The sequence below is a fragment of the Archocentrus centrarchus genome, chromosome 18 (assembly GCF_007364275.1).
Source record: "Archocentrus centrarchus isolate MPI-CPG fArcCen1 chromosome 18, fArcCen1, whole genome shotgun sequence".
Classification (NCBI taxonomy): domain Eukaryota; kingdom Metazoa; phylum Chordata; class Actinopteri; order Cichliformes; family Cichlidae; genus Archocentrus; species Archocentrus centrarchus.
In genome coordinates, this window is record NC_044363.1 from 2,010,090 (window position 1) to 2,154,268 (window position 144,179).

The following is a 144,179-nucleotide window of genomic DNA, read 5'->3' on the forward strand; positions in this document are numbered from 1 at the left end:
TTTCTGGAAAGTCTCCTTTTCATCCTTCCACTCTGTGGCTTCTTAACCCTTCCTGACCAAAAAAAAGAGAGACTGACACTTGCAGATCTGGTATTGAGTCAGTCAGTCTTCATGTAATCAGTTCACAGTAGCTGACTCTCTAGATTTTAGTTCCTCTATTTGGTTCCTTGGTTTTCTTCGAGTCACTGTTTGTTTACCAAGTGTTGAAACCAAAAATGTTCAAATGCAATCACTGTGCACAGATGGCTTTGAGCAAAATTATGCAACAAATCAGACCAAAAGTGCTTGTTTAAAGCTTCTTCCAGTTAAATTTGTGCATTATTTTATCATGCATGCTCCATAAATGGTTGCATGGCATATCTTAATGCACAACAACTCCTCAGTTGGAGACCAAATTCTTTTGTCCACAAAAATATCAATTTAATCTGGTATTTTTCATGCTTTAAACTGTCTATAAATATCCTGTAAAATTAAACTTGGCCTGAAGACATACTGTAACCTTCATTCAAGCAGAATCGATGCTCTTTTCCTGCAAAACCCTGTCCAACAGTTTTGTCTGGGAGCTGCAGCACAACCGCAGACCAGCCATCAAAGGGAAGTTCCAGGGGCGTCAGGGTGGCTCAGCGTGTGAACAGGAAACCATGTATCCTGCATGATGGAGCGACTGGCGCAGGTTTGAGTCCCGTCCTGTCGCTGTTTACAGCGTGTCTTCCCCATCTCTCCTCCCACCTTCCTGTCTCTCTCGACTACAGAGAACTATCCAATAAAGCCATAAAAAGGCCAAAAAAAAAAAATCTAAAAAGAGAAGCTCCAGTCGAACAACTGAGAGGTTAAGGCCACGTTTAAAGTCAGTATTGCAAATAGGTAACTTGATATGAATACTCAGAATATGCTGTAATTCATGTAAAATGTTAGTTTTGCAGTTCCAAGTAGTCAGTCAACACAAATGCTTCATTTTGCAATCATTTGGGAGGTGAACAGAACAACATGTGTCACTGGGGAGGAATTTAGCTTCCTGTGCAGCTCAGCAGCATAGGTGGCCCACTGAGGAGGATGGTGCTGGTGAACTGCCCGTGGAAGACGGCAAATGCAGCTGCTCCAATAGCTCGCCTCCAACTCACTGGTTGAACCCGACGCCCACTCCTATGTATCGTTAATGGATTCACTAAGTTTGAATTAAGTTATGTATCAATTTGTTAGAAGACGTAATTACACACTAATTACACTGATAACCTCAAAGAAATTACCGACTGTACCTTTAAGTACGTGGGATGACCATTTTGTATTAATATCGAGAATCATGAAATTTTGGTATTGGTACTGAATACTATATTTCTGGTATAGTGACATCCTTAATCACAGAAATGCGCCAAAAACACAAACACAGTGAAGACATCCAATTCAATCGCTCCACTTGAGGTGGCCTCGAAGACGGCGACTGGGTACAACTGCCTGTCAAGCCACTTGTCAATCAAAGCAGCCATGTGCAGTTATTACAAAGGGGTGAACTCTGTATAGAGGCGAAAACTCTTTATTCTTTATGCTGTTTAATTCTGTAAAGTTGGGTATTTAACATGGGAATCTGAGGATTCCAGCCAGTCTCAAGTGGCCACTGGAGGAACTACAGGTTTTGGCATTGCTACACTGGCTTCATTTTGAGCTCTTGAGGTGGCCACTTGGTTTGAAGAAGTGAACAGCGCTCATATCTAATGTAAAAAAGCAACTGGAGACTGCAGACCTTTGCTAAGGCTGAAAATTCCCTCGATACCATGGAAGGATTGAGTTGAGCCTCTCGGTCAATAAGGATATCTTTATCTATCTCAAGAACATCAAGACAGCATTGGTGACTGTTTGTTACAATTTGATATGTACTTGTGAAGCTATAATGAGAAATGTCCAGTTTTGCCCCACCTTGCAGTGGTAAAGAATCCCCCCCACCCCCCAAAAAAATCCCTCGATTCCTTAAGTTGGGTCAAGCCCCATCTCTGGTAAAAATACATTCCCTTGCCAATCCATTTATATAACCATTTCAGTAATCCTAACAAAATGTTTTCTCACAGTTCACAAGGTAGCAAAAGAAATATTAGGTTTGTTAACCAAGTTTGTCACTTTTTATGTTTGAATAACTGCAATAAATACTGAGCTTAAAGAGAAGGAAAGAGAATAAGGGTGAGTTTGTGCAATCAGTGTCTTTTTCTGCAGCACACGCACTAAACCTTGCAAGATGTATCTCATAACAGCACAAACTGCAGCGTGTGTGTGTGTGTGTGTGTGTGTGTGTGTGTGTGTGTGTGTGTGTGTGTGTGTGTGTGTGTGTGTGTGTGTGTGTGTGTGTGTGTGTGTGTGTTATCTCATTATTACTCTTCTGACTGGTGTTTCTCAGATTCATGTGGTCTGGCAAGTGTGAGAAGAAGCAGATCTATCTCTCAAACGCTCACATGAGCATCCAGACTCTAATAAAACAATTTTCACATTTCCTCTGGTGTCTTTTGTTGTCTTAAGAGAAGCCAGCCACATCAAAAGCTTGGAGAAAGGAGCTGGATGGAGATGAGATATATGTGTCTGTGTACACAGTCCTTTCAAAGCTGCAAACGGGAGAGAAAATAAACCATCAATTCAGTCATTAGGTACTCCAACGAGACTGTGCTGCTTCTTTTTTTCTGTCCTTTCTTTCAGGATGTTAAAAAGCAGTCAATCCCATAGACACCAATGTTAAAATGCTTGGCTTTACAGCAGATTGATTCAGTGCTGGGAAAAAGTATGCGCCCCCTTCCTCATTTATACATTTTTTGCATATTCTTACACTTACATGTTTTAGATCATCAAGTAAATTTTAATATTAGACAAAATTAACCCAAGTATATACATTTTTTTTAAATGATCATCTACTTTATTAAGGGAAAAAAATCTATCCAAATTTGTTTGGCCCAGTGTGAAAAAGTTATTACTCCAAGAGGGCACCAACGACTCATCCAAGAGGACATAAAGGAACCCAGAACGACATCTAAAGAACTGCAGGTCTCACTTGCCTCAGTTAAGGTCAGAGTTCATTATTCAACAGTAAGAAAGCGACTGAGCAAAAATGGACTCCATGGGAGAGTTCCCAAGAGCAAAACACTGCTGACCAAAAATAACACAAAGGGTCGTCTCACATTTGCCTAAAAAAACATCTTGATGATCCCCTCAGACTTTTGGAAAATATTCTGTGGACTGATGAGACTAAAGTTGAACTTTTTGGAAGGTTTGAGTCCCCTTACATCTGGCAAAAAACAAACACAGCATTTCATAAAAAGAACATCATAGCAACAGTCAAACATGCTGGCGATAGTGTGATGGTATGGGGCTGCTTTGCTGCCTCCGGACCTGGATGACTTGCTGTAAATGATGGAACCATGAATTCTGCTCTGCACCAGAAAATCCTGAAGGAGAATATCTGTCAGTTCATGCACTGAAGCTCAAGAGCACTTGTGCTCTTTATGCAGTGGGACAATGATCAGAAACACACCAGCAAGTCCACCTCTGAATAGCTCAAAGAAAATGAAATGAAGTTTTTGTTGGAGTGGCCTGGTCAAAGTCCAGATTTAAATCAGAATGAGATGATTTTGCATGACCTTAAACAGGCCGTTGATGCTGGAAAACCCTCCAATGTGGCTGAAATAAAACACTTCTGCAAAGAAGAGTGTGCCAAAATTCCTCCACAGCGACATAAAAAACCATGAAAGATGCCCAGTTTGTGCAGCTTGATTGCAGTTCTTGGTTCCAAGGGTGGCTCAACCAGTTATTAGGTTTAGAGCAATTACTTTTTCACACAGGGCAGGTAGGTTTGGATAGCTTTTTTTTTTTTGCTCTATTAATAAATGAAATAATCATTTAAAAATTTATTTATTCAGGTTATCTTTGTCTAATATTAAAGTGTGTCTGATGATCTGAAACATGTAAGTGGGACAAATATGCAAAAAAAAAAAAAAAAATCAGGAAAGGGGGGAAAATACTTTTCCACAGCCCCGTAAATAAATGACCGAAAATAAGCAAAGCATCACAACTGCACTTTAACATGAGGCTTTGAGCCAAAGAACATTTGTTTTTGAACAAAAATGGCAAGAACATCGAGAACTGCAGGACTTCAGGAAGGATACTCAGCCTTGGTGGTCTAACTGATCTCATCCACGTTTCATGACCCTCCCTGTCCCCGTGTGGCAGAGGAAAGCAGCAGGTTAGGGGGAGATTGTGGTTTTGATTAAGCCTTTCTGCTTTTACCAGAACCAGGTTGTATCTCTTATTAAATCACAGATTAGCCAAGAGCTGTACATTCACTGAAGAGGCCACCTGCGAGTATGAGTAAATGGCTGTTGAGTTGTTGTGTTTCATACCTGTTGCATCAGATCTGGCAGAGCTGCCAGGCTCAACAGGCTCAATGTAAATGTCACTGACTCATTGTCAGGATGTTTTGTTTGCACCAAGTCTTTCTCTATTCGAATCTTGGGACTAAAACATAGTATCCAGCTAATTCCTAATAATTACATTGTGTCTCAACCTACTGGGGACTTTCCTGTATTAAACCACGCTACAGTCTTTCCCTAACAATAACACAGTGCTGTGAGAGCCGAAACATGAACTCAGATGAGAATACCGTAGTCACTGTAGTATTTTAGCAGGGAAAATGTGGCAATGCCAGATATGTCTTTATCCTGTGAAGGGTTACGATCAGGAACACTAAACTAGCTTTACCCGGGGGCCACTTCTACAAAAAAAAAAAAAAAAAAAAATTCAGCAGGCCGGGGGCTGGTTTTAAAAAACAAATAATATTAAACAGATAAATGAATAAATATGAAAACAACTATATCCCATAAATGATTACTCACATCCACACCCACAGAGACTTCAGAGTAACTAATAAAGGTCTGAGAGACTGATTAAATGTGCACATATTCATACACAAGATCATTCAAAGATGCAGGTGAGAGTACAACAAGCAAAACACAATTATAAGTGGAGGTTTCATAAGTCTTAAAGTCTCCCCTTTCATTCATTTCTTCCATGCTATATCTTTATATTTTGTCTCACCAAGCGCTCTGTCAGACCTCTGAATCTCTATTATTTAAATCTTTCCTTCTGCTGCAGCTCAGCAAAGTTTTCTTTTATTTATTTCTCCGTTTCTCTGCTGATTTCTGATCTCTGAGACCTGCAGCGTGCAAGGGTTCACATGAGGTCACTGCAGAGTGCAAAACATCTCATCCACTACCGCATCATCACTGCACAATCTGTTCATCTTTATGCTCTTTTTTAAAATCAGATTGCGTCGTGTCTGTGTGTGTCTGCGATGCTCTGGTTCGATTATGTGTTCAAGCAGAGTCGGAAGAGATGAAAGCCAAATATAGAAACAGGAAGTTATTGTATAACACACTGGAATAACTTCCTCAGCCAGGAGCATGAAAGATGAGAGGAAGGAAAGGCAGAGGAAGGAGTCCTGTTTCTTTTCCTCCTTCATACGCTTGTAGAAATGAATTGCAAAACTATGCTTACTGACACTTGTTTAAGTTGAGTAAATATCTGCGTATTTGCAAAATTTTACTTTCATTTGGTGCCTTTCTTTTTTTCCTGCAGTGTTCAGGCACTGGACACAAACATGCACTGTAGTCAAGAAGAAAATTTATCCTCTTAGCACCCGCCAAGTCATCAGTGAACCATCTAAGGGTCAGCAGGAGGGGTTTTAACCATGTGCTAAATGCTAACACCTGCCAAATGAAGTCTCAAATGTTATCTTTTGGAGTCTATGTTTTTGTACATGGACAGTCTTAAAACCTAAAACATGAAGCCAATGTACATGTTCATAATACTGCAGTTCCTCTAGTGGCCACTTGAGGTTGGTTCCAAAAGTGAGCCAAACCCCATAGCAGAAATGCATCTAAAAACCGATGGCACGGTGGTCCTGGTTCGAATCCAGGCTGGGGCCTTTTTTTATGTGTAGAGTTTGTGTGTTCACTCTGATTCCCTGGCTTCCTCCCACAGTCATGCACATTAGGCTATCCGGTAATTCTAAACTGGACGTAGGTGTGAATGTGAGGGTGAATGGTTGTTTGTCTCTATGTGTTGACCCTGCAGCAGGCTAGTTACCTGTCCACCTCTTGCCCCATGGCAGCTGGGATAGGCTCCAGCTCCCTGATTACCCTGAATTGGATAAGTGGAAAAAAATGGATGGATGGTTAAAAAAACAAAAAAAAACAAAAAACGTTTGACCCTCTGTGGATAGTGTCCCTGTAAAAGCTGTGCAGTGGGTTTTTAAAAAAAAATAAAAATTCAACATTTTTGTTTGTCAAGGTTTAAAGTTCAGAGTGCAACAGTTTTGATTCACAGGTGTGCCAACACAGGAAGCTGCAGTCGTTGCTGTCCTGGTATAATTGCTGAAACTCACTGCTAATTAAATTGCTGAACAAGACTGTGTTATCCCGATCATGCCCTTTGAGTCATTTTAATGCATCTACCTTATAAATAATAATCAGTATGGCTGTAAGCTAAAGCCTGGCCATCAAGTGTCTTCTCTGTCATTGTGAGTCAAATTCTAGTATTTTATTAATCGTCTAATTTACTTTGCATAAATTAGAAGTCGGTCAGTGTATTGCACCCACACTGATGATGAATGCAGCTTTCTGATCCAAATATGGTCACTTCTGGCTCAAAAAAAAAAAAAAAAAGATGGCAGCGTTAAAATGCCAACAGCAAGACTTCAAAATGTGGACTGCAGAAACCAGTGGGTGACATCAATGTGGCAACATCCATCTTTTTTATACAGTTTGTGGTTTTAAGGAGCTGGAACAGCAACAAATGCTGCTAATGATGTGTTACATGACTTAAAACGACATTTTTCCAGATTACTGGTATAGAAAATCTGACATTGCTGTGCTGTACCATATTCTTTATATAGTTATGTAAACACATGATGTGTTTGCCATATTGAAACAGAAAAAAATGGAATAGCTTTGCAGAAATGTAATTCACGCATCACTGTTTGGTCATGTTCTTGATCCCTGAGAGCTCCCTCCCACTCTCAAAGGTGAGAGAAGGCAAGTCAGGGAAAAAATATGTGCAAGTCTGTCAGTCATGTTCTCTCCAAGCTGAGACAAGAATTCAATCAAGTAACCTGATACAGTGAGCATCTTATCAGACAGATGTTCTCCAGTCAGGACCAAAAACAGGAGGAGAGGTGGTGAGTTCACAGAGAATAAGAGGGAACTACGGTGGCATACTAGGAAAAACAAGAAGGTGAAAGAGAAAAAAAAGATGAAAGAAAGGTAAAATTCTGAGAAAAAAAAACTCAATCCCTGCACGTCACACAGACACCTGTGTGGTTAGTCAACAACTCTGAATGGAGAGCTTGTTGCTCGTTGTCTGTCTTGACCTGATTGGATTTTGCATGAATCATTTATTCCTTCTTTCAAATGTAACCTTGAAAACTGAAGCGATATCACTCATTGACTAAAATAAAACACTTTAAAATTAATGATAATTGATTTATTAATGTGAGAGGTTAATGTAGAGGTTTTTTTCCTCATAAATAGTTAGCGCTCTTACCTCACAGTAAGAAGGTCCTGGGTTCGAGTCCGCCTTGGCCCTGGCCTTTCTGTGTGGAGTCTGCGTGTCCTGTGTTTGTGTGGGGTTTTCCCGGGTACTCCGACTTCCTCCCACAGTCCAAAGACATGCAGTTAGTGGGGTTAGGTTAACTGGTGATTCTAAATTGCCCATAGGTGTGAATGGTTGTCTGTCTCTCTGTGCTGACCCTGCAAACAGGCTGTACAGGGTCTGCCTCTTGTCCAGCTTCCCCACAACCCTGAAAAGGAAGTGGAAGCAAGATAGTGGATTTGAACCCAGGACCTTCACGCTGTGAGGCAATGACGCTAACCAGCACTCCACCCTGCTGCCCTTTTTACCATTTTTGTCAATATTTCAGGTTATTATCTCAAAGATTTGACTTAATAACTCAAAATTTTGAGATACCGAACTTGAAATATTTATATGATAACCTGATATTTTGATTTATGGATGGACAAACATGTTTTCCTCAGTGCTGGAAGCAAATTTCCATAACAGGGAACAGAATTGCTTCATGCATTAATTTCCAATTTTTTGTGGAATTTCTGATGAAAAAAGTATGGGCCACATATTTATCATCTGCAGCAACGCGAATGTATTCAGAAGCAGTCTGAGGTGAGACGTGCGCACTGAATACAAGGAAAGAAAAAGAGGCAGGAAGTCTTTGTCATCAGTGCTGCTCTGCTCACACATACCTGTATGCGGTGACACAACTTTCAACATCAGCATCACTTCCTGGTTTGGTTCTGGTTTGCATATCTTCTGGCTCCTGGGTGAGACGGAGCGAAATAATCAGTTCATCGGACATCAGCGCGTTCACGTTCCTTCCTCCAAACACAGAGGGGTGATAAAAATATGGGTTATGGAGAGAAAACAGACACAACATGTGGTTTATCTCGCTGTCCCGTTGTGTTTCTTGTACGGAACGTTTGCATTTTATTTCCAGCCTGTTTTCAAAAGAATCACAAAACTGAAAGAAGCAGCAGTTACCCGACTTATCAGAGGGAAGGCTTAACATTTGTTTTTCATACTTTAAAGTGAGTCCCTGTATAAATCAGTCCTGTGTGTGTGAAGGTGCTGCTATAACAAACACACAGAAGCCTAATGAAGATTTATGAGACAGCACACACACTTCTGCTGGCCTCCCAGTTATTGATGAGCCTGAGGGGTCAAAGGTTAAGGAAACACCATCTGTGTACCAGTGCATGTGCAACTTTCACTTTTGCTCCTTTTCCGCTGTGATTTTACGTTCTGTGTTTTTATTATTTTTTAGCTTATCGTTTATAGCATTCTGTAAAAGTAAAGAGATGATATTTTTATAAGTGAGAAAAAAACTTTAATTAGGAGCTCATTCTTATGTTGCATTCATGTAATTTTTATACAACCAGAGTCATCTTGCATACTTTTTTTTAAACTGAAAAACACAAAAATTTGTTACTAAAATATTTTTGGTTTTTAATGTTTAACCTTTTATAGGGCAAGTCAATCTTTTTGGTAATTTTCCCGCACTTTTTATATGAAGCTCATCCCGCACCTCAGTGATATTAGGAAGCACGTGGTCATGAAGAAATGGCCTAATGTTGTATAAATTTATAATGTGTATGTTGTCATGTTCTACAATGTTGTGTTGTAATGAATCTGTTATAATGTTCTAAAATACACAGTCCTTTCACCATAGACATGTTTTTCTTGTACACTTTTTCATGTACACTATACTTCTACATGAAACTGAAACATTTTGAAAAATGTGACAAACGTAATTAAGTCCTATGTCTTCCAATAACACTCTAAGGTTGAAATGTTTCATTTCAAAGTATTTCAGTGAGTACCCTATAAAGGCTTAACCATTTGCTGACTGCTAAGCCCCTCCCCCACTGATAAAAGACAGATTTGCAGCTATATTTTGCAGTAATTTTCTGAAACAGCAATTTTATATATTTTTTTAATGAAGAGACAAAATTTGTTATTGATTTTGAGACAACATGTAGATTTTGTCTGCTCCATATCTATCTATCTATCTATCTATCTCTATCTATCTATCTATCTATCTATCTATCTATCTATCTATCTAGATAGATAGATGTTTATGACTGGGTTATAAAAAAGTGTATGTATAGAATAACCAGTCAAAGGTTTGTCAGAATTTTCCCCAAATAGCTTGAATGTTATGCTATGCATGCACAAAGTCAGTCAACACTGCCAACATGATCAACTCAGCTCAAATTATTTTAAGCATATATACAGTGGCTTGCAAAAGTATTCATACCCCTTGAACTTCTCCATATTTTGTCACATTACAACCACAAACATACATATTTCACTGGAATTTAATGTGAGACCACACAAAGTGGTATACAATTGTGAAGTGGAAAGAAAATTATACATGATTTAAACATACGTTTTACCAGGGAGGACACCAGAGATAACAAGTTACCATTCCTGGACTGTGCGGTGCTTATCGAGGAAGATGGAAGCCTCAACATTGAAGTTTACCGGAAGCCCACACACACAGACCAGTATCTCCTCTTTGACTCCCACCACCCTCTGGAACACAAACTTGGGGTGATCAGGACCCTACAACACCGTGCGGAAAGTGTTCCCTCTAAGGCAGAAGGGAAGCATAAGGAACACACACACATTAAGAAAGCCCTCAAAACATGCGGTTACCCCAACTGGGCCTTCATCAAATCAGCTAAGATGCACAGGAATGAAGGCCAAACACAAACTACAGAGAATGGGAAGGACAAGAGGAACAACATTGTCATCCCATATGTGTCAGGCTTGTCAGAGAAACTCAGAAGAATTTTCTCCAAGCATGACATCTCAGTATACTTCAAACCAAGTCACACCCTAAGACAAAAACTGGTTCATCCCAAGGACAAACCCGCCAAACACAAGATCAGCGATGTAGTGTATGCTGTTCAGTGCAGTGAAGAGTGCTCGGACCTCTACATTGGTGAAACCAAACAGCCTCTTCACAAACGAATGGCACAACATAGAAGAGCCACCTCGACAGGACAAGATTCAGCAGTACATCTGCATCTGAAGGAAAAAGGGCACTCTTTTGAGGATGCCAATGTCCACATTTTGGACAGGGAAAACAGATGGTTTGAAAGAGGAGTGAAAGAAGCCATCTATGTCCACTGTGAAACAACCATCATTGAACGAGGAGGTGGATTACGTCACCAACTTTCCCCCGCTTACAGTGCTGTCTGAGCTCCCTTCCCAGACGTCTCAACCCCCATTCACACCTTTGTTCCAGTGACCTCAATAGGCCACAGGAAACAATGGAGCGGAGTCCTAAGTTGGTTTCAACTGAAACCACTGATTAAATATGACCCACGCCCCCTTCACACCTGGGCACATGTGTTCAAGCACATGATCAATAGAGGGTCATAACCACCTCCAGGGGACTACGCCCCAGGGGTTTAAATACCTGGGTCTCTCCACCATTTGGTTGAGAACTGAAGAAGCCTTTCGGATGAGAGGTGAAAACGTCTTCAAGAAACAAACACAAAAGAAGTCCAGTCGCCTTTTTCAAGCTCCAGAGACTACTATGACCTGGATAACTGAGAATCTACACAGACATATTGCCTTGCACTTTGGGAGGAACACCCTTCAATTGGTGCGGGAGTATGAAAGGGACTCAAGAAAGCTAGCGGACTACAGGAACCACCTTCGTTTAAACTTGAGATGCAGACAGTCCAGACTGGTTCCCAAGAGTTTGCACCTTGGGTCCACAGTAAAAGGACATAGAGCTGACCAAATTCTATGGAGAGCACAGAACACCTTTTAAGTGAAAGGATAAGACAGGTCCATTTCACCATAGATGCACTCCAGAACAAAATCCACCAGACTCAGCAGAAACTCTCATCACTCTTACCTCACACCATCGCAGAAGAAGTTTCTACATTTGTGGACAAAGCCCAGCTCGCACACAACACATCAAAGGCAAGGAAAGACAACTACGTAAATTTCAAACTCTGCAAACCAAGGCATACCATTCATCTGTTAACAAACAGGACGACACGATAAACAATGGAAACCAAGGAAAGTGGGTGAAGAACCTATCAGACAGGGTCCTCACCAAACCAGAAGAAAATGTGATAGCCAAAGGACTCAACTTTGCCATAGCCCACAACAGCTTCCTATAGTAGACCTCATCACAGCAACAGAAACCGCTATAAGAAATAACAAACTTTCTCATCCTGTAGCAGAACAGATCAGGATGAAAGTTTCAGCCACTCTCTCCAGTGCAAGACTTCCTCCATCCAACCTCACCATTCAGGAGAAGAAGGCCATCACAGCCCTAAGCAAGGATCAAAACATCACCATACTGCCAGCCGACAAGGGGAGGTGCACGGTTGTGCTGAATTCATCGGATTACCACAACAAATTACTACACTCCTCAGTGACAACAATACTTATGAGGTCTTGAGACGTGATCCCACAAGCAACTACAAGAAAAAAGTTGTTTGCTGCCTGCAACAACTTGAAAAGGAAAAAGCCATTGACCGCCCCACTTACTACCGCCTGTACCCTGGAGAAGCCACTCCATGCATTTATGGACTCCCAAAGATCCACAAGAAGGAGTCCCACTTCGACCCATTATCAGCAGTATAAACTCGGTCACCTACAACATTTCCAAACACCTCGCCACCATCTTATCACCGCTTGTTGGCATCACCCCCCACCACATTGAAAACTCTACAGATTTTACTAACAAGGTCCAGAATCTTGTACTGGATCCAGATGAAACCAGGTGTCCTTTGATGTGGTTTCACTTTTCACTTGCATACCTACAACTGAGGCAGTGGAGACCGTCAGAAGACGACTACAGGAAGACGATTCCTTACTGAACAGAACCAGCTTCACCCCAGATCAGATTTTGTGCACTTTTAGATCCCTGCCTTACCACAACATATTTTAAATAATGATGGATTCTACAGACAGAAGCATGGATGTGCCATGGGCTCCCCAGTGTCTCCCATTGTAGCCAACCTTTACATGGAGGAAGTGGAAAGTAAAGCTCTTGGTTCTTTCAAAGGGAAGGCACCTAGCCACTGGTACAGATTGTAGATGACACCTGGGTCAAAATCAAAACCCAAGAAGTAGAAGCCTTCACTCGTCACATTAACTCAGTGGATAAATACATACGTTTTACCAGGGAGGACACCAGAGATAACAGTTACCATTCCTGGACTGTGCGGTGCTTATCGAGGAAGATGGAAGCCTCAACATTGAAGTTTACCGGAAGCCCACACACACAGACCAGTATCTCCTCTTTGACTCCCACCACCCTCTGGAACACAAACTTGGGGTGATCAGGACCCTACAACACCGTGCGGAAAGTGTTCCCTCTAAGGCAGAAGGGAAGCATAAGGAACCCACACACATTAAGAAAGCCCTCAAAACATGCGGTTACCCCAACTGGGCCTTCATCAAATCAGCTAAGATGCACAGGAATGAAGGCCAAACACAAACTACAGAGAATGGGGAAGGACAAGAGGAACAACTTGTCATCCCATATGTGTCAGGCTTGTCAGAGAAACTCAGAAGAATTTCTCCAAGCATGACATCTCAGTATACTTCAAACCAAGTCACACCCTAAGACAAAAACTGGTTCATCCCAAGGACAAACCCGCCAAACACAAGATCAGCGATGTAGTGTATGCTGTCAGTGCAGTGAAGAGTGCTCGGACCTCTACATTGGTGAAACCAAACAGCCTCTTCACAAACGAATGGCACAACATAGAAGAGCCACCTCGACAGGACAAGATTCAGCAGTACATCTGCATCTGAAAAAAAGGGCACTCTTTTGAGGATGCCAATGTCCACATTTTGGACAGGGAAACAGATGGTTTGAAAGAGGAGTGAAAGAAGCCATCTATGTCCACTGTGAACAACCATCATTGAACAGAGGAGGTGGATTACGTCACCAACTTTCCCCCGCTTACAGTGCTGTCCTGAGCTCCCTTCCCAGACGTCTCAACCCCCATTAACACCTTTGTTCCAGTGACCTCAATAGGACACAGGAAACAATGGAGCGGAGTCCTAAGTTGGTTTCAACTGAAACCACTGATTAAATATGACCCACGCCCCCTTCACACCTGGGCACATGTGTCAAGCACATGATCAATAGAGGGTCATAACCACCTCCAGGGGACTACGCCCACAGGGGTTTAAATACCTGGGTCTCTCCACCATTTGGTTGAGAACTGAAGAAGCCTTCGGATGAGAGGTGAAACGTCTTCAAGAAACAAAAACAAAAAGAAGTCCAGTCGCCTTTTTCAAGCTCCAGAGACTACTATGACCTGGATAACTGAGAATCTACACAGACATACATGATTTAAAACATTTTTTACAATAAAAAAAAACTGAAAAGTGTGGTGTGCAAAAGTATTCAGCCCCCTTTTTCTGAGTGCAACCAATTGCATTCAGAAGTTGCCTGATGACTGCTAATGACTAAAAGGAGTCCTAGCTAAGAAAGCTAAAGCTAAGAAAAAGTAGAAAAGAGCACTCTTCACAGAGAATAGATGAGTAGAAATAGGTCTACCAGCCCAAGCCTGAAACTGTCATAAATCTTTACTGTTTGCTTGTGTCAGTGCAAAAAAAATGATTGGCTGACATGTTTTCCCTTTCTGCTGCTGATTGGCTCTTGGGTTGCTGGCATCTTTGCTTTCACAGAATTCTCACACTGATTTTTATCTGTGATTTTTGTCTCACTCACATAACGTTTTTGATGCAAAAAGGTTATCACAGAAAACACAAGGATAGCTGTTAGGATTTTAACTCAGCCATAAATTTAGACAGAAACACTCAGGAGACCAGGCTCTGACTGCTGAGATGCCTGCAGCTGTTATTTTATATGCGACTATGACAGGAATAGATAGACAAGTCCATTCCTGTGAGCTTTCACATTTCCTCACCATCTTTCTAAAACAAGTTGCCACTTTTCTACTTCTCTATTCTTTTGTTTTGGTGCTGGAAAGATCAGAAAAGAAAAGATGTGAAAGGTCTTAGTGGACAGATGCCAGCATTGTGCATGTTTTATCTCACTGTCTCATTTGCTACTTGTTGCTGCCTTTTTAAATCTGTCCGTCCTAGCCTGTAATATAACGAGGATAAAATACTTTGGTCTGACTTGGAAACAACACAAAAGCAGACCAGAAAATATTTGTTAAAGTAACTTGATTTAGACTTGGAAATGTCCTGTGAGCTGCAGGGCGACTGCATTATTCATCTCCCTGTCTCTCTCTGGATGCCTGTGGTCCACTTCTCTGAAACTCCTCTTCCATCCTGAGTCTCCTCTGCCTCATCTCGCTCTATCTGTCTTTTCATCTCCTATCTCATCAACTCTTTCAGTTTGCATTTGCAGTATGTTTTACTAATATCCCCCCAAAAATAGCTGTGGCCTGACCAGCAAATTCTCCTTTTATTGAAAGACGACTACTGTGTGTGTGTGTGTGTGTGTGTGTGTGTGTGTGTGTGTGTGTGTGTGTGTGTGTGTGTGTGTGTGTGTGTGTGTGTGTGTGTGTGTATGAGAGATTTCCTGCCAGGTTTTCATTCCTTTTTTCTTCCTGACCACATATGAAGAAAACTGAATTATAATGGAGCCCATTATTAGGGCTTAGTGGAGGCCTGATCACTCTGTGTTTTTGGGGATTGTTATGATGTGTGGGTGTGTGTGTGTGTGTGTATGTGTACAGATGTATATCTAGCCCTATGGGGACTAGTTTGAAATTATAGACATTGGGAGGACATTTTTGGAGCTTGATCTTGTTGTTAGGATTTGGTTATAAAGAAACTCATTATGTCATACAGAGTTCTCACAAAGATACAAGTACAACCTTTTGTGCGTGTGTGTGTGTGTGTGTGTGTGTGTGTGTGTGTGGTGTGTGTGTGTGTGTGTGTGTGTGTGTGTGGTGTGTGTGCTGCTGTTTTTTTCCCCTGGTATTCACGGTGAATGCAAAAAACAAAGTGTCAGGCGGCATTACTGTAATTGCCGTTTTAGATCTGATTCGATACAGACCTCTCTGGGGAAATTTTTGGAAATGTATGTGTGTATGTGTATGCGTGTGTGTATCTACATTAGAGAGAGAGAGAGAGAGAGAGAGAGAGGAGGTGATCCAGCTGGAAAACTGACTAACTGATTATCGTTATGATTTCGGGGAAATGAGCAGCATTAGTGAACACAAAACAAGTGTGTTATTGCTAATTCATGGTCTTCTATTATTACTGTTAGATTATGATAAATTAAGTGCAGAGTGTGTGTTAGTGGTCTTCACATCATCAGCTGTGTTTGGAAACACGTCGGTGAAACAGAAGACAAAGTGTTTGTTTTAGTTTGTAGATCTTCATGTAACTTCCTGGACCTGAATTAAATTAAACTACTTCTCTACTTCTTCTTCTACTTCTCTTCTTCCTAACTCTTATTTGATTATTGAAGTTAATTTAAGCACCAGGACGTCTGGAATTTATGATATTTTTTTTAGGTCAATGCTGTGCACTGCAGCTCTTTGTCCCAGGATTTTGAAGTCTGGTGCTTTTATGCATACAGAAGCTCATAGGGTGGTAAATGTCATCCAAGTTGTCCAACTTTGGTGAACCTGTGTGAACTGTAGCCTCAGTTTTCCTGTTCTTAGCTGACATGTCGGCACCCAGTGTGGTCTTCTGCTGCTGTAGCCCATCTGCTTCACAGTTTGATGTGTTCAGAGATGCTCTTCTGCAACTGTTGCATTCCTGTTACTTCAAAGCAGTCTGGCCATTCGCCTCTGACCTTTGTCAGAGAACTGCTGCTCATTGGATATTTTCTCTTTTTCTCACTATTCTTTGTAAACCGTAGAGATGATTGTGTGGGAAAATCCCAGCAGATCAGCAGTTTCTGAAATACTCAGCTGAGCTAATGGCCATGTAAGGAAAAACCATGCCACATTCAAAGTCACCTAAATCACCTTTCTTCCCCATTCTGATGCTTAGTTTGAACTTCAGCAGGTCCTCTTGATCATGTCCACATGTCTAAATGCATCAAGTAGATATTTGCACTAAGGAGCAATTGAACAGATGTACCTAATGAAGTGGTTGGTGAATGTAACTACTAACTCAGTGAGAATTTTATGTTTTGTCATGGTCCTGTCCTGGGCCCAGTGTTTTGAGTTTCTTTGTGAAGTTCTGGTCTTTGTTTTATTTCTGGTTGTGTTTGTAGCTTGTGTTACGATTTTTTTTAGTTTGCCTTTGGTTTTTGTTTTTTTAGTTTAGTTTGCTTTGGTTTTGTTTAGTTTTCCTTGTTAGTTCTGGCCTTCCCTGTGTTCCTGTGTGTGTTGTCTCTGTGTCTTGGCCCTTCTGTGTTTAGTTTCCCTTCCTGTCATTTCTTTGTGTACAGTTTGATTCCCTTTGTCAGGTTTCTGTGTTAGGTCTGCATGTGTGTGTGTTACGTTTGGTCACTTCCTGTTTTATTTGACAATTTTGTGTTCCTTGTGCTTTGTGTTTAGTTTACTTCCCCTTGTCTCATCAGTGTATTTCATTCACCTGTGTTCTCATTTTCCTTTCCCCTCATTATTGCCTAGTGTATTTAAGGTCTCAGTGTTGTTTAGTCACTTGTTGTGTTGTCATTGGTTTTTCCTACTGTGAGCCTTTATGTCTATGCTTCATGTCCATGCTTATGGTTCAAGTCTATGTTACCAAGTTATACTATGTTTTTCTTAGTCTGAGTTGCTATTAAAAGCTGAAGAGAGTTAAATTAAGCTCCTCGCTTCCAGTCCTGCTTTCGGGTCCTCTGCCTCGCTGGCCACAGCCCTGAACCTGACAGTTTTGCCATGAGATCAGGCAGGAATTATGCCATCACAGGAATATGATGTTGTGCAGTTTGCCTCTGTTTCAGCTTTTTGCTGATTCTTTTTATTTTCTTTTGATTTTTACTTTCACTTTCGCTGGCTGTTTGGGTTTAGATGCCTCATCGTAACTCTACACTAAAAAATGACAAGATGAAGTGAAAGCATTGTTTCATTGATGCTTTGACAAAACTGCATTATCTTAAACTCTGGGAATGAGAACAACCTGGCAATATTGGCTGTACTTATTCTGTAGATAGTGACCGTATGAGGAAATCTGTCAGATACATGGAAAATCACTGGAAACCAGGCGTTTACAGCAGTCTGAAAGCCTGAGCTTTTGGCCCTGTGCTTGTTTTTAATATATGTTTATCTCATTATCTGAAACTTTGGCCTCATGAAAATTGTAAGATTGAAAAAGGAAAATCCCTCCAGGTTTCTTCCTCTAAACGAGATCGGCTTCCTGTTTTTGTTGTTACCTTTGACAGCAACTCTGTACTTTTTCAAAGCAATCAAAAAATGCACTTGAACTTTTCCCACCATTCATGATGAGATACAGCAAAAGTGTGAGACATAAACAATAAAACACGAGTAATGGAGACACAAAGTTACAGAAGGCAGGCAAACACACACAGAAGTGAGTCATTGAGCCCAGATGTCCTGATTTGCCTCTTCACCTAAAAAAAAAAACCCCAAGACATCAGAATGACTGTTGAACACTCATAAAACTCAAACACAATCTCATAACCACACACCCCACACTAATGAACTATTGAATGCACTCACACACACACACACACACACACACACACACACACACACAGTCTCTCTCTTGGTTTATCATGAACTCACCTGACGGTATGCACACACACCAGGCTGACCTAATGAACCGTGTTTTCTAGCTGAGAGCGATATGTCATCATGGTGAACTGGTGCTACATGTGTTATCTATAAACCGCTGATTAACAACAGTGTGTGTCAGAGCTAAAGAGTGTGTTGTGTACATGTGCAGCTCCTGGCGTTTGTGGGAAATGGGTTGTTGGATGCACAAACGCTCTCTCTCTCACACACACAGACACACTGTGACCCCCTGTGCAGTGCAGACTAATAGTTTTGCAATGTGTGTTTCGTCTCATTGGCACCAAGCAGGGCGACTGTCAGCAGGAGATCTGACACTTCGAGACGTTTTACAGATATGTCAGTGTGAAGCAGCAGGGTAACGAACTGTTTGGAGCTGCCCAGTAAAACACCAGTCTGCGGTGAGACGATCTGTCACACTAATCCACACCATCCATCAGAGAGAGACAGAGGGGGGGGGAGGGAAGAGTGACAGAACGCTAGCATCATCTAAAAATTATTTCAGGAAAACAAGTTGAACAAGGTGAATTTATTGCGTTTCTCTAAACACAGCCATGACCACAACCTACCTTAATCAAAAGAATTTTGCACAGTTAAATCAGGTTGCAATTTCCAGTCAGCCTCAAGGGGCCGGTTTTACAGTAAATATCCACCATGTCTGTGAGCACAGTGCTTTCATTTCTGCCAAAATTTACAATTAAATGGAGATGCTTCATTGTTTGCTGTGCTGAAAATGATGCTGAAAATGTGCCTAAGTAGATTAAAATATAAAAATACACCGTGCTGTGAAAACGTATTTGCCCCCTTCCTGATTTCTTTTTCTTTTTTGCACATTTGTCCTTCTGTTTCAAATCATCAAATAAATTTTGATATTAGACAAAAATAACTTGAGTAAATGCAAAATTCAGTCTTTAAATCATGATTTCATTTGTTAAGGGAAAACCTACTTGTCCCTATTTGGAAAAGTAATTGCCCCCTGGTTAAATCATTAATTAATTATGATTAATCACATTTTTTGGAAAGCTCAGTTCAGTTTCACTAGCCACACTCAGGCCTGATTACTGCCAGACCTGTTGAATCAAGAAATCACTTAAATAAAACCTGTCTGACAAAATGAAGCAGGCTAAAAGATCTCAAAAAGCAACACATTGCTGTTTCTCAACTGTTTAAACAAAGTCACTGAAAATCTATCAGTCTGGAAATAGTTACAAAGCCATTTCTAAGGTTTTGGGACTCCAGTGAACCACCAGTGAGAGCCGTTATCTACAAACTTGGAAGAGTGGTGAACTTTCACAGGAGTGGCTGGCCTACCAAAAGTACTCTAACAGTCAAACACGGTGGTGGTAGTGTCCTGCTTCAGGACCTTGAGGACTTGTGATATGAGAGACGTATTGCCAGTTATCACAAATACTTGATGGCACAACTAATTATTAAGTTTAGGGGGCAATTATGTTTTCACAGAGCCAGGTATGCTTGGGTAGCTTTTTTCTCTCAGTAAATGAAATCATCATTTAAAAACTGCCTTTTGTATTTACTTGAGTTATCTTTGTCTAAATATGAAAATTGGCTTGACAATCTGAAATATGTAAGTGTGACAATTGGGGCTGTCGCTGCAGTGATGTTGACACTGCGCCAGTCCATCATGGTAAAGACAGAGCTGAATATAAAAGTGAAGCTGTCGATTGACCAGTCAGTCTATGTCCCTATCCTCACCTATGGTCACAAGCTTTGGGTAGAGACCGAAAGAACTATATCACAGATACGAAGGGCAAAAATGAGCTTCCTCTGAAGGGTGGCTGGCCTCTCCCTTAGAGACAGGGAGAGGAGTGCAGTTAGTCGGGAGGGGCCCATAGTAGAGCTGCTACTCCTCCACATCGAAAAGAGCCAGTTGATATGGTTCGGGGATCTGACTAGGATGCCTCCTGGGTGCCTCTTGGGTGTAGTGTTGTTGGCATATCCTACCAGGAGGAGGCCCTGGGGTAGACTCGGGACACGTTGGAGAGCTTAAATCTCTCTGCTGGCCTGGAAGCACCTCGGTGTTCCCTCGGATAAGCTGGAGGATGTGGCTAAGGAGAGGGAGGTCTGGGTTTCTCTGCTTGGGCTGCCCCTGCACCCAGCCCTGGAGAAGTGGAAGAAAATGGATGGATAGATGAATGGAAGAAATAATAAAAATTATAATTTTTTTCTCCAGCATTTTTGTAGTGAAAGCGTCCATAATGATTCAACATATCTGTTATAAAGAAATCCATGTAAAAGTACAGATATTTTTGTGGCATTTTACACTCAATACATCTGATTTGAGACAGTAATAAATAAGTAATAAACAAACAAAAAATACATTAAAACTCATGTTTATTCATGGGTTATTTTTCACATCATTTTACATTAGACAGTAGACTGTCTGCTTTTTTGGTAATTTTATCGATATGTCACAAATTTTAAAATAACAGGAAAATTCTGTAACATTTATAGAAAAATTCTGTGAAATTACAGATTTTTTTTTACAGTGTACCTAAAAATGAGAGAGAAAAACTGTCGGTAGAAACTACTGCAAAAGCTACCTATCATCGGCAGATGTCCTCAGGTCAAACGGTCCTCTGACAGAAATCAGATAATGGGGCCACGCTAAAGAGGTATTTGGAAAGCAAACACTGCATCCAGGTTTAGAAAAACTTGACCTATTTAAAAAGAGCCTGGGTTCTGAATCAGAGACAGTAAGGCCATTTGTTAGACTGTGTGAAAGTGTCTGATAAGATGATGGAGAAAGACGATGAGAAAAAAACAGGGTGGGAGGAATGCAAATGAAAACAAGGTACAAAGAGAAGCACCACAAAAAAGCCGACTTAAAGAGAAAATAACATGTTAGGGAGGAATGATTAAGTACCAGTTTAGAGGAAACCAGACAAACTGGGTAGACAGAGAATATACACTGACATTTCTTGTTCTAATTTTCACTCTTTGTTAATCGTCTGGTCTGCACCAGAGGAGACTACAGTATATGCTCAGTTCTGATCCCTCTATGGCACCACCATTGCCACATTTTCCTCTCCATGCCTTGTTGGTTCTTGTCGTTTATCACTTATTCTGTCAGTAAAATGTGTTTTTGCTCCATTTCTGTCCTCCCAGCATCACTCTTTTCTCCCGCTTCTTCTTCATCAGGGGGTTTATTTGTCACATCAAAGGAGCTATGTTAATCCTTCTGTTTTGTTGTGTCATCAGATGTTGCCATGTCATCTGATGAGGGTGGATTAAGATATGTCTGCTTCAGTCTCACACGCTAACACAAGAAGTCTTTGACTTAATTTAAACCATCCTCTGCCCGACCAGTAGCACAAAGACTCCCTGTGGAGCTCCTGACAGCCAAGAAGTTAAAGACTCTTCTATAACCATCAACAAAACACCACAACAAATATTTTATTTCTGCATGGATAAGAAGTTTCAGTCAGTTTCTTAAATCATAAAGTGGAAGAGAAAAACAGTGCCACCTGTTTAACTTACAGACGTGGTGTGTTTCTTAATAGGTAAAAAATGTAATACACTCATTTGAGCTCTGGTAGTTACAATTAATGAAAACATCCATCCATCCGTAGAGTTGCTGTAGCAGCAGGTTAAACGTGGTATTCCAGATATTCCTTCTCTAGCAACACTTTCCAAAGGACTTGAGGGATTCCGAAGGTTAGAAGAAATGAAGGTCCTGGGCGTATTCTGGGGTCTTCAACAAGTTCATTGTGCCCAGAAAAGCTTCAAAGTGAGGTACCCAGGAGGTATCCTAATTAAATGCCCAAATTACATTCACCATTCACACTATTGAAAATTCAGTGCTGAAGTACATGTGTAAAATTGGTCCAAGGCAAGCCATTTCCTTGTTTAGAGACATCTGCTTGCTGGCTGTAGCGTCACAGTTAGATATGAGGGTGGAATCAATCAACTCATTTGTCTGTCCAGCACATTAAAAAGTGTATTTGTCAACATATTTCAAAAATAATTTTCAAATCTTAAAAAAAACAAAAGAAACAAACAAAAACAAATCACAAGAAAAAGTTAATTCAGAGAGGCATCAGTGACGTCATGGTTGCCAAATGTGCTTTTAGACCACCTTCTGCACACATCTGGAGATCAGATGGATCACAACAATCATAATAAATCATATTAAGGCATTTTTACCTTCACTACTTTTCACTACAGTTTGTTGTTCTGTTCATGTGAACGTCAGACTCATAACACGATCATTTCTGTATACTATAAAGTTTGAATCTACTTTATTATTTTAATTTCTTGTAAAGAAACATTTAGGTTAATTGTGGTTCCATTATGTAGCAGTTACACATTTACCCTAGGTATGAAAGAAAGACTGGGAGAAGACACAAACCCAGTCTCAGGGGTCATTAGCTAGTGCACTCCTTGTGCTAGAGCCAAGTCTGGATAAATGGGACATTGCATTAGGAAGTGTATCTGGTGTTGAAAACAAACAAACAAAAAACCCTGTGCCAGATCAAACATATTGAACCATCTGCTGCGGAGACCCCTTGAGAAATAAAGGAGCATGCAAACATACAGGTTCATTGCACTATATTTTCAGGTTGGTCTTTTCCTATCAATTAAAAAAATACATCAAGAAAACATTCAGTTAAAAAAAAACAGCCAATAGCACTGAAATGTGGCTTTAGCGAAAGACATACAGCAGGGAAAAAAGTATTAAATGAGTAAAATGTTTTTCAGTAAATATATACTGCTCAAAAATAAAGAAAGGAAGACCTTTCAATCAGAGTATAGCATTAGCTCACTACCTGACACTGTGGAGGCCAACTGGCATTTGTCATAGAATACCAGAATTGGGAAGTCCACCATTGGCACCTGACTAACGTGGATGTGACCGATGTGAAAAGGGTCTTGGGTTCCTGCTGGTGTACGACAATGCCCGGCTTCAGGTAATGAAATTATGCAGGCAGTTCCTGGAGGATGGAGTAATTGATACCATTGACTGGCCCCCACACTTGCCTGACCTAAATCCAATAGAACACCACTGGGACATTATGTTTCGGTCCATCTGACACCACCAGGTTACACCTCAGATTGTCCAGGAACTCAGTGATTCCCTGGTCCAGATCTGGGAGGAGATCCCCCAGGACATCATCCGTTGTCTGATTAGGAGCATGCCTGTGTTCCTTTAATTATTTGTATTTCTAATGGGACTACTGACAAATTTTCACCAGATGTCATTAACAACCCAAGCAATCCACAAGTGATTTTGGCCCATTCTTCCATACAAATTTTCTTAATATCTTGAAGGTTCTTCAGTTCTTTCCATAGATTTTTAGTTGGATTCAAGTTGGGTGATTTGGCTGAGCCATTCTAGCAGCTGTATTTTCTTTCTCCAAAACTAATTGAGAATTTCCTCACCTGTGTGTTTGGGATCATTGTCTTACTGAAATGTTCACCCTCGTTATAACTTCAGCATCCTGGTTAATGGCAGTAGATTATTTTCAAGAGTGTCTTGGTACATTGCTCCATTCGTCCTTCCTTTGGTATGAAGGCTGCTAGTACAGTACCATATCCTGAAAAACAGCCCCAAACCATGATGTTCCCACCTTCAAACTTTACTGTTGGTATGCTGTTTGGGATGATGCGCAGCACTATTTATCCTCCAAACATGGTGAGTGCAATGGCATTCAATTCTCCTGTTAGGGATTATGTTTTACTCAGTGAATAAAGGACAAATGTTCAAAGGTAAACTCCAGTAAATTAATTAATAAACAGGGGATCAACCAAATAATAAACAATTAAATAATACATTAGACAGAGAACAACAGATCAGAAAGTTCTAGACTAACTTTTCTCTTTCAGTGCATCTCATCTTGAGAGATGCACTGATCTGTAATCATGCTGTCAGTATGTTTCGCAATAATAAGGTTCCAACAGTCTTGAAAGAACTCTTTGCTTTTACCCATCATGAGATGCTTCTTGTGTGACACCTTAGTAATAAGAAACCTTTTTATAGGACTGAACCAGCTGATATTCATTTGTAGTGATGGGGGTCAAGATTGCTTTCTAAATGTCAGCAGATTTCAGTTGGTTTCTTGGCTTTCCATGCCTTTTTACACATTTTCTTCATGTGTTCAATACTTATTACTAGTGTCATTTCACTTTATTACACATAGTTTATTGGTATACCTGTTTTGATTTTTTTTTCTGTGTGTGTGGATTACTTGGATTGTTACCAATATCTGGTGAAATTTTAATGTCATTAGCCCATTAGAAATATATTTGCTGAGAAAATGTTGACATGTTCAATACATATTTCCCCAATGTAATATAATACACATCACCAAAAATGTATACAACAACAAACAAAATAACTACTGTGCAGTAGGTGTGGTTTCATACCGCCAGTAACTCCAAAACTGGATGGAAAATACATAAAATAAAATACAAAACACAAAAACGTAAAAGTAAATAAAAAACAAACAAAATGGAACAGAAACGATTAAAACATCAAGTACAAGATAAAGACAAACCAAATCTACAATCTAGAAAGATCCAGACTAGGTTCTTGTTCACAAGTGAGTCAAGGGCAGAGCAGGAGATTGACAGACTGCTGTGATGCAGATGCTGTACCAGGAGGTTGTGGTAGAGAGAGAGAGTGAGAGAGAGAGAGAGCTGGGCATGAAGACCACAGCTTGTTGTCAGGAGCTTCGTCATTCCTGCACATCAATAGGAGCCAGTTGAGATGGGTCAGCATTTGTTTCAGGATGTCTCCTGAATGCCTCCTAGGTGATGTCTTTTGGGCATTTTGAAATGGGAAGAGAACATGGGTACACCCAAGACATGCTGGAGAGATTATATTTCTCGGCTGGCTTAGGAACGCTCCATGTTCCCTGGAGGGATGGAGGATGTGGCCAGTGACAGCGAGGTCTGGGCATATCTGGTTAGAGGGATGGTCCCCTAATCTGGACCTGGGTGAGAGGCAGAAAAAGTGTGGCTGGATCTTTGGTTAGGATGATTTTAATCTCATGAAGGACATGCAGACAGTCTGCCCACTGGATTATTTGTCATTTTGTCAGCACTTGTCAGCTTAGAACTACCTTTAACTGTCAAAAAGACCCTAAATGTGGCTATGAATACACTGATGACAGGCTCATCGGCAATACAGACTGAAAGAAAGAGCTTCACACACTTACCTCCCTAAGGCAAATGTAAGGGTTCAAATGCACAGCCTACCAATAAAAAAAAAACTAATTTTATATTAAAAAGCTGAATTGAGCAGCTTTTTATGTTTTCCCTTCTTACAAATATGCAGCCACAACTAGAAACACAGAGTTCTGATGAACTGAAGCCCTAATTATGTTGTCACACACCGACCTTGAGGGGCAGCATAAAAACCCACATCCTAGTTTTATTCAGACGTTTTCCCACAACTCCCGATCCAGAAAATTTGGGGAGGAGGGGGACTTTATATAATTACTTCAAGGAATCGCATGAACTTCGACTGTTTAACCACACTTAGTCACTGACCCTGTACCCCGCAGGCATCAAACACAGCACAGATAGTTTTCTTCTTCTTACTATATTCATCCCCAGAATTAGTCGTGTGTTCATTTTCAGCCTTTCAAAGACACAGGTCTTCAATCTATAACAGATGACAAGAGGGTTTTGCATTTTACTTGTGAATACAGCTTTTCTAAATGTGTTGTGCTGTGAATAAATTGAATTATTATTTTGGTAATAAGAAGCAGACTGTTGACCTCTTCCGAACTTTAAGGTCCAGATCAACCATCTGTAAATGTGACATCCAAGTGTTTATTAACACTGAGAACAGCACACGAGGACATGGTTTGTTATCAGCATAGCTAATTAATTTGATTCAATGCTCATATGGAGATCCAAAACAAAAAGTGCCACGTGGATAACCCTCTGTCTCCTCGGTGAAATGAACAGAACATCAGCTCCATCTGTAACTATGAGCAACTTTAATTTTAGTTCATCTACTCTGTCTGTTTCTGCTTGTTCTGTGCTGTTTCTTCCCAACCTCTGCCTCGTTCATTTTATTGTTCATCCATTACCATAGGTCTGCAGCTGCCTGCTGTGCTACACACCGCTCTTATTTTGTTAACGGAGTTACATAAGAGTTCAAATGATTGAAAGAAATGTTGCAAAGCTAATTGGCACAGCCTGTGATTTTATATCAGAAGGTTCACTAATCCATTTAAAATTAATATAATAAGAATTTCCGATGATCTTCTTTTTCCACAGTTATAATGTCCAAATGAGCTTTTAGTTGTTTTTATTTACCTGCTTTAACCCTTTAAAACCTTATTTTCCCACAAAATCACCCCTGAGTTGCTTTAAATTTGAAATAGAAGACTTCTATAGAGCCAGAAGCCTTTTTGTAGCTGCGGAAGTCATCTCTTCCTGGCCATTAAAAATAATGAAAGTTTAAGACTCTTCAACATTGGCTTTACTTTCAGACCCAGAAGCTATAGCCATCTTTTACATATACACCCCATGCACATGCAAAACTAAACAGAGAGAATGCAGGATGGCACCAGAAAGGAAAGTCGATGCTGAAGACAGACAATTTCAAGAGAGAATTTTTAAGCCATTAGTCTCAGGCTACAGATGTCATATAATTTTTGTTTTCTAACTCCACACCGGTGGTTTGTTTCTTCATATTTTCAAATATGTGGTCTTATAACCCAAACAACAACTGGAAGCTTTGTGCAACTTAAATTTTCACCAAGAAGTATCATATATATGAAGGATTTAATGTAGCGGATTTTCTCTTTAAGTAAAGAACACCTTCGTACACTGGTCTGTCAGCCCCAAAGAGGTTAAATGTTATCCAACATATTTTGGCAAGGCACCCAACAAACTATTGCCACTTCTGCATGCCAAACTTGCCTAAATTTTCCCCTAATTTGAAAATAGCTGGTGCTCCATCAGCAGATAATAGCAACCCTAAGGCTGAGACCAACCTCACCGGCTGGGATGTTTCGGTAATTCCCTCCCCTGATTTGAACACCCACAATGAAAAAACATGCCTGCGCCCCCCCCCCCCCCCCCCCCCCCCCCCCCCCCCCCCCCACACCACACACACACACACACAGCAAACAACAGGCCGATGATTGCAAATGTCTCATGTTCAGAGAATGCAGATCAGTTTCTGGGTGTTATTTGTGTCCTCATTAACCCTCAGAGGTTGTAAATCTGGCGGTGCTGCTTGTAAATCAGCAGGTTACTGTAAGTCTGAATTGTGTGAGTGTCTGGAGGCGGTAAGTGGTGATGTCATAGCTTGTTTGATTTCATACTCTAATGTAAGTCAGGCTGTAAGGTCACCAGGATGCCATTAGTATAGATGTACTGTGTGTGTATACTTGTATAACCGACATTGTGGGAACATGCTGTGAATCAATTACTTCCTTTTCAGGTAGGGAAAAACAGCCCTAATGACTTAAATCACTGTATCCCATTTAGGGGCGCAGCACCCTCAAGGGGAACCTAACTAATTAGATTAATTTGATTAAAAAAAAAAAACATGAATACACAAACCAAACAAAATAAAGAAATTCAACCAGGTAGTTTAAAAGTGTAAATAAATGATAATGGAAATACAGAAATCAATGGATAAATAGTTTAAATATGTAGCATAATAACAGCTAAATGGTCAAAGAGATGGTTAAATTAAATAAAATGCTAAAATGCAGTGGGTAAATGGCTTAAAATCCCCAATTATAGCTGAGCACAAAGTTGACCAAAGTGACCTTAACATTGACTGACTGTTCAACTTTGTAAAAAGGGAGGGATTAGTTAGAGTTAATCAGCAGGAAATGAATAAATGCAGTGATGGAAACAACTGTCTCTGTTTTGTGTGTATGAGGTCATTGCAGACTATCTTGGTTTCTCTCTCACTTGCTCTCTGTTTCTCATTCTCTCCTCCCCTCTTTACCCTATTTTAAAACACTGAGTCACATTTCAAGTCGTCACTGTTTTTTCTCAGTATGGATTGTTTGTTACGTATTTTTGGTCCAAAAGCTTTAAAAATGAACACCTCCTAAATGCACTGTGCAATTTAAAAACCAAACCAAAACAAACAAAAATGGTTTATTTATTAGTTACGCTTCAATAAGAAATCAATAAGTCACTCACAATCGATAGATAGATAGCTTTGTGTCCAGATGTCTCTCAAACATCTCCTAAAAGTACAGAAATTTTTTTATCATTAAATTTGTTGCTATAAGTTTTTATGACTATGTTTACTGAAGAAAACTTAAAGAGTCATCTTTTCCCTTTTTTAAATTTTGCATCAAGCATTAATTCTCACAGATACAGATTGAAATTGGGGGGGGTGATGAGTAAATATCACCCCCCCCCCCCCCACCAGAGGGGATGTGGGGGTGTGGGATGGAGTGGAGTGGAGTGGAGAGATAGACATGCATGCAAGAGGATGAGATGGGAAGCTTCGCAGATTAAATAGACTGCCAAATTAAGATACTGTTTTATACATAACTCTGCAAAAGTCCTGATTCACCCCTATTTTTCATTGTATTTTGCTAGGAAAATGGAAATAGGTGCAGCAATTTATTGAAACATGTGTAAACATGCATGGAAATACAGTATATAAGGCAAAAGCAGAGTACAATTCAAATGAGATTGAAAGTCAGTATTTGGTGTGACCACTTTATACTTCAACACAGCCTGAACTCTCTTAGCCAGGCTTGTCTTGTAATTTCTTTAACCCCTTAACTGGCAGCAAAAAAATCACCTGACAAAAACTACATAACACCCTCTGGTTATTATTGGCTCTGAACAACCCATTTCATAGCCTATTAACTGGCTGCGTCTGGTCCGCCGGCCGAATGAAGTGCATTTATATGGCAGGCTAGACCCGCCCATTTTGACTGACACCTCATTCGGCCAATCATGTTAAGAAATGGGTTTCCCAGAGCCAATAATACTCAGAGGGCGTCACGTAGCTTTGTCAGGTGATTTGGTGCAGCCAGTTACATGATTGGCCGAATGACGTGTCAATAAAAATGGGAGGGTCTAGCCTGCCATATAAAAGGGACTACAAACGGCCCGTCACCGGGCCCTTGCCAGTTAAGGGGCTACGTAGTCTTCAGGAACAGTTATTCAGGCTTCTTGAAGGACATTCAAAGCTCTTCTTTTAATGTTGGCTGCCTTTGTACACCATTCTGTTGAGGTTCTGGGTCCGGGAAGGCCAGTCCATCAAATTTGACAGGATCCCCAACACTACTGGCTGAATGCAGCCGGTGACAGGGCCTCTGTAGACACTCACTCTCGTACCTCTCTCCTGACCTCCTCTGTGCATACTGGTGATGATTTGAATCAAAAGTGTCACATTTGGATTCATCACTCCATCAGACCTGTTGCCACAGATTTTCGGTCCGGTTCTTGTGTGATGTGGCATACCTCAGCCTTTTATCCCCATTTCCCCTCCTTAAGAATGGCTTTTTGTCAGCCGCCCTTTCACTGAGACCATTTCCAATGAGGATTCATTGAACAGTAGATGGATCAATTGAAGAGCCGGATGCTTCTCTCAGGTCCTGCGTCAGGTCTTTGCTGGAGTTTTTCCCTGTTTCTTAAGGACAGCAGTTTCAGATACTGTTTATCTGCTGTATGTAGTTTTTAGGCCTGCCACTTTTTCTTTTATCCTCCACTTGTCCGGTTTCCTCAAATTTTTTAAGGACACACTGCACACCATACTGAAGTGTAACATTTTTTCAGCTAATAGCTCTTTGGAAATTACTGAAAATGAGTGAAAAAGCAGCCAATGTCCAAAGAAAAACTTTAAAAGCCCTTCAGGAAGCCTGGAGAATTACTTATCAAGATAATTTAATAAAATTACATGGACGTCTGACTGCTTGGAAGCAAAATATAAAGAAATGAGGGGTGGCTCAAGACTTTTGCACATCATTGTGTGTATACTTATATGCAGTGATGAAAGAGAGGCACATTATGGGTATATAAGGTATTTGAGGTACTTGAGGCAGGTATTGTGTGGTCCAAAAAATTTCAGTGGTTTATTGATTTACTCTCCAAAGAGATTCAAAATCAAACAGTTCATGCACAGTTTTAAAATAAAGTTATACATAAGTACACAGATATAATTTGCTCATTTCCTGTGCCTGTCTTCCCTTCACTGCATTTATGTGTGTGTGTCCGTGTGTGTGTGTGTGTGTGTGTGTCCGTGTGTGTGTGCGTGTGTGCGCTTACTCGTGTTCACTCCCTGTGCCCCACTAAGCCCTCTAAAGCCAACTTGGCTGCAAAAGGTTGTTCCAGAGTCAGAGGAAATTGAAAATATCTGTTCAGTAGAAACACATTAGGACTCACACATACACAGACACACTCTTTTCTGTCCATCACACACCCACATTGTTTCTGCTTGAGCTAACTGAGGTGAGCGGCTGTGTGTTTAGGTAAAGTGTTAAAAGCTTAAACGGACATAGCTGTGGAATGTAAAGATAAGGCCTCTGTGCTTATACAATGAAAGACGCACACACGCTTGTGCTGCAGCCACATAAAATGGGTAATTATCTAACTTACACACCTAACGGTGTTAAAGGGCTAAGCAGTGCCAAATCAAACACCCGAAGTCTGAAACATTATACAAGAGGTCATGACCTTGCAGCAGAGCAGATGAGAGGATGTTCAATGATTTGCTTGTTCAGGAACTATTTAAATCAAAGTTGGTTTAAATCATTGCTCAGCCATTGCCTCGCTGTGTTTAATCAGAGTCACACCACAAGCTCATGATTCAGCTTTGAATCACAATGACTTTTATCTTCATCAACAACTCTCCCACTCAGTTTTTTCCTCTCTAAAAACTCCTTCAATAATCACAACTTTACTAAGTTGTTTGGGCTCAAAATACTTTTCCTACATCAGTATGTATTTATGATATTGACACATATAAGAATTACTGCATTTGTGACATCATTACATCACATCACTTCTATCTCAGGCAAACCTAACTATTATTACATTTCCTGTACAGGGTATTTTCTCATGTTTTAATGATAAATGATCTTCTGTGGTCATGTGAGACGCGTGGATGCACTCAGGGTCTGTATAACGGCAACAAAGAAGAAAGTCAGATGACATTTAAGAGCTGCAAAATCCACTCTGGGACGAGGTCGGGATGGATGTACGACTTTATCAAGAAAGACCACTGTTATTTTCTTGCCTTCTTCTAATTAAATGATAGGCAATGTTCTTTTCTTTTAAAGTGCAATGCGTGGAAAATGGCGGAGGTGAAGGTGTTGCTGTTGTTAAAAAGCCCTGAGATACTGAAGCCACATTTATATTCTGTATGAGTGAATAGGGTCCCCCAGAACTGGGGAGTCTGTCTGGCTGACTTGTTCCTCTTCAACCAATTATTCACCTGCATTGTATGGTTAGGTCCATACATCTTTGAACAAAGAGTTTTAGATTTAATTTAAGAGGTTTAACTAAAGTTTTGCAGTAACTATTTGGGAATTAAAGCCATTTTATGTAAAGTCCACATTTTCAGAGATTCAACAGTAACTGTACAATTTACTAACAAGCAGTTTCAGAGCCAGATGAGGCCTGCTCCTTGTTATTTCATGACAAATGACGCAGATAAAAGATCTGGAGTTGATTCCAAATTTTGAACTTGCATTTATTAGCTGTTCCGTGGAACTCTCAATATGAGGTTCAAAGAGAGGTCAGTGCAAGTGAGAGAGGCCAGACCCAAATAAATATATCAGAGAGGAGAGACCAAATCAACAATCTGGTAAATTCTTAAGAAGAAGAAATGCACTGGCCAGTATCTAACCAGGTCAAGAGCTCTCTCTCATGATAGTAGGAAGATCAATGCCAGAATCTATAATCAAGAGACATGTGCATGAATGGAAATACAGTGTTTACACATAAGAACGGGAATTCCGGAGTAGACTTTGCCAGAAAACATCTACAAGAAAAAACATCTGCACAGGTGTGGAAAGAAATCTTTGGACAGACACAACCAAGATGGAATTGTACCAGAATGATGGGAAGAGAAAATGATGGCCAAAGACAGAAAAAAAGGTTATGATCTGAAGCATACCACCTTATCTGTCAAACAAGCTGGAGGAAATGTTATAGCATGAACATGTATGGCTGCTGATCGGACTGGGTCAGTAGTGTTTATTGATTATGTAACTGCTGATAGAAGCAGCAGAATTAATTGTGAAGTGTACAGGGCTGTACTCTCTCTGCTCAGATTCAGACAAATGCTGCAAAACTGATCAGACAGAGCTTCACAGTGCAGATAGAAAATGAGCCAAAGCAAAAGCAACCTGAGAGTTTCTCAAGACAAATAAATGGTATATTCTTCAACGGCCAGTCGGGCATCTGATTTCAACCCAGCAGAGCAGCTGTTCCATTATTAAATACACAAGTGAAGGCAGAGAGACCCACAAACAAGCAGCAACTGAAGGTGGTTGAGTAAAGGTACAGCGGAACATCTCAAGGGAGGAAACACAACATTTGGTGACGTCCATGAGTTCTAGAGTTCTGGACTTCAAGTATCAAAACAATCGATATATTTAAAACTAACCTCTGAAGATGGGGACTGTGTATGAAAATAGCTGTAATTCCTAAACAGTTACTGCAATACTTTTGTTAAACCTTTTGAAATAAAGCTGAAAGGCTACACTCCAATCAAATATTGATTGTTTGACTTAAAATCTACAAAGAACTTGCCATTGTCGAAAAACATGTGGGCCTAACAGCACAATGACTTTGAACGTATTTGAACCTGGCTGCAGCGAACTTTAAAACCAGCATCTACTTTGTTAAAGTATTAAGCCTGAAGGTTTTATATTTGAAACTAAGAGCAAACTTAATTCTTTCTACTGAGCACACATGTATCTGCCTAAATTACGTTGAGATGTTCTGGGAGCATTTTTCTGAGCTATTATGGTTTCTTTTGTGCTGTCAGCAGTAAATATTACATCACTACTGTGCCCATAATCACTGTGAAGAATCTCTGCTTGGGATGTAATGCTCAATTTTAACTGAAACAAAGAAAAAGTCCAAGATAATAACCATGGATGGCATGCGGTCCAACTTTGGCCAAAGGCTGAAAAAGGATGAGACAAAAAGCAAAGCCTAAATCTGTGTTAACTCTCTCATACACTGATCTCTTTCTGTGTGGAAACCTGTGAGCTCTGACTTTCTCTTCCATTTTTTTCCCCCTCTTTGTGTAGTTACAGTAACATAAAGCATTTGAGTCTGTCAATCTGCGGCACTGTGACTCTGTCCATGGTGCTGACACTCCCTTCACTTTGCCTAAAAGTCAGTTTCGAAGCAGCTGTGATTCAGCAGTTTTGCAACCTTATGCGGGTGAGGCTGTTCTGATCAAGAGTTCAGCTTGAGGTCAGGTTTCAGGTGGTTTATTGTGAAATCAACTGCAGGCAAAAACATCTACAAGTTAAAATATGAAACACGTGTCAGTATAACGGCGTAACAGCAAATTCAAGCTCTTCTTAAACCTTCTGACCTTTATACACAAATACATAAAACTGCATTTTTATACCCTTTTTGCTGCGGTTTGCACGATAAGCAGGCTCCTCTGTGTGTAGATGTAATAGATTAGACCTGAAGGCTTCTTTATTTTCTTTCTTTATTTATTTTTGAGGGTTTTACAGTAAACTGGGGATGTTTGTTACAGTTAAAAATATACAAAGAGATATGCTGACTTCAGTGTGCATGTTTTATCCTAGTGTTTTTATATTTATTTTAATTTTAGCTTAAATAGTTTTCAAAGTGCCTCTTTCTTTCTTTTTTTGTTGGTTTAATATTGTTTTGTCAGTTTGTTGTAAACACACAAGATGATTACAACTTTAATTGATTGCAACTGACTTTTTGTCATTTTATGTTTTTATATTTTTAACTTTATGTTTATTTTACACTGACATCCTTCACATTTACGTCCTATTTTCTTGCTGTTGGTTTAACTTAACTGTGACTTTGCCTTCATTTAGTCTTGTTTTACCTCAATGTTTGACTTTCTAATTTAATTTCCCTTCTTGGATTCCTGTTTCTTGCTTGTCTGTCAAAGCACTGAAATTCTGTTTTAAAGGATCTATATAAACTCACTGGCCACTTCATCAGTTACACCTTCCTTGTATCGAGATGGACCGCCTTGTGACCTTCAGAACTGCTTCAGTTTGAGATGATTTGAGCTTTGTGACATGGCATGTTATCCTGCTGGAAGCAGCCATCAGACGATGGTCATAAAGGGAGACAACAATACTCATGTAGGCTGTGGTTGTAAAAAAATGTTCATTTGGTGAACCTGTGTGAACTGTAGACTCAGTTTCTTGATTTTTGCTAATAGGAGCGGTGCCCAGTGTGGTCTTCTGCTGCTGCTGCAGCTCCTCTGCTTCAAGGTTGTGTGTAAGTTCAGAGACGCTCTTCTGCATACCTTGGTTGTAATTCTTCTGACCTCTGGCATCAACAAAGGATTTGCACCCAGAGAACTGGATATTTTCTCTTTTTCAGACCATTCTCTGTAATGTTACGTCATACAATGTTCAAAGTCACTTAAGTCCCCTTTCTTTCACATTTATTCAGTTTGAACTTCAGCTGTTTGTCTTGATCTGCTTGGTCAATTAGAGATTTGCCTTAACAAGCAATTGTACAGATGAGCCTGACAGAGCGGCCAATGAGTGTAAAGGTGTTACACACAGACACATTAAAGTTTAAGCTGTACCCCATAAATATCCAAATAAAATAACAACTCAATAAACCTTATTCTGATATTAATTTTTTAATTATTATTATTACATTTAAACTCTCCAAACTGTACATTAAAGTCAGAGGCTACAACAGGGTGAAGATGCATTCACTGCTTTGGAGAACTAAACCCAAAAATCTGCCCTTTGAAAACTTGTCTCAACAGATTTTTTTTGAAGCAGATCTGTCTGTGAAATGATTCAGTACTGTGGTAAACTCGGGTTCATGACATAAAGCTGCTGCTGCCCCACACAACAAGAGTTCAAACTAATACCAAGATCCTGAGAGAGTTGCGTGTAAGCATTTTATTAGGATTTCAAGAAATGATTGACTCATTTTATCCTCACACGTTTGAACTTTCTTGTTGTCACAGCAGATGTTATGAGATAACAGTGTGTGTGTGTGTGTGTGTGTGTGTGTGTGTCAGGCAGAGAGCTAAAAGTGTGTAATGGTGCAGAACTAAACTTCTAAAGCTTTCACAGTGAGATGAAAAACTTGACACTTTTTTCCTTATCAGTTCCACTTAGTCCCTGTTCCCTTCTTTCTCCTGCATGTTTGAATTACGAGGCGTGGGTGTTTCCTCCGCTAGGCGGCGGCATTGAGCCGCTGCCTGAGACTGAGAGACCCGATGAAAGAACGGAGAAATGATCGCTCTGCCGAGACTTGATCGGGAATGCGGGTTCTACAGATGGAGAAAAGGGGGGAAAAGGTGGAAAGAAGGGAGAAGAAGCGGTGGAGGAGACATGACAAAAGACACAAGTGTGGTTAAGGATGCAAAGACAGAAAACAGGGAGTTTAAATGTGGGTTGATAATTGAGCTGAAATAATCAAACCGCAGAGGAAGACGTGCTCTCTTACTGTACGAATGACCTTTTGCATGCATAGTGTGGGTCAGGGTCTCCACTCTGCCTCTGTGTTACGTAACAGCCGGTAATGTCTGTGATCGCAGTCAGAGGACCTAATTGAAGTCATTTTCTTTGGAATGAAGCATCTCCCACACTTCCCCCTCTGCGTCTCATTGATGAGATTGTGTTCTGGGGACTCAAGAAGGAAAAACCGCAGGAAAAACAGCGCGCACGCGCATAGGGGTTCAACCCCGGTGACCCTGCGTTTATCGGACACCTGACGCATAATTTTAAAAGGTCAACGGAGGCGGCAGGTTCACCTCATTGATGATGCGGGAGAAATTAAACATGAGAAAGATGTGGTGCATGTTGGAAAGATGCAGTATCTTTAACTCTTAGATTCGGCAGGGAAATGACACAAGAAGCAAAGAAAGAGGGAGGATGAGCAGAAGTCGATTTGGTCTGTAGAAATGTGACGAAAATCCGAGGAGAGGGAGCAGCGTTCCCCTCTTAAACTTTAATCCTTCTCTTTACAAAGGCATAGAGAAATAAGAGAAAGTAAAGGAAAAAGGTTCAAGAAATATGAAGAAAGAAAGAAAGAAAGAAAGAAAACTGGATGAGCCAGAACCTCGTCTGTCACTCTGTTAAAGTGCATCGTGTGTGCGTAAACAATGGGAAGCATGAAAGGATGTTCAGTAAATAAAGTGAGCATAAATCAGTTTTACATCTACTTTGTTTGGCACTAAACAACTTGAAAACCAGTTCTGATGCAGCGCTGGCATACGCAACAGAAAGCCGCAAAATCTGGGAAGGCGGAACGAAACAAGAAGTACGCTCCAGACAACCTGCGCGTAAAGGCGCGTCTCGGAGTAAACGCTGGTGAATTTGAAGCTGTAGGTCACATTTTAAAAACAAATCCAACAGGATTTGTTATCGATTTGGAGTCAGTCGCTCATACAAGTCGGTAAAAAAGAGAAAAACGAAAGAAAAAAAAAGAGGTTACATCAGTTCTGATGCAGGTGACTCGTTCTTGAGTGCGCACGTCCTGCACGGAGAGAGAAGTCATAACTGCGAGCCTTGTTTCTCTCTCTCTCTCGCTAGCTCCCTTTTCCTCCCGTTGGCACCCCGCCAGCTCCAGCACGCTCCAAGCCTCCTCTCCTCTTGCGCCGCTTGCCGCTCACTTTACACCACCCCTCCTTCTGAGAGGAGAGAGAGAGGGAGGGAGGACGGAGAGGGGGTGCCCCTGAAAGAGGTGGAGCTGAGTGGAGGGAGGGAGGGAGGAGGAGGGGAGTCTCTCTGCCTCTCTAGCCGACACTAGAGTGAGGTAGAGTTGGGTTGGAGGGGGGCGACGGGAGCCCTTGGCCGCCTATTCGCCTTCCAGTTGCCTCCACACTATATAAACACTCATTGGTGCCTCTGGCTTGACGCACACACACTCTTTACGCACGCATGCACACACACACTGAGGGTAACTTGTATAGGGAGCCAGAGAGAGAGAGAGCGCTCTGAGAAACAGAAAGGTACACAGAGAGGAGAGTGGACGTCAGAAAGTAAGAGAAGGAGAAGGAGGACGGTAGCTCCTGAGCATCTCCTGCGCACCTATTCATCCCTGTACGCTCACGGATCTTAAACACTTTCTACTCCTCGTGTTTGTTCCAGAGAGATTTAAATATTTGTTTTTTTGCAAAGAGGCTTTTTAATTTTTGAAGGAGACGCGATTCCTGGAAGAGTTTTTGTTTATTTTTTCTCCCCTAAAACCAAATCTTTTCATCCCTCGAGAAGTTTTAAAAAGTAAAGTCCTTGTTAGTTCCAGGACTCCGCTTCACTTTTTCCACGTGTCCCTGGGAGTCCAGCGTTTAAAATAAACGTGTCACCTAGAGATATTTTTTTTTCCTTCAGCAATTTTTTCCAACTCCATTTTTAGTCAGTAACTCACAAACGAGACTAAAAATGATATTTCAAACATGAGGACAGTCCCCAGCCAAGAGAAATTCGTGTCCTAAACCTTTAAACCATTAAAACAAATCGAGTTTTAATGGTTTCATTTTTCCACTTCATAAGCTGACGTGTGATATTGAAGACACGGGGAGCTCACCTGTAGCGTCTCCCCAGCTCAGCCGACCCTGATTTGCACTCTTGAGGCACAGAGACGCCACTTTGTGACTGTTTTAAAAACACAGATCCAAGGAACTTTAAACACTTCATTCATTCTCACAACACAGCCGCCTCTTGTCACCTACAGTGCGCGTAAAAGAGCGCTGCGCTTTTTACGCAAAAAGAACCTTGAAATCCAACTATTCAAACATCCCGGTGACAAAGACTATTTTTATTTTAATTTTTGGCCACAAAAATAAAGTTTTAGCGCATCTTTGCCCAATTTTTGAAAGTCGACCACAGTTCAACAGAGACTACCGGGCTCTCCATCACCATGCTGTTCGACACTTTCGACATCGTCTCCGCTCTGGCCACTCTGGCCGCTTGCCTGGTGTCCATGGCCCTGCTCCTCGCCGTGTCCCAGCAGCTGTGGCAGCTCCGATGGACGGCCACGCGGGATAAAAACTGCAAGCTGCCCATGCCGAAAGGATCCATGGGCTTCCCCTTCATCGGCGAGACCTGCCACTGGCTTCTGCAGGTAAGCGCGCACTCTGGGCAGGGAGGGGGAGTTTGGTGAAGGGACAGAATCTGGGTCAGCGCGGGTCTCGGTGTCTGCGAGGTGACATTAGTCTTATCTATTTATTTCTTTATAACATTTAAACGAAGGACATTCTTTCGTTCATCATCGTTTGAAACCTTTCTTGATATCATTATTTTATGCTATAATTTGCACTTTTTCAGCCACACTTTAGTACTTGCGCTTCAGTTGAGGCGCCTCGCAAAGCGAACACTTAAAGAACACCAAATGTGCGTAACTTGTTTAATCCTCACACTCATTCTTTCATGAACCTCGTTTATTGGACTCAATATCCCAGAATGCAAAGTGTTACATTTACTCATAAACAGTCACAGCCTGAGATATCAAGTCTTCTAAAAGTTTAAGCTGCTGCTTCATCTTCATCCTGCACGCATGGGATGCACAGTGAGTGAGCGCAGCCGTCGGCAACTGCCAACACACACACACAGACGCACACACTGGAGAATCAAAGAGTTTCATCTTTTATTAGTTTACAGCCCCGCAATATCTTTCCCTGCACTCCAACTGTGGCTCCATCAGCCCGAGCCGATCTTTTTTTGTCTTCTCATTATCTCAGACAGGAGCGCATCGGCTCAGCCAGCCGCGGCGCGACTTCCCCCCGCGGCTCACAGTCTATTGATCACATCTGATACGGTGGCAACTTGGTGTGAAGTGGTGATGAAGGGTGTCTTGACTGTGTCAAAATCATCCAAAACAGAAAACTGCAGATTTATGCTTGTTGTGCGCAAATGACCAGATATGTGTTGATTATTTGTAGACGTCTACGAGACGGAGGAGGAACAAGACGAGGGAAGTTCTGTGTAAAAGGGTTAAAGTGAGGGTAAAGTGCACTCCTCGGACAGGCTCTCCTCTCTTTTTTTTTTGTCTGGCCGCATTCAGGAAGGTTCCGGGCATGCTGCGTGTTCAGTAGGTTGTTCAGAGAGTCCTCTCTCCTGGCAAAGCTGCAGGAAAAAGGAAAACCCTGCAACATGCGCAACATAGATCAAGAGGTGTTTACTGAAGCCTCAATTAATCGGCGAGATGCGTCACTTTTTTTTTTTTTTTTAGCAATAAAGACGTCACAGAATCAATACATAATCTTTAGGATTTTAGGCTTAAAAATACATTTGGACCAAAGCGAGCAAAAAAAAAAAAAAAAGTGGGAGAGGAGAGATCAGATTTAGTATGACCCCACCAGACTGCACGTGAGTGCCGCTACTGAGGACTCCCAGGAGCGCGCCAGCAGAGAGCGGCGGGGGCTGGAGGACAACTAATTAAAAAAAAAAAAAAAGAAAGAAAAGGAGAAACGGGGGAAAGCAAAAGCGGGGCTCGACGAGCGGAGGCACGTTGGCCGCGTGCGGTGCTTGAACTCGCGGTGCTCCTCTGCGTTACATCTGACACCGAGCGAGACGCGTTCCCGGAATGCAAGCGGGGATCACGGCCAAGTTTATGGTGAGGGGAGGGGAGGCATGTCAGATAGAGGAATAAGAGGCTGGCTGTGCTTATGAGAACCGAATGTCCCCACAAACAGGGCAAAATCCGGAAAATCAGGAGAGTTTTGGTGCTTCTTTTGGTGGCTAGATCGGGATCAGACGTGGATTTAACCCTAAAGTGAAGCTCCAGGAGATAGTGCAGTCACTGAAATGCCTCGTAAAGGTTGTTAAACTGAAGGAGAGAAGGAGTCAGGGGTGCTGGACTGCAGCTTCATCCTCATCTGCGCTGTGGGGAAAATGACACCAGCACAGAGATAAGATCTTCGTGCCCAGACGCTGTTTCTTTTTTCTTTTTTTTTTTTTCTTTTTTTTTAAATCTCAGCTACTAGTCTGGTGCTTATTTGTTCATGGAGACACGGCACATGTGTTTGGAGACAACTGGTCTCTCTGTGAAAGTCTGCCAGAAGAAACAAACAAACAAACAAACAAACAAACAAACCAAAAAAAAAAACAGACCTCTGAATGTACCAGGAGCTGAGGTGCACTCAGCATTTGATTAAAAAAGAAATTTAGAGACAGGTGTTTGATGTTCAGATGAAAATCATCTTGGTTAAAAGTTTATCCCGTTAGCAGCATTTGTTGGTCAACAAACACAAGCATGATGAGTAACAGAAGATTCAACCGCAAAGTCTCTCGAAAACTGAACATGAATGCAGCATTTAGAAAAAAGAAACAAATGCTGCATTCATGTTCAGTTTTTCACTGTTGTGTGCTTATTTTCTTTAACGAGCTCTGATTTCTTTACAAAGCAACGCTTCTTTGAACTGAAAGTCAAAGACTGTATATAAAAGATGGATGCAGCCACTGTGCCGTCACTCCAGTTGGTGAAATCTTTTCACAAAACCTTGAGTTGAGTAGTTTGGCGATCTCTGAACCACTGGACAGTATGCACACCCATATATGGCAAGGAAGCCACGCCCATAAGCATACCCTGCTTTATTTCTTATTTCTCTCTAAATGGGAACAAAACTGACAGAATGAATGTTGTGCTGCATCGAAGAAGACTTGAGAATAGGGAGTGGGATCATAAACGCATTAAGAAAGGGATTAATGGCTGTATATAAAAGATGGAAAAAAAAAGACTAAGGAAGTTTTAGGATTGTTTTCCTATAGATTTCACTACAACCTGACTTTGCCCCCTGCTGGCTATTAGAAAGAATGCAGAACTTTTGCAGATGCACGTCTGGAACTCTTGGGGCTACGTGTTGTTTTTTTTATGTTTGTGGTGCTGGCGGTCCTTTTGCTTCAGCCTTTGTATGAGAAGACAAAAGTTTTAGCGCAGAAGTACTTTGCAGAGGAGTGAAACCATCGTCTGAGCATCTAGTCTACATTTTGTTTTTGCTCTTCTTCCTCTTCGTGATGCTTCATACCAGTAACCATTCGACCTGTGTTTGGTGTCATCACCCGGGGGGGTTCGCTGTTTGAGTGTTGGAGGATTGCATGGGGTGGGGGGCTGGTGGTGGTGGGGTCCTTCTCTTTTGGAGAGATGGACTAAAACTCAGCGCAGAGGCAGCTTTTGGAGTTCCTGACTGCTCTGTGTTAGCTCTGTTTTTGGTGGCTAACCACTCCTCACTCTTTAGCAGCTGAATGCTACACACACATTCACCATTTGGTAACTGTCTGTCTGCTGTTTGCTGCTGGATTTTCCCCTCCCCAAAGGCAACACTGTGAGAGCGTCAAAAAAGTAAAGTTTTATACACACACACACACACACACATATATATAAATATATATATAAATATATATATATATATATATATATATAAAATTAATTTTTTTTTTACCCTGCACACACACAACAGCACATTTCTGTGATGGATCCATTTTAAAGCAATCTGCAGTTAGAAATAGTTTTGTGGTCACTCTGCCAAAGACCTGTCTGCTCTCATTAGGAGCCTGAGCTTTCTGGAGGTACAGTGCCAAGCAGGAGCGCTACTGAGCCTACACACACACACACACACACACACACACACACACACACACACACACACACACACACACACACACACACACACACACACACACACATAATGCACATACTTTTTGCTATGCACGTACACACATATTTTTCTGTGTTCACACATATATAAAGAGAAAATATGGACAAAAATACACATGCATAGTGCATTTGAATTGCCTGTATACAAATATTTTATAACAAACTTCTGTTGTCCCTAAAAGATGCTGTATGACCGTAACATTGCTATACACCAGTTTTTTTTCAAGCTTTTCTTGAGCTTCATTTTTGTCTCACGTTAAAAGGTGTGGATACTTTGTTTTGTTGTTTTTTTTTCAAAACACTCCACTGCTTCCAATTTTAGGATCTGACTGGATGCAAACGATCCGATTTCATTTATAAGCTCCTTTGAAGTTTTAGCGTAGCTAACACAATACACACCCATACCTGATTTTCTGAAATATCGTACACATATTTTGTAGTTTCTACTTAATAAAGTATGTCAACAGTTATGTTCTGGTACCACTAGGGGTCACCAAAGAGCAAACATCCCAGAAATGCTTTCGATAGCTAAAAATTAAATGTTGAAACTATGGAAACAGTGCGTGGCTTACATATAACTGGAACTAATGAGTTATTGAAAATACATTTTACCTTTATTTCCTCATTTGACAGAACACATCATCTGTTTCCAAGAAACCAGGAAAACCTTTCTGCTCTTCTTCATGCAGTTTCCTCATAACCTTTTCTCACACACGTACACAAACAAACCACACAAACATGCATGCGGAGCAGACACGCTGGACTGAATCTGGGTCAGATGAGAAGAAATGAACACAAGACTCGCACTCTGCAGTGAGTGTGTTTCAAATAAGAACACACTCACTGCGGAGCAGAAGGTGCAAATGTTATCGGTCGTTGTTTCTGCCTTGCATAATTAGTCAAAAGTAGCGATCAGCAGCTCAAATGAAGCTGCATCATCTCACGTACACAACTGCATACACACGGAAACACACTAATGAGTTACCCTCTGCCTGCCAGCCTGCCTTCTTGTGTCTGTTTGGCGGTGATGAAGTGCAAATGATGGTGGCCAGAGTAATAACAATCCTGCAGCCCAAACTCTCATCACTCACAGTGACGACAGCTCTCTCTCCCTCTTTACGTCTCGCTCCTTCTTCTTCTTCTTCTTCTACACTTGTCTTCTTCTGAAGTGACACAGTTACAGATCCTCTGCAGGTCATAACTCCTGCAGTCTTTCACCCTAGCTTGCCAGATACTTCTGCTGGCTTTAGGTGCAGTTATATTTTGTTTGTGTTGATGCTTTTTCATGCCATCAGGTTATTGTATTCTTAAATTACTTGAATGCAATCTTTTCATGTATTTGACTTCTAAAATTACATCACAAGTAGTGTTTAAAAGAAACTAAACACACACAATGCAAACAAGCTCAGTGTGTTTGCCAGCAGTGCAGAAACAGTAGGTTTCCTTCTGCTTGTTGGACTAATGTGGATCCTTCAGCTTCTTTCTACAGTCCAAAGACATGCATGTTTGGGATAATTGGTGATCCTAGATTGCCCACAAGTGTCCTGTCCAGGGTGGTACCCCGCCTCCTGCCCAGTGACAGCTGGGATAGGCTCCAACCAACCTTAACTGGATAAGCGATAAGAAGCTAGATGAGTAACACATTCTCCATCTGAACTCCTCACAGTCCGGGACCGTAATGTCAAACTTCAACCTGCTGTGTGCCACTTTAGCATCGTTTATCAGCATGCAGGGAAGTGTTCCAGTACGTCCTTTAGCTCAAATAAGTACCAACAAATGTCCAAATCAGGAGGCAGATGTGGTGGGAACACTTCAAACAAGATGCCAGGAGTTTGAATCCTGTAAAAGTTTACTTTTACAGGATTCAAACTCTATGTCTACATCTATTTCAGACATAGAAAAAAGTACTTGCATGACTATGTGCGGGTGTGTGTGTGTGGGGTGGCTGTGGCTCAGGAAGTAGAGCGGGGGTATCAACCAATCAGAAGTATCCTCGGGAAGATACTGAACCCCGAGGTGCCCCTGATGCATCCATTGGAGTGTGAATGTTAGGCAAAAAGCACTTGTGTGAATGCTTAAATAAATATAAGTACCAGTCTGTTTATTGCTTTGGAGTTAGTGTTAGGGAAAAGGTCAGTACTTGTGTATCTCCTCTTCAGTAATCTTCTTCTTCATTTTCTTAATTTCCACAGTAGTCATTTCATGGCGTCCCATAACAGCGACCATGCCAGCAGAGCACATTTGCTTGCTATCTACTCATGTTCCAGGCACTTGGGCACTTGTGATGTTGCTTGTTGGACTAAAACGGGAAGCCTGTGGGTCGAACCGAATGCCAGCATGTGAGGAGTTAGCAGTGAGATTATACACAACGTGCGAGGCAAACCTGTCGGGTTAAAAAAGGAATGAGACAAACTTTAAAAACTATTCCTTTTTGAAATTATGTTTCCTAAACTTTTCGTAAAGCTGGAAAAATGTGCAAGTTTTAAAAGCTCTTGCACCAAGCTGTGAAAATACCCAGAATAACACATTTCGCACTGACACTGAGCAGCTCAAACTGCAGGATTAGACAGATTTAAACCAGCGATCGCTCGGCAGAATCAGAAGCTCGACTCCGCGTTGACAGCTTGCAATCCATGATCTTAAAAAACGAAACAAAACATCGTCATCATAAAACTCTAAATTCAGTCTTATATGATGCCAGATTTTCTCATTCCAACGGCAGACGACCACCTCGGAGCCCCTCTGCCTCACAGCGCATGTGGGACCTTTGTTTTTTAGCCAGATTGTTCCTTTAACCAGCTCAGACAGAGGGGGGATTGTGAGGACTGGTGGCTTCATCTATAGTAGGTTCCATTACTGCGGTCCAGCCCGCTGTGTGCTGCATAACTGTGGTTACACAGTCCTCAGACACACACACACACACACACACACACACACACACACACATACACACAGCAAATGGAAAGACTGTGAGTGTGTGCGCATAAAGTCATATAACATGCAGCAGGCACACATATAGAGTATGATGATGCAGCACACATGCAGACACACAATTAATTGGCCACACATGCACAGCAGTGTGTGAGTGCAGACAGATCATAAACCAGCTTTCTTTCTTTCTCTTTCTTTCTTTCTTTCTTTCTTTCTTTCTTTCTTTCTTTCTTTCTTTCTTTCTTTCTTTCTTTCTTTCTTTCTCTCTCTGGAGTGGCAGGGAACTGGCAAGTGCATGTTCACTGGGTGGGAGATACATAGTTCATTGAGCGGGCACAGGGGGCAGCCCTTTATATGTGCGTGTTAAAGTGTTAACATTCAAGGCAGGACCCTTGAACCTCCAAGGACGCTTCTTCTCACAACCCGCTAACCTTTGTTCAAGCTGCTCTCTGTTTTTTTCTTTATATTTTTTGTCCCGTTTTTAATTGTTTTCTTAAATGTAACAATGAAAAAAATGCCCGTTTCTGTTACCGTTGTGTGTAAACGTAGACGATTCTACATTTTAAGTGCGTTTCACTCGTCTCTGCTGCCTTTTGCGTTGTTGTTTTTCCAATTTTTCAGCCCTTAATTACTATTTCCCTGGACCTTCTGCTTTTAATCTTCTTTATTTTTCTCAGGCATTCCCAACTTTCTGGATTTTAATTTTTCAAAATGTCCCGTTTTCTCGCGTCCTTTTCTTTTTACTTTTTCTTCATTGTCCCCTCGAACCTTCGCTTCCCTCCATCTCTTCATTTTCTCATTTCCCCCAATCAATAATGAACTTTTTCATTGCAAAACCTCTTTTTTTCCTCTCCATGCTTTCCACCCATCCATCCATCTATCTCTGCCATCGTCCTCCTCCTCCTTCTCCTCATCCTCTTGTACAGATTAGCAGGAGGTACTGGCAGCGGGTTCCCTTGCCCCTTCTTTCACCCCAAGAACACACTGCTCCCTCCTTCAACACTCTTGTCCTGGGCCGAGTATAGAGCTCAATGTTAATCTCCCTTTCTCAATGAGTGTGTGTGTGTGTGTGTGTATGTGTGTGTACTGTATGTGTGACAGAATGGTTTTTTTTTTAATTCTTTTGTTTTCTAATGGTCAACAAATTGATTGCACCCCCCTAAAAAAAGCCCCAATAATTTACTGTGATGCTTTCCTCCCTTTTTCTGTAGCTCTCAGACCAAAGCTCATTCAAGAAATCAGAAATTTGCTCCTGAAAGAGATTACAGTGTTAGGAACTATGTTCATCTACAGCAATGCTCTAATGAATATCACAGGACAGTTTAAGCAGGACTGAGTCAAACTACATTACAGGATATGTGTTAGTAATAATGAAGGAACATGTAATGATATATTTCAACACTTATTTCAACATTAATTGTCCCGCGCAATGCATGCAGGGCATCGACAAGCCCACTCCTTATTTGCATAAAGTTGAGGTCTAGGCTACGTTATACAAATCAGAAACTTTTAAGTGACTACTTGTGATCTAAAAATCAGTCAGATTCAGCAACTTGTTGCTGCAGATGTCTCCAGAAGCACTGTTTCGCCGGACGTGCAAACGAGCCCCTATTTTGGTTTCGGTTGGAGCAGCCCGAGTCAGGTGCAGCTCAGAGGTTGCGATGTTGTAGGAGGCTGCAGGAGAGGCAGCGCACTCGTCAACCACAGCGTCCAATGTAGAGAAGTGGCGTGATCCCGCTTGTGAACAGCTTCCATTAGCCAGTGAAACGGGGTAAGTTCTGGACAACAATGGAGAAAGAAGATGTATCAGACAGCACCTGCTAGAAGGATCGATTCCTTGTTGGTTTTGGTCATTAAGAAGAAAAAGAGGGAATATCAGCTGAAGGATATTCGTGGGCTTTCACACGGTGTCTGTGTTGGCTTGTAGCTGCAGGACGTCTATGTGTGTCAGCTTGTGTGTGTGTGTGTCAGGGTATTAGCTCAGGTCCTGGGGTTAGTGCTTAGAGAGTTTTGAACAACCATAATCTCCCTTTCTATAATGTCCCCGGGTCAGGGGCCAACCCCCTCTCTCTCTCCTGCTCTCTCGCTCTATTCTCCTTGTTTTTGGCTGAACTATCCGTATCCCTTTTTCCTTAATCCGTCCTTTTTGAAACGAGCACCCATCCTGATCTCCCCGCCTCCTCTGCCACGCTCGGCGCCCTTTCACAGTGTGTCCCTCGCCATTTTCTCCCCCTCTCATTTTTTTTTTTTTTTACCTCTCCTCCTCTCACCTTAGTTTCCTTCCTTCTCGTCTTTCTTTCATCCCATTCCTGCCCCTTCTTCTCCTCTTCCTCCTTGTCCTCCTCCTCTCTGGCTCTCTCTGATGTGGTGGCGTGACCGCAAAGGGACGGGGGTTCATTGTCAAGTCAAGGACCTATCGCACCATTCAAAGGCACAAATCTCTCTCACACACACACACACACACACACACACACACACACACACACACACACACACACACACACACACACACACACACACCACACACACACACACACACACACACACACACACACCGCCTCCTTGGTATCTCTGGCACCAGCTGAATGATTGACAGCTGAAAAGAGAGAAGGAATTCCATCGCAGCCTTTGACCTCGTTTCCTTTCCCTCGCACCTCCCCTGCTATTCTTGCAGCATTTTCGCTTTTCATTTTTAACCTTTGATTTAGATTCAACTTTTTTATTTTTTGGTTAAAACGTCTTTATATTTCTGGACTACCCCCCACCATAAAACCTTCCCATCAGTCAGGCACTGTGTGGGCAGAGATCTGGCTCTTTTGGATTTCTTTTTGCTGACGTGGATTTAGTTGCTGTGAGTGATGCGGGTTTTCCTCTTCGCCTATGACTTTCATGGGCTCAAACAGTCTTTCTCTTGCTTCTAGTAACATTCGTGCATCAAGATGACGAAGAACGACCTCACATTGCTTCACATCGCGATTCGTCTCCTAAAAGTTGCACTTTAACAAACGTCAAAGACTTCAGGTGACTCAGGTACACATTCGTTTCTGCAGTTAGGGGAATAACCAGTCAGTAATTTGAGCGTCTCCTCATATATTTGTTTAGTTTGATTCGTGTCCATCTAATACATGATTAGCTAGAGTAAAAGCTTTGCTAAGTACTTGTACACAGTTCTTAGTTTCATTTAGTTTAGTTTTTTATCCTTCTCAGAAATCCTCATTGTGCCAAATACAGTACAGAGAAATGCAAACATAATGCCAAAGACATTACAGCCACACGCTTACACTTTAACAGCAACCGTCATCGACACAGTACAAAAAAATGCAAGTGACACACACCTCACACAGCGTGACCTGGTGTCCCGCTTTCGGTGGGTTTCTTGTCTCCCCAGTCCTACTTATTTGAGGCAACGTCCTAATTTTTGTTTGGCTCTAGTTTACAAAAATGCACACACGCAAGCCTCACGGGAATTTTGTGGTTCATCGACAGACGAGTCAATCAGTTTTAACAGTTACCAGGATGGAAAACGGGAATACACGAGTACACAAAGACCATCGCAGGAGACCATAAGAACAAACGTAGATCCGCCCCTCAGATGATCGATGCCAAACCTTTAACATGTATAATTTGTGCGCATTCATTTTTAAGCCTGATCGATATCTGCTGTAGACAGACACACATTTAATTTACTGGAAACTTGTCACTTCGGCCTGGTAGCGCCTAGATTTCTTCAAAAACAAAAGAAACAAAAAAAGGAGCAACCCTAAAAAGAGATTACTGTAAAGAGGAGGGGTCACGCTGCAAAAGGTCAACAAGTTCAATATGTGCTATCTGAAGTTTGTTAAATTTAAGGTTATTATTTGGGGAACTGATGTGCTTAAGTTAAGTATTCTTCTGCTATTAAATAAAACAGCTCACATCTCATTTTAGTAGCCAATCAGCTTCTTCTGACCAGCATTTGAAGTCTCGCAAATCCCGGTGACAACTGGTCAGTGCCTTGGCTGACTCGAGGCATTGATTTTGAAATATGCCGCTTTCTCTTAGTCAATTGCACCGTGTACTCATGAGCTTAATATTTTGGACTAAGTCGGCTTTCTTTTAAAATGTTAGCTCGCACAACTCGACTGAAGAAAACGTTAAAAGAATTCTGAAGCTGCAGTTTTTAAAGTGTGGCCGTGTGAAGCCTGCAAACTCACACAAACCTGTAAAATGACTCCAGTTAGTTGTCTGACATGAAGAACGTACGTTTCAACCATTAACCTGCAAAAGTATGAAGAAAAAAAAAAGCGGTACATTTAAATCACGGCAAATTAATACAAAGAATTTAGACAAAACCTTCACGGTGGCTGTTACTTTTTGGTAATTTAGTTGGAAATATCCTGCAACAAAACATTTATAGGCACGTCTGAAAATAGTATTTATTTATGTACTTTGAGCTGGGTTAATATGTTAAACCAAAGGAACCTTCAGCAGCTGCTTGAATGCCTCTGAAAAGATCGATGTAATCCATATATTTAAGTAAAATCCTTCTCTGCAGTTACATCAGCTGCTGTGTGTCTTTACACACTCAAACTGCAGTAAATATCCTTTCCCACCTTTGTGCTGTTTCTACTGTCTCCTCATCAGTCTGTTTCTCTGCTTTGTCCGAGCATCACCGTAATATTTCTATTTTTATTTCATAAACTCTCTAAATATACACATTTTCTCCCCCTACACACACACACACACACACTGGCTGGCCAGTGTGTGTGTGTGTGTGTGTGTGTGTGTGTGTGTGGGTTGATCTGAGTAAACATAATTAACTGTGTTTTTTTGTCTTGCCCTAATAAAAGAGTCATTTGTTGGACATTTCCACTGCACTACAAAGAGGACATTTATAAGCCCGGGCCCAGATTTGCCCCCAGGCCAACCCCAACAGAACAGATGGGGGTATTTTTAGCACGGCCGGCGTGCTAGCTAGGTTTGCCGGGACAGTGTGTGTGTGTGTTTGTGTGTGTGTGTGTGTGTGTGTGAGAGAGAGAAAGAGGGAGAATTTTCTGACATCTTCTGTGATTGTGGTTGTGTTTGCAAGAAATTTTGATTAAATGTGAGCGTGCAGCATGTGTGGAAAATCCTCACTTTTTCTCTCCTTTACTGAGGTTTTTGTTAAAAAAAAAAAAAAAAATATCTGATAAAGGATTGTGTAGAAGTTGACACAGCGGTTACAACAACGTTGTCCAGACTGTCGGCACGCACACACAAACTTTCAAGGACATTCCTTTAGTTCCTACTCTATCCACTGTGCGTTTAAGACCTTTAACCTTGACAAAACCCTGATTTTACTCCTGTTCTAACGTCCTTTGACCACGCCGTCTTGAGGTCCAGCTTGAAGCTGCGTTTGCTGTGCCCAACCCTCTGGTGCCAGTGTATTCTTACTTTAAAGTAAACGGGAATTTTTAGGTGCGACTGGTGGAAAGCGTTTGGAAAAAGGGGACGATGTTTTGTGTTTGTTTGTTTTTAAGTCAAGAAAAGTTTTTGTTCTTGAAGGAAAACGCCGCCTCCTCTCGAACACTGCCGCTACAGAGAAGCCTAGAAGAAGGAGAATGACTGGAAATGTTGATGTAGAGGTTGTTATAACAAGCACGGGCCACACACAGCCCCGTTTAATTGTGCATAATATTCTGTTAATTGTAATGATAATAAAAACACCTCCACCCGATTTCCATCTTTTTAGTGAAAATGGTCACAAAACAAGAGTAACAAATTTGAATTATTAATGATTTTGGAAAAGCCATACTGTGGGCTGGCTTGGACTCTTTGGCACCCATGATTCAGGCCCCGCCTCTTCTCTACAGTATTTTTCTCTGTAACATGTAAAGAAGAAAAATGGTGAAAGCTGATATTTTGTTTGCAGAGTCGGCGTGACGGCAGAGGTTTTGCAGAATTAAATGAAGCTACACGCAGACCTTCATGTGCTATTTGCAAAATGCTGAGATTAATATACGGTAAAGAGAACTCACTCGCCTGTAGTCTGTTTAAAATGATCCCTGAAAAGTCAAGAAAAAAGAGCTGGAATTATTTTAAATGCCTAAAAAAACCCCATTATTTATACTCACCATTAAAACAGACTCATGAATGTTTTGGGGCCTTGTTTGCTGGTATTAGCTGCATTATCTAATCACTGTAGGCTACTTATAGTAGATCCCAAATAAAATCTACATGTCGTCAGTTTTGTTGCTTTAATAAGGCATCCAACTGGCGGACAATGTTGCAGGTAATTACAGGAATTTCATTCAGTTCATGCTGGAAAACCTTCCCAAAGTCGGCCGCAGTTCAACAGCAAAACAGCGGTAAGGGTGTGATTGCACCCTAAACTCTTTGACTTTGTTCCAGTGTTATTCACAGCTTCTGACTGCACAGTGCTGGAAAATAAAAATACAATTAAAAAAACCCAAAACAAAACAGAAAAACGAGGCGTGTTCCTCATGATGTTTCCTGCCTCCACAGCCAGCTTGTGCTTCTCCCAGATGCTATGTAACATGTCCACAAGAAAAAAAAAGCTTTAAAACTTTATACCCACCATCATTAAGAGAAACCTCTTTATGGTTTTCAGCTCACATCAGAGTTTGTTGCCTGTGACCTCGATGGTAAAATCAGCCGTAATGTTGTGGGAGCAATTTTGGTTTGGGGGTTTTTGCGAGTGTTTACAGTGAAGGCTCCGTCGCTTCGCTGGAGTTTGGAGGGAAAGTGTGTTTTAGCCAATCAGTGTGATTGCAGACGCGACGGCTACGTCTGCAAACCCGTGTGTGTCTGTGTGTGCGCGCGTGCAGTTATGTACGTGTTCCCCTGCAGAAGAACTGTGGCGTCATTACATCACAACTTTCCATGCTTGCTCCATGTGTGTGTGTGTGTGTGTGTTGTGCCAGATTTGAGAGGGGAGGGGAGGATGGGGGTTTGGTGGGGGTGGTGTACATTTCTCACCTTTTAAGCTAAATGTCATCCAGACCACACCCCTGGCGCATGCTCACACACACACACACACACACACACACACACACACACACACACACACACACACACACACACACACACACACACACACACACACACACATTTTTTCTTGCAGAGAATATGACAGAAGAAAACCTTCAGCATTTGCCAAAATGTGAGTTTCTAAAAAGAAAAAAGAGAGAAATGGAAAGAGAACTCGTTCACACATAATGCACAAAGCTACGCACATGCACACATCAGAAAGTACACAATCGGCCCAATCTGATGCTGTATCTTGGAGGGTGAAAGGGACCCTTGTCTGGCTGCCTGAGGAACTCCCTTTGAATTGGACTGTGTGTGTGTGTGTGTGTGTGTGTGTGTGTGTGTGTGTGTGTGTGTGTGAGTGAGCAGGCCTGCCAGGCAGACATACTAGACCGCTCAACATCCATGTGGCAGCAAAATGTAGCTTGGAAAACAACCTTGCTTTAACACACACATAAAGGCGCACACACACACACACACACACACACACACACACACCCCGAGGGCTCTAGAGGCCAGCCGGCCGACCTGGTGTGTGTGTGTGTTAATGTGTGTGTGCCTGCTGCAGTAAAAAGAGGAAGTGTACAGGAGCTGTGAAAACAGTTCGGGTTAACAGTTTGTACCCAGACACATCAACTGAGAGAAAAAAGAAACCCCAATTTTGCAAAGCTGCGTGAATGAATGAATGGAGCTTCAAAAATACACTCTTTAAAGAAACCTCAGCTCCAGGTACACCAAAACTTGATGGTTCCTGCAGTTTTCTGCTGACTATAAGGTGGAAGAAATGTGTTGTAGCAACCCCAAGTGAGCGACATCGACCAGAAATCAGGCAGCTCTCAGACAGCTTTACAGAAAAAAATCTGGTGTCAATAACGTCAGCACCTCGTGGAAAGGTCTTAACATGAGTTGGAGCTTGAGCGCACTCTCAAACACGGCTACAGAGGGTGGGGCGTGCGGGGCTTGAATGCTAATTAGCAGCATTTTTCATCTATAAAAGCAGTTTTCAAAGCAGCACAGAAAGAGAGAACAGAGCTGCAGAGAGGGCTGAAGCATCTGTGCTCAATTTAGGTCGAGAAGCCTTAGCATGTCAGCTACAATGCAAGGAGGACAGGAAGCAACAAAAAGCGATATTAATAAGCAGGACCTCTTCCTCATCAATGGTTGTTCTGCAGGTGCTTCGCGCCACATCTTTTACAACCCTGCCACAGAAAACTGAAGTATAGTCCAACGAAGAAGTAAATCCAAGGATTACTGACAAAAACAGAGTACAGCATACTATGAAACAGTGCAGACTGACTCCGCTGTGTAGTGGTTTACACATTTGCCTAACAAGTGAAAGATCCCCAGTTTGATCTGTGGAGGAGATCTCTCCGGGGTTGCTTTGGGAAAGGCATCCAGCGTAAAAATACAGCACCAGTCAAAAGTTTTGACCATACCTGTCAAGTCTCCTGTTTTGGCCGGGAAACTACCGTATCTTATCCCTCTGTCCCACCTCTGTCGTGCTGCGACACCGAGGGGGACCCAACCCCATCCCCGGACCTTGCTTCAGCCTTTATAAACTTTTGAGATGGCCGACAGCGAGTTTTCTTACACAAGTTGGCAACAGTGGCCCAGATAAAGGAGGAGGGTGGAATGTAGTTAGCAGTCGCACCCCACATAAGTGTTTTCATCAAATTTGATATTATAACATATGGAACAAAACTGATTTATATAATGTGTGTCTAGGCGAAGCATTAAAGCTATTAAGGTATTTCATAAAGTTTATTTGTAGTTCTAAACATATTTAGGGTGTTTTTTTCTTCACTTTTTGTCTCTCCAAAGATGTTATTTCTCTCTCCTACAGCCTTGATGGCAACTACATGCAAATGACCAATTATGAAAATTAGGTGATGATGTCATATACAGTAGTGACTTCTATTTTCGGCAGCGGAAAATTTCCCTTATTTTTAAATACAAAACTTGACCGGTATGGCTTTGACTGGTACTGGATGTGGAGCCACACGCTGTGGCTTCCCTTTGTAGCTGAAGTAGCTGTTTCGTCTTCATGATACCGTACCTAATTTTAAGAACAATGAACTGCTTTTATCGGCACCCTAAAAGGGTCGTCCACACACAAAGTGCATCACCTTGGTGATGATGGTTGGTGGCTAGATGACATTCTAGGTTTCGGCTTCCTAGACAACCCTCTAATATTTTTTACCGCCCTGTCATATTTGTCGCTTTCACTGGAAGCCTCTTTATTTGCTCACTCCAAAGCTGAGAAAAGCTCGACTCAGGATCCACCCACTGCACTTTATCGGGTGGATGCCCTTTAAATCGAGAAGATGGGACAGGAAGAAAACATAAATCCATTAAAAGTGTCTGTATTATTACTTAGATCATGTCTCATAAAGATATATTGTATGGGTGCTTGAAGGTGGAGTCTGCCAGTTTTCTGCCAGTCATGAGGTGTATGATAGTAGATATTTTTATCACCAGGTGATTAAAATGGATCAATCTGGGAACCTATACCTACAGTATATCTCCACTTGATTTTTGGGGGGCTTCAGTTGTATCCAGCTGATAGTCGGGACTTGGCTTCCTGATTTTGTTCACTAAATTTGAAAACGTGACAAATAATAGCCGAAGGTTTCGAGATTCCATTGGGGTAAATGTGTTCCCTCCTTTGCCCTCTACAAAGACTGTTCACCTGGGTACAAGCAAAGACTGCTCAAACACAAATGACCAATAGGTCTCGGACAATTAGACGACTGAAAGAGCCGCACCGTGGGACACTTTTTTCATACTTATGCAAAGTGACTCCCAGTTTAGAGCTTAAACACCTCCTCAGCCGGTTTTTGGCAACCGGGGCATTTGTGATTTGGATTTAAGTAAACATATCCGGGCTTCACTGCAGAACTGCAAGGCCAGTAATTACAGCGCTAACCGGAATCAGTGAGAGGATGCGTTCACAGCGAGAGATGAAGTTTTGAGCACACAAACAGAAAGCACGGCTGCTGCCAGAGGTGTGCCCTCGACCAGGAAACAGACTACCTGCTAAAATTAGTCGCTGAGCTCTGCGTTCAAACACAAACATACTGTATATAGCTGCACTCGTGCACACAGAGGCCCTGCTGCACACGCTGTTTTGTAGTGTAAAGGGTTACAATTTGTCTTAATGTTGGCTCCCATCAGAATGGTTTGTGCTTAACTTGATTTTCTCTCCAATCTCATTGTACATCCTGTATAATGACAATAAAGGCATTCTATTCTATTCTATTTTTTTTTAACAAAACGATGAAAATGCTCTCCTTGTCCGTCTCCTCTGACTAAATTGCCTTACAGGCCCTGTATGTTTACACTTACATATAAATATATATAAATTTCAGCGTGTGTGTGTGCGTGTGCGTGTGTGTGTGTGTGTGTTTGCACACCTACCTCACGGTTGTATATATCTCTTTCCCCTTGAGTAAGCTGGGGTCAAACGAGTTAGTGTTGTCACAGTAATTTGCAGTTGGGCCTCCACGTGTTTGTTTGCTTTGAGTGTTTTTTTTTTTTTTTGGTGAATTTTATGAATCTTGAGTGTGCGTCTCTGTGCGTTTATGTATACGTGTGTGTATGTGAATGCTTGCATGTGAATAATGCCTTGTTAGACTCGGTGTATACGTCCCATATATGTGTGTGTAACACAGTAAGCAGCCCCTCAGGCTGATATATATTCTTTTCACTCAAACAGCCCATTTACAGTTCTGGGGTCAGCTCCGTCTCGCTCTGCTGTGACCCGGACGGTTTAGAGGTCAACGTCAAAGCTGAACTCAGGTCAGCTTGCTAACTGACTCCAGCTCCTCTTGGGGGGGTTGCTGCCCAAACTGTGAGACAGGGGCCCCAAAATGTGCAATGTGGCACCTTGTGATGGGTCACCACATAAAACTGAGACAAACATTTATTTTTTTTAGCCTCCATCAAGAAATTTTCTGAAGCATCAGAAGTCATTTTTAGCATTGTAGTCTCTTAATAATCTCTTCTCCAAGTTGTGCCCGTGTTCCAGTTCCTCCAAATCTGCTGTCGGTGCTGTGATATTCTCTTTTCCATGGATCAAGGTTGAAATTCTCATTTTTCAAACCAAAGATATGACTCCATCCACTGCTGAAGCAACCAAAGTGAAAGGTGGAAAGGCTAAATTTGACTAGGCCCTGAGTGTTTAGAAAGGCAGAAAAATGAACTGATGAACTGGTTATTATGTAGTTGAAATTAGCCCAAAACATATCAAGATTTTGTCTGATAATTAACAGCCTGAATTAAAGAGACACCCCAAAAAATCAGATGGCTTTAAGTATTGCTTATGCACCAACGTATTTTTGGTGAATCACGTATAGGCTGTAGTGACATTTGCCTAGATGGCACATGTGCCTCGAGGTGCTCAAAGGAAAAAAAAATGCGCTTTAAAAAACTTGTCAAATGTCTCTTTTCGGAAATCATAAACCCATATTTTCTTCTTTCAATGTGGTTTTGGTAGCATTCAAATAAAACCATCTGAGAAGGAAGAATCGCCCTCTGTGATTTAAATGGTGACAAGCTGCAACCATGTAAAGAAAGTGCAAAGCATGGACACCAAAAAAAGGTTTGGAACTGCTCAGCCGGGAGTTCAAATAGCTCATTCATTACATTTATGTCTATTAAAGTTATTGTTATTAAGATGGTACAAAAAAAAAAATCTTTCAGGAGATGCAGAAGAAAAGAAAACAACATGAATGCATTTCTATGTTGATTCCGTTCATTTGAACGTTTTCAATGGGAGAAACTTTTCAGCGCTGATCCAGTTGACTTCCTAAGTCTCAGCTGACTGCAGGTTTCCCCGACCTAAACAGTACAGTTTCATAATGACCAAAACTAGCACCACTGACCAACAATAAGCCGCAAGCTCAGTCTCATGATTGTTAATATGCAAATTGTCACAGCGATCAGTGGCCATGAGTACCATTCCCAGAGAAATAGAGCAGCTGCAATCACAGCACTGTACAATGGAGGCCCCCCCCTCCTCGGTTCAGAGATGGCTGCCCTGTTCTCTTCACATACTATCAGCATTTATACTTCCTGATAGATTGTCAGCTCATCTTTCTCACATCTTTGTATATGGAAAATAGATATTAGATAGAAGGTCACCAGCAGAGCCCATCTTGTTACAGAGTGGGGATCCCAGGCCTGACACCTTGGAACTTCTTAATGAAAAACAGGTCTCATTTAAAGCTCCATCTCTGCTGTTGAACTTGAAAAAAATCTATTTGAAGTGGAAAATGATTAAATTGAACAAACTGAGGCTGAAACTTATTATATCCTCAAGCACTCTTCTGTCAGTCTGGCCCGTCAGGATGAGAAATTTCATTTACTGTACTTTAAGCCTGAACTGCAAATGTTTGGAGAACCTTTAACCCCACCCCTCGTGGGCTGATGTTAAAGCTGATCTCGGCCTGCGCCCTAAAGGCAACTTGAATCAGTTTTCATTGCATTAACCTGATGTATACAGGCTTCTTAAACATCTACAGTCTGCCGCTTTCAGTTGGTTTAAGTTTACTTTTTCTCTGAGTGCAGAGACGATGGAAACATCGGTAACTTTTAGCATGTGGAGAACTCACCAGTCTGTTTGGGCCCCCGAGCCACTGAGAGAGAGAGAAATAGTATTCACTGAAGCCTTTTAGAGAGGAAGATCAAAAGCTGGAGTGAAGGTCAGATTCTAAAGACTGTTTTAAATTATTAGCAAGTGCAAAAAACAGGAAGAACTAGCATCTTTTGCTAATGGTGGTCAAAGGCCATGAGAGCGGTGGTGCCTCTCAGGAGATGCAGCTTCGGCACTTTCAGTTAGATAATGCCTGTGATTGATCTGTGTGCTTCCTGTCTGTCCCTTCATCCAGGGCTCAAGCTTCCATGCCTCACGGAGACAGAAGTACGGCAACGTGTTCAAGACCCACCTGCTGGGCCGTCCTGTGATTCGGGTGACGGGCGCTGAGAACGTGCGCAAGGTGCTGATGGGCGAGCACACGCTGGTGGCGGTGGACTGGCCCCAAAGCACGTCCACGCTGCTGGGACCGAACTCACTGGCCAACAGCATCGGAGACATCCACCGCAAGAGGAGGAAGGTCAGGAAACACGTGAATCGAAGTTTACACACGTGCAAATACACGTGTTCGATACGGAGATCAGAGACGTGTCTCAGGCTTCTTTTCTGATGGTTCATTTCAGGCTGACTACCCAAACTCAATATGACCTACAAAGATTTACATAATAAACCACACAAAAATAAAACTGCCTTTAATTTTTTAGTTAAAAGATGTTCAGAGTGTAAACATTTTGGCTACAAGCTACATGTTGTATTGGATCGCACTTATGCTTATTAAGACATCTCAGAGAAAGAAACAGAACAGCCTCATAATAAATTACTACTGCAGACCCAGAGCTTTCTGGAGACCACAATACTAGTGCGACACAATGGAAATAAGTACAATGGAAGTATGCCTTTAAGTGTCGTTTACTAAATCTGCACAATAGCTCGAGTTAATCAGGATTTTTCTTAATTTTGAGATATTCTTTTAGCATTTTAAATGCTACTTAAGCATTTGGGTTTAGACCCTAGCAGCCTGCAACAAATAGCCAGCGGTTTCCCAAAATAATTAGTAGCAAATTATAAAATTACATTCTAATGATAAACTCCAGCCCTTTGCACCAACAGAAACACCGAGTTAGGTCCTTTACTCCCTTTCACTTTTTCTTTGACCAATAGAAACTGTAATGATTGTCATCATCACGCCATGTGTCTGAACCTTTGGGGGGGACAGTCTCGATGGCGTCAAAGATCGTGAAGTAGGAGGCATATGCTAGATACCACACGAGGGGGTCCTTTAAGAGGCACCGAAAGGTTTGGGAACCTGCTTCTTACAGAGCTTCGGGTTGAACTGAAGGAAGGACGCTGCTGTTCAAACAGCACTGAAAAGATGCAGCAGCAGGGCCATCGCCCTCACACAGGTCTGCAGCTAAAATTAGCTCGGAGTCTTAAACACAAAATCTGAGCACAAAATACAACACAAAAGATTAATTACACAAATAATTGTGATGATGAACTATCGTCCTGTTTGTTGTAGTTTGTCCTGTTTGGCCTTTTAACAGCAGCACTCTAATGAAGCTTAACGGTCCAGCTTTCATTAATTCCGACCGCTTTCACCTAAGAAAAGTCCCAATTATTATTAGCTTTTCTTTTATGCTTTGCTTTTGTAATGCACATGTGGCTGAAGGGTGGAACTGGATGTAGTCACATGAATTGCAGCTGCTTGCTGCAGCATGCAGAGGGATATCAAATGCTCAACCTGAGACAACGCTCAAATACGTTTCTCAGAGTCGAGAGAAATACGAGGTAATGAAAACAAGTAACATCATCAGTCCGCAGCCCAGGTCATCTCAAATGATCAGCTTTCACTTTTGCTAAGGATGAAGATCTGTCTCCACACGCAAGCAGCAACAACTTCTGAATTTCACATCTATTACATTTTTTAATTATTAAGACGAATAACCAAGTCCCAACTAATAGATTTCTTTAGTGAGAAATCCACCCGTCATCCAGCATGATGTCTTCAAATTGTTTTCTCTGAGAGTGAAACTCGTGAACTTAGCAGCAGCTCATTAATACAGCGAATCTGGAGCAAGGGCAGAAGCACTGCCCTGTGGTCGATGAAGAAAATAAGGAGCAGAGATAACTTAAACGCAAATGATTAACGCACGGAAAAGCAACCTTTCAATCATTTAATCATTAATAAAAATTACTGGGTGTGGAGACATGAACAATTTTGGAAAGGGAACCACTGAACTAGAGAGTGAAAAGCATCTTTAACTGAGTCCCAAAATATCCTGCAGCAGCTACAGCTGCATGCAAACGCTCATCAATATTCATGCTCTGGAATAAGTGACACGCGCGCGCGCACACATACACACACACGCACACACACATTTGGAGTCCTCCTCTACACAAAGAGTGAGGCAGGACACACAAACAGAGTATCAGTGTAAAGCTGATCCCGTCTGCTCGCTCTTATCAGCAGTGTCCTGGCTACTGAAGCGTGAGAACGACCCCTCCATCACTCCAGCTTCTCCTCCTCTCATCTGCCTTTTGGACAGAGCAAGAGAGGGAGAGGCCGACTCTGCCCTCATGTTTCTGTTTTTCCCTTTTACATCCTCTGCTTAATTTCTGTCATTTCTCCCCGACTATTATCTCTCTCTCTCTCTTTTTCTCGCTTCTTTTCTCTCTTGCGCTTCCTCTCTTTCTCTCTCGTCTCTGTGCCAAGACCATTTCAGGTAATCAGCCACTTACCTCTCCCTCCTATTATCCCCTTATCCCCAGGGCACATACCTTTCTCTCGCTCTCTCTCTCTCTCTCTCTCTCACACACACACACACACACACACACACACTCACTTGATGCGCGCACGCAACGTCACACACAAAGAATCAGAACGAGAAAAACAAGAAGCAGAGCCTGCTGTGTTTTCCTGTAAATCAGTCTCTCATTTTCTCTCTGCCAACACAGTTTTTTTTTTTTTGGAGGGGTTTGGAGGCAGGGTCACGTTTCCTTGCCGCCGTGCCCTGGGACGGGCGAGGGGTTGGTTGGGTCTAATCTCAGCTCTGATCCCCTCTCCTCTCCCCGGAGACCCCCGCACTAACCTCATGTAATGACCCCTGATTAGGAAGGCTGCCTCCGACACGGCACAAAGAGGGGCTTTCTGTGGGGGCCTAACACACATATACGCAACAATCACAAAAGCATATGTGCGCACACATACACCCAAACGGTGCCCTGCTTTCAGCCAGACGGGGCCATGGATACACACATGCAGTGAAGTTGCTTAGACTTTAAGCTGAAGTGCGTCTGAGCAAAACTCAAAACTTGCTGCTGACCTCTGGCCTCCATAATAGGCAAAAAATAAAAGATGCTTCCTAAACTGTTCGAGCAATATAGTGTCAAATGGTAGAGTTCAATGAGACCTTTGACCTGAATCTAAGGAGGAAAGTCTTTGAGGCCTTTTCTTCAAGTAAAACACAAAGCAAAACAATTAGAGTACTGGAATACCACTTTGTTTTTGTTTTTTTTTAGCTTATTTAGAGAACAGAGAATCATCATGGCCTCAACTCCAGCTGAGCTCAGATGATAATGTTCAACTATTCTATTTTCGGTTGTTTGTCTTGAATGGACCTCAATAACCTAACCTGATTTAAACTTGGCTAGTCTCCTGCTCAAGATCATCTTCATTAACGGGAGACCTGCAGCTCTGGACCAGTTTCAGCACCGCTGAGCTCTTAGTGGAAGCCCTGCTCCTTCCCCTAGCAGTAATGCCTCTTTGAGGTGTACCGGGTCTTCTTTGTTCTGTTTTTGAGATAGCGCACATCTCATTGTGTTATGGTGCAGAACCATATGAATCGGTGGTGATCCTCTACATGAAACAGCAGCTGATGTTTGCTCAAGCCTGTGGTAAGATCACAGAGCACCGAGTGCAAGTGGTCAGAAAAGGACTTTCAGGGAGTGATCTAAAAGCTGCTTGGAAGCTGTCATGACATGTCCCAGAAGATCAGCCAAGTTTAAATCAGGTAAGGCTTTTGATTTTTGGAAGGCCTGTTCTTGGAACTGTTTTAATCGCACTTAGCACATCGTCTTTGCTTCGGTGCCCACCATCCCATCATGGATCAGTATGCCTCACTGTTGCCAATTTAGCAAATTTGTAGCTAGATTTACCAACTTTTAAGTGGCCATTTAGCAGCTTTTCACCTCCCAAAAAACAGCACTCTAACTTGTGTGTGATTGTGTCAGACAGTCTTGTGGCAGTTACAGAAGTAGAAAGGCTGTCAGTGAACATGACCAGAACACAAAGTGAGCCATGTATGGAGAGCCATCAGAAAACCAACAGGCTGAGCTCGTGACAGGTGCAGAAACACTTGCTGATATATAAGTTACTGCAGGCCATAAGTGGGGGGCTCACAGGGTACTTCAGAGGTACATGTGTTTGCAGTTTGACCTTCTGTTTGCTGTGGGATCCATAGTTACATCACTGTGATTAAAGTAGGGCTGACAGAAAGAAAGATATTATAAGGAGAGCCAGAGGTCAGGTGTTATGTAGGAGTGTGTGCTGCGTTTGTGTGTGGGGGTGGGGTGGGGTGGCATGGGGGGCTCCCTCCTGTTTTCTGGATGATAAAGTCAACAGAATGAAGCGAAACAACATCAACTGAGAGAAAAATAAGAAACTGTCTGACCAGCTGGAGCAGAACCTCTCCTCTGGTGTTTGTGTATGTGTCTGCTGTCCGTGCGGTTTTCATATGGAAAAACAATCTTCACACAGCACATTAGCCTTTCGGTGGATCAAGAGAGCCAGCCAGTTTCCATATAACCCCGTGTTAAGCTAGGAAACTAACTCCATCAAAGAACCACAGTAGACTGGTTTTCCACTACAGGCCAACCAGAGCCTAACGAGGGCAGCCAGGACTTCCACATCATCCCTAACTGAAAACAAGATCAAACATGCAGTTTGTATTGCTGCTGTAAACAGAGGGACTTTATTATTTTGGTAAGTTTTGGTTATGCAGGCTAAGATCTTTGTTCCTGCTGGATGACTTGCTCCTCGGATGATTCAGGGTTTGAATGCAGCGCTTGTGCTTATGCAGGCATCAGACTTTCCAGAGCGGCGTGTGTCCTTTTGGGCCTGTGCAAAGACTAGAAGCATGGCAAGACTTCACAGAGGTATCCGATTGGGTTAATCAGAGTTTAAGGATACATCTGCTTTATCCAACTTTAGTAAATGGAAGTGCAATAATTGGAGGTTATGTGCAGCTCTGTTTTTTGGTCTCCTCTAGCACATGAGGGGAAAATGTTGCACAATTTGGTAACTCTGGCCACTTTTTTCTTTTTATTGGACATGTTGAATTTCTTGATGATTTAGAGCTTAATATTGGAATTAAAGCTTTAGATTTTAAAGTTGCGAGAAAAAAAGCACAAACAATAAGCTTTATTAATTCAGTAAGCACTGGAGGCCTCAGCTGTTCTCTCTTGGCATGAAATATTAACGTCGCTTAGACGCATCAGAAAAAAACACTGACCCTCTAAGTCACCTTCATTTGAGTTCAATGAATCGATGAAGCATTGAAGTAAATGCAATTTTTGCACCCTGGTCTTTGCAATAGGCAGTGCACATGATTAAAGACCCTCTCGTAACCACGCGGTGTGGTAACAAACATGCTCACGTGCTTTCAGAGAGTCCTACTTGGCTTGCAGTGGAAACATGCCCCTCTATAAGTGAACAACACTGCCTAAACACACACACACACACACACACACCACTCTGTTGACTGTGGTAGGCACTACTTTATTTTCAGCTTTGTGAGATACCTCTCGCTTCTTCTTTTCAAGCCCTCAGCCGCCCACATTCCCTCATACCACCTCTTTCTTTTCCCGTTTTTCTCCACATTTTCCTTTCCCCTTGTTATTCATTATTTTGGAACCATTGCCCAATCCCTACATTTAGGGAAAAGGAGAAATAGAGGTTGGAAAAACAGCAGCAACAACAAAACAGAGACACAGAGAGAGGAATCGACCCGAGCCTCCATTTAATAGTTCAGTCTGATGTCTTTAGTCGGTCGCTGCTGGAGGAACTGCATTAAAGCTTGCTTTAAATAAGAGTGCAGTGAAATCAGTGGGCTGTTACCATTTTCAAGGTTGTGCTTCATCCCTCCAAGAGTTTGTGAGATGATGATTTTCTGCATTCTGCTCTCATATGTTTGTGTCAGCCTCCTGTGCTTCTGCTTATCACCAGTAGAGGGCACTGCCAAGTGGGAGTGAGGTGAAGACCACTCTGTGTGTCCCTTCTTTGTATTCCAAGCTTTATCACTGCCGAAGACCAAATTTACACTCTATTCTCTTGTTGTCTTAAGAAACCCCAGTGACTGCTGTTTATATTTCAGATGGGGTGTGACACAGACTTCTGAGAAAATGCAAATAGTATTTTTTTTTAAAGATGGATGCAGAAAATCCAGCTCAAATTAATGCAGTCCCACACTGTCCTAAAACTAATACTGCATGTGTGGAAGATGATCAAAATTAGCAAAAAAAAAAAATGATAATAATAGTAATGCAAAGTAAAAGTCTCACAACTGAGCAGTGAAGGTTATTATTAAGTAATATGAATACACAGTGGTGTAACAGTACAGTGGTTAGCACTGCTGCCACACTGGCCTCAAATCTGAGACCTTCTTGCTGTGTGGAGTTTGCATGTTCTCCTTATACCCAATGGGTTCCTGCTGGGCAACTTCCTCCCACAGTCCCGTCATGCTTGCTAGGTTAGTTGGTGATTCAAAATTGGTTGAAGGTGTGAATCACTTCGTGTTTTTCTCCTTATGCAACCAGGGTGCACCCTGGCTTCCACCCAGTGACAGCTGGGATGGGCTCCAGCCACCCCATTACCCTCAACTGGGTGTATGCATGTCTGAATACAGTGTTGTAGCTGAATTATGTGGGGCAAAGCTCAATTAACTTAAACGCTGTTGTTGATTACTCTTTAAATATGCAGAGTAAACTGTAGCTGAAGCCATCAAATGAATGTGGCACAGTAAAAACGAACAGTTTTGGTCAGCTATGTAAACATCACATAAACGCTTAACAAACTAAAGTTTGCATGAGCTGAATTTTTTTTATTCTACAGTGCCTTTCTCTTTAAAATCAATCACAGGGGTGAAATATTAACCTTCACCTGGCTGGTCGTATGCACTGACCTTAACCCTCATCAACAAAGCAATCACTTTCTGATTCAACGTGACAATAGAAGCAGGGAAAGACATGCGGACTGCTTGTGTAAGTAAGAGAAAAGAGCAAAAAAAAGGAATAAAAAGAATAATTTAAAAAAAAAGGATGGATGAAGGGGCAGGGAGAGCCAGGAAGAGGTGGGAGCAGAGAGAGAGAGAAGGAGGGAAAGGAGGGCAGAGAAAAGAATAAAGGAGTCTTTACATGTCTGTGGAACCAGCAGCTCGCAGCACTTTCACATAATTTAAGACATATGGACGTTATTAGGACAACTGTGTCTGTGTGTGAGTGTGTCTGACTATATCAGTGTGTGTGTGTGTGTGTGTGTGTGTGTGAGCACGGGAGTGAGTGTGTCTTTAAGCTTGTGTCTCTGCGCTGCAGGCTACAGAAGACAGTCACGTTTTTGTGGTGCAGCAAAATGACTGTTGTATTGAACAATCCCCCCCACTAAAACACACACACACACATTCTTGTCCTGTGTGGAACTTAGAACGTCCCAGAGTGACACTGCAGAAAAAACTGTGTTTGATTGGCAGCCAGAGATACTGTGTGTGTGTGTGTGTGTGTATGTCTGAACATGTGTGCATTTGTCTGACCTGTAGTTACCTTTCAGAGTCTTGGTCTCCTGTCTGCCTGCGCACACACTGCCTGACTCACTGGTCCTACAGTAGCTCAACCTTTCTGCTCTGTCTCTATTTATAAGTGTGTGTGTGTGTGTGTGTGTGTGTGTGTGTGTGTGTGTGTTGGAAGAGACAAAGTGCTCACCCAGATTGACCAATAATGCATAATCCAGTGCAGACGGGTTAAATGGATAAATTCACAATGTTACACAGCCTACTTTGGCTTAACTAGGAATTTTGGCCTTCATTCGCTCCTAGGTGTGTGTGTGTGTGTGTGTGTGTGTGTGTGTGTGTCATTGTCATTATTGCAGATTTTTGATGATTCCCAAACATATTTGAGTTGCATACATTGCACATAAACATAGACAGAGACAGCTTCTGGATCTGAAAAGTGGAGCCTTAAATGTGCATTCTTTTTAACAGCCAGCAGGGGGAGACTCCTCTGGTTGCAAAAAGACTTCAGCTAGTATTGAAGGTTAGTGGAAAATGGCCCTCAACTTCTTTGATCTATGACCCTCGGTAAACTCTTTTCATATTCCATCCATCCATCCATCCATCCATCCATCCATCCATCCATTTCCTACTGCTCTGGGGCCTGGCTGTGGGGGCAGCAGCCTAAATAGAGAAGCCCAGAACTCCCTCTTCCCACCCACTTCTTCCAGCACCCACAATCTCTCCAGCACGTCCTGGGCCTATCTGGGGCCTCCTCCCAGTAGGACCTGCCTAGAACTATTCGCCCAGGAGGCGTCCAGGAGGCATCCTAATCAGATGCCCAAACCACCTCAGCTGACTCATTTTAATAGCAGCTTTAGCCCCTCCTAGCTTTAGTTCCTCCCAAAGGACTGATCTTCTCACCCTATCTCTAAGCCCAGCCACCTTTCAGACAAAGCTAATTTCTGCTGCTTGTATCCACTATCTCATTCTTTCAGTCACTACCCAGAGCTCGTGACCATAGATGAGGGTGGGGACATAGATTGACCAGTAAATTGACAGCTTTGCTTTTACGCTCAGCTCCAAAAAGAATGCCATGCTTTAAAGGGCAGGCTTTAGGGCCAGCTACCATATGAGTGTGCCACATCTCTCAATTTAGCAGTCAAATCTACCTTTCAAAACACCAAGATGGCAACTTTCAGAATACAAACTTGAGGTTTCCAAGCAGGAGTTTACAAACCAATTCATGAAATCACAGTGACTATGTCGATGTACAGTCTACATTTTTTCTATTTCTGTAGCAAGTGATGAACCAACAACCCAAGAGATAAATAGCTATTAAAGATACTGAAGAGTTGTGCTATGGATCAAAAGACATGGACTGTTCAGTCTACTTGGGAAAAAGCAGCTGGGTCCAAGTCAATTTTAGGGAAGCCAATGATTAGGCTATAAGCTAACGTCCAAAGTCATGGTGAAAAAGGTCAAGTTGGGGACAATGTAGCCTTCTCCACTTTTGTTTCGTCACTTTCTTGCTTATAGTGTATAGTGTGGACTGAAGTTAGAACTACTTAAATAATGAAGTTGCTTATAAACAACTAACTGACCATCCAATTTAGTAGCAAAGATAGCAATATAAAGAATGATTACATAGCCAAGTAATAGTAATGTTGGACAGGTTCCCCCTCAAAGCAGAAAATCAGCATGAAGAAGTCTGGTGGAAGTTTAAGTCACAAAGCTGCCAAACAGGAGACTGTTGCATCCCCTTGGGGAGTTTTGTGTTTTGAGATTTGTTTTTCTCTGTTTTCACTTGCTGATTGGTTAGGGTTAGGCACAAAAAGGACTTTGTTAGATTTAAGACAAAATGGCTCTGTTGTATGTCCCTTCACAACAGCAACCCTGCACTTAAGCATACTCAATGTTGTCTTGAACGAGCACTGATATGTGAGTAAGACTTGTCTCATTACTGCCACAATTGGTGCATCGTGGCGCCAAAGTCGAGTGTCATCTCTCTGACTCTGACAGCTTTGACAAATTTGAGTTTGGCAGTATTTTACACCCCGGGAATGGGGACAGGCTGAGGCAGAGGTGGGGACAATCTGCAGTCTTGTATTGCAGTGCAAGTGCAGCAGCCCTCACGGGACAATCAATGTCATTATGAAAAGAGCGGAAAACAGTTTAAAGATGCATAATCCTCCGAATTTCATCCAAATCCAATCAGTGGTGTCCACTGTAACCTGGGCAACAGACAAACAAATGACTGATTAATCCTACATTGACAATCCACTTACCCTGCAAACTACCAAACTGTCATCCAGATGAACAAAAGACGTCATTACAGCCAGCGTTTTAGTGTCTCAGACTCTTTTGAGTTCAGATATTGTGTGTATTCTCCTGTGGTTGGGGTCATGTAAGCTGATCTGTGACCAGCAGCCCCAGGGTGTGGCAGTAGAGGAACTGTAGAGCTACTAACGTCTTAGAGGGCTCTGTGATCCACTCTAACCACTCCCTAACACACAGCACAGACGTACATACCCGTACAGTGTGCACATATAACACATGTACGCACTCGTGCATTCGGCACCAGCTCAGTGGACTATTGTTCATTCATTCTGAGGGGGACAGAGGGAGGGAAGCAGGCTTTGGAGGAATGAGAAGAGTGGGAGAAAAAGAGAGGAAAACGAAGTAGAGGGCAAAATAAGAATATGAGCGCCCAACTGATGTTTTGGTGGCTGAAACATCAACCTCAAGAACCACATGTACCCTCTCTGGCCTGGGTTCAAATCCCACTAGAAGCTCCTTTCTTCCCTCTCCATATTTCAATGAAGAGAAGCAGAAACAGTTTGTCTTCTTACCCGTGCTCCTCCCGTGAGTTAACATATGGGAAGTATATTCCAAAATACACAATAAGGCACTCTATTTGTTTCACCATAGAGCAACCAATCCAGACACAATACAGTTTTGTAAACTTAGTTTTTTTTGTTTTTTTTTGAGGATGATTCCAGACAAAAGCCATTATCAAAGAGATTAAGCATATAATTTTACAACATCCTGTTATTAAAAACAATATCTCTACAGGTTTTTAGTATAGATGAGTTGCACTACAGGGTCTTAAAAAGAATAAAGTCATAAAAAAGAACCCACAGTGATTAAATAAAGCTTAGAAAAACCACAGACAAGTTGCCATTAGGAGTTTGTATGTGTATTTCAGATAATAAAGAAGAGGGCCATAAAAACATAAACAAACAAACAAAAAAAAGTTTTTTTTTTAAAGCCACTTCAAATCTGCCAGACTGGAGACATTTAAAAAATTAAGGGCATCAATGACCACAAATCATTACAAGTATTCATTGCTAATTGAAAATTGTTTAGGTGTGAGCTCTGATTCAGTACAAATCATGAATTGTATTTATAAGATGGCAGTCCAGATGAAAGTGGTGAAAGTCCTGTTTTGACTACTGATAGATAGGTTATATTATTGTGATTACAAGTACCATAAAATAGAGCACAGACTTTTTGCACTGTCTGTTAGTACTGTCAACCGCACACCCAGATCATATTTTTCTTCAGAAGCTCCAGACATGTTTGAAGTGTCCATTTCAGTATTAGTGGTTGTAAAGGCTGCCTCTGGTCCACAAGGCAGCCACACTCTTAATTTAGGCCTAAGTAAGACTGAAACAAGGGACAATAAAAAACACGTAACAGCTATTATGAAGAGACAAACTAGTTAAAGAAGTATTTCTGCTGTAAAGTATGAGCAGTTACATGGGAGGTTAAGAGGATTGACTCACTTTTGAAATCAGCCTAAAGTGGCCACTGAAGGAACTGCACCTCTCCTTTGGCATAAATGTTTAGCCTCGGATTTCCGCTTGGTGAAATGCTGCCATTCAGCTCTCCCTAACTCTGCAAGAAGATTTCACCAAGGAAGCGGCTGTGTGCTGCTCTCTCTTCTTCACTCGTCTACATTTAGACTAACTTCTGCTATTGATTCAAATAAAACTAAGCATTAGTGAATGATTCATTTTAATATAAAAGCCCTATTCTAGTCCACTTCCCTCTCTTTTTTTTTTCTCCTCTCCAATGGTCTGCACTTCTAAATCATTCCCAAGACCGTTTCAAGGGCAGTTTTGGAGTTTAAATCTGATGGAATGTTATTTGTCCAAACAACACTGGCGACTGGTGACTGATTCATACTAAGAAATACTCCGAGTAGCCAGGAAAGAACTTAGCTCTGGCCCCCTCCTCTCTGTTCATGCTCTTTCTGTCTGTCATTCTAGTTCTGCTGACTACAGGGGAAAACCTCCACAATGTATAAGTCTCTGTAAAGAGCGAGGGAGGGCAAGAAGGGGAGAGAGAGAGAGAGAGAGAGAGAAAGGGAGAGGGAGAATTTGGGGATAAATGAGGAATGGGCATCACAGAAAATGAAAAAGAATCAACACATTATGGAAAGTCTAGTCTAGGTAGAAGTAAAGAAAGAGAAGGAGATTAATGGACAGAAAATGTAGAAAATTACGAGAGGCCAAGACAGTGGCTGCAAAAACACAGCTAAAAGCTTTAGCCTTAACCAAAAAAACTGTTGTTTCTGTCATGATCAACTACGGAACTTTGTAGCAAATTTCACTTTATAGTGTACACATTTTTAGAAGCCCTGCTAACAAAGAGAGACACAAAACAACCCAATAAATTCCCAATGAATGTCAGCATTACAGCAAAATAAACGTGTCCTTCCTGCTGTCGTTTCATGTACCCTTTCAGTCAGGATTTACCAAGACTGAAGAGATTACAATTTATAATCTGTGGACTTTTGTCCTCTGTTTTGACTTGTACTTTGCCATGTCATACAAGCAGTAACAAGCAGATGGGTGCAACTGCATTCTGCGTTTGAGCTTGATGTCATTTGCTTGTTTCTCTGTCTCTACAGGTTTTTGCCAAGGTGTTTAGCCATGAGGCCCTGGAGTCCTACCTCCCTAAAATCCAGCAGGTCATTCAGGAGAGTCTCAGAGTGTGGAGCTCCACCCCCGAACCCATCAACGTCTACAGGTACGGCCGGGGTCCAACTGTGGAGACAATTGTTAACGTAGCAGTTACAATCTGGGAGCGAGATTAAAATACTGCTGCCTTCCCAGTCAACCTCAGGTAGAAAGGTGTTCATGAGCATCATTGACAAGCGAAATGTTATCAGCATAGGTAGAAACCCAGAACCTACAGTTAAAGAACACAGATGTTTCTTTCAGACTACTTGAAAGGGCTTCTAAATGAATATCATTCATTGGTCGTCTTTCTGCAGGGAGAGCCAGAGGTTGTCCTTCACCATGGCTGTGAGGGTGCTGCTGGGTTTCAGGGTGTCAGAGGAGGAAATGAAGCATCTGTTCTCAACCTTCCAGGACTTTGTTAACAACCTCTTCAGCCTGCCCATAGACCTGCCGTTTAGTGGCTACAGGAGGGTAAGTGTACTATATAACCGCTTCCTTCTGATCTGTGTTTTCACCTCTTAACCCATTATTTTTGAAATTAATGTCTCTAACCCCCCCCCCCCTCCCCCTCCCCCCCAAAAAAACAAAAAAAACATAAGAAGCATTTTTTTAACTGGCCATGGCAGATGGCTGCCCCTCCCTCAGCATGGTTCTTCTGGAGGTTTCTTCCTGTTAAAAGGGAGTTTTCCCTTCCCACTGCTGGCAAATGCTTGTCCACAGAGGGTCATACGATTGTTGGGGTTCATTTCTAATATTGTTTGGTCTTTACAATATAAAACACCTTGATGTGATTGTTGTGAGTTGGTGCTATATGAATAAAACTGAATTGAATTGTTTTGATTACTAAACACACTCTGATTAAACCACGCTGTGTGCATCACAATCTTCTCAGTGGGAAACAACACATTTTTTAAGCATAAAGGGACTTATTCTGTGTGTGTCTGCAGGGTATCCGTGCACGAGACACCCTCCAGAAGAGCATAGAGAAAGCCATCAGGGAGAAGCCACTGCGCTCCCAAGGCAAGGATTACAGCGATGCACTGGATGTCCTGATGGACAGCGCCAAAGAAAATGGCACAGAGCTCACCATGCAGGAACTCAAGGTAACATACCTAAAGGCAAAAAGCCACCTGAGAAAGAGGGGAGGGTGTGCAAACATGCGCTGGAAAGAAGCCAGATGCACAAGAAGTCACTCAATCGCATGTGGAAGCACGCGGATACACACTGACTCGTATGGGTGCAAACACACACAGAAATCACTGTTTACCTAGCAGAGAGCTGCCAAAGGGAACCTGTCTGGGCTGACTGAAAACACAGTCATCATAAATCTCTGACAAATCAGCTCGTGATCGTAAGTAGTGAAAAGAGATAATGATACGCACCTTACTTTGAAATATGAAAGTGAGCTGCATTAATTGGCTGACAGTAACAGCATAACACACACATACACACACTCGTGGTCAGGCACACCCTCTGTTTACCTATTAAAGTAATTCTGAGGAATTCTGTGGAAACTTGACTCTCTGCTTCTCTCTCAGTCTTTGTGGTTTCTGGGTTAAGTCCAGGGCCAAAAATAAGTCAACACTCCCCCCTGCTAGGGGTCTGAAAGAGGCCTCCTGTACGCACACATTCACACACACATATTTAAATACACACACAACGTGAACTGGGGAGGCCCTGTCGCAGAGGCCTAGGCTGAAGCACACTCCTGCAGTTTTCTGACGCATGCATTTATAACACACACGCACACACACACACGCGCACACACGCATGCACATATATATATATATATATATATATATATATATATATATATATATATATATATATATATATATATATATATATATATATATATATATATATATGTAGGGTGAGGCGTAGACGTGTTTTGACACAGATGATGGCAGATGCGAGTCTTATAATGAGAGTCGTGCTGCCCAGTCTCACTGTTATTTATTCCACCGCCTTAATAATGGGCCCAGCATGGCACACTAAATGTTGTTATTGGATGTTACCTTTATATTTCCAAACACACTACTTTTCAGGAATTAAAAACAGCATACTTTTATTATGTATTGGCTTTTGACTCCCCTCTCTCTCTCTCTTTTTTTTGGCCTAACATTGTTCCAAAACAAATGGCAAGCTTGAGGTGTGTGGTAGTGGATTTGCATCCAAAGTATAGTTGAGTTTGCACATAGTTCTGCTTTTTACTTAGTGGAAAAAAAGAGATGTTACATTTTTTAAAATAATGTTCCGACATACCACCCTTAAACAAGCAGTTTCTGGGTTTGCTGCTAGCTCAAAAGCAGTATGATAGACCATGGTTGACCATTTGGCTGACGTCCACCCTCAGCCTTCAGCACATAATATTACCCTCTTTATTTCCACTCTGCAGATCCTTTATTAAAGCAACAAGCAATTAGCCAATCAGAGATGGAATGAGAGTATAGTTGGCTTACCCACAAAGTAAAGACAAATCAACTCATACACCCTGAGTACTGCCAAGTACTCAATGAATGTTTGTGATCATGCAAGAATGAGTCTTTACTTTCCCAGTTATTGTCAAGTAGTAAATAGTGATGAGTAGGAACTTTGTGTTTCAAGGCTGTTTGTCATTTTATAAACCCATAAAACCATTTTTTTCCCCGGCTCATCCTGAAATCATGAGTGCATTGGGTCGGCTAATACCCTGCGGGTCCGGGATCTCAGTGCAGTTGCAAGATAAATCTGTTTTTTTTTCTTTTTTGCAAGACTGCTAACCAAATAGGAATGAAGGAGTGCACTGATACAGCATCTCATCAATTTGTTAACCCACAGGAATCAACCATCGAGCTGATCTTTGCTGCCTTTGCCACCACTGCCAGCGCAAGCACCTCCCTTATCATGCAGCTCCTCCGCCACCCTCAAGTCCTGGAGCGCCTGAGGGAGGAATTGAGGTCCAGGGGTCTCCTCTACAATGGCTGCCTCTGCCCTGAAGCAGAGCTGAGGCTCGACACCATTATCAGCCTGAAGTACCTGGACTGTGTAATCAAGGAGGTGCTGAGGCTCTTTACTCCTGTTTCCGGAGCCTACCGAACTGCCATGCAGACCTTTGAGCTCGACGTAAGTGGCACAAAAAAAAAGTACATTTTTCATAACTGTGCCTATCTCTCATTATGTAGCGCGCTCATCTTAACATATCTAATCTGTTTGTTTTGTTTTGTTTTTTTTACATTTTAAACAATGCTACTCAGTGTCAGGCTTCATTTTCCATTAGGTTTTCCTTGTGCAATGGTAGTTCTGTTCATTAAGCATTAGTCAAATCTACCAAAAAAGTCAGTGACTCAACTGGAAGAATCATCAATTAATCAGTTCACTGTTCAAATGAATGCTTCATTAGATGTTAGAACATAATCTGCAGACACTACAAGAATCATTACAAGAGCTTCAACAGTCTGATCACACAAACTGAGACTTCCCCAAAACACAAGGTCGTATGGGGACATTTACCAAGGACTAATCTCTTTAAACAGTTATCTGCATTTGAATAAGCAGAACCCGTTGGCAATGGACAAATTTTTTAGGCATTGAAAGTGTTCCAATTTCCTGATCACCATCACAGATGTATTCAATACTGCAGTCTTGAAACTATTTATGATGGTGATAATTTGGCATTTATTTGCTTCTTTAAATGTATTTGCATTTAGAAACAATGATCACTGGATAAAACAGAAGGTCTTGGCCCACATATCTGCTGCAAGTCTGGAAAAATTGCCTGTTGCAGCCAGAAGTTAAATCAACAGAATAGTCGATGGGTTCCCAGATTGACCAGGAGAATACTTTAACCCTAAATGCTTCTCATATTCCTGTATCCTGGTATGAACAGAGAAAAGCTGGTTTGGATATGAAAGCGTACAAAATGAGCAGAAACATCCACAATTATTCGTTTGGAATACAACAACAGAAATCAGAATACTTTCCAAAATAACTGGTCGTACAAGCTTATGTGCATAAGTGAACAATCATTTTAAGCTCTGATTACACCAAACATATCTGCTTGCACCCTTTCATATCTGTTCAATGTTATGATTCCCTGTGTTTTGTCTCCAGGGGGTCCAGATTCCTAAGGGCTGGAGTGTGATGTACAGCATTCGGGACACCCACGACACTGCTGCTGTCTTCAAGGATGTGGATGCCTTCGACCCTGACCGCTTCAGTCAGGAACGGAGTGAAGACAAAGAGGGACGCTTCCACTATCTGCCTTTTGGTGGAGGCGTCAGGTCCTGTCTGGGAAAGCAGCTTGCCACCCTGTTCCTTCGCATCCTGGCAATTGAGCTGGCGTGCACCAGCCGTTTCGAGCTGGCCACGCGGCAGTTCCCCCGCGTGATCACAGTACCCGTTGTCCACCCAGTCGACGGGCTGAAGGTTAAGTTCTACGGTTTGGACTCCAACCAAAATGAGATCATGGCCAAGTCCGAAGAGCTCCTGGGTGCGACAGTTTAAAAAGGGTGGAAAGTTGATGAGTTGGGGTGGGAGAAGGGAGGGTGTGAGTCTTTAGGGAGAAGATTTGAGAAAGGAAGGAAGAAATTTTTAGTTATCTTTTCCTTTCCACCTTTTTTTTTTCTGCCAAGATGGAGAAGTCTTCATCTCTTGTTACAGCTGATGGTGATTGGGACTTTCCTTTAAGAAAGAAAGAAGCTGCCAAAAAAGTTCCTAATTATGCTCAATTCTGTGTATTTTTAAAGAACTATACAAACAAAACGTATGTACAAAAAAAAAAAAAGCTATGTAATATAATTTGAAAGAGAACGTGGGTAGTGCACAAAGGAAGAAAGACAAGTGTGGTGGTACTTTTGGTGAAATGAAGTGTAGAAAAGTTAGAGTCAAGATGGTTGTGGAAGGGAGGTGGATGGATGAAACAGGGTATAGGATGAACAAATATGATATTCTAGCATTTTGCTTGTGCTTAATCAGAATCAGTGAAGCATTTCAGTTGTATAGCAGGGTAAGAGAGATGGATATATAGACTTAAAAGTTTCAGGTTTCGTGATCCTTACTCATTTTCTCTTCTTAGCTTTTTTGGAGACTCTTTCCAATTCAGATTCTTTACTAGCACTCAGATGCACCCTAAAGGGTCATTGCACACTGGGTGGCAGGTTGTGCATTAGTTTAGCTCTATACTATTGATGATAATGATGCAGTAAATACTTTCAGTGGTTTGAACTTGTACTGCTAATTAGTGTCTGGTATCAATACAGTAAAGGAAAGAGCTGTGCTTAGAAATGAAGAATGTATTCTAGTGGGGAAGATACGCTATGTCAAGGGGCAGTACTCAAACCATATTGAAGCGATGTAAGGGGGCAACTTGTTTCTTATGACAACCTTGCCTTTCCTATTTGCCTCTAACAGTTTCCATATTACCTCCACTCATGCACCATAAAGTAAAATAAGCTTCTCAAAGTACTAGCATCACAAAGAAACACATACATAGAGGTTAAGAGCTGCAGAGCTTTTATCCAGGGGGATTTTAATGCAAAGTACAGCTGCAATCACAGGACAGAAGAGAGGAACCTGAGGTCCTCATACTCTTTGAGATACTTCTTGATGGTATAAATGCATGCTGAAAGGTCAGCGCCATCTTTGTGGCTTTAACATTCCACTTACATGCCCTAAAAATATGGGAAGTATTCTAGGTTGAAGCGAAACTAAAAAAAAAAAAACCCTAGTTTCCTCAATTCTACTTTGAACCTTGCGATTTCTTCAGGTTGCCCATCTGCATTAAGTCAAAAATCTTGCCCATATATACACATCCCCAATAATTTTGATTGTGAATAAACTCAGGTGCAGAGTAGGCACTGTGGTGTATAATGGATAAGCCTTCTTTAATATTTAATTATGACTGCACATAACAGGACTCTTCCATACTCGCCGCTGTAACTTCAGAGCTGGATCGATGCTTTCTGCCCACACAGGAAAAAAAAAAAAACAAAAAAAAAAAATGAATCGTGGGGTGGGGGCGAGGGACTTCAAACAGCATTTCTTTTTATACTTGTTACCTTCTGCAACCATTTTGCATCCCCCAAAGGAAACAATTTTGTTGGTGGAAGCACAAACAGCCGACAGGAATTCCCATTTGGCATCACACAAGATAAAAGCAACGGAATCCAGATCAAAAGTAATATGGTCCAGGTCTACTTTGTAAATTCTCTGAACCTGTGCTTTGATTTTTATACCACATTACCAAGTTGCATTGAGATTGTACTCTCTCGGGTGGTGACTTTGTCCCACAACAAGGACACAAGTAACTTAAGGACTTGCTCCGAGAGAGCGGTGAAACTTTTTTTGGGTGGGCAGAGGAGAAATAAGAGGGATGAGGCGGAGGTGTAGAGAAGACCTACATACATGCTGCTTGAGTGTTGCTTTGTCATTCTGCGTTTATTTGTGTGTTGTTTTTACTTGCGCGGCTCCCTGGGGCGGCCATTTTGGTGACATTCTGTCTTGCTGCTCCTCCAATCAACGCTAAGAATGCAAAAACAAGATAAATTCCATGGTTTAAGCAACTTTATGAGCTGAAAGAGATTTATTGCTTGAGCTGATTGCACAATCAGAACTCTTGGAGCTTTTTGTGTTCCACAGTTGGAAAGGAACATTCAGTTCTGTCATATATGGAAAGCTTCTACAATGGAAATCTGGGACTTGTTTGGGATTTTAAAATCCTTGGACAGAGGTCTAATTTCTGTGCTTGGGAGAGAAGGACCAATGAGGTTTCAGGGGAGGGCAAGGTCACACTCAGAGTTTTTTTTTTTTGTAATTTTATTTTTTTATTGGACCATCCTATTGTCCACTAACATTCCAGATGGATCCTGCCTGTGCCAGATGTTGTTCACTCTTTCTACCAACCACACCACTGATTTCGTCATGATGAAAAAATATGAACGTAGATTTTTTTCTTTGTTTGTTTTTGCTGCTTTTCTTGTGTACATTTTCGAATTGAGAGTTCTAGATTGCAATAGTTTGTATCGAGTGAGACTTGCTATTTCTTTCCTTTTATATATATGTATATATATATATATATATATATATATATATATATATATATATATATATATATATATATATATATATATATATATATATATAATTCAGCTGATATTTTCATTATGTGAAATCAAGAGCATTAATAGTTTATAGTGTATATTAATTTGTACAATATTCCTTTCATTAGCAAGCCATGGGGAAAATCAGCTATTTACATCTACTAATAACCTAATATTAATGTTATTGTACGATTAATATTGTTGTTATAAAATATTTGAAATGCTATTTTTTATTCTATTACAGATTTAGAGTTTTTAGCCTAAATGAGAAGGTCTTTGGAAATATTGGATGTATTTAGAATGTTATGTATTTCAATTATATTGTAAACAGTGTTTAAAATGTTAATATTGACAATTTGATTATTGTAATAATTATTATTTGTTTTGTTATTCAGACTTATTATCACTGCATTTTATTTGATATTAATTATGGGAAACAAAAAAGCACTTGTGAGGTATGTTTTATTTTTTAAGTGCCGTGCGACTACACTTCCTTTTCCTCTCACCTGTCGGTTTCTGAACCTGTCTTATGTCATTCTGTACATATTTGTCTTTCTTTATACAGGAAAAAAAATCATTTAGTTTAAATATGAATGTCTTGTGCTACTTTCCTTGTTTTCATTTTTGTTACTATGATTGTTAAATATACTCCTGTAATAAAATATAAAGTAAAAAATGATATCTGGAAAGTTATTTCTTTTAGTAATCTTTTGACTCGCAATCTAAGGGGCAACTGCTAAAAATGCTAAGATTGTTTTTTTAATCGGGCACTACGGTGATACTGTGGCTTGCACTGCTGCCTCACAGCAAGAAGGTCCTGGGTTTGAATCCACCACCTGGCTGGGACACCCCCCGGTTGGAGTTTGCACATGCTCTTTCTGGGTACGCCACATTCTTCCACCATCCAGACATGCGTGTTAGCTTAACTGGTATGAATGTTGGAGTGAATGGCTGGCTGCCTCTCTGTGTTGGCCCTGTCAACAGGCAACCTCTTCAAGGTGCAGGGCTGGGCAATTAATCAAAAATGAATAAAAAACGACATTCAAAACCTCTAATAGATGATATTTTCCCCATGTTGGTTATTAGGGTTACTATTCTGTCGCTACTCCCCCCAGTATGTACAGCCTCCTTTAAAACAAAGTACTGTGTGTAGTCATGTGACCATCAAACGTCTGCAGCATGTAAGCATCATGGAGGAAAAGTCGAGCAGTTTGTACCAAATAAAAATGCCGTGTCCATTGCTTGGACACAGTTTTGGCTTTAGTAACAACAGCATCAAACAAAAAGAAGAAAATGGAAAAATCTGGGAAAAATTGTTTCAGTGAGCAAAGATAATCCTAACAATCTGTTACAACACTTGTTGTAGCTTTAGTAGTTGAGCATATTTCTTCTACCTCAAACCCATGTGAAACACAATTCGCATTATTTATTAATAGATATATCCATCTAACCGGTGCCCTCCTTTGCTTTTCTATCTTGTTCTTACACACGTTCACCCATTCTCACAAATGCAAACACACATTCTTGTATTATATATCCTTTTTTTTTTTTTTTGGCCACAGCACCTTTATTTGTATACGGGGATTTGGATTCGGGAGAGGGCATAGGGCTCGAGCCTGTGCCGTCCACACCACAACGCAGCATTTGCATGTGGTCGCTGGCTTCACCACGAAGCCACCCAGGCCCCCCTTGTATTATATATCCTTCTATTTATTTATTTTTATTTATTTTATATATGCAAAATATAGTATGTATATATAGAATAGAATATCAAAGAATTCAAAGTCCACAAAAACTCAAAACCCTGGGTCCATGACCCAGGAGCATGATATGGATAAGCAGAAGAAAATTCATGGATATGTTTTAATGGACAAAACTTTTCAAGTATTTTTCTCTTAGGGTTAAGATGCACTGTGGCAGCTGTGTGGAAAAGAAATAAAACAAACTTGGCTACATCTGTAAACCAGCTTTTTGACAGATCACCAACATTAACAATGCATTTTCCCCACTCAGGTTTGCCATATTGTGTTCTGATAAAGTTAAATCTTCACAAAGGTGCTAATGCAGTGACAATCCAGATATCCAGGTGACTTCCAGACTCTGAAGAGCATGCATGAAAACTTTGCATCTTTTTTGGAAACCACATGAATCCAGCACACAAACAAAAACAAATGTATGTGCAAAAGCACAGCCAGCATTCAAGTCAAACAGATGGTAGGCAGCCTGTAATCTGAGTGCTAACAAGCTTGAAGTACTGAAAGCACTAACATGTAAATCAGAAAGGTCGGAAAACTTGTGGATGGGTAACAAGCAGGACCAGGTGCTTTCTGTCAGTTCAAGTTAACTATTTATAGCAGTGATGCTGTGATGAATCCCAGTCCCATTAAAGACATTTTTTACAAACCACCCATCTGCTGGAATGGGCTCAGTCATCTAAAAAAACCTGTCAGTGTTTCCACTTTGAAACCACAACAGAAGTCTATGTAAAGAGGGTGTAGGGGTCGCAGTGCAGTACATCAGTACACCAATGTCACCCAGGAGACTTGAGTTGAACTCCCATGTACTGTAATCTTAGTTTCATATTATAATTTGGCTTAAGTTTTGTTTTTACACTCACAGTCCCATCATTGACAGTTTAAAAAAAATACCCATCTGCTGGGATGGCTTCTGTCATCTAAACAAAACACGTCAGTGCTTCCACTTTGAAAGCACAACAAACGTCTATGTCGACAGGTTGTAGAGGTTGCAGTGTCATAAATCAATACACCAGTTTCACTTAGGAGACTTGAGTTCAACTCCCATGTAATCTTAGTTTCATACTACAGTTTTGTTTTTACATGCCATTTACTTTCATTTTAATTGACTATTTCATTTTCACTCATTCAAATGCAGCCTTTTACAACATTAAACACATATTCAATTCAATTCAATTCAATTTTATTTATATAGCGCCAAATCACAACAAACTGTCGCCTCAAGGTGCTTTGTATTGTGGGTAAAGACCCTACAATAATACAGAGAAAACCCAACAGTCAAAACGACCCCCTATGAGCAAGCACTTGGCGACAGTGGAAAGGAAAAACTCCCTTTTAACAGGAAGAAACCTCCAGCAGAACCAGGCTCAGGGAGGGGCAGTCATCTGCCGCGACCGGTTGGGCTGAGAGGAGAGAAAGACATGCTGTGGAAGAGAGCCAGAGATTAATATCAATTAATGATTAAATGCAGAGTGGAGTATAAACAAAGTAAATAAGGTGAATGAGAAACAGTGCATTATGTGAACCCCCCAGCAGACTAGGCCTATAGCAGCATAACTAAGGGATGGTTCAGGGTCACCTGATCCAGCCCTAACTATAAGCTTTATCATAAAGGAAAGTTTTTTTTTTTTTTTTTTTTTTTTAGCCTGTCATGTCTGGCATCTTTCACAATCGGAATGATGATCCGAATGCACTGATGTACCAAACATATTTGCTTTGACAAGAACAGCTCTATATGTTTCCTATAGGCTCTTCTTGTTAATGTTTGCAATTTTATTTTTATTTATTTATCTTTTTATTTAGTTATTCATGCCAAGTCTGACAGGCAACAAGGAAGGGGCAAGAACAAGAGGTGGGGGGGAGAAAAGGGGGGGGGGGGGGGGGGGGGGGAGAGAAAAGGAAGAAAGGAGATAGAGAAAAAAAAAAAAAAAAAAAGTAAGGGTTTGATATACTCACACACACACACACACACACACACACATCCATACACACACCCATATGCACCTACATACACACACACACACACACACACACACACACACAAGTTTATTGTTTGTAGTAATGTGTGTGTATGCGCCTTTGTCATGCAATGTATTCGATAATGAGGGCGAGAAACTGCAACCATGCCCCCCGCGATCCAGAGGCAGATAGGGAAGGACCCAGGGGACCCAGGCCATCCACAGCACAGGAGCTCAGAAGAGTTGGGGCCACACATCCCGATGGCAACCGCGTACACTCCCCAGAAGAGGAAGGAGGGAGGCTACAGACGGAACCCCCACAATCCAGGGGCTAGAGTCCAGAGAGCCAGAGACGACGGGCAGCCCACCCCCCCCGGCAGGCCGGCACCCCCAGCACGAGCCAGGCATGCGGCCCCCGAGGCCCCAAGCGCCCGAGAGCAGCCTGACACCCGGCAGAGCCCCCCCACGCGCCAAAGAGGCCCAAGCCACCCCCAGGTCACGGCCGCCAAGGGAGCAGGCCAAAAACCATGCCGAGACATCCGGCCACACACCCCGGGACCCACGGGCACCCACACCCCAGGGGCGGCAGTGACGACCAGTGGGGAGCAGCGTGGAGCGGTAGGGAGGGGTAACTCCCACCCTCCGTGTCCCACAGGTGCCAAGGCTTGGCAAGCCACCAACCCAGGCCCAGCTGTCCACACACACACACTCTCACAAGCACGCACGTACACACACACACACACGTACCAGTCGTTCCCTCATGTACACACACGCACATACACACGCACGCACATTCGCATGCACCAGTCACACACTCATGCATACGCACATGTAACATACATGGACACCTAATGTGGGAGAGCGGGTACCAGCACCAAGCCAGCGGCAACCCAGGGAAGCAGCCAACCCAGCCCCGAACAATGAGCCAGTCCCCATCCCAGGCGGGGTGCACGGAACTGGGGTGTGAGAAGACCCGCCCGCCCCCTCCTCCCACTCAGCGTGTTGGGGGGGTGATGTGAATGTATGTACTGAGAAGAATGTGTATGGCTGTGTGAAACTACAGTGCTTTTAAAATTGGAGGGACAGATGTAATATGAGCACTGAATAACAGCGCCCATCCACACTGTCCCCCCAAGGCCCTCAATGTCTAAAATGTAAATAAAATTGAGGTGCAGGCAGCAGTGAACAGACAAGTGGGGCCACCTCAGCAGTGCCACCCACTAACCACTGTGTGACACACCTGCCCCCCAAGGCTCTATATGTACTATGATGTGTTGTGAGCTGTATAATGCAATTAAAAAAGGAGGAGTGGGACATCACGCAGCACAGCGAGCAGAGCCGAGGTGATGGCCCTACTCACTGCAGCACGAGCCCCCCACCCCCGAGAACCTATGTGTGCATAATGTGATGTTAAACTGAGTGGGAGGAGGGGAGGGGCCAGGATAAATATGACCGGGAGGCAGAGGACTACCCCCCGGAGGAAGAGAGCCAGCTAGCTACTGGCTCACTAGGCACCCCAGTTCTCTACACCCCCCCGCAGCCCAGGGAAGGCAGGTCCAGGGCCTGAAGTGACCGCACCCCCAGGACGCCACCATACTCCAGGCCGGCACCCACTGCCCCCACTGCAAACAGGACACAACACACACCCCACTTGCATACAAAGGACAACAAATATCGCACACACACACACACGCACGTACGCACACATACACACGCACGCACACACACGCACACACACACAGACACACACCCCCACATACATACTCACACATACACACACACGCACACAGTGGTCCTGAGTCAGAACCAACCGGCCCCGTGTGGGGCAACTGCTGCTCCCTCACCTGAGCGCCCCACCACCCCATGGGGGAGGGCACCCAGAATCCCAGAATGCCAGCCAGACACCCCGACACAGCCAACCCACCCCACACGGCGGCGCGCCCAAGGGGGCACAGACCCCTCCAGCGCAGGGAGGGGCCCAGCCAGGAAACGGGCAACCCCGGGCACCAGGGCCCCGACCCCCGCACCCCGGCCCCCACAGAGGAAGCCGGCCACCCGGACGGGGCCAGCACCGCCACTACGGGACCCCGAGCCCCACACCCCACGACCATAAGAGCACCATCCAAGTCCCCACCACCAACAACCAGGGCCCGGACACAGAAACCACAAAACGGTAAAGGAAAGTTTTAAACCTAATCTTAAAAATAGAGAGGGTGTCTGTCTCCCGAATCCAAGCTGGAAGCTGGTTCCACAGAAGAGGCGCCTGAAAGCTGAAGGCTCTGCCTCCCATTCTACTCTTAAGTATCCTAGGAACCACAAGTAAGCTAGCAGTCTGAGAGCGAAGTGCTCTGTTGGGGTGATATGGGACTATGAGGTCTTTGAGATAAGATGGTGCTTGATTATTCAAGACCTTGTATGTGAGGAGAAGAATTTTAAATTCTATTCTAGATTTAACAGGGAGCCAATGAAGAGAAGCCAATATGGGAGAAATCTGCTCTCTCTTTCTAGTCCCTGTCAGTACTCTAGCTGCAGCATTTTGGATCAGCTGAAGGCTTTTCAGGGAGCTTTTAGGACAGCCTGATAATAACGAATTACAATAGTCCAGCCTAGAAGTAATAAATGCATGAATGAGCTTTTCAGCATCACTCTGAGAAAGGATGTTTCTAATTTTAGAAATATTGCGCAAATGCAAAAAAGCGGTCCTACATATTTGTTTAATATGTGCATTGAAGGACATATCCTGGTTAAAAATGACTCCAAGATTTCTCACAGTGTTACTGGAGGCCAAAGTAATGCCATCCAGAGTAAGTATCTGGTTAGACACCATGTTTCTAAGATTTGTGGGGCCAAGAACAAGAATTTCAGTTTTATCTGAATTTAGAAGCAGGAAATTAGAGGTCATCCAGGCCTTAATGTCTTTAAGACATTCCTGCAGTTTAATTAATTGATGTGTGTCATCTGGCTTCATTGATAGGTAAAGCTGAGTATCATCTGCATAACAATGAAAATTGATGCAGTGCTTTCTAATAATACTGCCTAAGGGAAGCATGTATAATGTAAATAAAATTGGTCCTAGCACAGAACCCTGTGGAACTCCATAATTAACCTTAGTGTGTGAAGAAGACTCCCCATTTACATGAACAAATTGGAGTCTATGAGATAAATATGATTCAAACCACTGCAGTGCAGTACCTTTAATACCTATAGCAAGCTCTAATCTCTGTAATAAAATGTTATGGTCAACAGTATCAAAAGCTGCACTGAGGTCCAACAGGACAAGAACAGAGATGAGTCCACTGTCAGAGGCTCTAAGAAGATCATTTGTAACCTTCACTAATGCTGTTTCTGTACTGTGATGAATTCTGAAACCTGACTGAAACTCTTCAAATAAACCGTTCCTCTGCAGATGATCAGTTAGCTGTTTTACAACTACTCTTTCAAGAATCTTTGAGAGAAAAGGAAGGTTGGAGATTGGCCTATAATTAGCTAAGACAGCTGGGTCAAGTGATGGCTTTTTAAGTAGAGGTTTAATTACAGCCACCTTGAAGGTCTGTGGTACATAGCCAACTAATAAAGACTGATTGATCATTTTTAAGATTGAAGCATCAATAATTGGAAAGACTTCTTTGAACAGTCTAGTAGGAATGGGATCTAACAAACATGTTGCTGGTTTGGAGGAAGTAACTATTGAAGTTAACTCTGAAAGATCAACTGGAGCAAAAGAGTCAAAACAAATACCAGCAGTGCTGAAAGCAGCCGAACATGAAGAATAATCTTTGAGATGGTTATGAATAATTTTTTCTCGAATGTCTAAAATTTTATTTGTAAAGAAATCCATGAAGTCACTACTAGTTAACGTGAAAGGAATACTCGGCTCTACAGAGCTCTGACTCTTTGTCATCCTGGCTACAGTGCTGAAAAGAAACCTGGGGTTGTTCTTATTTTCTTCAATTAATGATGAATAGTAAGATGTCCTAGCTTTACGGAGGGCTTTTTTATAGAGCAACAAACTCTTTTTCCAGGCTAAATGAGTATCTTCTAATTTAGTGAGACGCCATTCCCTCTCCAGCTTTCGGGTTATCTGCTTTAAGCTGTGCGTTTGTGAATTATACCACGGAGTCAGGCACTTCTGATTTGAAGCTTTCCTTTTCAGAGGAGCCACAGTATCCAAAGTTATACGCAGTGAGGATGTAAAACTATTGACGAGATAATCGACCTCACTGGGAGCAGAGTTTAGGTAGCTGCTCTGCACTGTGTTGGCACATGGCACTGAAGAGCATAACAATGAAGGAATTAGATCCTTAAACTTAGTTACAGCACTTTCAGAAAGACTTCTACTGTAATAAAACTTATTCCCCACTGCTGTGTAATCCATTAAAGTAAATGTAAATGTTACTAAGAAATGATCAGACAGGAGGGGACTTTCAGGGAATACTGTTAAGTCTTCAGTTTCTATGCCATATGTCAGGACAAGATCCAGAGTATGATTAAAGTGGTGGGTGGGCTCCTTTACATTTTGAGAGAAGCCAATTGAATCTAACAATAGATTAAATGCAGTGTTGAGGCTGTCATTCTCAGCATCTACATGGATGTTAAAATCACCCACTATAATTATTTTATCTGAACTGAGCACTAAATCAGATAAAAAGTCTGAGAAATCAGACAGAAACTCTGAGTAAGGACCAGGTGGACGATAGATAATAACAAATAAAACAGGTTTTTGATTTTCCCAATTAGGATGGACAAGACTAAGAGTCAGGCTTTCAAAAGAATGAAAACTTTGTCTGGGTCTTTGATTAATTAATAAGCTGGAATTGAAGATTGCAGCTAATCCTCCTCCTCGACCTGTGCTTCGAGCATTCTGACAGTTACTGTGACTCGGGGGTGTTGATTCATTTAAACTAACATATTCATCCTGCTGTAACCAGGTTTCTGTAAGGCAGAATAAATCAATACGTTGATCAATTATTAAATCATTTACTAATAGGGACTTGGAAGAGAGAGACCTAATGTTTAACAATCCACATTTAATTGTTTTATTTTTTGGTGCAGTTGATGAAGCTGTATTATTTATTGTTTTTGAATTTTTATGCTTAAATAGCTTTTTGCTGATTTTAGCTTTGGTTTTTGGTGGTCTGGGAGCAGGCACCGACTCTATGGGGATGGGGTTTTGGGGGGATGGCAGGAGGAGAGAAGCTGCAGAGAGGCGTGTAAGACTGCAACTCTGCTTCCTGGTCTCAACCCTGGGTAGTCAGTTTTTAGGAGGGTTAATAAATTTGGCCAGATTTCTAGAAATGAGAGCTGCTCCATCCAAAGTGGGATGGATGCCGTCTCTCCTAACAAGACCAGGTTTTCCCCAGAAACTTTGCCAGTTATCTATGAAGCCCACGTCATTTTTTGGACACTACTCAGACAGCCAGCGATTCAAGGAGAACATGCGGCTAAACATGTCGCTCCTGGTCTGATTGGGGAGGGGCCCAGAGAAAACTACAGAGTCCGACATCGTTTTTGCAAAGTTACACACCGAGTCAATATTAATTTTAGTGACCTCTGATTGGCGTAACCGGGTGTCATTACTGCCGACGTGAATAACGATCTTACCAAATCTACGATTAGCCTTAGCCAGCAGTTTCAAATTTCCATGAATGTCGCCTGCTCTGGCCCCTGGAAGACATTTGACTATGGTCGCCGGTGTCTCTAGCTTCACGTTTCTCAAAACAGAGTCACCAATAACCAGAGTTTGTTCCTCGGCGGGTGTGTCGCCGAGTGGAGAAAAACGGTTAGAGACGTGAACAGGTTGGTGGTGTACCCGGGGCTTCTGCTTAGGACTACGCTTCCTCCTCACCGTCACCCAGCTGGCCTGTTTTCCCTGCTGCTCGGGATCTGCTGGGGGGGAGCTAACGGCGGCTAAGCTACCATGGTCCGCACCCGCTACAGGGGCCTGGCTAGATACAGGATTTTCCAGGGTGCGGAGCCGAGTCTCCAATTCAGAAAGCCTGGCCTCCAGAGCTACAAACAGACTACATTTATTACAAGTACCGTTACTGCTAAAGAAGGCCGAGGAGTAACTAAACATGTGACACCCAGAGCAGGAAAGTGCAGGAGAAGAAGCCATGCTGGTAGTGAGTCGGCTAAGGGCTAAGCTACTAGCTGAGCTAAGCTAGCGAATTTCTAAAAACAAATAAAGTGAGTAATGTGAATACAGGTGATTCAGCAAAGAGTATGCTAGATAAAGTAGGTGAAGATTACACTAAAATATGTTATTATCCAGATAAATCGAGTTATACAGATATAACAGCTAACAGACAGCAAAACACTGTGCTCCGAAACAGGAACAGGAAGTGATACAATACCGCAGTGAGAGCCAACACCAAGGTGTCCAACTGTGGCGTATCTTTGAACAACCAAAACGAAAGATCAATTTTTTAGGTTATAAGGTTTAAGATTTCAAGGTACTAGACTTCTTTTCCCAGAAGTCTAGCCTAATTGCAACATTGTTTAAGCATCTAGCAATGAGCTGAAAACATTTCAAGTGGGTGTAAAAACACCACCCCGGGCTTGCTTTCATGTACTGCATGGATCTTTAGAAGATCTCAAACAAGAGTTTGAGAAACTAAAGTATTCTGACAATTACATGTAGATGGGGGTACCAGAGTAGTGGCATTAACAAAGGTTGAAAACATGACAGGACCTAGGAGTAGATGCTGTTGCAAGTGGACCTTCTCAATTTACAATACACTGATGGCTCCATGGACTATGATGATTGAAACTGGAGAGGTGGAGGTATGCTCAGGTGAGAAGAGGAATGAAAGTCATTAAGCAAGACAGAATACATGTGTGCTAATGAGAGAGAGGGTAGTGAAAAGGTGCAGTTGCAAGATATAGAGGTACTGAAGAGGTCGTGAAGGATAAGTTTAAATACCAGGGGTCAACCATCCAAAGTAACGGAGAGTGGACAAGAGAGGTGAAGATGAGTGTGTAGATGGGGTGGAGTGGGTGGAGACAAGTGGGAAATTTACAAAGCGGCAGGCAGACCTTCTATGATGTATGGCTTGGAGACAGTGGCACTGACAACAGGACAGTAGGCTTTCATTGAGAGTGACCAGAATGGACAGGATCATAAATGAGTACATCAGAGGGACAGCTCAGGTCGAGCAGTTTGGGAGCCAGTAAGAGAGCCAAGGCTGAGACGATGTGGACACATGCAGAGGAGGAACAGTGAATACAGTATATTGAATAAAGGATGTTTAAAATGGAGCTTCCAGGTAGGAGGAAAAGAGGAAGACCACAGAGAAGGTTCAAGGATGTAGTGAAGGAGGACATGTAGAGGGTTGGTGTGACAGAGATGGATGCTAGGGATAGGGTGAGATGGAGGCAGGTGATCCACTGCGGTGACCCGAAAGAAGAAGTCAGGTGACTGGAAAGCAGGGATTAGTTTTCCTAGCAGGAACCAAGTTGTTGCTCAGTTTTGTCTAAATATCTAAATATCTTCTATCTAAAAAATCTTTTGGGCCTTGTGTTTAACCGCTATGTTATTTAGAGTAAGGATTCATTAGAATTTGAGACAAGCAAGCATTGTTAAAGAAACAATGAGCAGCCTAATGGGTGAAACACGATACTGTTGGTAACAAATCTTCAACAAGCTGGATGCTTTCATAAATAAATGAACCCCAACATTAAAAAGACCACAGACTTGATTAAATCCCACTTGAATATTCCCTTAAACAGCCTCATGTTCTTGATGCAGAGACAAATGGTGGCTCTTTCCTGAACATTGTTCTTGGAACTGTTACTGGGAAGTGATATTTAGCTGCACTCTAATCTCTTGTGTTTTCCGTTGTGAATATTCATTTTGCTATTGGACGCTTCAAAGAGAGTCCAACAATGGGACTGAGAACTGCTACGTGGGGAACACAGAAATCGGTGGTCTGGTTCGGGGTCTCAGCACAGTGACTGAGTGATGTCTCAATGCCTTCATATCTGTTTTTATTTCCCTGCCAGCAGACCACTGTGGTTTGTGAACATCAAGAAGAAACTAGTTTTTCTCTAGTTTGATGGAAGACAGAAATGGAGACTGAAAAGAAAGAGAGAGAAAGCAATAAGTGCAGATGTAAAAACCTACGCACACTTCAAAGACGGCTGGAGAGACGCATACTGCACACACTTATGTGGTCACAAAAGAAAGAACACACAACTGTACACAAGGCAGTTTGGAAATAAATGATAACATGGACATATGTTCACAAACAACATGAAATATGACTGAAAGTAACACTGGCTTTACAATTGGGATACACACACCAAATCACACACAGCTTGTGGGAAGAACAAGGAGTTTGGTTCTGTTTGTTTGTAGTTTTGCTGCCAGGAGAGTCTGTTTGCCACAGTAAGTACTCCAAGATGAACCACTTCAAGGCAACAGTGTGTGTGTGTGCGTGCGTGCTGTGTGTGTGTGTGTGTGTGTGTGTGTGTGTGTGTGTGTTTCTCTGCGTCCTGTTGGTCAGGGTGTGTGGACATAATTTGATGGCTTTCATGAATGGAGACAGGTTCTGTGATCTGTATTTGTTTTTCATTTTATTGTCATATCACCATTACACAGTGCTGTGAAAGCGGTGCTTAAAAAGTAAAGTGTTTTTTAAAAAAAAATGCTTCCAGCAAAAAGAAAAAAAAAAAATCAGCTTGTGAACATTAAAACTTTCTTCTCTAATCTCCTCTTGCACCTGGAAGCTATTCTCCTTGAATTTCCAAAACTGCACAGTTTCCCAGGGCGTCAGATCCTGTTGTTCTGTCAAAACCTTTTGCATCGCACACTAGGTGTCTTTTGGCAACAGCCCTGTGATACACAAGGTTATGGCAATAGTGGCATCACACTGGGGAGCTGTCTGCATCATTTTTTTTCAAATGTGCAAACCATAAACTTTTTGTGATCTTAGCCACGTGATTTTGGTGTGTAATGTTAGCGTTATACTTTCTGCATCAGTGAGTACGCGAGTGTTCTCTTGGGTCTGATTCATATACATTTCATTATCAGAGGGTGAGAGCGAGGGTCCATGCATACACTGAAAAAAAAAAGAGTTCTGTAAAAATACAGTACAATGCATTTTAAAATCAATGAATTTTCCATATAAATATTTGTTTTCCCATATTTTTACCATGAATTTACAATTTACCATTTATGGAAATGCCCATAAACTTCAGCAAAAAGCAGTAATATACTGGCAGATAATTATTATTATTTGTTTTTACAGTGGATGTCCACGTGCCCACTAGTCTCAAGAGTTTGAAAAAAAAAGGCGACTGGACTTCTTTAAGTTTTTGAAGATGTTTCCCCTCTCATACAAGATGCTTCTTCAGTTCTACAACCAAAAGGTGGAGAGTCCCAGGTATTTAAACCCTAGTGGGGGCTGCCCCCTTTGGTGAGGGTCATTGACCTTGGTGTTATCACATGCACCAAGGTGTCAAAGAAGGCGTAGATCATTACCGCCACGGGGGTTTCAGGTGAAACTACTGTGAGACCTTGCTCCACCCTATAGTGACCTATAGAGATCACCTGAAGTAAGGTGTGAGTGGGGTTCAGGTTCCTGGGAAGGGATTTCAAGACTGCGTTGTAGGTGGCTGACAGCTGGTCAGCCAATGATTCAATGACGGTTGTTCATAGTGGACATAAATGGCCTCTTTTACTCCACTTTCAAACCATCTGTCTTCCTGATCCAAAATGTGAACATTTCCAGCAGGTGTTGCAGGGTCCTGATCACTCGAATTTATGTTCTATTGGGTGGTGGGAGTCAAAGAGTAGGTACTGGTCTCTGTGTGTGGGCTTCTGGTAAACTTCAGTGTTGAGGCTTCCATCTTCCTCAGTGAGCACAGATGCACAGTCCATAATAACCATTTGGGTCCATAATAACCACAAGGATTTTGTTTTAACTTACCTCATAGTTTTTAACATATAGCTCTCTACCAAAGTAGACCAGGCAGTTAAAGGGTTAAGGGAATAGTATTGTATTTTGTATATAGTCATTTTGTTTTTTTTAAACATATTTTTTATTTGCTCTCTTGAAACCTATTTTAATATACTTGACATAATTTTGAGTATAATAGTTTTTTATTATTTATTATTCATGTGGATGAATTCTCTTTCTCTTGGCAATACCTTCTTTAAATATATAAAACATTTTGGGGTCAACTTGAAAGAAAGGCAGATGTGAAATGTAAAAGTGAGGTCAGAGGTCAGATGTGACATATTTTAAACCTTTATACAGTACTGTTTCTAGGCTGAACAAATACATCATGCTTGTAAGAATCACAGTTTCTAAGTTATAACGCTTTTATGCCAGTTTTAAACCAATAAATTATTATGTTGACCTTGAAGACCTTGATGGATGTAAGCCAAATTTCAACGGATTGTTAACATGACCCCACTCTGCACTCCACTCCACACAGGTTTAATCAGAATTCATTGAAAACCTTATGAGCTATCAGGTTTACAGACAGAGTAACATGTACGCACCCCAAAACATACTTTACTTGGCAGAGGTAACAAGATAAGGCAGCGAGAAAGCAACAGAAGATTGTGGAAACAGGATTAAACCTCAGTTATTATCCAGCGAACAGGACGTGGCAGCACACAGCTGAATCCTCAGCTGCAGGTATGGGGATCATCACAAATACTAAGAACAGGCAATAGCCAGTGAGCACACAGCCCGAGTAAACAGGTCAGACAGCCCATCTCAGGACTGGACCATGTAGTAAAATAACTAAATAACATTAATAGTGATAAACTTCATGCAGGAATTTCAATCACGGAAACTGGAGCACAAACTTTCGGGACAGTATATATTACATAGTAAGCCAGATGATCCATTAAAAGTGCTCCAAAAGACACAAATACGTCACATGGAAATTATTCTTAGAGATCAACGCCTTTTTTTTCTGTCAACTGCTTCAAAACTCTGCTTCACATTAATGAAGCACCTGTAAGATAAATACAGCTCCAGGTGGTGATGTTGATGCTGCAGCACAGAAACTGTAACACCTGACTTTTAGTTCACCTAAAGCTGTGACTGACAAACTTGTATCTGATTACGTAGTGGAGGAGATCACTCTCAGTATCGCTGCAATGTAATGGATTACAGATCACCTTTTAAGCTTTTAATGTTACTCACTGGCTATAACCTAGTGTCCACTTAGAGCTTAAAAGCTGCATTTAGCAGCGTTGACGGTGTCCCAGCAGCAAGGTTGTACCCTACCAGTGTCAGTTTGGTATTGCTATGCTAAAGTGCAGGAAACGCATGGATCTTTAATCAGGTGTCAACAGTTTCAGTTGTGTATGTGCAGCCCAGAGCAAAACTGCTTGGTAAAGTTTAGAAAATGACACATAAGGTACTGAGGAAAATCAGATTTAACTCATCCAGTTTCTTGCAAGCAATGTTTCCAGTAAACTTCAGGGGATTTTCACCAGAAACAGGATGAGTCTTTAGCCGGAAGCAGCAGAACGTGTTTGCAAAAGACTGCCAGCTGGGAGGAGGAAATGTTATAGTTCATCAAATACTGACTTATGTAATGATTGAAATTAAATTTAATTGATGTTTGGGGACAAATGGGAGGCAATGTCCTCCTCCTTCAAGAAAAAAAAAAAAAAAAATTTGAAAAAGCAGAGTAAATTTTTTGTATCTCTGCTTTTTAAAAACAGATTAAATTTTGGTGGACAATAAGGTGAAGAAGAAATTATGAGTGTTATACAAGTGCCCCTTTTATTCTAGGCGTGTGATTCTGTCTGTGCGGGCACGTGCGCTTCAACAGGTGTCAGTATTTCCTGGCAGGCAACTGAACTGTCAGTTGGCATGTGTTCTGGTATGTATGAGGTGTGTGACTTTCCTTCAGGGGGGTTTCCCTGCATGATGGCCTGTCAAACGTGTGTGAACTGCTCTTCTTTTTTAAACTGTCTGCAGCGATCCAAGAGCTCGGGCTGGCAACACAAATCCTGAACTTCCAGCTACAGTTGGCAGAACTTCCAGAGAAAACAGACAGCTAAATACTTGTGCTTCATCAGACTGTTTAAAGATCTGACAAGCTGCATTTTTCCATTTGTTTTTGTCACAAAGGTGAAGTTCTTCTTGCGATCAGTTTACAAGGAAATGAGGAGGAAGTTTTTTGGAAGTTTGCCCTATTTGGGTTGGGATTTTTCATGTCATATACTTTCGAGTTTATTCGTGCAACTTTTTCTTCAGAAATCCCCATATGAGAAGGCTGCACCCAGTGTTTTTCTATCCATCAGTCTGCGTACACATACTGAAACTCTGACACTCTAATTTTCTTTTTCAGATAATTCCACTGCATAATAAAATATGGATTCAGTGTCTTGAATTTAATGTTGTGATGGTTTCAGAATATTTGGTAAAATTCCTCATTTCTCTCTTAATGTTTTAACCCTCTGAGGTCTAATCATAGGTGATAATCCTAAACCTAACCCTATGTATTGAAGAAGGACATAACGGCCTCATTTTGGAACATTTGTGTTAAAAAGATTATTATCTTGTTCTCTAAATACCAAGACTTGGGTCATAAAAAGAAATACATGTTTTGATTGTCTAGGGTTAGGAACAGTGTAGTCGCCAAAGATGAATGACCTCAGAGGGTTAATGAGGTCAGTGATCCCAATGGAAAATGACTGAACCCAGACAGTAATGCACTGTATTTGAATCTAAATGATGTATTTCCAACATGTCAACTTTTTAGAATATGAAGGAATTTAAATTGTATATTACTGTTCATGAATAAAGGCTTAGACCTTTCCCTCCACTGATGCTGTATGCATCATTAAAAGAGAGCCCGGTCCCTTGTTTAAAAGGCTGCTGAACTTTCACTGAAGAGCCTGCCAGACGTGAAAGAGTCTGGAGATGCTGTGCCATCTGTCACATGTGCTCAGCGTGAACCTGTTCTTATCTCTGAAGAGAATGGGGCACCATTGAAAGACCTTAAGTTCTGGTGTTTTCTGGAGAGTTCCAGTGGAGCTGCACTGGGCTGGGCTGTGAGCACAGGTCCCAGTGAAAGATGCTGGGACCTCATGCTGAACTCATGAAGTCTGTTTCTGACAGTTTGGTCAAAATATGCGCTAGAGGTCATTCTTTTAGGGCTCTGGTAGTGCTGCTCCTGTTCTTTGCCACACAAAGGAGCAGATACTTGCCCTGCTGATTGGTTGAAGTCCTCCTATAGCCCTGTCTTGCTGTACTTGTGTAACAGCCCATCTCCTGATATCACCTCAACACTCTTGAGACTGTGCTGGGAGACACAGCAGGTGTTGAGGTTTGTCTTATTTTTGCCTCTTTAGCACACCTGTGGTCACTTTCATTTGTACCAAAGCAGCTGAAAGTGATTCACTGTGGTTTATGCTTCTAAAAGAGACAGACCCATATCTCTGAGGTGTATCTGACTCTGTTAAACTGTGATGATAAAGGGTTCCCTCAATTTTACTGCACCAAATAATCTGTAGGATGGTTGTAAAGAGAAGAGGCCACTTTCTTTTCAGGGGAGTTCATCCAACAGTCATTCAAATATTTGATTGACTGGCAACATTGGCCATCTATAAGGATGGCCAATGTTGCCATCCTTATAGAGCCACATTGTGTCCGGTCAATATTAAACTAAACTACGTTTTTGTTCTTGTCAATAATACAATAACAATTTTATTCCCAGGACACTAAAATGATACTCCTGTGTGTCATTTTGCAGTGGACCAAAGGAAGCCCGGCCACCGACCTCTAGAAAGCCCCGGTCTGTTGAGAAATAACTGGCCACACATATCATCAAGTAGCTACTTTCGCTTTGACTTTGGTTGCATACTAAAATAGAGTTCTGTTAAATTCCCTTGTTTATTTAATCCTTCTGTTACAATCACGGGAAAAAAAGATGCAAGAGAAGAGGTGTGACTCATTGAGAAACAACTCGATGACAGAAGCAAGAAAGTGTTGCATAACGTGACTGACTGGTACAGTAAGTAAAACAAAGCAGAGAGATTGAGAAATAGAAACAAGGAATGAGAAGGAAGTAAATGTTTGATGAATGAAAGGGAAATGTGAAAGAGAATGTGATAAACAGTGTGGGTGCTGATGGGAAGATCAAATGGGAGATAAACTGTGGGGATTACCACAGGTGTGCACACGTGTGTGGGGTCATGAACTCCAGATGAACTTGTGATGATGTGTCTAATGCTCAGCAGGTGCCAAAGTCCAACTGAGTTCAAATAACAAGCTCAGGCACACAGCTATTTTTGGATTTCTACACTTGTGGGGACCTGTGATTACAGAAAGCATCGTCCTACCTAACATCACATGCCTAATCCCCATCTGTCACCGCAAAATTAAGTCTCAATGCTTGAAGAGGAAAGGAGGTTAAATGAAAGGATCTTAGACACAAATTGGTCCTCACATACACGCACACGTACACAGACCGCGGCACACATGTGCAGCACAGTAGCTTGAACTGCATATATAACACATTCGCTTTGGCTGTGACGTCTGTTCAAGACTTGATCCCGCTTTCATATAAAAACCCTTTGACCTGACATGAAAGCCAACTGTGAGCAGTCACAGTGGGCAATGCTTTTCTGACTTTAGACATGATATTAAATGATATGAACAGCACCTTTAAAATGTTATGTGAGGCTTCAGGAAAAATACTCTAGTACAAACAACTTTTACATTATGATAAAAACCTTTAAAAAAAAAAAGTACAAAAAACGGTATCAATAAATTAAAAAAAGAATCAAGAAGTATCATTTTATAAGCATTAATCAGTATTTATCTTGAAGATCTGCAATACAAGAAGAAACAAATGCATGGTTTCATTTAGAAACTTGAGGTGGTGGTTTGTTTCTGTATTAAATGGAAACTGATGATGAATTATTGATGAAGGCAGTAATGGAGTCAGTATCAGGTTCTATGTCATCCCCCCATTGCTCAGTGGCAAGAAAACAAAAAACTAAACAAAAATGTGTTGTCATATCGATGCATATCTGCTTTTTTGTTGAATTGCATATATAGACTAAATGGACAAAAGAATTTTAAAAGAATCTTAACCTTTGAATTCAGATGTTTTCAGTTTCATTGCTACAAGTTTGTAAATTCAAGCACCAAGCCATGCAGTCTGCCTTTACAGACATTTGTAAAAGAATGGGTCATTTGAAAAAATGCACTGAATTCGAGTGTGGTACTGTAATAGGATGCCACCATTGCAAAGAGTCCGTTGTTGAAATTTCTGCACTCTTAGAAATTCAATGATCAACTGGAAGTGGCATTATTGCAAAGATGAAGTATTGAAGAACCACACCAACTCAGCCACAGGGTCTCCAACTGCTGAAGCACAAGGTAGTGCGTAAAAGTCTCCAATGCTCCACCGACTCAATAATTGCCGAGGTCCAAACCTCCTTTAGTGTTAACATCAGCACAAAAACTGTGTGCCAAGAGCTTCATGACATCCAGGGAGCTATACTGTTGGAGGCTGTTTTCCCCTGGTAGGGTAAGCCTGGGTGAGGGGCCAGGCCAAATCAAAAGACTGATAAAAACTACAACATTGGTCCCCCCAAACTGGGCAAGCTACCTTGCCCAGTTTGGGGTTGCCAGGCCCTTGGGAGGGGCTCGCTGGGAAGTGCTTCATAGTCAGGCCTTAGCTCATGGGTCCTGGCTAAGCTCAGGTGGAGCCACATAGACCAGCTGCCTGGTAGACCCACCATCCGCTGGAGGAACCCTAGGAGTCTGGAGTACAATGTGGATTGGCGGAGGACTTGGCAGATTGGTTCCACCTTGCTGAAACTGGTTGTTGGGACATAGAATGTCACTTCTTTAATCACCAAACTATGTTTTTCTATGAAAATAGATATAAAGATTCATTATAAGCCTTCCAAATCCTGAGGCCTGACCAAAGATTGCTCGTTAGCTTCTCACCAAACAAGCTAGCCATTTGATACTTCTGGTCAAGCAGCAGAAGGTACTGCTGATGTTCCATCCATCCATCCATTCGCTTCCGCTTATCCTGGTCAGGGTCGCGGGGGGGCTGGAGCCTATCCCAGCTGTCATAGGGCGAGAGGCAGGGTATACCCTGAACAGGTTGCCGGCCTGTCACAGGGCCAACACAGAAAGACGAACAACCTTTCACACTCACATTCACACCTATGGGCAATTTAGAGTAGCCAATTAACCTAACCCCAGTAAGTGCATGTCTTTGGAATGTGGGAGGAAACCGGAGTACCCGGAGGAAACCCACGCAAGCACGGGGAGAACATGCAAACTCCACACAGAGAGAGGGAGAGGCCTGGGCCAAGGTGGAATCGAACCCAGGCCTTCCAGATGGTATTCTAACTGTGAGGCAGCAGTGCTAACCACTACGCCACCGTGCTGCCGGTACTGCTGATGTTTTCATTTTTAATTCAAGTTAGTTTAATTGAAGGGCTGAACTGAACTGAATTATAGATGTGCATCTTTTGCTGATCTTAGATTATAGGTGTAGAATGAGTGATGACTCTTTGCCAGTCCATTAAAAGAAACATGATCCCAGTCTAAATATTCTTAATGATTTGTTTTACGGTATTACTGTAACCCCGAAGCATGAGAGAGAAGCTAAACGTATCCACAATCAATAGAGCAGACTGGTAATGAAAGGCTGAATCTCATATTGTTTTACCACTAAAACATCACCAAGGAGGTGACTGTAGCACCGATCAATGAAAGCAATTGGTTGATATTCTATAACATGTAATACATACTGTGAAATTAATACACACTGAACTCTTAAAAGGCATCCCAGATTAAAGATAAAATAGATTCTATGTTGAGCTTGTTTTTAATTTTCTTTTATGGAGGAGTGAGGGGAAACATGAAGCTGGATGAACAGTAGTTTGTTATAAATTAAAGAAAGAAAATGTCAAAGAAAATTAGGGAAAGCAAAGAGGAATTAGACAGAAGGAAAGAACATGGGGAGTGATGACAAAAATAAAAGATGAGAGACTAAAAAGGAAAGGGACAGAATGATTTAGAGAAGCCGGAAATGAAAGCAAGGGAGGAGAGAAGATTGATGAGAAGGGGATATAACAGCTGTTACCCAAGGAGAGCCCGATGTAGAAAAGAGGTTGTAAGAAAGTACAAAAAAAGAAGTTGGGAGAAAGCTGTAAAGAACAAGGGAATCACAGTTACGAGTGAGGTTTATTTCATTGTGGTTAAGTATTTAAAGCTTTTAAGCATCCAGCAATGTGACTCTATACATCTCAAAGAAGTGCCGATGCCCACTGTGAGTACAAAGGGCAGATATTTCATGACAAAATGGTCATATTCTGGGTTAAATCAGGCTCAGGTTACAACATTCTTCAAACTGTAAACTGCAAGAGGAAGCAGCAAACCATGTGCTATACATTTATTATTAAGGTAATCTATTCTGCAGTGTGGGTCCTTTGGTTCATAAGACTATCTGTCTAATCATATTAGCTCTGAGCAGGGTTATAATAGTTTTGGACTTTACACTGTTTAGTTTTAGTTGGATTTTACTTTTTTCTCTCTAATTCAGTTAGTTTTAATTAGTTTTCAGAGTGGTTTCGCTCGTTTTTATTTTTGGTTTAATGCTTAGTTTTAGTTTAGTTTCAGTATTAGTTTTGGTTTTTCATATTTTGACAGGTGCAAGATTCAAGGCACAAGTGTGACTATTGTGTAATAGAAACTCAACATAAGATACCGTTTTAACAAACAACGGTTCACAAGGCAGCAGCACTACATGCTAAATGTGTGTAATATTAAGGACACACATGAACATCAACAGGGAGAAACAAAGAAAAACATGAACTCCCAAACTCAGTGAATTCTACAATAAACTCCCAATAAAGTTCTACGTCAGTGCAGCAGATTAACAACACCTGGTGTTTGACAAAAACAAACTCTTTGAAAAAGTCAAAGCTCAAATCCAGCTGCATCCTGATATTCTCACCACCTGATGCTGCTTCTGTTTTGGAGCTAGCTTGGTTAGATGCTCCTAATTAGACTTGCAGGGTCTTTGCGGCCTCATGTCCGCGTTTATGCATGTGATTGTGTGTGTTAATTACCTTGCGGTCGTGTGCTGGTGCCGGTGTTGTGCCAAAAAGTGATCGTCTGCCAAAAAGTGATTTTCGGTAATTGCCAGAAAATGATTGCCTGTATTTAAACTGTTGTAAATTACTTGCTGATCTATAATCTGTGGGAAATATGTCAAAAATATCTCTCATTTTGAGCGAGAAACAACATTTCTGTTACAAGGTAGAAGCTGCAATCAGTTTTTTACAGTGACTTTTATATAATCTTTATTTATCAGTGTAAAAACTGTAACTTATCTTAAAAATGTCTTATTAAAGAGAAATCTGGCCAAGAGGGCAGCAGAAAACCCAACAAATATAACATTACACTCTATAAAGATATTTTAAGTGACCAAAGAGGACTGGATTTATTATAATGTATAATAATAAGTCATAAACGTACTTGAAAAACAGGTCATTTCTTAATTTTATATATAAGCCCTTCATAAATCATACTGACTACACCCTATTCACCAATATAAGCAATGACATTAGACATAAAAGCACATAGAAACATTGGAAATCACTTTATGGCAGACGATCACTTTTTGGCACAACACCGGCTGGGACTCTTTTTTTTGGTCTTCGCTGTATGTGCTTGGTTTTTTTGGCTTTGATTATTAATCCTGATTGTTATTCTTTGACTGATAAAGTAACCGGAAACGCACAAGGACAGAACAGGTTAATCACAAGGTTGCGGCTGTGTGGACCGACGAGTAGACACGTTTCTCCAGAGGTGAACGTCAGGTTACGTCGGTTCAGAGCAGGTTCTGTCGCTTTCTCGTGCACACGCACGCACACAGCTGCCCGACGGCACTCCCAGCTTAAACTTGGAGAGCGGAAAAATGATCAATCCACAAGGCTTTTAAATAAAATGACAAACAAGAAAAGAAAGGTAATTTTACCTATAATTTCAGTTAGTTTTAGTTAGTTTTTAAAACTCACAATACAGTTTTAGTTAGTCATCGTTTTTTTCCTTTTAATTGTAGTTTTTATTTATTTCAGTTAACGACAATGTTTTTTCAATTTCAGTTTTCATTATTTCATTATTTAGTTGTTTTGTATATTGAGGACCTGACCTGACCTGGCTATGTCCCGTCTGCGGGGTATTTGTAGTTCATTTTACATGGCAGGCTAGACCCTCCCATTTTGATTGACACCTATTCAGCCAATCATGTAATTGGCCGCACCAAATCACCTGACAAAGCTACGTGACGCCCTCTGGTTATTATTGGTGTTGTGAAACCCATTTCTTGACATGATTGGCCGAATAGGTTAAAAACCACAGCATCAGTGATGTAGTAACTCATCTAGTTCATGGTCAATCACAGCCTGTGAGTTGTGATTGATTGTGAGTTTTGTTGTCATCAGTTGGCTGTTTTTTACAAACTAATGAGAATTAAAATCCATTGAGAATGACATATGACACCTTGACTTTGATATTGAGCACAGTTTGGGTGAAGACCCATTAGATGATCATTATGTGCCAGTTGCTCTAAGATCTGATCAATACCCTATGAGGACTAGGCATTCTGACACCTCCCCATGGTAAGAGGTCATTCAGCCGGATGAGCTATAAAACCAGTGAGACTGGGAGAATGACACAGACTGTTTAAAAGATGGTCAAAGCCTCATTTAAACACTCGTACACACCTGTCCTCCATTGCTCTCTTCTACAGTATTTAACCTGAACCTCTTTTCATCAAAGTTCACCAGATTGCTGTACTACTCAGGCAATATGGATGATATAGGAAGTTCATGCACAATACAAGCAAAAATAAAATAAAATAAAATAAACTGGCAGCAAAGGGACCATCTAAACAACTGTCCTTAAACTGAAAGGTAGAGAAAAGGGGAAAAAAGAAGGATGTGGAAAATGGACTGAGGAAAAAGAATGGGAAAGGAAGAAGATGAATATGAGACAATAAGAAAAAAAACTGGAGAAAGATAATAAGAAAAGAGGGAAAAGATGACCCCAAAAGAGGAGAAACAGGAGGTGGTGTGTATCAGATTTGTATCTTGGCCCTGTCAGCAACCTCCACCATCAGCCCATTAATATCTAAATTGCTGAGGAAAACTCATTTTCTTTATCAGTGCCATCACACACACACATGGACTATTTTGACTACACTTGCCCTCTAGTTCTTGGGTGCTTATCTGCGTTTATGAAGGAACAATGGCTTCTTTCAGCCGTCAGCCCTCTCTCTCTGTCCAACTGTCTCCTTCTCCTCTCGTCTTCCTCAGCCTCTCTCCAGCCTCGGAATGCAGATTTCCGACCACAGGGTTTGAAGTCAGGCTGGAGGGGAGCTAATTATTATGGAAAAGAGAACAAGACACAGAGGGAGGGAGGAAAAAGAGACAGAAAATGAGGAGAAGGAGGCAAAAGAAAGACAAATGTAGAGGAAGAGAAAAGGAGAAGAGCAGCACTGTTGTTTATTAGAAGGGAAAAAAAGCTGAATTCCCATACTTTGTCTTTTTAATGGTTGACGAGCAACTGGGGCATAGCCCAGCATGCATGCAGGGAAGTAAGTTTAGTTCTGATCCACCTGTACTTGTCTTTGTGGACAAAAAAAAAAAAAAGGGGATAAAGAATTAGTTTTAGCCACTACGCTACCATAGACCCCAAAGGGAACAATCATGGTTTTTGACTAAAACCAGGTTAAGGGTATTTTTAAACCAGCACTGTTTAGTCTTGCTGTCTCAGACTTGGGTGCGGACCTAAACAACAGCTCCAAGAACCTTTAAAAGAAGTGGTCTCTGTGCAGTCATAAACACATTTTGGAGTGGTTCATTTGTGGTTACCACATGGTGCAACCTCAGTCTTACCCAACAACAAATACTACGATGATGGGTAAAGAATGAATCTAGCTCCAGTCTGGGCTAGCAACATTGTCCTCTTGGCAGCTGAACACACTTGATCTTCATTAGATGCTTTATTTGTGTCTTTGTCCTCACCTGTAATGGAAGCTTGGCCCTTCTTGGTCCTACAAGATAAGCAAAGGTACAAAAGGAATTAGGCTTTGTCCTCTGAGGATCAAGGATGCCTAAAATGAGCAAACTCCCAATGAATGAGAATAGCTGCATTGCTTTCATGGCTTCAGAATAAAGCTTCCTGTCAGATTTCTCAGGTGACAAATTGGAATCTCTCAAAATTGATTATTGGCACTATGAAAGCATGTGCAAGTGTGATTGCAGATACATACATAAAATCTTATACATCTTCTATTGAAAGAAGAGGATGCACAGTCACATGAAAAAGAAAGTTCTCACAGGATGTTTGCAGTCCTGTGAAAACTAAACAGTTAAATAAAGACAGAACAAGTATGGCTTGCTTGTAAGGGTTGCCAGGAGAAAGTCTCTTCTGTCTAAAAAGAAAATGGCAGCTTAGGCTGGCAAAGCTTCAGCTGAATAAACCACAAGACCTCTGGAACAATGTCCTTTGGACAGATGAGACCAAAGTGGATATGTTTTGTCAAAATACACAGCACCTTGTTGGGGAAAAACCAAACACATACATCTCATACCAGCTGTCAGCATGGTGGTGGAGGTAAGGTGGTTTGGGCACCTTACAGTCACAGAGTCGACCATGAACCCATCTGTGTTTGACAGATAAGGCTTGGCTGAAATTAGGTCATGCAACAGAACAATGATCCCTAGCACAGCAGCAAATCTACAGCAGAATGTTATTGCTGCTGAAGATGGTTCTCCGAGCTATTGAATCAAGGGATGTACTTAGTTAAATATCTTGTGAGTGGACACATAAGTACTGTATTTAAATGTAAAAAGAGAGCAATAATATTTGGACAATTTTTGCAGCACAGCCTTATAAATAAACATGATACCATGCTGTTGGCTTTTTCTTTTTTTTTTTTTTTTTTTTTTTGTTAAAGAGGACCGTGCACCTTCTTCATGTGACATACAGTGAGTAAGAAGTCTTATCTGGAAACCTTCAGGCTTGTTGGTAGAAGGGGAAACATGTGTTCCACATGCATCTTAACAGTGAGTTTAGTCATCACTCAAAGTCCCAACTATAACCCACAGTTTCAATTTAATGACTGTTAAGGGTTTGAACTTGAAGAGTTTTCTGGATACTTTTAGGTGACCTAGTGAATAGCATGTACTTAGAATTTAAAAACAAGTTTATCTTTAATAAGAGATTTCTGAAATGTATGAAGAGGAGACAGATATGCACTGGTCACGTTAAGGAAAGAATGAGTGGCATAAAAAGTGCTGATGACTACTGGGTTACTGAAAAGAGTGAGCACGTCCCACCCGAGCCCCTCCAAATCAGTTGTTCTTTTGTACAATAACTTTAGTATATACAATGAAGCCATGTCAAGCTACAGGCCCTCAAAGTATATAGTGGTGGGTTGAAATTTGGCACATTTTTGAGCCCTCATAAATTCTTAAGTACAGGAGCTACAGCCAAATCAAATTTCAAGGGCTGGAAAATACATGTAAGCTCTGTTTAAAACTTCAACTAAATCAATTTAGCACCCACTCCAAGTGTCACAATCTAGAGCCAAAATCTTGTTTTTTCAGAAGCATTTTCTTTCTATGAGTAAGTATTGTGGGATATATCATAGTATCAATAGCAAAACTGCACAAATTTCACAGAGTAACAGAAACAAGTATCTGTACCATAGATGCTTACCTGTTTTCCAATAAAGCATCAGAGAAAACTGGAAAACCATGTTTATGGGGAAACTTTAAAGAGCCACAGCACCATGTGGGATAGGTGGATGGTCAGAACAAGTTATAACATATGAAACATCTCCTTTTTTACTAATATTTTGATACCAGCCTCAAATTCTATTCGATTTTTTTTTCTGTCAAAAAAATTTTCAAATATTGTCAATTTTTTACCACTTACCAAATGTATAAAATGTTCACTTCTGACTTTGCTGCCTAGAGAGTCATCTTTAATGACATTCCTAACCAGGAAAATATAAATGGTTGTTTTGACTATTTGACCAAACGGTAGCTTGTATAAACAGTCTTGGATCATCAGACACAAGGGTAAAACTTGGGAAAATCACTTTGTGAAGATTTTTTTTTAAAATTAGCATTTAACAAAGTACCGTCATTGTCAACACTTCTTATGCCATAAACAACAGAAGATCCCACTTGCAGATGACTCCACAATGACATATATGAATGTAAAAATCAAAATCTTGTTAAATATATAGTATTAAACTAAACATTAATCACGTCTCAGATCCACACAAAAGGCTTAGATTGCATATGTTGGTCTGTTTTTGTCAGGATCCTCAAACAATGCGTTTCTATCTTTTGACTTAAGGAAGAAAATGCTCAGGTTTCTTCTGTGTCTATACAGAAGGCTTTACTGTCACACTCAGCTGCTTTTTAGTTAGATCCAGGCAACACAACTTGTGTAGGTTCAGGAGAATATCATGGTTTGGGTTATAATAAATTACAAGGGAAAACTTCCCCCCATCTGCAACAAGCTTTTCCTTTACTTTCCCGGTTGACACACTGATGACACCACCATCTTTTTGAAAAGGTCAAACATTTTACATACACCTACTCACACAGCAGCAAATGGTGGCCTACATAAACAGCAGCTGCTGGTGAAAAATTTACCACTGGTGTCATTTTCCTGGTGAGGTCAGGCTGGTGCTGAGATTGATTCAAAAACATAAAGTGCTGTGCGAAGGTTTTTTTTCTAATCTAGACTTTTAGGATTCTATGCAGCCAGCAAAAATTGAAACAAGAAGAAATGTGGCAAGTTCTGAGGAGAACTGTTTCAAAAGATAAGATTGGTGATAACAAATAATGATATAATGGAATACAAAGTTTTTAAAAGCACCCTCACTTAACTTTTAGTGCTTAATAGTTTTCCGTAGTGCTGTATATACATCAAATTTGTAACCGTTTTCAAAGAAGATTACAAACTTCTACAAACTGTGTCAGTGAAACAAAAAGAAGTGTCTCCTTCTTTTAACTTTATTTGACTTCATGCCAAAACAAATCCCACCCTCACAAACGTAAGCTTGTCATGTGCTGACATTTAAAGAGTTCAGTTACAAAACCAGGGCTTCCCATACAGCACTAATATCCAGGCGGCTGGCCCAGGTAAATTAAAACAAGCCAAGTGCGTTTTTTAATTCAATTTGGACCCTGTAATGGATGAAGCTGGCGATTCTCTTTGATGTAGATTTCATGCAGTTGAGATCTTAACACTGCCAAGTGCTGAAAGCTTGTCATTGAGGTACATGTTCATAATTTATTTCACTGCATCTGTGCTGCCTCGAGCGCCTGTGCCAACACAAACCAGCGGAGAGACAGCTTGAATGGAAGCCTCAGTAATGAGAAGGAAGTAGTTAGCTAATGTTTGACTGCCATTAGCAAATAAAGAACCATTACAGTAAGGCTTTTTTTCCTTGTAGTGTTGATAAGAGTGATTAAAAGATTGGAGTGACTGGTTCGCATCCACTCATGAACAAAGAAAAAAACAACTCTGATTTAAAGGTATTGTTTCATATTCTTCTCTCCCATTTTTGTACGCTATGTTGTTTAATGTGACTAGACAGCCAGCATCTGGCTAGCTTAATGTAGCATTAAAAAACAAAACAAAACCAAACCCCCCAAAAACATGTGTCTGAGCTGGGTCTGAATGTCACAAAGTCTGCCTACCGGCACCTCTAAAGCTTATTAGTGAACACGTTTACTATTAAGCACCACATTTCAGGTGGGTTTTGTATGCTGAAGTGCTCCTGTGCTAAGCTATGCTAATCTTCAGCTGCTTTTAACAGACAAAATACTTTAAGAGTAATTTTGCTCCTTTCATTTGCTTCTATCCAGAAGAAGTAAATATCCAGGTATTTCTTATTCCAGCACTGTTCCTTCAAATGTTTCCTTTATGATCATAACATTGATTTTATTTTCTAAAAATATGGCTCAGGAGGTAGAGCAGGTCCTCAACTAATCAGAAGGTCCCCTCGCTCCACCAGTCTGCATTCATTCAATGTGCAGACTGAATCTTAAGTTAAGCACATTTAGGCATAGAATGTAAATACTGTGCTAATGTGTGTGCAATTGAGTGAATGTGGTTTGCAGTAAACAAGCTATCTGAGCACTCAATGAGAGTAGAAAAGCACTATATTAGCACCAGCTCCAATGTTAACAATGTTCAAACAGCTAAAATAAATAAAAATGCCATTCAAACATATAAGTGCCTACATGACGGTTTGCAGCGGTATAAAATCGCTCAGTGGTTCACATGGTTAACCTTTTTGACAGTCACTGTATATGCACATTAAATGTGTGTTGAATAGGAGTAATTAAAGAGAACTCGTGGGGATTTTCAGCACCCAAAAGACCAGGGCTGGACCTTGAGCTCAGTACACGCTGAGCTCAAATAATGCTCGGTTAACAAGGTCCTTTTCTTTATTTTTCTTCCTCTTCATATTGTCCTGATCAAACCAGCTTTAATAATATATTTGCTATATTAATACACGCATTATGATCAGTTCTGTTTTATTGTTTAGTGCTTTGATCAGTCCTTTTAATATATTTAAATTTGGAGTTTCTATTTTTTTCTGGTCTTGAGATGAAATAAAATAATTTATACTTTCATGTCCTTCCAAACCTTCCAAAATATTTGGTTTATATTATGACCGCTGTCCAGGGTGCTGAACCAGGGTTTACCCAAGGCGTTCCCCAAAATTGGTCCCAGCAGGCAGGAATCCTACTGGACTAATGGCCGCTTGTTTACTCTAACTAATTGGAATAATAACTGTCCACAGCTGCAAAGTTTACTGCATGCATGAGTCCTTTTGTTCCTTGTCATGGTCTGTGAAGACGCTAAGTCCAAATGTAAATGCCCAATGCATTAATTTGTAATTTCAATTCAGTTTTGAATCAGTTATGCAAACTTTTTATTTGCCCCTCATTTCTGGTGCAATGTAATTTAATTCTAAGTTTTCTTTGGAGACCTAACTCACTTTAGGCTCCACAGACTCAACACTGGAACTCCATATTATCTTCAAAGTGTCACCTGTTCTGAACAGGAACGTCACCAAGTGATTACAGAAGCACATAAAATTAATAATAGTAATACAAAGAAAAAACTAATAAAAACCAATGTCCTCCTACAAGACTAATGCTCTGTTTTGCAGTTTTAAAGACAGGGTTTGGGATTTGCCCCAAAATTTTAAGAGTTCATCATCCACCTCTCCACCAAGTTACACAAAATTGGGCTTGGTAGTCCTTGTGTAATCCTGCTGACTGACACACAGGAAAGACTGGATCCAGATTCCACCAAGTCTTCACTTTTTAAAAATGCCACATACCGACTGGGCTTAAACAGGTCCCAGCCAACCTTTTAAATCTCATAAATTCTTATTCCTGCTGTCATTAAATTTCTGCCCCATCTTCAGAAATCTACAGTCCCAAATCTTCTCCATGAATTGTTGGAGAAGAAACCAATAGGGTAAAATATTATTGTTGTCAGATTGTTGGCTGGGGAGAGCAGTGGGTATGATGATCTTTAATGTAGCAACTGGGATGTTGGGTTGTGTCCCAGACCTCTGCTGAAGTTCATCTGATGCCACAGGGGACTGGAGGGGGGTTTAAAATGCTGGAAAACTGGCAAAAATTAAAGACACACACACACACACACACACACACACACACACACACACACACACACACACACACACACACACACACACACACACACACAATTATACACACTAACATATCAACAGATGTGTGCAGACTCACATATGTGCATGCACACGTTTTTGGCGGAGGAGAAACGTGGGTGGAAAGTCATCGCTCTTTTTGCAGGCTGACCAGTAATGCAAATTAGCAGTGTGGAAGGGAGAGAAGCTGCTCTGTGACTGGGCCATTAGTGCAGCTGGAGTCCTGATAATGACAAACTGTGGGCAAGATGAAGTGAGCAAGGGAGAAAGAAGAAGCAGGAAAAAAAAATAAAGAAAAGTGAGGTCATACAAAACCAAAGAATCAGCAGGAAAAAAATGAAAAGACTAGTGGAGGACAGATGGATGAAGTTAGAAAGGACATGAGTATAACCAGAAGATTCCCTGAGAGTAAATTTGTATTGTGCGTCCAAGGTAAGTGGTTCTAAGCTTTTGAACCACTGGAGGCTGACTGCAGTCCAGGTATCTGTAGATTTTCACCTGATAATTGAAACTTTTTCACATTATTTCAGAGTAATAGGAAAATAAGAGCTGAGACACTGTGCTCTGTACTGAAAGGTTCCCCTCAGGTGTATAAGCTTGTTTTCACAACAGGATTTCAAATTGATATATAAAATAAGTGCAATCTGCATTCACCTCGCACATTGTTATTTTCAGCAAAAGGAGCACTAATAGAGCTTTGAGGTTGTTGATTCAGTCCAATGCTAGACTGCATGCTTCCAATGCTTTGTTATGCACTTCACAATGTAGCTACCTTCCTTCTCTCTATGAGAGCCAGAACTCTCCCTTTACCAGCCTTAGTCCCTAAATTTAGAGTTCCTACTCTCACCTCCGCACTCCTGCCTTTCCTCCTCTCTCACTGCCTCCTAACATGCCTTTCTCCTTTCCTCTTCCTTTGTCTTAGGCCAACAGTAGTACAGTTTCCACCGGAAGCTTGTTGGCCAACAGCATTGGAGGTAGGCATTGTTAACCTGGGCCTTGACTGATCCAGTAAGGAAATCTCATTTTTGATGATCCGCATGTTCGATTTGGCAAAGATTTTTACGTCAAATGCCATTCCTAATGCAACTGTCCCCATTTATTCCCTTAATAAATGAAATCATTGAAAAACTGTATTTTGTATTCACTCTGGTTCTCTTTATCTAATATTAAAATTGTTCAATGACCTGAAACATGTAAGTGTGACAAATATCCAAAAAAATCTGGAAGAAACAGAGGGTGATAAAAATTGAGAAAGAAAAGAAAGAAAGGCCAAAGAAAAATCAAGGATCAACTCAGCTGTGCTTTGGTTTCTGTTGATGGAAACCCATCGATGTGACCAAAACCAAGGGATCCTCCTTCCTTCCCACCCCACCAACCCCTAACCCACACACACACACACACACACACACACACACACACACACACTACTAAAAATTTCTCTCGCCCATTGAGCTCTAAGGGGGAGATATTTGTGGGGAGCGGCTGGTCTCAAAACAATGTACGTTCCAGTTTGCTCCCCCGTCCATATGCAGAGACAAACAAGGCTGTGGTCCCATCCCTAGAGATGTGTGTGTGTGTGTGTGTGTGTGTGTGTGTGTGTGTGTGTGTGTGTGTGTGTGTGTGAGAGAGAGAGAGAGAAAGAGAGAGAGAAAGCACTCTCAAAGTTTTCCAGAATAATCAAAAATGCAATCAAATGCTGAATATGAAGGAAGGACAGAATGAGAGAGTAAAACTGTGCTTCTATCCTCTCAGTTTTATGGGAACTTATTGTTTCAGTGCAGCAGTTAAATCCATGTGTGGCTTTTATGACATCAGTGTTGCTGCAGTGACCACGACATTAAAAGTGCTTTGAGAGGCGGTTAGCATAAAGGTCACCTTAAGTCAACAGTAGCTTTATTTCAGTGTATGATTTTGAATATGCTGTAAAAACATTGTACAACATTCATAGTTTCTGTTTTTTAGGATTTTCTTTTTGTCTTTTACACAAATTCTCCAAAGTAGGGTTTGTTTGCTTTTTCTACAAAACCAAGTGTGCTAAGTTTTTTTTTCTCCCACATTTTTCAGGTGCACCTGTTTGGGGCCTAATTCAGGAGTGTCAAACATACTAATTTGTTTTACTTTTAAGAAGTGCATGCACATGCTTACGTGCCACTTATGAACACTCTAATGCTTGAACATGGTGTTTTGTTATGGACAAAACTGACTATGATTTGGACAGAAGTTCAATAACAGAAACATCACTTGGGAAAAGTAACAACGGTCAGAACCTGTTCCTTGACCTCTCGTACAGAGGGTGGGCCCAGGAAATGGACATTTTCCCTGAGCCCCTACCTTGGGCCTGGCTCCAGGGTGGGATCATGGTAACACCATCTCATAGGCAGGGTAGTTTGGTAATTATCACTGGTAATTATCATAGAGGGATTATGAATCCACTGAGTCTGGACCCTTGCCCAGAACCACTTTGCCTTGGGAGACCCTACCAGTGGCATCCAGCCAACATAGTCCAGGGATCACTCTGGCATGTGAACCCCTCCACCACAATTAGGTGAAGATTCAAATATTCAAATTTTTTGATGTAGCATACTCCTCAGAAGCTAAGGACTGAATTGCTTCCCCTACTAAAATTAAAAACCTTTGACTGATACTCTATGCAAATGGATTTTTTTCAAAACAACCAACCTGAGATTAGTGATGTGTGAAATGATTTGACAAGACGCTGTGTAAATTTTATATTTTTATAGTCTCTCAATTTTTGTTACCCTTTGTCGAAACTTTTTGTACTCTCAAAAGCACCCAAAAGCACACAGAAGTTATTTTTTCCTACTTGGGTGATTTTGAAAATGGTTTGAACTTGATAATGACTGGAAAAAGTCACTGCTTGTTTTTGTGGAAGCTCAAATTGATGAATATCTTTCCATCTTTACTGAAGTCAGAAACTCAGTACAGTATGGCTTAACTCACCAATATTTATTTTTAAGTATTTTTTAAAGTCTCGCTCTTCACAGTAAGCAGAGCTAACGTAGTGAAATAAATTATACAATAGCAGCTAAATCAGTCAGCATCTAACAAGTTTGCCTGGCTGCGCAGAAATCAGCTGTGCACACACCCCTTCAATTGTGTAGCTGAATGCATTGTGTAGATTGTGTATGCAGACTGTTACTGATGCAAGTAACAGCATCAGTAACACTACATTGCCAAAAGCATTCAATCACCCATCCAAATAATTAAATTCAGGTGTTCCAATCACTTTCATGGCCACAGGTGTATAAACCAAGCACCTAGGCATGTAGACTGCTTCTACAAACATTTGTGAAAGAATGGGTTGATCTCAGTAGTTCAGCGAATTCCAGTGTGGTACCGTGATAGGATGCCACCTGTGCAACAAGTCCAGTTGTTAAATTTCCTCACTACTGTCAACTGTTAGTAGTAACAAAGCAAAAGCAATCTGGGATGACAGCAACTCAGCCACAAAGTGGTAGGCCACGTAAAATCACAGAGCGGGGTCAGCAGATGATGAGGAGCATAGCGCACAGAGGTCACCAACTTTTTGCAGAGTCAATTGCTCCAGACCTCCAAATTTCATGTGGCCTTCAGATTAACTCAAGAACAGTGTGTAGAGAGCTTCATGGAATGAGTTTCTGTGGCTGAGCAGCTGCATCCAAGCCTTACATCACCAAGGACATTGCAAAGTGTCGGATGCAGTGGTGTAAAGCACGCCACCACTGGACTCTAAAGCAGTGGAGACTTGTTCTCAGGAGTGACGAATCACACTTCTCCATCTGGCAATCTGATGGATGAGTCAGTGTTTGGTGGTTGCCAGGAGAACGGTACTTGTCTGACTGCATTGTGCCAAGTGTAAAGTTTGGTGGAGGGGGGATTATGGTGTGGGGTTGTTTTTCAGGAGTTAGGCTTGGCCCCTTAGTTCCAGTGAAAGGAACTCTTAATGCTTTAGCATATCAAGGCATTTTGGATAATTTCATGCTCCCAACTTTATGGGAATAGTTTGGGGATGGCCCCTTCCTGTTCCAACATGACTGCGCACCAGTGCACAGAATAAGGTCCATAAAGACATGGATGAGTGAGTTTCATGTAGAAGAACTGGACTGCCCTGCACAGAGTCCTGACCTCAACCTGATAGAACACCTTTGAGATAAATTAAATTGGAGACTGTGAGCCAGGCCTTCTCATCTAACATCAGTGTCTGACCTCATAAATGGGCTTCTAGAAGAATGGTCAAAAATAACCCATAAACACATCTATGAACACACATAAAACTCTGCCAAATCAAACATGCAGTTACCTGCTGTGGTGACCCCATTTGACAAGGGAGCAGTCAAAATTGGCTACTATAGTATTTTATTTTGCAAATAGGGCTTATATACAAAATATAGAAATGACCTGTTTTGTTATGACTATGCATTATTGCACCTAGTCTGTGGTCTAAAGTATAATCAATCCAGTCCTTCAGCCACTTAAAATATCTTTATGGAACTGTTATAGTTGTTGCAGGTTCTGCTGCCTTGTTGGCCAGGTCGGTCTTTAAAACAGATCTTTAATCTCAATGAGATTTTTTTAAAGGATAAATTAAAAAGAGAAATCATTTTGCCAAAAATATTGCAGCTTCTACCTTTTGACAGAAATAATTCATGAGAGATATGTTTGAAAGATTGTAGGTCAACAAGTCATTTACAACAATTTAAATACTGGCAATCAGTTGTTGGCACAACGCCGGCCGCATTGCATTTCCCCATAACGGCCATGGACAGCTGGCAAGTTTCTACTACTGCTTATAAAAACATTTTTGTACACACTATATTTTTTATGTATTTGAATAATATCAGCACTTGAGAATAAACTAGGAATAAAACAAATTGGTGCCAATTAAATATTTTATGGAATTTTACATTTTTACCCTCAAGTTACCTCAAACACTCTGTAGTAGTCAGATCACTGTTTACCTGAGCTGCCAAAACACCCAGTGTGAAGAGTCCATGTCTGGACTCTGTAGGCTGTAAAACCTTGTGAAACAAGTCCAATATGGGTAGAGGAATCAATGAGGCTCACTTCTATCCAATGACAGTGGCACTGAGGTGAGTTATTGAGGATATCCTGAATTTTTCTGTTGGCAAGCGCTGCTCTTTTTTTCTAGGTGTTAGCCGCTGTTAGCGAGTGTTACTGCTGCTTTCTTTGAAGTGGCTCTAATGCTATAAAATCCAGCCAATAAACTCTCATGAGATGTGAGAATGTAACTGTCTATCAGAGGGAAAGTGTGATTTTTAGAACACTCTAGCCTAATACCAGCTGGCGTAACATTTGCTTATAGTCAGCTGTCATTGCTATAGTCAGCTCCTGTTCTGCTATCTGGTGATGGGAGGGTAACATGTCTGATCAGCTGACAATAACCAGCTGTAACAATATTAGGAATAAATAAGCATGTTTTTGCACATTTTCTGACGCAAGAGCCCAGACTTCATTCAGGAGATGAGGGTTTAGGTGAGAGGGAAGAGGGTGAGGAGGAGATGAGGGAGGAGAGACCAGCAATGGGGAAGCAGATGAAAAAGAGGAGGAGAAAGGGCTCATAAAAGCATTAATCTTAAATGGTCATATATAGTTTGAAAGAGCTTTTTCTGATCTTTAAATTAAGGCTAACATTACTGACATGTTTCTATAGTTTTATGGCTAAATTTACAGCGCCATGAAACAGTATTTGTCCCCTTCCTGATTTCTTAGTTTTTGCATATTTGTCACGCTTACATGTTTCAGATTGTTAAAGAAATTTTAATATTAGACAAAGATAACCGGAATGAATACAAAATGCAGTTTTTAAATGCTTTTATTCATTTATTAAGGGAAAAAAATCTATCCAAACCTTCCTGGTCCTGTGTGAAAAAGTTGCTTCCTAGACTGGGTGTACCACCCTTGGCAGCAAGAACTGCAATCAAGCGAAATTTTTGTCTTTAGAAAGTTTGTCACATTTCCCATTTCTTTCTGAATTCTCCTAAATCTGTAACATTCTCATAGAATTATTGCGGGGTTTAAGGGGTTAAATGCATTCTGTTTTTATTTAAATTTTCCACAGCATCACACTTTTTTGGAAACAGACTTGTAAAATGATGGTGTTAACTGAACATCTGAAGACTTACTGAGTGTCAGCCATAGTTTATCTTTGTCAAACCATGTAAACCAAGTTTTTGAGCAAGTGTTTCTCCAGAGAAGGGCTCCTGTGCTCCGCACACAAAACGCCAGCGTGATCCGTCACTCTTAAGGTGCCTTCAGACGAGGAGCTTTTAACAGGCGCCAACTTGTTGTCGACCAGATCCAGTGGCCCGTTTCCAGTTTCCTTTGAGCCGGACTGCATCCCTATGAATGATGTGACTTAATGCGGAACCAGTCAGCCATTTGAAGATGCCCTAAAACGCATTTGAAATATCAAATGCAAAAAAATTTGAATAATATCAAGAACCATTTGGTGCTGGTAATGTGGAATGGACACTGTTGCACAAGAATGACCACAAAATACATCACATTTGTTTTGGAACTTTTATTTTTCAGTATAAATGATCTTTTTTGGAGGCAAAGTTTAGAGAAGGTGAAACTGGTGTCTTTCCCTTCATGGATTCTCACAGAAACAACTGTGGGATGTAACTATGGCTAAGCATAATGCAGGTATACATATAGCTTCAGTTTACAAGTGAAATGGCTGGGTATGTGGAAACTGTGGCCAAGTCTGAAGGAACTTTGGGAACATCGTGCACAAATAATATACGACCTAGACTATTTCTTCTACTCTAAGATGAGAGGAACCGTGCAATTAATAGCAGTTCCTTTGTTCAAGCTGAATGTGTTTACAATTTGTAGAAGGAGCAGACGTTGCTCTTGGTGCTGAGACATTTCGTGCCAAAAAAAAGCACATGGGAAATGAATGGAATTAAATAACAGAAAGATGACATGACAGAGAAGGAGAAAATGAAAGTGTCGGCGAGGTTGTGACCTGAACATTGGAAGCTGTGCTCCACAACAGATCCTGACGGCGCAAGTTTTCAATTTACACTAATTACTGCAAGATGACAGAGAGGGGCGGGTGTTCAAAGCAAACTGCTAAGAGGTGTGTGTTTACAGTACATGCATGTATGTGTATGTGTATTTGTGTGTATGTGACATAGGGGAAGCATGTTAAATGTTTAAGGAGGCTGATGACATATTTGTTGGAACCCAGGGCCATTTAAACAACGTGAAGAAAACAGAGAAAGGCAACGAGAAAGAAAGCTTAAACGACAGAGACGATACACAGATGCATTTCTGAAAATAAAGATAAGAATTAATTTCAAGTAGGTGAACAGTGTGGGGAGCTGAATCAGTGGCAGAAATACCCAGTGTCTCTACAAAAGAAAAATTAAAGGTGTGCAAATCTCTTGGTGCATATATTTGTGTACTTTACAGTCACATCCAGAACACAGATTTTTATGTAATGGACTGACCTACTGCATTTACCCAAAGGGCAAAATTCCACTGTGCAAGATGAAGGCTATGATAAACAACTCACACTACACACGGGTGGAGGCTCCACACACACTGACTCTGTCATGGCCTGAACAGTGCCTGCCCTCCTCCTCCTCCTTTCTTTCCTTCCTCTTTCCTACCATTTCTCAGGTGAACTCTATTGATGCTTCCCTGGAGTTACACCTGCTGGTCATTCCATCATCAAGCCTGTGTTTTTAAAGCCTGGTTCTCTCATGCACAGGGTGGCACGGTGTTGTGCTGGTTAGCACTGTTGCCTCACAGCGAGAAGATCGAGTGTTTGAATCCGGGCTGGGGCCCTTTCTGTTTGGAGTTTGCATGTTCTCCTCATGTTTATGTGGGTTATCTCCCAGTACTCCCACTTCCTCCCACAGTCCAAAGACATGCATGTGGTTAGGTTAATTGGTGATTCTAAATTGACAGTAGGTGTGAATGGCTGTCTGTGTTGGCCCTGTGACAGACTGATGACCTGTCCAGGGTGTACCCCACTTCTCACCCCATGCAGCTGTGATAGTCTCCAGCCCCCTGTGATCTTGCATTGGATAAGTGGAAGAAAATGGATGGATGGACCTTTAATCCACTCTTAACCAGATCATTGTAGCATCTACTGTACCAGCTCATGCTCTGTGTGGTTATAATACTCACTTTGCTTCTGTTTGCCTCTCCTGGTAACCCTGTGGTGCATCTAGGGACTCTGGAGTGGCTAACTGGACTTCTCCTGCCTGCTTGGATTTTCCCCTTTGATCCCTGTTTAGAAAGAAAAGAGTTTGACTAGCAAAATGCTCACCTGCCTACCCACTCTCCATTGTATCCTCATAACTGCCTCTCTTCAATTCCTGCTGATAATTATCCAGCATATTTTGTGCTTGCTCAGCTACTCCTGGTGCAAAATAAACAACCTTCAATGTTGGCTGGCTCCCGAGTCTACATTTGAGTCCACTTGGTTGCAAAATGATGCCTTGAAAACATTAATAATGAGGGAGAAAAGTGTTGACTTTACAGCTCCATGGACGGCTCCCCTGGAAGACATCCTCTGTCATCTTGTCCCAAGATTTAGCTAAGTTTGTGTTCAGTCACAGTATAAAGTAAATGCCATATCGTAGTGATATTACCATTTGGCTGATTAATTTATTAAATGCTTACATAAATGCTAAGCAATTCAGTAGATAGGATGTCTACAAACAATTTCATTTGTTTGCTTACTACTCCTACTAATGTACTAATTTTCTGGGTCTGAACCTGTGGTTGCCACAGTCCTATAGAAGTCTGTATACAGTTCTTGGACCATTGTAAACACTTTCCTGATCAGTGTATGGCCTTGGTCACTCGTTTTGAGACCTACTGAATAAAACGTTTAGTAAATTTTAGTCATTCTAGGTTAGAGGAGGATTATCCAGGCTTATTGGCTATCAGCTTGTAATGGACAACTCTCCAGCCAATGAGCATGTGCTTTGACAAGCAGATCCACCCCCTGCTTTGTCGTGGCAAAAATGCCCATCTTGAGGCTTCAAAATTAGATTTCACTAACCAGTGTGTGACGCTATGGTGGCTACGGTACATTGATCATCCTTTATACAGTCTATGATTTTGAATTTGATCAGAAAGCAGTAAGCAAAAAAATTACAGCTGTATCTAAAAATAACATGCAGTGAAATAAGAGAGGAGGGGCTGAATGAAGAAATGAGTAGACAAAGAGAAATAGAAGATAGGTAAGCATCAGATAATGTCTGATGATGATAACTGTAATGAGAGCTGATTGTCCACTGCCTGTTGCTTATTATATTTAAAAATGGTAACAATGTGCTGTTACTTAGACAACAGAGCTTATATCAGTGCACATTTGTGCCTTCAATTTTGCTATATTAGCTAAGAGGATTTAGCAGAGCCATTTCACTATTAAGATAATTATGATCTCACACAAACACATAAACATACAGACTTCATATCAGCACTCAGATATTCGATCCCTTCTACCTGACAGCTTCCAGCTCCTGTAAAGCACACCTACACACACACACACACACACACACACACACACACACACATACACACACACACACACACACACAAACAGGAGCCGAGAGGTTCCCCGCTGTTTCACTAAGCTGGCATCCTGAGGTCCTTCCCAATTATTCTAAACTACCCTGAAAACACACACACACACATGAAGAATACATGAGAACACTATAAATACAAAGGTTTAACTACACACACACACACACACACACACACACACTGCTGGAATCATCTTGCAGACCAGGCTGAGGCTCTGGTGGACATTCAGTTTGTGTCCAAAAACATTAACAATTAACGTGTCCGCAGACATTTACAGTGGAGCCTTTTATATGTCACAGAGTGAGAGTGAAAGGAGAAAATGTACTTTGACTATTCCAAGAAAAAGGCAAATGAGGTAAATTGGATGAAAAAAAAAAAAACACTGGGAAGAACATTAAAAGGGTCACAGAGAAAATTAATAAGACAAAAAAATGACAGCACAATTTAAGAGGAATTACAGTGTTATTTTGTCACATTGCAGTTCAAAACTGAGGAGGTTAATGTAGCTTATCAGCTGGTGTTGGCTATTTTTAACTTCCTCTGTCAGAGTATGAATTGCTTACAGCTTTCACCAGACTGCAAGCTTTCCACGTAGCAACACTGGCACATGCTGCTTTAGAATATCATTATCCAAAATTTGATAACATGCTGTTTACACCAACCCTAACCATGCTCTGATGACGTAAATAAAAATGGTTAAATAGGCACTCGTTTAACCCTTGTGTGGTGTTCAGGTCTGTGGGACCCATTTTCATTGTTTACCAAAAGAGAAAATTGTGGGATTTATTCTTATTTCAACCTCAGACTGGTTGGCTTTAGCTCATTTTCTGAGGACATATGAGAGAGAGAGACACACACACACACACACACACACACACACACACACACACACAAGTGTGTTTTGCTATCTTTGTGGGGAATTTCCATTGACTTCCATTCATTTCTACAGCCTAAACCTTACCTTTACCCTTTTCCTAACCCTAACCATCACATACCTAACCCTAACCCTAACCTAAACTCAATTCATACCATAGCCCTAACTCTGACCCCTGACCCAAAAACAGGGTTTCCCCTTGTGGGGACAAGGTTTCAGTCCCCACAAGGAGCAATTGGTCCCCACAACGTAGTATATGTCAGGAAAATTGTCCCCACAAGGTATTATAAACATACGCACACACACACACACACACACACACACACACACACACACACACACACACACACACACACACACACACACACACACACACACACACACAGACAGCAAAGCAGCCCCACATCATCATCATCACGCTACTGTGATGTTCTTTTTATGAAATGCTGTGTTAGTTTTATGCCAGATGTAACGGGACTCAAACCTTGGCAACAGTAAAATCTCTTCTTTCTAGGCTGCACTTTGAAATGGTGATCCATGCTTTAATTTCACCTTGTCTGGATTACGGTAACTCACTTTATATGGGAGTCAGTCAGTCACTACTCTCACGTCTGCAGCAGCTTCAAAATGCCGCTGCATTACATTTTCACAGGAACTACACAGAGAGTCCACATATCGTGTGTCTTGGCGTCACTTCACTGGTTGACTGTATATTTTAGGGTCCATTTTTTAAATTCTCATGTTTATTTTTAAATCTTTTCACAGTCTTCCCCCGCTTTACCTCTCTGAGCTTCTTCATCCCTACATACCTTGTCAGTCTCTCAGGTCAGCTGACAAGCTGCTCCTGGAAGTACTGAGATTCAGAAGGAAGCTCAGAGGGAACAGGGCGTTCTCTAATGTTGCTTCCAAATTATGGAATAGCTTGCCTTTGCATAACTTGCCTTTAGAGAAGCCCCTTCAATGTCCATTTTTAAAATATGACTTAAAACCTGTCTTTTTTCTTTGGCTTTGGACCCCAGCGAGACCTTGTACTAAGTTGAATGTTTTTAAATGCAATAGAGTTACTTTTTTTTGAATGTTTCAAATGTACAGCACTTGGTGTCAGTTGTGGTTTTTTTAAAAGTGCTTTTAAAAATAAAGATGGTAATATTATAATTTGATTGATGATCAGAAACATGTATGTGTGACAAATATGCAAATAACTCAGAAATCAGGCAGGAAGCAAATGCTCCTTCACAGTACTGTACATGGTCTGTTGTTTGTGTGTGTGTGTGTGCGTATTGTCTTTCTGCTCCTGCTTTTCCCACGCATGGTTTCAACATTGTCACACTTCAAGCACCAACACCTGTCTGCTCCCACATTCCTGCACATTCCATCCTCTGCCTCGCTATCCCAGCTGCAAATGAGGGGTAGTACACAACAAGGCAAATAGCTTTGCCTTTGTAGCTCCTTATCAGTCAAGATGACAAACTATTCTCTGCTCAAGGAACCGCAATGATCTCAGACAAGAGCGAAGATTTGGGAGATGATGAACAGGAGGGGAACATACAGCCTTTTGTCTGTATCGGATAGGACAGTGCAGACAGTAGACAGAGTAATGGAGAAAGACACAAAGAAAATGGTCTGGTCCAATCCAGGCCTCTGCAATGGGGACTCTAACCTGGAGTAAATGGGTCACCTGCCCAAACAGGTGAGATGAAGCAGCACCATCAATTTATAGTCTGAAGACGAGGACGTGATTGATCACCAGCCAGCTCCAAAACAAGCCCATCAGCACCCAGCAACTGGAGAAGTATGGATGATGGAAAAAAATGGTGAAACTGAAAGAACAGGCCACCCCACATTGCTGCTTCTGTGATGCAACCAGTGCCAACAAAAATGGTGGTTATTCTTGTGCAGGGCATCAAATTTTTAACTTTTAATCCCAGCTGCCATCTAGAAATTCACATCAGGAGATGTTTCCTGATCTTAATCTGTTCTAGAGCCTGTAACAACAAAACAAAAGCTGCAATGTGTGTAGACCCAAGACGGCCAGGAAGACAAAAAATACATGCATCAGGTGTGTTACAACCAGCTCGTAGGCCACAACATGGTTGTAGCAGTCACAGTACATATGCACCACACACTGTAAAAATGCCCCTTATGTTATATAGACTAGCATGAAAAGGCTATTTATTCAGTGAGAGTTATGCATAATAAAGAGTGACATCTGTTTAATTTCTAATTATCCCAAAGAAATACTGTTAGCAAACGGTGAAACAGGTGTACCTACAAAAGTGGCAGATGAGAGTACATCAAGGACTTTTACTTTCAAAGGAAGGAACAAAAATGAGCCCTTTTTGCACATGCGTAGGCCAACGCGGGTTTCTGGTACGGATCAGACAGCGACAGCTGTTACTGACTTGTGACTAGTATGCTAGTGGTTAGCTCGCAAATGCAGTAGTTATCTAATGTTAGCCCAACGTGGAGCTGCTGCATTTTGAAAAAGAAAAACGTTCTGGTGTAATCATGCCTTGGGTATTAGGTAAAAGACTTAAGAACTGAGAAACCAGGACGCCACTGTGAAACAGCTTTCCACCAATTTGTAGAAGAACCCTGCAGTGGCAACACACTTTTTCTTTTGCAGCAATGTTCAGGGAAAACTTTTATCATTATCATATAATTTTATCATTCCAGCAACAAGGTCAGTCCTGTGGAGTTATGTGAGGACACATGAAGGATTTTACTGATATTTGCAGAGAGTAGTTGTACAGTAAATGATGGTGAATAAAAACATTTTACCTCACCTTTTTTCACAGATTCTCTCCATAAAATATGATGCACTCACCAATGATAGTCGTGATTCCTGCTTCCATTCTGTAAAAAGTGAAAATGCCCCTACAGATAAATTGAACAGAACACATGCAAATGAAATTATGATGACTTGAAAGATAGAGACTCTCCTCTCATCCAAGTTTTTCCAAGAAGACTTTAAAACTTTCAATTAGGAAACCAATTTTTTTAAAGGAAAAAAAGTGCTTGATGACACATGAAACAATTTCAGTCTGATTTATGTCGCAATCATTTAAAGGAGATTAAATTAGAGGACAGAGTTCAATATTAATCAAGAGGAAATATCTTGAAATAACTAAAGTAGTCACTGTGCCTTCCTAAATAAACAGCATGCCTGGTGATGAGGAGCCCTCACAGGGATGCATGTGCTGGACATCTCTCTGAGCTGTGTGAAGAATGGAGAAGAAATTATACCCTTAATAGATACAGAAATCCATTTGTGGTCCTACCATGATCGACCCAACAAATGCTCCACTGCAAGACAAATCAAATGTGGCTTTGGAAATGTCTGAAAGATCCGTAAAATACAGCTACTGCCTCCCTGAAGCATATAACCCCAAGTTCTTTGCTTTCATGTTTAGATGAAAGCGGGAATTCTCGCCAAGAAGTACATTCCCACTTTTAAGGTTTCCATTATAGCTGGGGTAGGCTTTTATTCTGAAATAGCTCAAAAGGACCATTACTGGTAAAAGAGCCAGAAAAATAGGTAGATACCCCAGTTCAAAGTGGACAGAGAAGAGATAAATGGCACACACACACTCACACACATGCTAAACATACAGCACATTTAGAAGCAGAGAGAACCAGCTCAGATTTTCTCCTGCTGTCTAACCAATTTAAAGCAAAACAATTGTTTCGCCATCAGAGGGGTTTATAAATATGAATTTAAGTGCCAACATAAAATACAGAATATTATTACATTTTTTTTTTTATATGTTTTTCAGGTGTACGTAGGTGAACTTGAACCCTTTCAGTGCTTCCAGATGGATTGGCTTTACCGACATGAGTTGCTGCACAAATTTGACATTTTTACCAGTAACCCTAATGCTATATTCCACATTAGCTTGTTCTCCACCACATCAGGACACATCTTAGATAGCTAGTTTGGGTATGCACTTTGTTGCGGTGTAAGAGTGTCAAGATGCATTGGACCAAATCCTGGACTCAGAGTCATATCGAGCGAACTAAAAATGAGCATTTTGGCACATGTGGGAAATAAATAACATACTGTACATACATGCATACAGTCATGGTAAAAGGAAAGCACACACTCTTTAAACGCTAAGATTGTATGCATCAGGACATACTAAAAATAAATTAAATTAAAAAATAAATATAAATGGTCCTTAGCAGGTCTTTAACTTTAGTAAATACAACCTCAAATAAACTAAAACATGACAAATTACACTGTCTTTACTGATTTAACAAAGATTAAGCCAAAGAGCAGAAGCACTGTGTGAAAAACCAAATACAGCTTTACTGCTTCCATAGCAATTAAGAAGGTAAATAGCAGCAAAATGCTGCTAATCAAATGCACTTTATTAACTGATAATCAGCAAGTGTGAGCAGTTTGCTGGTCTGTAGCATTCAGGTGTTTGTTAACACAATACCAAGCAATGATCTTAGAGAATCAACTGTTGTCAATCTAAGTTATACAGTCAATTACCAAACAATTCGAAGTCCATCATTCTAACAGTGAGAAGGATTATTCACAAGTGGAAAACGTTCAACAGAGTTGCTGATCATGCCAGGAGTGGCGGTGCCAGCAAATTCACCACTATAATTGCAATGCTCAGAGAAACTGCAAAAGAAAAAAAACAAGAAAAAACAAAACAAAACAGGAGCTATATCTCAGACTCTACAGGTCTCAGTTAGTATAATAAATGTTAAAGTTCTGACAGTACAATTAGTAGAAGACTGAACAAGTGTGGCTTGTTGGGAAGGGTTGTCAAGAGAAAGCCTCTTCTCTCTAAAAAGAACATGCCAGCACAGCTTAGGTTTATACCATCTTATCAAACCACAAGACTTCTGGAACAATGTGTTTTGGACAAACACGATCAAAGTGGAGATGTCTGGCCATAATGTGCAGGACCACATCTGCTGGAAACATATTGTACCAACTGGCAAGCAGTGGTAGGTTGATGATTTGGGCTTGTTTTGCAACCACAGGACCTGGACACCTTCCGGTCTTTGAGGTGACCATGAACTCCTCTATATACTAAAGTATTCTAGAGTCAGACGTGAGGCCATCTGTCTGACAGCTAAAGTTCAGCCCAGGTTGGGTCATGCAACAGGACAATGAACCCAAACACAGCAGCAAATCTACACAGACTATCTGAAAAAAAGTGGTGCAATGGTCCAGTCAAAGTCCAGAACTCAACCTGACTGAAATGCTGTAGTAGGACCTTAAGCGAGCTGTGCATAAATGGTTTAGTTTTTCTGAAATGACACAATGTAATATGTATTGGGTTGTTGTTCATCTCAGGTCAGATTTACCCAACTATAAGACCTGGTAAGGACCAGATGATTTTTTTATTATGTCCTTATTTATAAAACCTTAGAACTGACAGAGGTGTACTTTCTTTACACCATGACTGTATAAATAGAAACTATCAAACACATGGGAAAAACTAACCTTCAAATTAAAGCAAGCCGTAACCAAAAGCCATTGTACTAAACCATGAAGACTAACACGAAACATAATGACAGAAACCAAAGGCATGCAAAAAAATAATACCAAAAACCATCACTGACCATCAAAAAGAGAAACGATGGAGAAAATTACACTACTCTATTGTTAGAAACATTCAAACAAATCCATTGTTATCCAATGAACTACAATGAGTACACTCTCAAAATTAATTTCAGAACCCCCCCCCCCCCCCCCCCCCCCGCCTTTGTTTTTTTTTAATAAACGGGTAACGTCATCACTGGCCCCAAGTTAGTGTTAGGACAAGCTCCAAAAAAGACCTAATCAACAGTCCTCCAAGCTTTACACTCCTGTGTTGCACCATGTGTCCAGGACTCCAATCTTCTTCACATGTCACCAGCCTCCATGAATTCTATTGTCCAATTAACGTTTAATTTGTAACACTCATCATATCATCCTCTGCTTTGAATTTCCCCCAGGAATCAAAAGTTTGTCTTATTTATGTAAGTAATTGAATGTGATGACTCTGAACTATAAATCGGCCTCCATAAATCATGTTGAAAGGCACAAAACACCAAACTGCTGGATGCATATTCAATATATGAAGTAATCTTCCCTTCAACGAAACACTGAAGTTTGTTGCAAAACAGTTGCAACATGGCACTGTGAAAACAAGGGCTTTGACTTCCTCGCAAACATTCAAAAACTAAAAGCTGCACAAACACAGAGAGGGCCGAGTCACGTGGAGGTCAGGGAGTCGATCCTTGGTTTGATCACACGATCATCAGTTCAACAGCGGTGATTAATTAAGCGGACATCAGTGAGTCATGGTTGGATCGTAAATTAGCCCGATCACAAAGTGAGGGAAGGCAGAAGCTTTGTCTTCCACTCACTCTAATTTTCTTTGTTTCTTTTTCTTTCCATCTCTCTACCTTCACTCAGTCAACATCCCAGCCCTTCGGAAACTGGACCTCCCCCTCCATCACTCCCCCTTCTCTCTCTCTCCATCCTTCCATCTCATCATCTTTCATCCAGATGCCATGTTGTTGATGAATTCAATCAAAAGCTCATTTGTCATTGGCTGGAAAACACACTCTGAGAGTGGGAGCATCCTGTGAGCTGACATGTTGCAAAAACAGTCCCTGGGTGCTTTGTGTGTGTTTGGGTGTCCTGAGGAAACCTCTGTCACGAACCTGAAAGGTTGAGTTTTAATGGGAGTGCAGAAGTAAACAAGGTTGTTCCTGTTGCATTTGTGATCTATAATGCACTTTTCATCTTTGCCTCCGGTGACTTGGATTCCCCTGCTCGACTGGGAAGGACAGCCAAAGGTTACCAGATGCTAAATAGCACAATACAACGTTATATAAGAGTTCACCAGATGAGTCAGTGCATATTGACATGATGCAAGTTTCTATTCTAACCTGCGTAGTCATGAAATCATAGAACAACTGATCTCCTGTACTGTATATCCAACTGATTATTCACATTTTGCATCCTTTGTCTCATCCAGGACCTATCCAGCTGTGAATTTTAAAAACTACAACATATTTACAGTATTTTAAGACCAATGAAGACCCTTCAGTTGAAAAATTACTTGAATCTGAATCCATATTTTTCAGACGCCATATGATTCAAATGCCAACTGTGCACATGTGCCACAAGAAGCTTTAGCAGTTTAGAATTTCACTAGAGACCCTCCAGCAAAGGTTCATACAACCTGCAAAGCCAGTGAGTTCATAGAGTGCATCCATCTTCAAAACTATTATGTTTATATACAAGACAAAATAGTTGATTTGGCATATTTTGAAATAAATAAATAGGGGACAGAAGTATAAAGTAGGCTGGCCAATGAGTCTCTTTATTTCCATACTCATGGGTCAGATTACAATCTTCTTTGATTGCAGCCTTCATTTTGACCTCTCTCTCTCTGAGCTGCACCCCAGTAGAGCTTTGTGATTGTATCTTGTACAGTTGCAGCACTGTCATGTTGACCAGATCTGCCCACAAACAGATACCCGTGAAATACTTGTGCCTCTGTTTGCTAGCTCTGGCCTTATTAGCCATTTTGAGGTGCAAATATTACTTTAGACTCCAAAAGCAAACAAACACTTAGAACACACTGAGATTACAGTGGTTAGAATGGTCCAGATTCTTTGATGTCCAATAAAACAATCTATGTGGCTGTTTTCCTCAGTGTTACAAAAATGCAATGTCCAGGAGTTTTAGCAGAGTTAGAAGGTAGCGCTAAGTTAGCGAGCTAGTTGAAATCTAATAATAAAATACCATGTTCTGATATGTGTTTCTTAAAAAAAAAACCCCAAAAAAACAGCACTGTTAAAACTTTAAATAAAGACAAAAAACTAAATACCAGCGTCATTTGGAGGGTTGGTGTGAGTTTATTTGTTTGCATCGAATGGTCTGGTACCTTGTGGCTAGCTACAGAGTTATGGTTAGGTAAAATCAGTGATGGAATAGTTACCTTGAAAAAATAATCTGATTACTGATTACTCCTTTAAAAAGTAACTTAGTTAATTTACTGATTACTTAATTTTCGAAGTAACTAAGTTAGATTACAAGTTACTTTATTAGTTACATTCAACAGCTGCCTGTGTTGTGTCAAAAAGTGCTCATCTGCCATAAAGTGATTCCAATGTTTCTGTGTGCTTTTATGTGTAATGTCTTTGCTTATATTGGTAAATAGAGTGCAGTCAACATGATTTATGAAGGGCTTATATATAAAATGAAGAAATAACCTGTTTTTCAAGAATTGCAAATACATTATAATCAATCCAGTGCTTTTTGGCCTCTTCAAATATCTTTATATAACTGTATAACTATATAAATGTTATATTTGTTGGGATTTCTGCAGCCTTCTGAGCCAGATTTCTGTTTAAAAAGACATTTTTTATGTCAATGACAGTTTTCACCTTGATAAAAAATGAATATATAAAAGTCACTTTGCCAAAAACCGATTGCAGCTTCTACCTTGTAATAGAAATGCTGTTTCTCACTCAAATTGACCTGATATCATTCATGAGATATGTTTGACACGTTTCACAGATTATAGGTCAACAAGTCATTTACAGCCATTTAAACACAGGCAATCATTTTTTGGCAAATACCAAAAAAATCGCTTTTTGGCAGATGATCACTTTTTGGCACAACCCTGGCAACACCCCCCAAAGCCTCAACATAAAAATGACAACCACAAAATGAGAGCAAGTCAACCATGATTAAGGGCAGCATTTCCTCTACTACATACTGTCCGACCAACTTCTTCAGCTCTCCCCCACTTACTGGTTTGTACCGAAGTCCAGCTTTTGTTGTTAGGTGCTGGGGGGCCTCCTGCATTAGTCACAGCTCTGCTTCACACCACCTGGTGGGACTTGCTCTGTAAGTGTGACTGTGTTCTAAATGTTTCTTCAAATTTGACGTATGGTTTTTGAAGCTAGATAGCATTTTGTCGCCAGCACAGAGTGCACAACTAACCTTGATATTGTCATCTTTAGTTGACATAAACTCAAACTAGTGCCTGTATTTCAGCTAGAAAACACGCATCTCTCTCCTCCCTCCAATGTTTACATTTGTGTCGCTGTGTGCTGTTATTGTCCTCATGCTGAAAACGGGACTTAATTGTCGCATTGGCCAGACGTCACTCCCCGAGATGCAAAAAGAAAGCAAAAATATCTCTTTGTACTGAGGAAAATGACAGAGTGACTTGGATAAGTAACTTTAATCTGATTACTGGACTGCAAATAGTAACGTGTTAGATTACTCATCACTGAAAAAAGTAATCAGATTAGAATAGCGTGTTACTGACGTCATTGGGCAAAATAGAAACACATTAGCACAGGGAAGATTCAGGATGAGGGCTGAATAGTTCTCAATAAAATGTTGAGGTTCCCTAGTGGGCAGAAACAAATGTTATCATATGGTAGGAAGAAGATGCTGAAAATGGACAAAAGTTCAGACAACAGGATGGGCCCATCCACAACAGGAGGTTAGTGATGAATATGCTGTGGCGTGGTTTGGATTATTTGCTATGAAACTGTCCTGATTCAAAGCTTAAATGAAATTTTTCGCTCAAAAATTCAAATTCATACTTTCTGCAGTATCTTCTGCATCTTCAATTTGCATTAAGTTCTGGGAAAGATTGGGATTTAGTATAATTGTAGTATAGCAAAGGCCTGGTTTGTAGATGCTGAGAATGACAGCCTCAACACTGCATTTAATCTATTGTTAGATTCAATTGGCTTCTCTCAAAATGTAAAGGAGCCCACCCACCACTTTAATCATACTCTGGATCTTGTCCTAACATATGGCATAGAAACTGAAGACTTAACAGTATTCCCTGAAAGCCCCCTCCTGTCTGATCATTTCTTAGTAACATTTACATTTACTTTAATGGATTACACAGCAGTGGGGAATAAGTTTTATTACAGCAGAAGTCTTTCTGAAAGTGCTGTAACTAAGTTTAAGGATCTAATTCCTTCATTGTTATGCTCTTCAGTGCCATCTGCCAACACAGTGCAGAGCAGCTACCTAAACTCTGCTCCCAGTGAGGTCGATTATCTCGTCAATAGTTTTACATCCTCACTGCGTATAACTTTGGATACTGTGGCTCCTCTGAAAAGGAAAGCTTCAAATCAGAAGTGCCTGACTCCGTGGTATAATTCACAAACGCACAGCTTAAAGCAGATAACCCGAAAGCTGGAGAGGGAATGGCGTCTCACTAAATTAGAAGATGCTCATTTAGCCTGGAAAAAGAGTTTGTTGCTCTATAAAAAAGCCCTCCGTAAAGCTAGGACATCTTACTATTCATCATTAATTGAAGAAAATAAGAACAACCCCAGGTTTCTTTTCAGCACTGTAGCCAGGATGACAAAGAGTCAGAGCTCTGTAGCGCCGAGTATTCCTTTCACTTTAACTAGTAGTGACTTCATGGATTTCTTTACAAATAAAATTTTAGACATTAGAGAAAAAATTATTCATAACCATCTCAAAGATTATTCTTCATGTTCGGCTGCTTTCAGCACTGCTGGTATTTGTTTAGACTCTTTTGCTCCAGTTGATCTTTCAGAGTTAACTTCAATAGTTACTTCCTCCAAACCAGAAACATGTTTATTAGATCCCATTCCTACTAGACTGTTCAAAGTCTTTCCAATTATTGATGCTTCAATCTTAAAAATGATCAATCAGTCTTTATTAGTTGGCTATGTACCACAGACCTTCAAGGTGGCTGTAATTAAACCTCTACTTAAAAAGCCATCACTTGACCTAGCTGTCCTAGCTAATTATAGGCCAATCTCCAACCTTCCTTTTCTCTCAAAGATTCTTGAAAGAGTAGTTGTAAAACAGCTAACTGATCATCTGCAGAGGAACGGTTTATTTGAAGAGTTTCAGTCAGGTTTCAGAATTCATCACAGTACAGAAACAGCATTAGTGAAGGTTACAAATGATCTTCTTACAGCCTCTGACAGTGGACTCATCTCTGTTCTTGTCCTGTTGGACCTCAGTGCAGCTTTTGATACTGTTGACCATAACATTTTATTACAGAGATTAGAGCTTACTATAGGTATTAAAGGTACTGCACTGCAGTGGTTTGAATCATATTTATCTCATAGACTCCAATTTGTTCATGTAAATGGGGAGTCTTCTTCACACACTAAGGTTAATTATTGAGTTCCACAGGGTTCTGTGCTAGGACCAATTTTATTTACATTATACATGCTTCCCTTAGGCAGTATTATTAGAAAGCACTGCATCAATTTTCATTGTTATGCAGATGATACTCAGCTTTACCTATCAATGAAGCCAGATGACACACATCAATTAGTTAAACTGCAGGAATGTCTTAAAGACATTAAGGCCTGGATGAGCTCTAATTTCCTGCTTCTAAATTCAGATAAAACTGAAATTCTTGTTCTCGGCCCCACAAATCTTAGAAACATGGTGTCTAACCAGATACTTACTCTGGATGGCATTACTTTGGCCTCCAGTAACACTGTGAGAAATCTTGGAGTCATTTTTGACCAGGATATGTCCTTCAATGCACATATTAAACAAATATGCAGGACCGCTTTTTTGCATTTGCGCAATATTTCTAAAATTAGAAACATCCTTTCTCAGAGTGATGCTGAAAAGCTAATTCATGCATTTATTACTTCTAGGGTGGACTATTGTAATTCATTATTATCAGGCTGTCCTAAAAGCTCCCTGAAAAGCCTTCAGCTGATCCAAAATGCTGCAGCTAGAGTACTGACAGGGACTAGAAAGAGAGAGCATATTTCTCCCATATTGGCTTCTCTTCATTGGCTCCCTGTTAAATCTAGAATAGAATTTAAAATCCTTCTCCTCACATACAAGGTCTTGAATAATCAGGCACCATCTTATCTCAAAGACCTCATAGTACCATATCACCCCAATAGAGCACTTCGCTCTCAGACTGCTGGCTTACTTGTGGTTCCTAGGATACTTAAGAGTAGAATGGGAGGCAGAGCCTTCAGCTTTCAGGCACCTCTTCTGTGGAACCAGCTTCCAGCTTGGATTCGGGAGACAGACACCCTCTCTATTTTAAGATTAGGCTTAAAACTTTCCTTTATGATAAAGCTTATAGTTAGGGCTGGATCAGGTGACCCTGAACCATCCCTTAGTTATGCTGCTATAGGCCTAGTCTGCTGGGGGGTTCACATAATGCACTGTTTCTCATTCACCTTATTTACTTTGTTTATACTCCACTCTGCATTTAATCATTAATTGATATTAATCTCTGGCTCTCTTCCACAGCATGTCTTTCTCTCCCCTCAGCCCAACCGGTCGCGGCAGATGACTGCCCCTCCCTGAGCCTGGTTCTGCTGGAGGTTTCTTCCTGTTAAAAGGGAGTTTTTCCTTTCCACTGTCGCCAAGTGCTGCTCATAGGGGGTCGTTTTGACTGTTGGGTTTTCTCTGTATTATTGTAGGGTCTTTACCCACAATACAAAGCGCCTTGAGGCGACAGTTTGTTGTGATTTGGCGCTATATAAATAAAATTGAATTGAATTGAATTGAATTGAATTGGTTTGGGTTAGGCAACTCAGTTCCAGACATCAGTATGCGCAGGATATGTGTAGGTTACATAAAATTTTTCCAGTTTGCACGAACAATTAAACCATTTTCTTCTTATTATTTTATGGAAATGAAAGAATTTTTGTATTGCTGCAGAATGGACCAAATCCTTGTTGTGAAAAAAAGCTTTAGAAGAAGTAGACGGGATAAGAGCGAGGGCTGAGAGCAAAGACAGAGGAAAGAAGAAGTCAGTGCAGGTGCTTTTAATTAGGACTGCTGAGAAAACTGAAATAAAAAAATGAAAGAAAGAGGATTACAGATTGAAAAAAAAAATCAGTCCCTTGCAGAGAAGATTTTGTGGTTTTGTATTTTTCAAATTATCATTCTGTGGTCTGCAAGTGTGTGTGTACATGTGAGAAAAAATATGTGTGTATGCATCCTGCATAATACATGTATTATGTATTTGAGTGTGTGCGTGTGCTTGAGTTTGGACCTTTGTGCGAATACATTTGTGCTACTGTGTGAATCAAGTCCTGAAGTGTGTAAAATTTATGTGAAAAATATGACAAACTCACGCCTATATCTGTGTGTATGTGTGTGTGTGTAACAAATGGATTACTGATGTGTTGACTACGTGTGAAAAGTATCAATGCTGTGCTAAGAGATGTTTTATCACACTGACACTCAACTGCGACATTTGGCAGAGACAACCCACATCCCATACACACATAAATGCATACGGATGACTGTATAAGAACACAAGTTTTGAGGTCCTGCCATTTCACTTCAACTTTGTGATCCCTTCAGGGGAAAATTTGTCTAACAGCAATCACTTAAATTCAAAACATGCAGCATATAAATGCATGAAAATACATTCAGATAGCCGTAACTGGAAAACCCAGACTGGCAAAGGCAGAGATGCGGAAACACAAGGCAGTCATTTGAAATAACTTGTACCAAAGCAAACTTGCAAACTTTTTCAAGTCTTTTATAAATATGGCTATAAAAGAAATGAGCATGTGTTAGCTAACCCTGACAACCTTATGTAAACAATAAAAAAAAAGGGGGAGACACTGGAGAAAGGTATATAGAAATACAACAAATATCCCTAGAATAAACTGGAATAAACCAAAAAAACTTGCTTGTCTTGCTGCTTTAAACTTCCAAAATTGTGAAAACATGTGGAAGACAAAGAACTCCCAGAGCCACCTTCAACTCTAGAAGCACCAAGAGGATCATTTTGACTCCTTTGGCATTTTAAAATGCCAAAGAAAGAAAATAAATTATGACCATTTACACCTTAAACTTTCATTTTGATTCCCATAGAAATCAATGTAAAATGCTGCATTAAGGCAGCACGTCTGGTGAAGGCTGCTATAATGTGAGACAAAGCTAGATACAAACGATAGGTACCCCCCCCCCCCCCCCCCCCCTCCCCCCGGGGTAGTGAGCGGGACAGAGTGGATGACGGAGGTGCGAAGAACCCGTGGAGGAACCTTTGCTTAACTGAGCAAAGTTCAGACTGTGCCAAACAAATCCGAGAAAGTAAAAGGTGAAATCTGGAGTCGAATCAGAGATTCCCACAGGCACCTGAAAGCACCTTGCATGTGCTTTTCTTGGCTGCCTTCAAGCTGCTATATAAAAATCAACTCAAATTTTTAAATAGCTGTATATTATATTTGTATGTGTGTGCAAAAATTTGAGTGTAATGCACTGATTAAAAAAAAAGAAATCCACCTGTAGCCTTCTGTTTTCAGCCTTCCCTGATGTGTACAGACACATCTACTGTGAATTTCTGTACTCATATCTATATTCAGTTCTGTGATTATTATTATTGTTTTTATTTTGGTATTCATACCCCTTTTAATGGAAAGGAAACCACAAAATTTTGATTATAAAGTATTTCTGAGCTTTACTGTAGTATTTTGTACCTTTTATCAAGGGTAAATGTCACGATATTTGCCCATAATTGACACATTCCTCCATATACAGGTTTGGCAACTGCTGTCTTTAAATACTATTTTTAAGCTAATTTATTCCCCACAGCTGTGCATGCCAACAGTTTGCAATGTTTTTCAGCTGTCAAGAAATATCCTGCAATTCTTTTTCTGTACCGTGCATGTTATAAAAATGCACCATCAGTCGCACAATTTAGCAAACGCATGATATTGCTCTGTTTATCCGTCCATGTCTTTCACGTACACAGACCGGCAGACAAAGCAGATGACCCTAGCAACGGTCACCGGGTGTACAGACACAACAGCATCCCAAACAAAGTGATGTCAGTCTATAGAAGAAGAAACTTCTCTCTGCATGTGCATAGGCGAGCGCACACACCTTTCTCTAACACGTACACACGTTTCATTAACACTCGGGAGGTAACGGCACCGCGGTGACAATGCAAGTCATCAATCATGAAACACAACTGCTGAGCGAACTGTAGCAGCGACGTCACATATTCGCATAGAAACTTGATGGATTATGATGTGATGTTTGGACTGTTTTTCCCACGAAGAGCACGTAAACTCTTTGGCGAAGCTGTCGAGCAACTGCCGCATAGTTTTTGCTTTCAAGCTCAGCACTGGCCCCTTACAAAGAAAATTTAAATTGCAGCAGGAAATAGAGGACAACCGGAGAGAAGAAGGTGAAGATCCAGAGGGATCAATGTGAAGGAGGAGAAAGAAATGGAGTGATGAAGACAGCAATAAGAAAACACACAAATGGTCAGACGGAAGATATGACATATCAAGCCACCTATGAAACCCACATGGATCTAGTACATAACAAATACAGAAATGGACATGGAGAGAAATGCAAAAACCAAAGAGAGTAGCAACTTTTTTCCCCTCCCAAATTTTCCCGAAACACAGCCTCCCTCCACAGTGTTTTATTCATTCTTCAAATCACAAATGGCTACAACAGCTCAGCTACCTCACGCTGGAGCCAGCGATCAAATCAAATTATCTTACATTTCACTCGTACAGCTCTTTGGTGTTGGTCACAGCTAATATTGATGTATTGTATTCTGGGATTTAAAGTGATCCAAACCCACAATAGTCCCTTAGGATTTAGCGAGGACTAATACCTGGAATCAAATGCACATCTGTAACTCGCAGATGCTTTGCTCTGACATTTTCTGAGCACAGAGCAGCGACCAGAGGGAGATGTGGAAATACCGTGAGCCACTGTGCAAATTCGTCTCTGTGTTTGATGGGTTCAAGAATGGAGCCTATTATACATGATTTATATTAAACCTTGCTAGCCCTAATGGCAATAATCAATGTAAAGTAGTTTAATTAGACTGAAGTTTTACCTATAGTTGCAGGATTGTATTTCCACTTTCTCAACTGTGTCTCAGTTGTTGCTTGCTTTTTCTTGACATTGATATATTTAACAAATGAGCCATTTAAAATAGCCTTTTCCAACTTGGATTAATAGTATTAGGCTCCATGAATAGGTCCAAATCTGTTTTATTAAGCAGATTTGTACTGAAGGAAATAACATGCAATTACAAAGTTATGCCAAATATCTTTGGGAGAAAACTAAAGTTTTAATGTTCCAAAAGTCCTGATGGTTACTTAATGAGAAAGAAGAGGCGAAACAGCAAACGTGTTTCTACTAGATTGCTGCAGGAATTTGTGAGTGTGAATCCAGTGTGTTCAAATGTTTAGTGTCAAGTTCACAAAACCTCACTGAGCTCTCAAGAATGTTCCTGGATGGTCCCATTTCTAGACTGATTTGGAAATTACTTCACCCAGCTGCATGTGTTTTTTTAGTCGGAACATGGAAACATTATGAACACTGCAATATAAATATAGTGTTCATAATTGTAATTGTACTTTGTTGCAGTATTTGGTAATTGTGTCCAGTATATAAATCATTTACTTTACTTGACTTCTGCTGATAACTTTTCTAGCTAATGCCTCAGTCACACAGACCTGCAGTGACCATCTGGAAACCACTGGCCACCAGGGAAAAATGTGTATTCCCCGACCACTTGCAAGTAGTTGACAGTCACTGTGAAATCAAGTCTGATTCATGCAGGCCTAGAGACCAATCAGTGCCCCCCTAGCAGCCATCAGTTGCCAGGGAATAGTATGCATTATGAGAACAGTTGATGAGTGCACACTGGAAGTTGCTGGCAGTTGTTAGTGTGAAATTTCTCATAATGAGGTATAGAGTGCTGCATCAAAAGCTTGCTTGCAATTGCATTGGTTTCTAGCAGGTTGTCGTGGTTGCCAGTAGTTTGCATGGGGGGTGCTGACTCTTTGATAGTGGAACTTGCAACAACAAGCAAGCTTTTCCAGTTTGCATCACATTGTTTTCCAAGTTTCACAACAGCTTGGAGACCAATCACAAGGACGTGTTTGGTGCAGCAGCTTTTTTATAAATGATTTCACCCAGTGACAGCCAGCAATGTCCAGGAACTGTTCGCCAGCTGGTCAGGGAATACACTTCCCTTTGAAGCCAGAGGTTGTCAGTGACTGAAAACTCAGTCATTCATAAAGCGACAGTTAGAAAGATATTAAACATTACAAGTTAGAGAAAATATCATCAGCCAGACATACTATGCCTTAAAACTATGAAAACTAGAAGGTAAAACGTTACAAAGAAACACACACAGACACACACACACAGACACACACACACACACACACACACACACACACACACACACACACACACACACACACACACACACACACACACACACACACACACACACACACACACACACACACACACACACAAACACAATTATACAGTTATTAAGTGTAGACCTGTGAGAATAAAAGCTTTTGAGTTTGGTTTTGAATGAATGCACAGCTGTGACTGACCTCAGGTCAGCAGGCAGCTTGTTCCAAAGAACAGGACCACAGTAACTGAAAGCACCTTCATCACACTGGGAACAGTTCAAAGATCTGCACCTGATGACCTGAGAGGTTTAGATGATGAAGTCAGAAATGTACTGGTGGCCAAAACATTGAGGTTTATGAACTAATAAAATTATTTAAAGGTAATTCTGTATTGAACTGGGAGCCAATGAAGTGATTTCAGCAATGGTCAAATTTCCATGTATGTGTGTGAGCACTTTGGCTGCTGCATTCTGAACAAGCTGATTTTGATCTTACAAATAGAGCGTCCAGCAGTTGTGTATCATCTGCATAAAAATCTATGGAGAATAATATGCCTAAAAAAAAGGGTTACAAATGTGTATGCTATGATCCACAAGCATAAACAAAGTTTTACTAATGTGTACAGTGATTTCTGTGTAAGTTTTGAGGACTTACAAAAGATGTGCTCAATCCACACACAAACACAAAGCAATCTGACTGCACATAAAACTCATTTACAAATGCATACATCCAAACCTGAATAGTGATCATTTACACCAAATCTTTTAAGTTTTTTAAGTTTCTCTTTCATAAAGCTTCCCTGTCACAACTAGCGGTCTGAATTACTAAGTGGACCCAAGAGCAAAGGAAGAGAGAGAGAGAGAACAAACCACCACAACAAAACCCCTGCATCCTGTCATTCCCGTCTAAAAACACACGCAACATCCCTTTCACTCACTTACAGAACCTTATGTGTGCACGAATCGCCTGATACACAGATCATATCACATCTCCACGTTGGGATTCAAGACAAATTTCATGCACAAATCCACAAATGCAAGCTGCTTTCAAGTACTATATATTATATTATATTGCAGACCCTAGAATAATTCAGAGAAAACCCAATAATCAGAATGATCTCCTGTGAGCAAGCACTTGGCAATAGTGGGAATGAAAAACTCCCTTTTAACAGGAAGAAACCTCCGGCAGAACCAGGCTCAGGGAGGAGCAGTCATCTCCTATGACCATTTGGGGATAAAGGGAGAGAGACAGGACAAAAGGCACAATGTGGAAGGGAGCCAGAGATTAATAATAACTAATGATTAAATCCAGAGTGGGGTATAAACAGAGTGAAAGAGGTGAGTGAAAAAGAAATACTTAATTGGTTTGGATGTAAAATAGTTTTGCGTGTGGTCACTGTACACATTTGTAAATCTTATTTTACACATAGATCATATCACACACATTTGTAACCATTTTGTAACACTTTTGAGGCATATTTCTCTCCATAAGAATGGTGGGATATTATGTAGTTCTTTCTGACAATACCAAGCATGAGCATGGAAGTAGGTATGTTGTTAAAAAGTAATGGGATCAAGAACTGACCCTTGAGGAACACCTGGATAAATTCTAATTTAAAGCTAATAATTAAAACATAAAAACTTGTAACCTTTAGGTATGATGAAAAATAACAAATTATTGGGCTAAGTTGCACCACTATGCCACAGAAATAAAAGACCAACAGCATTAAAATTTGTGAATTATTTTTCTGCTTACGACTGAGCTAGCTAGGTTAGAGATATTTTCTTGATTAACTTTATCAAATGAATGAAAGCATGAGAACAACACTGAACCGCTTTTGTGAATGGCTCACTTACTCTATAGCTAACAAGGTGGCCAATATGTTAGCATGCTAGTGCTGTGGTAACTCACTCACAAGGTCCTGCAAGTAATTGTCACCAAGATCTTGAAACAAATAATTCATAAAGATGTGTGGATGAATTTTACTGGTCCTCCTTTTAGTGACTTTTCTGCACAATATATGAGGCTGCTTTAGTGGGGAAGGTTACTGTACTCTATTCCAGGATATAAAATGAGCCAAGATCCTGACTCGTTGACAGTTCACTCCAGGTTTGGTGTTAATTCATGGAATAAAAACAAGCATCAGGTATTGCCCACCAATGTTGTTTTATATGAAAAAAAAAAAAAAGACAACTGAACCACAGAGGAGGAAATTGCAACCAGCAATCAGTTGTAAAATCTTCATGTTGTCATAGGTCTGGATGTTGTTGTCATGATCATCTCTCTCTCTCTAGTTCTCTTTTGATCCAGGAGGTTGGCAGGATGGTTTCTCCTCCTCACCAGCGGCCCTGCACACCTGTTGCTCGTTACCAGTGAGCTTGCTTGCATTTAAAGACCAGCTTTAGCCTCCTGTCTTTGCCAGTGTCAGCTAACCTGTGTGGTAGTCAACCTCAAGCCTTCTCGAGTTTACTAAGTGCCTGACTTTTTGTTTGTGTTTCGTGCTCAATCTCCCGGTTACTTACCTGTACCTGTACCTGCTTGCCCTCCTAGACAAACCTTGGAGTCGCTGCAAAAACTCACCTTACCCCTCTTTGGATTCTGCCGCCATCATCCTCAAGTAAGCCACTATATTCTTATCACCCGCTCACGTTGTACCTCTTCCAGTTCCTGTTCCTAATAAATTGTCAATTTATTATGACTACCATTTCTTCCACATCTGCATTTGGGTCCACCTTGAACTTCGGCCATTGGCCGTGACAGATGTCTTATATCAACCAATAATTACTCCCAAGAACTTGTATTGTGCAAAAATCAAAGTGGCTGTTAGAAAGCAGTTCTTATGCTTGCCTGCAGGCATAAAGATTTGTTTTCCTGCCCTGAGTATAAAACTCTCTGGGCTCTGCAACAGCTAATATCCCTGTATTGTGTTCCAGGAAATAGTCTACTCCAAAAACCACGGCAGCTGGCTGAGGATTCCCTTTGGCTCGTCTCTACTTTTCAGATTTTTTTTTTTTTTTTGTCTGTGCTTTTTTGGTTCCAATGAAGACAAAGTGCTCAAAAGATGTCTGTTTCCAGGTCAGGGTAAGAAAGCAAAGGAAATTACCACCAGCCACCAAGCATATGATAGTGAAACTCTGTCTGTGTATGGGGGATAAAAATCACAAAAATGTTGGTGAAAACAGTGGCTGCATGCGGGCAGTCTGAAGACAGGAATAGTTTTCTGCCCTCAATGTAAATCTGTCTGGGCTTCGTCACAGCCAGTATCACTGTGTTCTATTCCAGGATATAGCCTTATCCAAAACCACAGCAGCTGGCTGAGGATTCCCTCTGGCCTCGGGCTTGGCTAATACCTGAAAACAGACACAGCTCAGTTACTCTCTCTGTCTCGGCAGATCTCTTGTGGGATTTTGAAGGCCGATACTGATGTTTTTGGCCCGCTGCCGCCAACAGTCGATATCTAATACAGTATCTTTGACTTTAAACTTCCACTCCAATGCTTCTCATGCCAAAATCTGCCACAAAATTACAAACATTCAGTGAAAAGGCATCAGAAGCAGCATTAGACTCATGGAAAAATATGATCTAACAGTAATAAAATATGGTGAAGCATTTCTTTAAAAAAAAAAAAAAAAACCCTCACCACAAAGTATTTACCCACAATAAAATAGGAGCATAATCTCCAAACTTGTGACATAAATTAACACATCAACTTCATGTCCACATCATTTTGGTACCTAATTTACTGTAACACAGGCAACTTAACATTTAATGTCTTGTGTCCCATGTCAGCTCCACACCACTGGATATTGTTTCTGTCCCAGTTACATATGAAATCACTTAATTCTTTTATATGATGGCCACTGAAAACAGTGCATAACAATATCAGCATGTGTGGTGAATGTGCTTGAATTCTGACTGATGTACATTGCAGGCCTACTAGGTTTTCCCCACGGGAAATAAAAACTGCCACAAAGAGACTGATAAGCATAGAAAAATAATGAGAATAAAAAAGATTCTGTCTGTAAACACCACTTTTTCCCTTGTGCACTGTACTTTCTGGAGGTTGCAGATGGTAAGTCACTGTGTTCCGCGGGCTGAAAAGCGGGGTTAATGGCCCACATGTATCGCAGACCAGCAGTATATAAATGAGATGAAATGCTACTACAGGAAATGCAGATCTTTGATACATAAGATTAAAAGTATCTGATAGCTCTCTTTCCCCTCTTTTTGTCTTCTAAGTAACTCCTGGAGTGCACAGGTTGTCCTTTGTTATTGCACACTCAATTCTCCCACATGTGTTTTGGATCTGTTGTCCCCGTCGTGTGTTTGTGTTTGTATCAGAAGCCGAGATCTCCATTCACTCTCTGGATGACCCTGGTGCTCTGAACAGAAGCAGGCCTCAACACTCCAGAAAGCGTTTCCCATGCAGTCTATGATAGCTACGCAGACATTTATTGATATGTTACAAACATAGGTGTGGCGTTGCCAGATTAATCGGGAACAATGTTCAGCCACTTTTTCTCACAGTGAGAAAATAGAATATTCACTTGTAGCATACGCCTGTTGGAATTCAATCATCCGCTAAGTTTATTTCATGCAAGAAATCCGGCGAAGACAACATGAATGGTCAAAGCTGTCATGTTGATCTTCAAAGTGCGTTGATAGATTCACAACACTGCACACCCAAAGCATGGGTGGATAAGTATCATTTCCTCTTGTATTTATGTTAGTAAAGATGAGAAGGCAACCATCCATCCATCCATCCATCCATCCGTTTTCTACCGCTTATCCGGGGCCGTGTAGCCCAGACCTCCCTCTCCCCAGCCACCTCCTCCAGCTCCTCCTCCAGGCCTGGGAACACTGAGGTGTTCCCAGGCCAGCTGTGATATATAATCTCTCCAGTGTGTACTGGTCTCCAGTGTTTCAAACCTATGAGGTTCTGGCTGGTAGTGATGGGAGGTCGGGCTCTTTTTCAAAGATTTGTCTCTTTTGGCTGAGCTCCCTTAGAAGAGCCAGCTCTTACAGCTCCCAAATGGATCTTCATCTAGTATCACACAGAGTCTTCAATTTTAGCCTAATTTAGAAATTATGAATGTTTGTGTGTTGGTAAGCAATTTTTTTTATTCAGCATTTTCATAAAAGCCTTATTTTTATGCATTTACAAAAAAGTACACCGTTACTACTGTTTAACATTTTAATTAAAAAGGGGGAAATTAGGGGAGAGAAAGGGATGAATACAGTTAGGAAAGTAAGGCAGGAAGAAAAAAGACAGGAAAAAAAAACACCAAATGTGAAAAAGGAAACAGTAAATGTGGGGTTACATTTATAGCTCAGCACTTTTCAGGGTCACTCTGTTCACTGACCCCCCCCCAACACACACACACACACACACATACACACACACACACAGACACACACACACACACACACCATCTTTCTCTTTTGGCTTTCTTTCTGTCTCTGTGATATACACACTCAGCACACACACACTCATTCACTGGAATATATGACCGGGAGTCATCCATAAATTTTTAAATGGAAAAATCTCTTATTCTGTCTGTTGATTTTTACTTCACTACAGGCCGAGCTGGGTGGCTGCACAGTGCGGTTGTGTGAGTGGGTGAGACAGAGAGAAGAAAAAACCAAAGAATAAATATGTGATAAAGATAAAATATTAACTATGTAAACTATAGACTTCCCTCTCTGTGGATATGTGACAAACTGAAACATTACTGCACATATGTGCACCATCCTATATGTTCATTAAGAAACATCAGATTTAATAATTGAGGGGCTTTCTTTCACTACACGCCACCTATACAGTCTGAAAAGTAAAGCCATTAAGGTATCTTAAACTAGTCTTTTTTAATGCAGGCCTGCAGGGGGTGACACCTCTGGCTGCGACTGTATGGGCTTCATGCAGTGCATTACAAAGCTGACTATGCCGCGGGTGCTAAAAGGTAAAGCTACAACCATTAATTCAGCTGTTGTAGCTCATCAGCCTGCTGTTCCTGCATCCTGATAATTACTTTCTAAATATAAGAACAGTTTGACAAAATGATGAAGATGATTAAAAACGGAGTTAAAAAAAAACAAAGAACAGGTGAGTAATGCGATTTAATACCATTTTACCTACTCGGCTATTATCCATCAACTACAACCTGCTAATTAAGGTAAGCTGAATCATAAATCATCGTATGAGTACAGGGTCAGCTGTGACTCTGTGCACTCCTGCTGTTATATATACAAGTTACTTAATATTCATCTCAAATTGAGATATTAGGTTTCTGTGTCCCCTCTCCTGTGTGCAGGGGTGCATGTAGCCCTGCTGGCCTGTCATTGCCAGCTTGGATAAAACTGGGTGTTTTTATAATATCCCTGTTTTGTCGTTGTTCCAGGATCTTCACTGAAAACGACCATCATCACATTGTTGCAATGGCCACGCACCAGTGCAATTATGCATGCAGTATTTATGTCCTGTGACCACCGGAATAAAACTTTATGGATATCTCACTTCAAAATACCTACAAAAATAACTGCCTGGAGGCATTAGCAAGACCTCTAGAAGGACTTTGTTATAATTAGATCAGTATTAGCCAAACTGGGAAAACTGCAAAGACGCTAGCACACTAAGTTGGATTTGTAAGTCGCAAAGCCTTATGGATTTGCTGGAAATCTTGCCCTGTGCATCTTATTTCTGGCTGGCACTTTGTCACCTGGATAAATCATTGTTTCATTCTGTAAGAAAGCAAGTCAATCCGTCCGTCCGTCCATCCACCCATCCATCCATCCGTCCTGTTACGCTTATCCAATTCAGAGTTGGAGGGAAGCTATAGGGCATCCACAAAGTGCATAATTTCTTTTAAAAAATGAGTTCACTTATTGAGACAAAAGGCCCCGACTCACCATTAATTACAGAAAGAGAGACAGCGGGAGCCTTTTTCTTCAAAACTGAAAAGTTAGGACGTCACAAAATTGATGTGATTTTTTAAATTTGAATTGGTGTTCCTGGAGCAAAAGTATGTTTTGATATTGTAGGAGCAACCACACAGGGATATTAGGTCATGTGAGTGGGCTACATGAATTGAGTGTTAAAAAAATAAATAAATAAAAATCTGTCTTGTTTTATTCTTTTCTGTTCACGGTGATCACTTCACTGCAGTCTGTGACAGAATTGGGTAATTTTCTTAACCTCTCGCCTCGCTGACATACTCGGCCACAGATTAACCACACGCTCGGCACACCTCAGCCTCGTTTATACAGGTGTCTGAAGAGTGTGTCTGCTGCTGACACTGCTCTTGCTGTGTGAAATTAAAATGGGGACTGAAGAAAAACAAAAAGAACAACTATGTCTTTGTTAAAGATCCTAATCTTACAATAGTGCAGAGTGAGAAAGAAGTGGGCGAGTCAAAATCTTATTTCACTCATCAGCAAAATTTGCAGGGTAATGGGAAACACCGTAAAACCAGCTTCCTGTATCCAAATGACTGATTCACCCACCTAAAATCTCCCCTCTATGACTTGCTCTTTACTACACCCTTATTTCCTGTGTGTGTGGATGTGTTCAGTCTATAATTTGTCTTAGCACTTCTGTGCTGGTGTATACTCCACACCAGAGTGTTTGTTTATCCATGAGTTTGTCTACATACTTACTGATAGAAAGGCTTTTTAGATGACTTTCCAAATGGAGATATGACCTTTTTTTTCCTAAACAGAATACAGAAGAAAATATTCACGTTACAGTCTGTTTAATTACCCATAGACGCTGATGGACACAATATCTGACAGGGCTGCTACAGATCCAGAGACAAACACATGGCACCTGAAGAAATCTAATTAGAAATTTATGAGAATTCTATAATCCATTGTTCCATTCTACCTCCTCTAAAAGGAGTAACCATTTTATAAATATCCAGTGAGCGGCAGTTCTCTGGGTGAAAATGCATTTTGATGCTAGAGGTCAGAAGAGAATGGACAGACTGTTCTGCAGTGATGGGGGAGCAACAGTAAGTCAAATAACCACTCTTTACAAACAAGGAATGCAGAAGAGCATCTCCAAACAGACAACACATTGAACCTTGAAGCTACAGCAGCAGATGACCGCACCAGGCGGTCAGCTAAGATCAGGAAACTAAGGCTACAATTCACACAGGCTCACCAAAATTGGATGATAGAAGATTGGAAAAACGTTGCCTGATCTGATGAGTCTCAATTTCTGCTGTAACATTTGGATGGTAGGGTCAGAATCTGGCATAAACAACATGAAAGCATGGGTCCATCCTGCCTTGTATCAACAGTTCAGGCTGCTGGTGGTGGTGTGACGGTTTGGGGGATATTTTGTCGGCACACTTTGGATACCTTAGGATCAATTGAACTCTTCATTTCAGATTATGAAAGAGTCGATTTTAATGCAGCACACTGACTGTAGGGGACAGAATATATTTGTTGCATATGCCATTACACACAGCCCCTGCATGCATAACAGGCAGTACATCTACATTTTACAGCGAGGTGAATGGTTTCCAGTGTTTCTCGTTTTTCTTCACAATTTTTCAGACATAGGTCCAGAAAGAAAATTGTAGCATTCGAAAGCCTCAGTTTGTGTCTTTAGTCACATACAAATCCCTCCAGAGAATCATAAATCATATTCTGTTTTCCTTCTTTTATTTTTCTGTTATATAACATGTTGAAATGTCAGTTAAAATGTTTTTTTGTGTGCCTGTG

General features: G+C 41.1%; 1 protein-coding gene across 1 annotated transcript; it reads left to right on the forward strand.

The window, feature by feature from the left end:
* Positions 1-37,257: 37,257 nt before the first annotated feature.
* cyp26b1 (cytochrome P450, family 26, subfamily b, polypeptide 1) lies at positions 37,258-77,337 on the forward strand. Its single transcript, XM_030754029.1, has 7 exons — positions 37,258-38,510; positions 57,869-58,093; positions 70,249-70,367; positions 70,615-70,771; positions 71,248-71,403; positions 73,121-73,405; positions 74,393-77,337. The coding sequence occupies exons 1-7, from the start codon at positions 38,307-38,309 to the stop codon at positions 74,783-74,785; spliced, it is 1,539 nt and encodes a 512-aa protein (XP_030609889.1). The 5' UTR covers positions 37,258-38,306; the 3' UTR covers positions 74,786-77,337.
* Positions 77,338-144,179: the final 66,842 nt, after the last annotated feature.

Coding starts and splice junctions, on each gene's coding strand:
- cyp26b1 (XM_030754029.1), top strand. CDS start 38,307: ATGCTGTTCGACACTTTCGACATCGTCTCCGCTCTGGCCACTCTGGCC. Junction 70,368..70,614: donor GAACCCATCAACGTCTACAG/GTACGGCCGGGG, acceptor GTCTTTCTGCAG/GGAGAGCCAGAGGTTGTCCT. Junction 70,772..71,247: donor CGTTTAGTGGCTACAGGAGG/GTAAGTGTACTA, acceptor GTGTGTCTGCAG/GGTATCCGTGCACGAGACAC.